This window comes from Mus caroli, unplaced genomic scaffold, assembly GCF_978045245.1.
Source record: "Mus caroli unplaced genomic scaffold, Mus_caroli_1 scaffold_19, whole genome shotgun sequence".
In the NCBI taxonomy this organism is placed as follows: domain Eukaryota; kingdom Metazoa; phylum Chordata; class Mammalia; order Rodentia; family Muridae; genus Mus; species Mus caroli.
In genome coordinates this window covers 34,172,026-34,279,523 of record NW_028227274.1, presented here as the reverse complement: position 1 = coordinate 34,279,523, position 107,498 = coordinate 34,172,026, and the positions used below count along the sequence as shown (strand labels likewise).

The window sequence follows — 107,498 nt, the reverse complement described above, 5'->3', positions numbered from 1 at the left end:
AGGACAGAAATCACTCCCTTAAAGAAATACAGAACACAGGTAAAGAATAAAAGCCCTTAGAGAGGAAACATATAAATCTCTTAAAGAAATACAGAAAAATACAATCAAACAGGTGAAGGAACTGATCAAAATCTGGCCAGGATCAAAAAATGGAAATAGAAATATTAAAAAAAAAAACAACAACAAAACACAAAGGGAGAGAACCCTGGTGTGATGGTTTATATATCCTTGGACCAGGGAGTGGCACCATCTGAAGGTGTGGCCTTGTTGGATAGGTGTGGCCTGGTTGGAATGGGTGTGTCACTATGGGTGTGGGTATAAGACCCTACCCTAGTTGCCTGGAAGTCAGTCTTCCACTAGCAGCCTTTGAATGAAGACGTAGAACTCTCAGCTCTGCCTGGATACTGCCATTCTCCCACCTTGAAGATAATGGACTGAACCTCTGAACCTGTAAGCCAGCTCCAATTAAATGTTGTAATTTATAAGATTTGCTTTGGTCATGGTGTCTGCTCACAGCAGTAAAACCCTAACTAAGAAAGAAGTTGGTACCAGGAGTGGGGTATTGCTGTGATAGGCCTGACCATGCTTTTATTTGAAAGAATGTGGATTTTGGGACTTTGGATTTGGAAAGCAGTGGAATGTTTTAAATGGGGCTTAATGAGTCATCCTAGTAGGAATATGGAAGACTTTGTTGCTGGGAGTGATTTGAACTGTGTTGACCTGGACCAAGAGATTTCAAAGGATAAGAATTTCAGAATGTGGCATAAAGACTGGTTTTGTGGTATTTTGGTGAAGAATGTGGCTACTTTTTGCCCTTGTCTGAAAAGTTTGCCTGAGGCTAAGGTGAAGAGACTTGGATTAATTGCATTGACAAAAGAAGTTTCAAAAAAGCCCAGCAGAGACTTTGTTCTCTGGTTAAGTCTTATGAAGAGAAGTTTGAACAAGCATAGCAAGCTTAGAAAGGAAAAATATAAAATATATGGTTTGAATATTAAAGGAGTACCAGGAAGTGAAATGGAGCAAAATCATGTGTTCTAGGAGATAAAAGATTAAGGGAGTGGGACCTTGGGGCAAGATTCTACCCAGCTTAATTAGATCCAGGCATGGTGGTACACACCTTTAATCCCCTGAGACAAGCATGCTGATCTCTGCATTCAAGCTCAATCTATTGAGCAAGAACCAGAATAACCAAGTTTAGGCAGTTAAGGATTTACTATTGTACAAGGGGATCATGTTCTAGTTCCTATAAGCAGCAGAACTTGGCAGCTTCAGCCATGTGACTCTGGCTCTAGATTTAAGAATGGGAGGAACTACTGGGAAAATTGATGCTGGTTAGCTGGAGCTAAGGAATTAGCGGTGATTAATAAGAGACCAGCATCATTGAGGTGAAATCTTCTGGAAATTGTTTTCTGGGAGCACAAAGAAGCTGTGTTCCAGAGATACCCAAGGTTGTACCTCATGCTTCAGCTGGACTTGGTAATGTGTAAGAGTCACTCAGGTGGTACTGCTTGTGAAGGAATGAAGGGATCATGGAGAGAAGCTGAGGCTTAGCACTGTGAGAGGCCAGGGAAGGCCATTAGAGAAGGTGAAGCCTCAGCTGTAGTTGATGGCCCAGGACTGAAGGGGTCATGCAAAGGATTTGAGGCTTGGCACCCTGAAGAGAGCCTATGAGAGGCTATTGGTGAAGCCTAGTTGGAGTGGAACACCCCAGTGTATTGGAGATGTCAGTACCATGGGATGATCACCAAGAACAGCAGCCGTAGTGGAGTGGATCAACCTGAGCATAGAGTGCTACAGAGGACAGAGATGGAGAAGTGAAGCCAGCCTGAGGAGGAGTCTAAAAGATCAAGTGGAATCCCAGACACTGAAACAAGAAGCTGTAACATTGAAATTGCCTTGGAGACTCAAAGATGTTAAAGATGCCAGAGCCATGGGATACATGCTGAGGAAAGCTGCTCACAGGGAGTGGAACCAGCCCAGGAGAAAGCAGTTTGTTGCAGTCAACATAGATGAAAAATGAGTGGAGATCTGAAGACTGCTTTGACATCAGCCATGGAGATGCACAGTTTGGAGTTTGCCCAGCTGGTTTCCAGCTTGCTTTGGGGATTACAGTTAATTAAGTTGAATGAATCTCAGAAGAGTCCTTGAACTTTGGACTTTTAACATTGTTGCGACTGCTATAGACTATGAGGACTTTGAAAGTTGGACTACATGCATTTTGCATTATGCTATGTTTAAGTATGGCCCCCATAGACTCATGTTTTTTAACAAGTCTATGGGGACCAGGGAGTGGAATGTGATGGTTTGTATATCCTTGGACCAGGGAGTGGCACCATCTGAAGGTGTGGCCTTGTTGGAATAGGTGTGGCCTGGTTGGAATGGGTGTGTCACTATGGGTGTGGGTATAAGACCCTACCCTAGTTGCCTGGAAGTCAGTCTTCCACTAGCAGCCTTTGAATGAAGACGTAGAACTCTCAGCTCTGCCTGGATACTGCCATTCTCCCACCTTGAAGATAATGGACTGAACCTCTGAACCTGTAAGCCAGCTCCAATTAAATGTTGTAATTTATAAGACTTGCCTTGGTCATGGTGTCTGCTCACAGCAGTAAAACCCTAACTAAGACACCTGGAAATGGAAAACCTAGGAAAGAGAGCAGGAGACACAAGAGAAGGACCAACAACAGAATACAATAGATAGAAGAGAGAATCTCAGGAGTAGAAGATTCCACGGAAGACATTGACATAACAGTCAAAGAAAATACAAAAAGCAAAAATCTCCTAGATATTCAAGAAAATCAGGACACAATGAAAAGACCAAATAGGTGTAGAAGAGAGTGAAGATGCTCACTTCCAATGGTCAACAAACATATTCAACAAAATTATAGAAGAAAACTTCCCTAACCTAAAGAAAGATATGCCCATGAACATACAAGATGCCTGCAGAACACCAAACATGTGGGACCAGAAAAGAAATTCCTCCTGACACATAATAATCAAAACATCAAATGCACAGAACAAAGAAAGAATATTAAAAGCAGTAAGGGAAAAAGGTCAAGTAACATATAAAGGCAGACCTAACAAAATTATACCAGATTTCTCAACGAAGACTCTAAAAGCCAGAAGATCTTGGGCAGATGCCATACAGACCCTAAGAGAACAAAAATGCCAGCCGAGGGTTCTATAACCAGCAAAATTCTCAATTACCATAGTGGAGAAAACAAAATATTGCATGACAAAAACCAAATTTACACAATATCTTTCCACTAATCCATCCCTACAAAGGATAAAAGAAGGAAAACTCCAACACACAGAGAGAAAACACACCCAAGAAAAAGCAAGAAATTAGTCTTCTCACAACAAACCCAAAAGAAGAGACTAAGACAAACATAATTCCACCTCTAATGACAAAAATAATAGGAAGCAAAAATCATTGGTCCTTAATATTTCTCAACATCAATGAACTCAATTCCCCAGTAAAAAGACATAGGCCGGGCTGGTGAGATGGCTCAGCGGTTAAGAGCACCGACTGCTCTTCTGAAGGTCCTGAGTTCAAATCCCAGCAACCACATGGTAGCTCACAACCATCCATAACAAGATCTGACGCCCTCTTCTGGAGTGTCTGAAGACAGCTACAGTGTACTCACATAAAATAAAATAAATAAATCTAAAAAAAAAAAAAAAAAAAAAGACATAGGCCAACACACTGAATACATAAACATGTTGCTGCATACAGGAAACAAAACTCAGTGACAAAGACAGACACTACACCTCAGAGTAAATGGCTGGAAAAATATTTTCCAGCAAATGGTCCCAAGAAACAAGCTGGAGTAACCATTCAAATATTCAATAAAATAGACTTTCAAACAAAAATTATCAAAAAAATATGGGGAAGGACACTACACGCTCATTGAAGGAAAACTCCACCAACATGAACTCTCAATTCTGAACATCTATGCCCCAAATGCAAGAGCACCTGCATTTGAAAAAGAAACATTACTGAAGCTCAAAGCACACACTGCACCTCACACAATAATAGTGGGAGACTTCAACACCTAACTCTTATCAATACACATATCATGGAAACAGAAACTAAACAGAGACAACAGTGAAACTAGCAGAAGTTATGAACCAAATGAATTTAACAGATATCTACAGAACACTCCACCCTAAAACAAAAGAATATACCTTATTCTCAGTACTTAACTTCTTCTCATCATCTCATGGTACCGTCTCAAAAACTGATCATATATAATCAGATACAAAACAAACCTCAACACATACAAGAACATTCAATTAATCACATGTATTCTATTGGACCACCACAGACTAAGGCTGGCCTCTAATAACAACAAAAAGCTCACATGACCATAAAAGCTAAATAACTCTCTATTCAATGATAACTTGGTTAGGGACAAAATAAAAAAAAATTAATTAAAGACATTTTAGAATTTAATTAAAATGAAGGCACAACATACCCAAACTTATAGGACACAATGAAAGCAATGCTAAGAGGATAACTCATAGGCCTGAGTGCCTCCATAAAGAAATTGGAGAGATCATACACCGGCAGATTAACAGGACATCTGAAAGCTCTAGGACAAAAAGAAACAAATACACCCAAGAGGAGGACATGGTAGAAAATAATCAAATCCAGGCTGAAATCAACCAAGTAGAAACAAAGAAATTATATAAAAATCAACAAAACTAGGAGCTGGTTCTTTAAGAAAATAAAGAAGATAGATAAATCCTTAGCCAAACTAGCAAGAGGTCATAGAGACAGTATCCAAATTAACAAAATCAGGAATGAAAAGAGGGCTAAAGAGATGGCTCAGCGGTTAAGAGCACTGAATGTTCTTCCAAAGGTCCTGAGTTCAAACCCCAGCAACCACATGGTGTCTCACAACCATCTGTAATGAAATCTGAAGCCCTCTTCTGGTGTGTCTAAAGACAGCTACAGTGTACTTACATATAACAATAAATAAATCTTTGGGCTGGAGCAAGTGGGGCCAGAGTGAACTGAAGTCCTGAGTTCAATTCCCAGCAACCACATGATGGCTCACAACCATCTGTACAGCTACAGTGTACTCATATACATAAAATGAATAAATTAAATCTTTAAAAAAAAAACAAGAAAAGAAAAGGGAGGCATAACTATAGAAACTGGGGAAATTTGAAAAATCATCAGATCTTAGTACAAAAGTCTATACTCAACAAAACTGGAAAATCTGGATGAAATGGAAAATTTTCTAGACAGATACCAGGTACCAAAGTTAAATCAAATCAGGATCAGACTAAACATCTAAATAGTACCATAATTCCTAAGAAAATAGAAACAGTCTTCAAAAGTCTCCCAACCAAAAAAAGCCCAGGGCCAGATGGCTTTAGTGCAGAATTCTATCAGACCTTGAAAGAAGACCTAATACCAATACTTCTCAAATTATTCTACCAAATAAAAACAGAAGGAACACTACCTAATTCATTCTATGAAGCCACAATTACTCTAGTACCTAAACCACACAAGGACTCAACAAAAAAAAAAAAAAAAAGAAAAAGAGAGAGAGAGAACTTCAGACCAACTTCACTTATGAATATTGATGCAAAAATACTCAATAAAATTCTCACAAACCAAGTCCAAGAACACATCAAAACCATCACTTACCATAATCAATCTGGCTTCATTCCCGGTATGCAGAGATGGTTCAATATATAAAAACCCATCAATATAATCTACTGTGTACACAAACTCAAAGAAAAAAAACCATGGGGCTGGAGAGATGGCTCAGCGGTTAAGAGTACTGACTACCTTCTAAAGGTCCTGAGTTCAAATCCCAGCAACAACATGGTTGTTCACATCCATCTGTAATGAGATTAGAGGCCCTCTTCTGGTATGTCCAAAAACAGCTACAGTGTACTTACACATAATAAATAAGTAAATCTTTTTTTTAAAAAATGCATGTGCACGCGCACACACACACAACTAAAGAAATAAAAACAAATGTAATAAAATAATTTTCAAAAGAAAAAAACGGGCTGGTGAGATGGCTCAGTGGGTAAGAGCACCCGACTGCTCTTCCGAAGGTCCGGAGTTCAAATCCCAGCAACCACATGGTGGCTCACAACCATCCGTAACGAGATCTGGCGCCCTCTTCTGGAGTGTCTGAAGACAGCTGCAGTGTACTTACATATAATCAATCAATAAATAAATCTTTAAAAAAAAAAAAAAAAATCTGCCTCCCTGAGTAGCCTGGCAAAAGGCAGATTCAAATAAAAAAAAAAAAAAAAAAAAAAAAAAAAAAAAAAAAGAAAAAAACACATTGATCATCTCATTAGATGTTGAAAAAGCCTTTGAAAAAATACAACACTACTTCATGTTAAAAGTCTTGGAAAGATCCGTAATTTAAGACACATACATAAACATAATAAAAGCATTATACAGCAAATCAATAGCCAACATCAAATTAAATGAGAGAAACTTTAAAGCAATCCCACTAAAATCAGGGACAAGACAAGGCTGCCCATTCTCTCCCTATTTATTCAATATAGTTACTCGATGTTCTAGCTAGAGCAATTAGACAACAAAAAGAGGTCAAAAGAATACAAATTGGAAAGGAAGAAGTCAAAATATCACTATTTGTGGCCAATATGATAGTGTACATAAGTGACCCAAAAATTCCACCAGAGAATTTCTACAGCTGATAAACAACTTCAGCAAAGTGGCTGGAGATGAAATTAACTCAAACAAATCAGTAGCCTTCCTCTACAAAGGATAAATGGGATGGGAAAGAAATTAGGGAAATGACACCATTCACAATAGTCACAAATAATATAAAACATCTTGATGTGATTCTAACCAAGCAAGTGAAAGATCTGAATAGCAAGAACTTCAATTCTCTGAAGAAAGAAATTGAAGACCTCAAAAGATCTCCCATGCTTGTGGATCAGCAGGATTAACATAGCAAAAATGACCATTTTACCAACAGTAATCTACAGATTCAATGCAATTCCCACCAAAATTGCAACTCAATTCTTCACAGAGATAGAAAGAGAATTCATCTGGAATTCTCTTCTTATTCATCTGGAATAATGAAAAACCCAAGATAGCAAAAACTATTCTAAACAATAAAAAAACTTCTGGGGGGAAACCACCATCCTTGACCTCAAGCTGCACAATAGAGCAATAGTGCTAAAAACCACATGGTGTTGGTACAGAGACAGTCAGAAAGATCAATAGAATAGAATTGAAGACCCAGAAATAAACCCTCACACCTATGGTCACTTGATCTTTGGCAAAGAAGCTAAAACCATCCAGTGGGGGAAAAAGACAGCATTTTCAACAAATGGTGCTGGTTTAACTGACAGTCAGCATGTAGAAGAATGCAAATTGATCCATTTTTATCTCCTTGTACAAAGCTCAAATCCAGTGAATCAAGGACCTCACCATAAAACCAGATCTACTGAATCTAATAGACGAGAAAGTGGGAAAGAGCCTCGAACTCATTGGCAAAGGGAGAAATTTCCTAAACAGAACTCCAAAGGCTCAGGCTGTAAGATCAAGAATTGGTAAATGGGCTAGGCAGTGGTGGCAGGCCAGCCTGGTCTACAGAGTGAATTCTAGGACATCCAGGGAGATACAGAGAAACCCTGTCTCAAAAAAAAAAAAAAAAAAAAAAAAGAACTGGTAAATGGGACCTCATGGAACTGGAAAGCTTTTGTAAGGCAAAGGACATAGTCAATAGGACAAACTGGCAACCTACAGATTGGGGGAAAAAAGTCTCTCTAACCCCACATCCAATACAGGACTAATATCCAAAATATATAAAGAACTCAAGAAGCTAACCACCAAAAAACATACAACCCAATCAAAAAATAGGGTATACAACTAAACAGAGAATTCACAACAGAGGAATCTTAAACGGCTGAGAAGAACTTAAAGAAATGTTTTTGTTACACAGTTGGCTTATGAGAATGCTAATGCAGCCAACCAGAGTGGCCATCCAGCCATTCAAAGCAAACACAGACTTTGTGCAGATCTTATACAATCAGGGTCTGGCTATGGCTGCTGCCTTACAAGGGACCACTGTTCTAGCAATACTTTCACAGAAATGAGGAAATAAAGGATGTTTTAAATGTGGAGTTTGGGTCATTTTAAAAATCATAGTTCCAGCCAGGCAGTGGTGGCACATGCTTTTAATCCCAGCACTTGGGAGGCAGTGGCAGGTGAATTTCTGAGTTCGAGGCCAGCCTAGTGTACAGAGTGAGTTCCAGGACAGCCAGGGCTACACAGAGAAACCCTGTCTCGGAAAAAAAATTATTGTTCCAGGAACAGAGGCACAAGCAGACAACTAGGTCCTGCCCCAGGAATTTGTCCTCAGTGCAGGAAGTGCAGGAGGGGTAATCATTGGGTCAGGGAATGTAGATCTAAAACATAATCAGGACCATCCTGTGTAGGGAATTGAGCAGAGGAGTCAGCCTCAGACCCCGAGACACTCACAGCAAGCAGCTTAAGGGACCATGAAGCTGCTGCCAAAACAGGGAAATCCATTCCTAAACTTTTCAGAGCAACCCCAGGAAGTGCAGGATTGGACCTCAGTTCTACCACCCATGCAGTACCGACCCCAGAAGTGGAGGTTCAGACACTGCCTACAAGAGCTTTTGGGCCCTTGCCCCCCAGAAACCTGGGGATTACTTATGGGATAAAACAGCACTATTAAAAAAGGATTGCATATCTATCCAGGTATTATAGATGATGATTATGAGGGAGATATTAAAATTATGGCTTTTTCTCCTCCCTCCCATGGCATTATAACTGTACCTGCTAACAAAAGAATTGCTCGATTTGTTTTAGTTCCCTTGCATCTGCTACCTCCCCAATTTGTTAAGAGTGAGAGAGGACAAAGTGGCTTTGGTTCCTCTGATGTATACTAGGTTCAATCTATTACCAGTAAGAGACCTAACTTAAATTAATAATTGAAGGAAAAGTTTTGAAGGATTAATAAATACTGGGACTGATGTAACTAACAATTACTAGAGGACAAGATTGACCTTCAACTTGGCCTTTATGTGATACTCTCATTTACCTTCAAGGGATTGGTTATGCCAATAACCCAAAACAAAGTTCTGAACATCTAACCTGGAGAGATGAAGAGAGCAATTCAGGACAAATTCAACCTTATGTCAAACCATATTTGCCTATTACCCTCTAGGGAAAAGATCTCTTATCACAGAAGGGTCTTACAATGTGCAGTCCTAAAGAAGTAGTGACTAAACAAATGCTAAGACAAGGATTTTTGCCTGGTCAAGGGCTAAGAAAGGCAGGACAAGGCATTAAGACATTTGAAAGGCCTAATTCCCCCTCTAACATTAGAGGCTTGGGGTATTTTCCATAATGGCCACTATCTTGCCTGCATCCCATGCTGATAAAAATCAATGGCTTAATAATGTTCCAGTGTGGGTTGATCAGTGGCCTTTATCTAAAGAAAAAATAGAATCTGCCTCTTCACTTGTGCAGGAGCAATCAGAGGCAGGGCATATAATAGAATCACAGTCCCCATGGAATACTCCAATATTTATTATCAAGAAAAAATCTGGTAAATGGAGATTGCTACAAGATCAAAGAAAGGTCAATGAAACCATGTTCCTATGGGACTTTCACAACCTGGGCTTCCATTTCCAGTTGCCATTCCTAAATGATATTATAAAATAGTAGTAGATTTGAAAGATTGTTTCTTTACTATTCCTTTGTGCCCCCAGGATTGCAAAAGATTTGCTTTAGTGTTCCTGCTATTAATTTTAAAGAACCTATATGTAGTCTCCCTCAGCCCTGAAGCAGGCTGATCCAGACTTTGACCTTGCTGCCACTGAGAAGGAAATTACCTAAGGTGGAGCCTTCTGACCTAGATGGCTCTTTTGTTCTGCCACCTGCCACTGCTCTCTCCAAGACACTGCTACCTGCTGAGAAGCCCCTGAGACATTCTGGAGGAACATCCTATTCTGTACATCACCTACAGGCTGCCTCCAGACACCAAGAATGGACTGGCGGGGGATGGGAAGCCCTTTATAAGTAGACTCTCTTAGTAAACTGGAGGGCCTTGAACAGAATCATGTCTTGGCTCCATTAATCTCTTGCCATCTAAGTCTCTTTCAGCCCCAGCCTGCCTCCCTGGTGTACCCTGTTCAAGTAGGCCACAGGCTGACATACAACAGATTGGCGACTGGGCCAGGGACCATGGGAACGGCGTGAAAACACTGAGGGAATCACTGTCTTGTATGGAGCTCCAAGGGAAGGAAAGAATCAGAGATCTTATCAGGCACGGTGAGCAACAGGTATTTATGCTAGCACTGGATTTAAACTTCATTTTCAAAAAAAAGTGTTGCTGGAGGTATGGAAGGATATGGGCCAAGTTTGGAACAGTGCTAACCCAGCGCTTTTTCCACTTAGAATTTGACAGCGAAATATGTGTGGGACTAGAACCTGTGAATCAGGCGGTTGTCCGCAGCTTTTAAAAGCTGCTTCAGGCGAGAGGAATAGGGTTTTAAATAATGAAACAGGCGGTTGTCCACAGTTGAGAACTGTGTCAGGCTAGAGGAATAGGGCTTAAACTGATGGAGTAAAATATATAGAGGAAAATGGATTTTGAAATTCTCCCAGAGACAGAGAGAATTCGGGGGACGCCCTGCCTTTATTCTCTCTGGCTCTACAGCAGAAGTTCTCTGCCTTCTTTGTGTTGTCTAATGTCTGGTGCACCGGTCCGTTTATGTGTCGATTTATGTGTGTTTTGTTTCATTGTCTGAATGACTGAATGTTCTGTGTTTCATGCTGGAAAATAAAGAATGGTAAAACTTTATCTGCTGGTTTAGCAAGAGAGTGGCCACAGGTTTTAGCCAGGATCAGGCACAGCAGGAAGGCTCCTGCTGGAAAAAAAAAACAAAACAAAACTGTCTTTTGAGAAAGGGAGTCTGCAGCCTCTTGGTTTTGGGGCGAAAAAGCCGATAGATGGTTTTTTCTTAAGAAAATTCTCTGCAATTGTGATTATTGCGTTTAGCTAATGACAAAGTGCTTTTTTATTTTATGATTATAGCTAGAAAACTTAAAATTCTCTGATTGGTCTAAGTGTAGCCGCTTCATTTGGTATTTTACTGGTCTTAGAGGTGTAATATGCTCTGCATGTCTTCATCGTAGAGTATTAGCTTATAAGTTATTGGGTATGATCAAAAAGGTGTAACACAGTTACTAGAAAGTTAGCTTTAAATTGGTAACACAGGAGTCTTTCAAACACGTGGCATAATGCAGGCCAAAAAACTAGGCCTCTAAGGATACTTCTAGTTGAGATAATATTTAATGTGATTCTTATCCTAGAAAGTAGTACTAAGATTTAAAGCAATGTCTCTTTAATGAAGCATTAAAGCTTGCACTGTCATGCATTCATAGGTATAAATTGGCAGCCAAATCTTGCAATGTGGTAGTGAAGTTTTAATATTGATTCTAAAGATGATAAATTGTTTTTTTTTAAAGATTTATTTATTGATTATATGTAAGTACACTGTAGCTGTCTTCAGACACTCCAGAAGAGGGAGTCAGATCTCGTTATGGATGGTTGTGAGCCACCATGTGGTTGCTGGGATTTGAACTCCGGACCTTTGGAAGAGCAGTCAGGTGCTCTTACCCACTGAGCCATCTCACCAGCCCGATAAATTGTTTTGAAATTGGGTTTTGCTTTCCCAAAGTTGTAGTTATGGTCTAATATTGCAAAAGAAACAGTAATTCTAAAATCTGTCCTCATGGCAGAAGGAACTAAGCTCAGAGCAGCTTCTGCACAGTTTGTGTGACTTTCTTTTGTCTTGCAAACAGTGTCTAAGGAAGCTTGGGGAAACTTGCCTCTCCTTGCCTCCAGGGGAATTTTCTTTTAGCTGAAAGAACACTATTGCAGATCTACCCAGATGTTGTTCTAATAAAGTTTAAATTCTAAGTTTATAAAAAGGGTCAATCAGGCTGTAGAATTTATCAGGACATTGCGATTTGACTTGCCTACTTCATGTAAAGTTATTATAGATTTAAGAATTTGTTTTTTCCTTTGCATTTTGATAATTGTAAAGAGTTTTGCTTCTAGTGAACAGGTGATTACTGGAAAATTTTGCCTCTAGGTATGGATAATATAGCTCTACATCATGTAAGAAAAATTTTTATCATTTCTGCTTCTATACAAGAAGCTAAGAGTTTGAATTTTTCAGTGTATATTGTTTCCTAAGTGAAAAGTATGTTATTAGCTAATGCCTCTCAAGGAAAGTTTACTTTAAAGGAGCTTTTAAGTTCTGGGGAGTAGCTGTTGCTCCAGAAAAGATTCAGAGGTACATGCCAAAAGGCCGTGGCTGCTGATAATACACCACAGAGCCATGTTTGTGTGAAATATAACACAAGCTAGCTGCACATAGCCTCTAAGACAGAATTGGATAGTTTGGGAAGATCTAAGATTTCCTAAGACAGGCATGGCCACCAGCCACCGTAATTCCCAGACAGGACTATGGAGCATAAATAAATTTCATGCCTCGGTCCAGCTATTTTTATTATATAATCAGGGAGGAATTGTAGCTTCCCTCAGCCCTGAAGCAGGCTGATCCAGACTTTGACCTTGCTGCCACTGAGAAGGAAATTACCTAAGGTGGAGCCTTCTGACCTAGATGGCTCTTTTGTTCTGCCACCTGCCACTGCTCCCTCCAAGACACTGCTACCTGCTGAGAAGCCCCTGAGACATTCTGGAGGAACATCCTATTCTGCACATCACCTACAGGCTGGCTCCAGACACCAAGAATTGACTAGCGGGGGATGGGCCTTCCCCTTTTATAAGTAGACTCTCTTAGCAAACTGGAGGGCCTTAAACAGAATCATGTCTTGGCTCCATTAATCTCTTGCCGTCTAAGTCTCTTTCAGCCCCAGCCTGCCTCCCTGGTGTACCCGGTTCAAGTAGGCCACAGGCCGGCATACAACACCTATAACAAGATATCAATGGATAGTTCTTCCTCCCAGCATGGCCAATAGTCCTACATTATGTCAAAAATTTGTGGCACAAGCCATTCAGATATAAGAGAGCAACTGCCAATGATATACATCATACATTATATAGATGATGTCTTGTTAGCAGGAAAAGATCCTCAGGACTTGCTTTTATGTTATAGAGATTTACAACAGGTATTAGCTGATAAAGGACTAAAGTAGCTCCAGAAAAAAGTACAAACTCAGGATCCTTATAATTATTTAGGCTTTAGACTTACAGATCAAGTCGTTTATCCACAGAAGATAATTATCTGTAGGGACAGTTTAAAAACTGTAAACAATTTTCAAAAACTGTTAGGTGATATCAATTGGCTTCGCCCCTATTTAATGCTTACTACAGGAGAATTGAAACCCTTATTTGATATTCTTAAAGGGAGTGCTGATCCTACCTCCTCTTGATCTTTAACCTCTGAAGGATTGTTGGCCTTACAACAAGTAGTAGAAAGAGCTATTTAAAAACAATTTGTAAAAAAAAAAAAAAAGGAAGAAAGAAAGAAAGAAAGAAAGAAAGAAAGAAAGAAAGAAAGAAAGAAAGAGAAAAACAATTTGTTACTTATACAAATTACTCTTTGCCTTTACATTTGCTGATTTTTAACACTACTCATACACCTACAGGATTATTGTGGCTCCTCTTATGTGGATACATTCAAGGATATCTCCTAAATGTAATATCCTGCCATATTATGAGGCAGTAGCCCATATGATTATACTTGGGAGGAAGCAAGCACTGATTTATTTTGGCAAAGAATCGGACATCATAATTCAGCCTTTTAATGTAGATCAAAATACTTAGCTAATAATAGGATTTAAAGATACTATAGATAATTATTACTCTCAAGATAGGTTGATACAATTTTTAAATATCGGGCTGGCAAGATGGCTCAGCGGATAAGAGCACTAACTGTTCTTCTGAAGGTCCTGAGTTCAAATCTCAGCAACAACATGGTGGCTCATCCATAATGAGATCTAACGCCCTCTTCAGGCTCGTCTGAAGACAGATACAATGTACTTATATATAATAATAACTAAATCTTTTTTAAAAAATTTAAATGTACCTAAGGTTATATTTCCTAATATGACATCTTTAGCCTCTACATGATGCTCTTTTGATTTTTACTGATGGCTCCTCTAAAGGGCAAGTGGGATATCTCATAAATAATCAACAAATAGTTATAGAGACTCCTGAGCTCTCTGCTCAGCAAGCAGAACTGACAGCAGTACTGAATGTTTTTCAGTCTGTAAAGGATACTTTTAGTCTTTTTACTGATAGTCCATATGTGGCTCGGTCTGTTCCTTTATTGGAAATTTGTAGTGCATTTCATTTCAATACACCAGTCGGATCTCTGTTTCCACAACTACAAAACATCATTCTTACCTGAAAAAATCCCTTGTATATTGGTCATATACGAGCTCATTCTGATCTTCCTGGACCTTTAGCTACAGGCAGTTATCACGTTGACAGAACTTTAATAGGAGAAGCCTTAGTTTCGGATCCTGTTGCATTGGCTATACATGATCATGATAAATTTCCTTTTTCTAGTCACATCTTAAGGCTACAACATAAGATCACTAAGGAGCAGGCTAGAATGATTGTAAAACAATGTTTTGACTGCCTTACATTGTCTCCAGTTCTGCATTTAGGGGTTAATCCACAAGGCCTTATGCCCAATCATATTTGGCAAATGGATGTTAATCATTATGCAGAATTTGGAAAATTGAAATACATACGTGTCTATATTGATACTTGTTCAGGATTCCATTTTGCTTCTCTACATATGGGATAAGCCTCTAGAAATGTAATTGATCATTGCTTACAAGCTTTCAATGCTATGGGATTACTTAAAGTCAACAAAACAGATAATGGGCCAGCTTATACTGGAAACAAATTTAGATCATTTTGTAAGGAATTTGGTACTGAACATAAAACTGGAATTCCTTATAACCCAATGGGACAAGGGTTGTTGAACATGCACATCGCACTCTGAAAAATTGACTTTTAAAAACAAAATATGGGGTGGGGGGGATATATCCCTCAACATCACCAAAAGCACACCTTGCCTTGTCTTATTTGTTTTAAATTTTTTGCAAATTGATGCTAAAGATCAGTCAGCAGTGGAGCCATTGGCATCCAGTCACTTCCAGCTCATATGTCATGGTTAAATGGCAGGACCCTCTAACTAATACATGGAATGGTCCCGACCCTGTTTTAATATGGGGGCGAGGTTCTGTTTGTGGTTTTTTTTTTCCACAAAAAGAAAATGGAGCCCAATGACTGCCTGAAAGATTGGTTCATCAAGTGGACATAGATCCTGAGACTTCTAATGATTGTGATACCAATGATGAAGACTGCTCAAAATCCCTATCAGCCAGCTGAGTTAACCTGGAGTGTAGTCTTCACTCTCCTGGAGAGCAAGTGTTTTCTATCAATCTCAAAGCCACCCCCCATATACCTAATGGCCAGACTTTGTGTTTGATCATTGCCCATTAGCAACTGGATTAGATATCTGGGACATTCTGACAGACAACTTTAATTTCCACACTGCTTGGACCAATAATTATAATCTTGTTGCTTTTAACTTTTGGACCTTGTATCTTAAACAGATTGGTTGCCTTCATATAGGATCACTCTCAGCAAGCTCAGCTATTCACCATGGCAGTTATCCATCGCTATGAGGAAAGGGAGCAGGGGGAGGGGGAAGGGTATAGGGAATTTTCAGAGAGGAAACTAGGAAAGGGGATAGTATTTGAAATGTAAATGAAGAAAATATCTAATAAAAAATGTTTTAAAATCATGGTGGGAAAATAAAAAGAGAAGAAATGCATTGAGTACATATTCATATGTCCTTCATGGCTTTGGTCTGAATGGGAAAGTGTGTGCTATAGAAAGCCTGTAGTCAAAGACGGGTAAGAATGCTCTTGAGTGCTGGGCAGTGGTGGCACACGCTTTAATCCCAGCACTTGGGAGGCAGAGGCAGGCGGATTTCTGAGTTCGAGGCCAGCCTGGTCTACAGTGAGTTCCAGGACAGCCAGGGCTACACAGAGAAACCCTGTCTCAAAAAAAATCTAAAAAATAAAAAAAAAAAAAAAAAAAGAATGCTCTTGAGCTCCTATCGACCTCAGACTGAGAAATACATCAATGCTATGTTTGTTCTCCATGACGGTTAAGAAGGAGCAATATAGACACTGACCTAAGACAGGCATGGTCACCTGGCCACTCTATACCCTAGACTGAATTATGGAAAACAAGTAAATCTTGTGCCCCATCCCACCCCCTATGATACTAGTACTGCTTATATTTAAAAAACAAAAAAGGAGAATTGTGCCCTTCCCCAGCCTTGAGCAGACTTAACAGACCATGAGTGCTTGCCACAATGAGCTTAACAACCCAGGTAGAGTCAACTGCCTTGCTGCACCTGCAATTTCCTATGGGAACTTAGAAGAATAGACTGCCCACTGAGTTTGCTTTGCAGCATAATGCAGCTGAAACAAAAGATGGGTTTGTGGTTTTTCCCTTTATAAACTGGAGCTGCAGAATTAAACTTTGAACCTTGTCTTGGTTTCATTCTTCTCTTGACACACACACACACACACACACATCCTTTTCATTTCCAGCCCCCCTTTCAGGTAAAACCAGTTTGTCCATGGCTGCTGGAAGGCTACAATTATGGAAGATGATAACATATTTAAAAGCAGTTAATAAAAGGATCAATGAGTCCTTTATAGCCTAGACTTCCTTTACTATCTTTGTTATTGAGATCATGGCTTATAATAATTTACTTGAAAGATTGCTTTTTTACAATACCCTTGCATGAGTAGGACATGGAAAGGTTTGCTTTCTCAGTACCCACGCTGAACAATAGTGGTCCAATGAAAAGATACCACTGGAATGTACTTCCACAGAAAATGTTAAATAGTCCAACTTTATGTATTTTGTGCAACAACCCTTAGAAATAATTTGTAAGCAATTTACTCAATCTATCATTTACCAATATATGGATGACATTTTATTGGGTGATTCTCGCAAAGATGTTTTAGAAAATAAGTTTAAGGAAAAAAAAAAAAAAGAATTGTCCCATGCTGAGAGTTAGAGACTGCCCCAGAAAAAAAAAAAATACAAAGAGGAGATTTACTTAGTTATTTGAGTTATAAAATTAGTCAACAAAAAATTAGACCACAAAATATACAGATCCAAGGAGCTGTTGGAAACTCTTAACAATTTTCAAAAATTAATGGGAGATATTAACTGGCTGAGGTATACAAATAAAGATATAAATAGAACAGATTTCTGAATTAATTATAAAAAGCAGATTAAGATTGCTTCAATTGTCAGGAGGAACAGATCTGGTGGAAACTGTAGTACCTCTTACAAATGTTGAGATTATGTAATTGTGGGTGACCAGTGAAGATTGGCAACAAGCTTGTAGTAACTACTTGGGTGAAATTAATAACGAATATCTGAAAAGCAAATGTATACAATTTATAAAAGAACTAGTTGGATTCTTCCTCATATTGTAAATAGACCACCAACTTCAGAGGCACCAACATTTTATACTATTGCAAACAAGATGGGGATGGTAGGTTATAAGTCAGATAGAATAAGCAAGGTGATCAAAAGTCCATATACATCAGTCAGTTCAAAAATCAGAATTGTATGCAATCCTTATGGTATTATTAGATTATCCTGACTCTCTTAACATTATTACTGATTCTTTATATGCTGAAAGAGTTCTTTTGCATATAAAAACTGCTGAATTTGTACTTGATAAGTCAGAATTAACTTTGTTATTCATACAATTACAACAGGCATCAGAAGTAGAAACCATCCATAATATATTACTCATATTCAGTTTCATACAGGTTTGCCAGATCTGTTAGCTCAAGGAAATGAGGAAATTGGCCAATTACTCATAGGAAATGTGTTAGAAGTCTCCAAATTTCATGAGAAACATATTAATGTAAAAGGTTTAAAGAAAATAATTTATATCACTTGGCAACAAGCCAAAGAAATGATTTTTTTAAATGGCTACATGTTCTTTATACAACTAAATTCTGTAACCTGCTGGTAGTGACCCTAGGGGTACCAAAATAAATGACCCCTAGCAAATAGATGTTTTCCATTTTTCAGAATTTGGGAAACAACATATATCATACCATTGACACACTCAGGATATTAATGGGCAACTGCTTTAAGTTCCAAAAACCCAGATTACAAAATTATACATTTATTGGAAATAATGGCAATTTCAGGGATACCTGAACAAATTAAAACTGACAATGCTCCTACATATGTATCCAATAAGGTGATCCAGTAAGATCAATTCTTTGCATACTACAATATAAAGCATGATACTGGTATACCACACAATCCCACAGGAAAAGCAGTTATAGAAAGACCCAATTGTACCTTAAAAGAGATGCTTATTAAACAGTAAGCACCTCTCTCTGCCTCCCGTGATTAGTTTTGTTCCCCCTTCTAAATGGAATTGAAACATCCTCACTTAGGCCTTCTTTCTTGTTAAACTTCATACAGTCTGTGAGTTGTATCATGAGTATTCTGTACTTTTTGGCTAATATCCACTTATCAGTGAGTACATACCATGCATGTGTTTAGGTTACCTCACTCAAGATGATATTTTCTAGTTCTATCAATTTACCTGCAAAATTCATGATGCCCTTGTTTTTAATAGCTGGATAGTATTCCATTGTGTGAATGAACTACATTTTCTGTATCCATTCTTCAGTTGAGGGACATCTGGGTTGTTTCCAGCTTCTGGCTATTATGAATATACTATGAACATAATGGAGCATGTGTCCTTGTGGTATGGTGGAGCATCTTTTGAGTATATGCCCAGGAGTGGTATAGTTGAGTCTTTAAGTAGAACTACTTACAATTTTCTGAGGAACCAGATTGATTTCCAGAGTGGTTGTGCCAATTTGCAATCCCACAAGCAATAGAGGTAGTATGTTCCTTTTTTTCCACATCCTTGCCAGCATGTACTGTAGCTTGAGTTTTTTATCTTAGCCATTTGATTGGTGTAAGGTGGAATCTCAGGTCACTAATTTGCATTTCCCTGATGAATATGTAGTACCAGAAAGCATTCATGAATCCCAAAATACCAATAAGGAGCCAATCCAACACAATCACACTAGGATCTTTATTCACAAGCTCAAACTTGGGCTTAACTCACTGCTGACCCACGGGACAGTTTCAATGGAGAAAAGCCCCAAACACTCATCAGGACGAAGTTTCATTAGAAATGGCAAGTAAGGGGTGAGAGTTTCTCCTGTGGCCTTTAACATAATTGGCTGGTGCTAAGAGCCAAACCAAAAACTTAACTTCTGCTTTCCTCCTGATGGGTGGTTGTTAGTCAGGGGCAGGCTTGTAACCTGGAGGTGCAAATTTGTTGGAGAATAACCTAGAGACTGGTCTTAGAATCAGGTCTTGTTGAGAGGTAGCCCAGAAACTGGTGCTAGGTACCAGCCTATTAATTAACTTGAGTTCAACCTTAGGTCAGGTTCTCTAAGATGGAGTCTGACCCAAAAAATTTCATCTCTCAACTAAGGATGTTGAACATCTCTTTAAGTGCTTCTCTGTTGAGAAATCTCTGTTTAGTTCTGTACCCCATTTTTTAATTGGGTTATTTGAGGGTTTTTTTTTGTTGTTGTTGTTGTTGTTTGGTTTGGGGTTTTGGTTTTGGCTTTGGGTTTTTTGTTTGTTTGGGTGTTTTTGGAGTCTAACTTGTTGAGTTCTTTATATAGTTTGGATATTAGCCTGTGATCGAATGTAAGGTTAGTAAAGACCTTTTCCCAATCTTTAGGTTGCTGTTTTGTCATCTTGACCATGTTCTTTGCCTTACAGAAGCTTTTCAGTTTTACGAGGTTCATTTGAAAATTGTTTATCTTAGAGCCTGAGACATTGGTGTTCTGTTTAGGAAATTTTCCCCTGTGCCAAGGCATTCAAGGATATTTCCCATCTTCTATTCTATGAGATTCAGTGTATCTGGTTTTATGTTGAGATCCTTGATCCACTTGGACTTAAGCTTTGTACCAGGTGATTAATGTGGATCAATTTGCATTCTTCTACATGCAGACCACCTGTTAGACCATTTGTTGAAGATGCTTTCTTTTTTTCCTCTGTATGGTTTTGGCTTCTTTGTCAAAGATCAACTGTTAATAGGTATGTGGGTTTAATTCTGGATCTTCAATTCTATTCCATTGATCAACCTGCCTGTCTCTGTACCAATACCATGCAGTTTTTAATCACTATTGCTCTGTAGCACAGCTTGAGGTCAGGGATGGTGATTTCCTCAGAAGTTCTTTTATTGTTGAGAATTGTTTTCGCTATCCTGGGTTTTTTTGGCTTACCATATGAAATTGAGAATGGTTCTTTCCATGTAAAGAATTGTGTTGGAATTTTGATGGGGATTACACTGAATCTGTAGATTGCTTTTGGTAAGATGGCCATTTTTACTATGTTAAATCTACCGATCCATGAGCATGGGAGATCTTTCCATCTTCTAAGGCCTTCTTTGGTTTCTTTCTTCAGGGACTTGAAGTTCTTGTCATACAGATCTTTCAATTGCTTGGTAAGAGTTACACCAAGACAAATTATCTTTATGTGGTCCCAATTCAAATAAAATTAAAGCAGGGTTTGGGGTTAGAGCATTGCTTTCTCCTTCTCTAAACCCACTCATGCCTATTAAAGGTAAATCTAAATTCTCTGTCTCGAGCTACACAGAGAAACACTGTCTCAAAAAAAAAAAATCTCTGTCTCATATCCAAAGAGCCTCCTGGTATGGGACAAAGGAAAACAAGAAAGTAAGGAACTATTCTATTGCCACTAACTCTTTAGAACTTTTCTTAAAGTATAAATATTATGTCAAAATCTGTAAATATTTTTTCTTTTCTTTTTTTTTTAAAGAAGATGGTCGACACAAAAGAACCTCCACTTGGAGCTTGCTTCAAATGTGACAACACTGGACACTGAGCTATAAACTGCCCTATACCTCAACTGCTGGGAGCACATTGTCCAAACTGTGGCAAGCAGGACAATGAAAAGTTGACTGCCCCACTTTGGCTAGACAAGGTAGGACAGTCCCCACAAGTTCCTGCTTCACCAAAAAAAAAAAAAAAAATTCTGTCAGGTCTTCCAGGCCTGGCAGCTGGAGATGGATGCCCCCACTGACACAGAGGAACCTTTAGTGACTGTCCAGGTAGCCAGTTAGTCTCTGTCATTTTTATCAGACTTTGAAGCTGCTTGCTCTGTACTTCTTGTTTACTCGGTGAAATGTATTCTTCTCAGGTCTCTGATGGGTTTGAAGACTAGACTAGTAATAGACTTCAAAGGTTCATAGCTTTAATATTAATCAATAGGGTTCTGATAATATTATCATAGTCACAAACTAGAGATCTTAAATCTCCCTTGGCTGCTAAGTATAAATTTAAAAGGGATTTCTCATTGTGCTCATTTAACACAAAGCCTCTACAAAACTTTGGATTCAACAAGATAGAGAGCTTTCTCCAAAGTTGCCCAATACAAATGAACTGGACATTGTGGATAGAATTCTTACACTGGCAGTTCTCACAATTGTTCTCACTGTATATAGCTCACTGATGTTAGAGATAAAGCCATTTCTTGGACTTTATCTGGAGATGTTGGAAGAACCCACCCCATTCATATTGTATCGACTGACTATGAAGGTGTATCCCTGTGTTCTCAATTGTTAATTGCTGTGACAGCAGCACCAGGCTAGCAGGACTAGTAAATGTTTGTCACTTCCTCACCTGCACAATAAGTGCAAGCTGCCAGAGAGGAGAATCCCTCCCACTATGCGAATAGCTTTTTGTTAGATAAAGAAGTGCACCATTTGAGTAATAAAGTTCTGGTGGCTGAAGCTGGGGCAGAGAGAAAGAGGCAAAGAGGGAAAGAAGGGAACAGGAACAGAGCAGAAGGTAGATCAGAGGAAGCCAGGAGACTGCCCCAGCAAACAGGCCAACAATCCTATACTATAGAGATGTCTCTGGGTCTTTATTATTAAACACAAAGTGTGACCTCAAAAGCCCCACAATATGTGACATATGGAAATTCAGCTTCTTTTGGCAAGACTAAGAGAATGGGCAGAGCAAGAGGATTTGAGTTCCCAGCAAGATGGCAGAGGTGTTAAGCCAAGGGGGGGGGGGTGAATCTTGCACCAAAGAAAGCCATTGGTCAGTGTAGGGAAATTGGTCAGGTCTCCTGTTACCACATTCCAGATGGTCTGGACAATTTGGGGGTCCTGAGATCTGTCATTGGGCCATCTGATTCCAAAAGGGGACCAATCTATTTCACAGAAGGGCCAGAGTTTCCTAGGTAAGGGAGACACACCATGCCTGTTGTCATCAACAAAACCTTAGTTGAAGTGTTTTAACATACACTTCAATGGTATCTTGGAACTTTTCACTCCCTCACCCATCATGGCTCCCTTTATTCCATCGAACAAAGCTAACAAAAACACAGAGAGAGAGGCACACAGGCAACAATAAAGACAACCAGGAGTGTCCACCAAACAGACTAAACCAGGGGATCCAGTGACATATCTCTAGGATCCTAGACACTGGAATTTAGCTGTATCCAGCTTTTCTAGTGTCCTATCTAGAAGGCACCATAAACAGACTCACCTCTGAGCCTCTGGAGCAGCAGGAGTATAGAAAGAAGGGTCTGTGGGACCCTGAAACATCTCAGGATTCTCAGCCTCCAGGAACTGTCTATTCTCTGCATTGTCACCCAGAGAAGGTCTGAGAACCCTGGAGCCTCAATGTCTCAGTCTCTGGGGATCTCTCTGGTGCTTCCAGAATGCTACAATATAAGTCCACCAGATACACATGGAAACTTTAAAATCCAGAAAGAAAGTCTTTATTGCTGACCAGTGGTTACACAGGAAACTTACCCAGATCATGCAGCCCTCAAGCTTCACTGTTGTATTCATGCACAAAAACCATTGGGTAACACATCTCAGTTAGAAAGAACCGTTAACATGAAGCAAAACAACATGAACCAAAAATCAATGGGCTTTTCTGAATCCAAGAACTATGAGCTAGGTCTTTGGTGGGTTTCCTGCTTTTGACATGTATTGGAGCCTATGTGCTGGGTTTTAAGGTCAGAATTATGCTTCCAACATGGTGTCAGTTGTGGTAAGGTCTGTGGACCCTTTACACTAGGTTCAGGTAAGAGAGCTTGTCTCAAAAAAAAAAGAAGGTGGAGCAATTGAGAAAGACACACACACAGGTACATTCACCTGCACGCGTGCGCACGCACACATACACACACACACACACACACACACACACACAAGAATACATGCGCCCCGACCCTGTAAAAAGATAAAAGTTACATCAAAAATGTGTTAGTGAAATGATAATCAGTGGGTACGGGAGCTTGATGTGCATTCATGAGGACCTGAGTTTGAACCCCCAAACCCACATAAAAAGTTAGACATGGCTGTGCATGCTTCTAACCCAAGCACTGGAGAGAAGAGTGGAGACAGATGGAATCCTGGTAGCTCACTGATCAGCCAACTTAACCAAAACTGGGAGTTATCAATTCATTGAGATACTCTGTCTCACTGGAATAAGACAGAGGATGATACAGAAAGACATCTGTCATCCTTATCTGGCCTCTACATGAATGTGCCCAATAACATATACTCATATATGTGCACCACATAAATGTGCATACACTCACACACACACACACACACTTTTTTAAAGAGAAATGTGTTAGTAAGAATATACAAATAGGGGCTGATGAGATGGCTCAGTGGGTAGGATCACTGACTGTTCTTCCAAAGGTCCTTAGTTCAAATCCTAGCCACCACATGGTGGCTCACAACAACCCATAAAACCACCCATAGTGAGATCTGATGCCCTCTTCTGGCGTGGCTGAAGACAGCTACAGAGTACTTATGTATAATAATAAATAAATCTTTTTTAAAAATTAAAAATAAAAAAGAATATGCAAACAGGTGCTGGAGAGATGAATCAATGGTTAGGAGCATTGACTGCTTTACCAGAGGACCCAGGTTCAATTCCCAATGACCACAAGGCAGCTCACAACTGTCTGTAACTCCACGATCTGACGCCCTCACACAGACATGTATGTAGGCAAAATACCAATGCACATAGAATAAAAATAAATTATGCTTTAAAAGGATGTGAAAACATTCAAATACTTCTACAGTGTTATAAAATGATGTAACCACTATAAAAAGCACAATGGTAGTTTCTTACATAATTAAAAATAAAATTACAAGGACTGGAGACATGGCTAAGCAGTTCGGAGTACTTATTGCTCTTGCAGAGGGCCAGGGTTTGATTTCCAGCACTACACAGTAGTTCACAACTATCTGTAACTTCAGTTCCAAGGAATCTGCCACCCTCCAAAGGTACTGGGCACAAATGATGCACATATGTGCATGCAGGCAAAACATTCACACATATAAAATAAAAGTAAATACATTTTCTGTTGTTTTTTGAAAGAGAGTCTCTCTACACAGCCCTGGCTGTTATGGATCTCACTATGTAGAACAAGCTGGCCTCAAACTCACAAAGATCTACCTGCTTCTGTCTCCCAAGTGCTGAGACTAAAAGTGTGTGCCACTGCACCCAACGAAAGTAAATAAAAATACTGTAACACAGAAGTTCCTATGCTAGGTAGAGTCTAAAACTGAGGAAAGAAATTTAAACCTATATCTGTATATCCATTGTTACAAGATATTTGATCACACTGTGAACCATGAGATTGTATTACTTACTTGAAAAACCTGCTTCTAGTTGTGGTGTGGCTCAGTCCTAGAACACACCTTTAATTCAAGAGCTTTCTGTTTATTGTAAACAGGAATACGTCAACTGTAAGTCAACAGGCAGAGCAACCAGTTGACAGGGAATGAACATAGGAAAACACCACAGAGAGTAAGAGGGAGTCGGGAGGATGGATAGAGAGACACAGAATGAGGGTACAGACATTGGAGAAGGAGAGTTTGATTTTGCTTTGGGGACATCAGCTGAGAAGATAGGTCAGCTGGGTATTTTCTCTGCTTCTCTGAGCTAACAGTATCTGGCTCCCAAGTCTTTATTGGTAAATTTTGAAATATTGAAATATTTGAAATATTGAACAATTAGGAATATTGAAATATTTGAAATATTGAACAACTGGGAATTTGTTTTGAAAAAAAAATCCATGTTCAAAGTAGCATTATGCTTAGCAAAACTAAAACCACCTATATGTCCAGCTACAGATAAATGCTAAAACAAAAATATAACATTTCAGAAAACAAAATATATTCTAGCCTACTCGTGTTTTTCAGGTGTATTTTATGTGGGTTTATGTGTATGTGACTGAGTGTACGCCACAAATGGGAGCCCCCAGGGGAACAGAACTGAACTTCCTGGAACTGAAGTTCTAGGCAACTGTGAGTCACCAGGTGGAAGCACAGGAAATCAAACTTAATCTCCTGGAAGAGCAGTGAGTGCTCTTAACTGCTTTGCCACGGCTCAGATCCATGTCTTTCCTTTTTAAAAGGAATGAAATTCTGACTGCACATGCTACAACATGGATGAACTTCATAATCATTATGCTAAGTGAAAATAATCTTAGAAAAGACTCATACAGCTGGGTGCTGTAGCAGACACCTTTAATCTCAACACATGGGCGGCAGAGGCAGGTGAATAGATCTCAGTGGGTTTGAAGTCAGCCTGGTCTACCCAGGAGTTCCAGAACATCCAGAGTTGCATAGTGAGACCTGGTCTCAAAGCACCAAAACGAAAGGAAGAAAAGACAAAGAGGAGCTGGGTGTGGCAGCATATTCCTATAATCTCAGCATTTGCAGGTTGAGACAGGAGTTCAAGACCATCCTCTGCTACCTAAGTTCAAGGTCAGCCTGGGAAACGTGAAACCTTGTTTCAAAAATAAATAAATAAATAATAATAAACAAACAAGCATTGTATTTATTCTACCTCTATGATATACTTAGTAAAATCTATGAAGGCAAACTAATGGTGGTCACTAGGGTTTAGAAATAGGAGGGAGATGGGGAATTGTTATGTAGTGCGTATAGAGTTAGATAAAAGAGTTCTGTACACGGAGACGGGTGGTCATTACACAGCAGGATGAGTGAACCTACTGCCACTGATTGAACAATGGGAAAATGTTAATATACTCCATCCTGTTATGTGTATTTTACCATAATGAAACAATTTTAAATGTTTAGACATATTTATTTTATGGGTTGTAGTGGTTTGGATAAAATGACCCCTATAGGCCTATACGGAGTAGTCCTATTAGGAGGTGTAGCCTTGTTAAAGGAAGTGTGTTACTTGGGGTTGCTTCAAGATTCGAGATGCTCAAGCCACGCCCAGTGTTTATTTCTCTCTTCCTGCTGCCCACCAACCCAGATGTAGAATTCTCATCTACAGGCAGGTGTGGTGGCACATGCCTGTGATCTGAACACTTAGGAGGCAGAGACAGGCAGATCTTCGAATTTGAGGCCTGTCTTAGTTAGGGTTTTACTACTGCGAACAGACACTATGACCAAGGCAAGTCTTACAAAAGTAACATTTATTTGGGGCTGGCTTACAGGTTCACAAGTTCAGACCATTATCATCAAGGTGAGAGCACGGCAGCATCTAGTCAGGCACTGTACAAGCAGAACTGAGAGCTCTACATCTTCATCTGAAGGCTGTTAATGGAAGACTGACTTCCAGGCAGCTCGGGTGAGGGTCTTAAGCCCACACTCACAGTAACACACCTACTCCAACAAGGCCACACTTCCTAATAGTGCCACTCCCTGGGCCGAGCATATACAAACCATCACAAGGCCAGTTCCAGGACAACCGGGGTCACACAGAGAAACTCTGTCTCAAAAACCAACACCAAAAGAATAACTCTCGGGCTGGAGAGATGGCTCAGCCGGTAAGAGCACTGACTGCTCTTCCGAAGGTCCTGAGTTCAAATCCCAGCAACCACATGGTGGCTCACAACCATCTGTAATGAGACCTGACACCCTCTTCTGGTGTGTCTGAAGACACCTACAGTGTACTTCAATATAATAATAAATCTTAAAAAAATAAAAAAGCTACCTCTCAGCTACCTCGACAACACCATATCTGCCTGCATGCTGCCATGCTTCCCACCATGATTGTTATGATTAAAGAAGCTCCATTTTATTTTAGGCATCCATCTTGTCACCCACCAATCAGACTCCAATCCCTGGAGAATAAGTTCCTAATAACCCTAACTCAGTGACCATCCCACAAAAACCCACAGTTGTGACTATCTTCTTGTTATGTGACTAACTACTTTTTGTTTGTTTATTTGTTTGTTTCTGTAACTTGCTTACACAGATACCCTAAGATTGTTTTAAATTGCCTTAACCAATTAATGTGGCAATTTTTACTTGCTTGCATAGATATTGAAGGTCTTCCTGTGCTTTTCCCCTTGAAAAGTCCTTCCCCACACCCCCTCTTCCATGGCAATCTCAAATTTGGCTCAGAGTTTGTTCATCCTGCTAGCAGCTAATCAAAAAATCTTTTACTTATAATTGGATTGAGTCTATGGGGTTTTTTTTTTTTCTCCAGAGTTCACAAACTCCATAATAATGATAATGGACTAAGCCTCTGAACTGTAAACCAGCCCCAATTAAATGTTTGCCTTTATAAGAGTTGTGGTCTTCTGGGCATGGTGGCACACGCCTTTAATCCCAGCACTTGAGAGACAGAGGCAGGTGGATTTCTGAGTTCAAGGCCAGCCTGGTCTACAAAGTGAGTTCCAGGATAGCCAGAGCTACACAAAGAAACCCTGTCTTGAAAAAACAAAAAACAAAAATAAAAACAAACAACAAAAAAAAAAAACCCACTTGTGGTCATGGTGTGTCTCCACATCAGTAGAAACCCTAAGACAGAAATATAAGCATTTTGCCTGCATGTATTCACGTTTGTGTATCATTCAACTGTCTGATCTGGTGCCTGCAGAAGCCAGAATATGGGGTTAGATTCCTGGAACTGGAGTTACAGATTGTTGGGAGCCACCATGTGGGTTCTGGGGCCAAACTCAGGTCCTCTGCAAAAGTAGCAAATGCCCCTAACCACAGACCATCTCTAGCCCCATACTCAACATTTTAGCAGAAATGAAGCAGATACGGTGGTGAGTGTCTGTCATTCCAGCATTCCTGAGGCAAGAGAATCACAAGCTCAAGACCAGCTTGGACTACGTTTACAAAACAAAGAAAAGTTAACGAAAGGCACTGGCTCCTGGTGTCCAGAGAATTACATCAGCCTTCTGAGTTTGAATCTTTCACGTTTCAGCCGCATTCTAAAAACAAAGAGCAAGAGAGAAAACTGACACACACACACACACACACACACCTGTTAGGTTAGGTCTGGAGGAACGACTCCGTCGTTAAGAGCATTACTGCTCTTGCAGAGAACCTGGATTCTGTCTGCACACAGTTTAGGTTGCTACTACACCTGTAGCTCTGAAAACTGTGGGCACCTGCATTCACAAGAACCACCTATGGCAATAGCATAAGTTAAAGGCGGAGACAATTTGCACCTATTTACAAACATCCCGATAATGTCCTTCTACACCAGCAAACACAGTTACAGAATCACGCTACAGAACAGAAATCGAGATGGCACACCGTCTGCTAGAAAGCCTGTCAATGATTAGAGACCAATCAACGATGAAGAGACACGGGCGTCCACCACCTGAGGATGAAAGGAACTGAGAACGCTAAAAGAATGTCCTGAAAGAGCTAGAAACGAGAAATGGCAGTCTGGAAGCGATCCCTTTCAGGGAAAAGAGGTGATGTGAAAGGGTGTGTTGATTTTGTGAGGAGACATATGCAGGGAGCATGCATACACAGGAGAGTTTTCGCAGTCGTTAAAGGGAAGCAAACCCAGAATCCAACCTTTATCCACCCAAACAGGTGCATTCTACTCTAGGAACACCAGAGGGCACTCTTGAACTCCGAAATCTGATTAACGTGTTGGCAATTGCTAAAACCAGAAAACGAAACACTCAAAATACACAGAAAATAGCAGGCATTGTATTACATGAAGGAAATTAAATTCAGTTATCTTAAAAAAAAAACTAACCATGAAATAGAAAAACTTGAGAACTATTGTTCCAATCTAAATTAAATAACCTTAAATATCACTTAATAATGTGAAAGGGAAAAAAGGCTTTAACCCAAAATATAACTCAGAAATTGAAAAAAAAAAAAAAAAAAACTGAAACAACAGAGGTGTCTGAAATCACAAGACATTGGAGAAAATAAAACAGTTCAGAAAAAACAAAGAGGAACAAAATTTGTTAGACGTCCTAAGGAAAATTTTAATTTAAATGTAACCACTGATATTGAGGAAAGAAATAAAAGTAAAATCAAGAAAGCAATAAGCAGGTCCTTGGAGAACGTAGTAGATACAGCTCCCAAAGAAGAAATACTTTCAGAAAAGTTTTTGGAAAAGGTCTTACATGAACTCACCCGGAATGGTTAACTCTGAGGAGTATCGCAGAAAATCAATTTAATCTCAAAAGAGGCTGGATAGATGATTCAGCTGTCAAAAACTGAATTCGGTTCCCAGCACGCAAGACAGTGCGTATGTGATATACATTCACACAATCACAAAAATAAAAAATAAAATATTTTTAATTTTTTAACTAAATGAAAAAAATCCTCCCGATTTCAAGGGGAATATGACATAAAAGATACAAGTATACCTAACTATCGGAACAAAAATATTAATAAGTACTCTAATTTTTAAAATTAAATTCTCCTGTTATTGTTGAGCCCCACAACCCCCTCCCGCCCCCAATTTTTTTCTGGAGCTACATAAAATGTGCAGTGTTTGAAACTGCAATTTATTCAAGAAGTTCTGAGGGTTTTTTAACATGCAAAAATAGCCAAAGTTCCGCGGATTCACAATGGCAAAAGGGCCAGGGAGCGCCCGCGGGTCTCGAACCAAACACTCACGAGTTAGGTAAGTGGTTGGTTGTGTTGTTCGAACCTGCTACGGGTAGCTGGTAATGAACTGAGCCACTGTCGAAGTAACCGCTGAGCTAAAGCTGGCCCGTCCACCACTTCCTGAATATATTTACATGACTGTGAGAGAAACATACGTCATTTGGATGTTTTGAAAGTTCTGTGGTGACAGACCAATCGGGTTCCGTTCCGGCCACTGACTCCTTCCTGGATACCCACAGCGCCTGCGTGGACTCCAGCGCTTCCCGGGTGCAGAGCGCTTCCCTATCCTGTCCTCCGTTCATACCTTCCCTCATCCAGTCCGGGTGTAACCTCCGTTCTTCACCCGCTCACTAAACCACGCCAGCTCCCCGCTCGCCCAGCAACCACCCTCCACCCTCATCTCTGTGTTACCTTAAGCTTTTCAGTCACTGCCTCATCCACCCAAGTGGAAGCTTTGCAAAGTGTAAACTTATTCCAGACACACCTTGGAAATTTCGCCGCTTAAAGAGGCTCTCCCAGATGTATATTCATATGTATCCTGTCACTATATAATGTCAATATGCCTTTTACATACTGAAATCAACTAATTTGCTCAAAATTCCTCTTTCCAGTTAGCCACCATATTTCAGTGTAAATTCACTCAGACACAATATAGGACTTTCGATGTTTTGCTATGAATGTTGAGTGTTCTTTTCATTTAAGTAACTATTGGATACGGCATTTGGAAGGTGAAAGGCAGAGACTGATTACATAAGACTCTGTCACAAACAAAAACAAAACTTAAGTCTTGGAGAGCTTTCCTTTGGTGTATAGGTAACTCATCTCCATTGTAGTGGCCGCCCTAAATGCACTGGCTTTTAACATTCCTTTATATCTATGATGTATACAGAAGGATGCTGTTTGTGTATGACTTGTTTTGGAAGCAAGATCTCACGCTAACCCAGGTTCTCCCTTAAAATTGCCATCCTCCTGCCTCAACCTCCCAAGTAGGGTACCACTACACCTGTATAGTCTGGGGATCAAACCCAGGCCTCATGAAAGCTATTCATACAAGAATCATTTTTAAGCCGGGCGTGGTGGCGCATGCCTTTAATCCCAGCACTCGGGAGGCAGAGGCAGGCGGATTTCTGAGTTCAAGGCCAGCCTGGTCTACAAAGTGAGTGCCAGGACAGCCAGGGCTACACAGAGAAACCCTGTCTCGAAAAACCAAAAAAAAAAAAAAAAGAAGAATCATTTTTGTCCACAGACAGGGTCTCATATAACTCAGGCCCAGAACTTGCTATATAGCTGAGAGTGACCTTGAGTTTCTGACCATCCTGGATTACAGTGCCCAACCCAGTCAGTTGTAGGAGTTGCCAAAGGATTGAACCTAGAGCTTTGTACACACTGGGCAGAGCACTTTACCAACTGAGCTATATTACAGGTCCACAAGAGTTTTGAAAGACAGATCCTTACAGCCAGCATGATGGCAAATGTCTATTATTCCGGCACTTAGGGGAAGTGGAGGCAGAAGGAACAGGACTCAAGGCCATCTTTGGATACTAAGTGAGTTCAGGGCCACCCTAGACCACAGGAGATCCTCTCTGAGAAGCTACAGAGCCACCTTTCACTCCTTTTTCACTTTGTTTGAAACAGGGACTCACTATGTAGCCTTGGCTAACTAGGAACTCACTATGTAGACCAGGCTGGCCTCAAAATCAGAGACAGGTTGCCTCTGCCTCCTGAGTCATGTGTTTAAATACATGCATCACCACGCCTAGCTCCTGGGTATTACAGGTAACATTTATCAGAGGGAAATTCCCTACCAGTGGATCTTGACACTTGGTTCCAGAAGATGCTAATGACTTAACCAGACATGGCCGTGCATGCCTGTAATCCCAAAGTACACGGGAGACTAGAACAGGGGATAATAAGATCATGTCTCAAATAAAACAGTTTGTCTTCTCAACACTCAATGAATAAATGGAATCAATAAGACGAGTGCACTCACCTCAAGTACAAGTTTCTCCATGGATTTTAAACTTCTCTTCCAGAGATTCCTGAGTTATACAGGATTGTTCTGTTCTAAATCCCCTACCCCACCCTGTCTTCACCTCTCAATCCACCATCTTAACACCATAAAACCCCCCATAGAACCTAGCCAGGTCATTCCATTTACCACCCCCCAGAGGATTTACAGAACCTGGAACACACGATTATAATGGAAATGGCAGAGATGATCTCACCACACTAGAGAAAACACTAATTAGCCATTACTGAGGTGAATGGGTGACTTCCCAAGGTGTGAATATTGTTAGAATCTCCCTTCACTGAAACCTTGCCCTACCTGCCTTGAAAATATAAAATGATCCACTCCACAAGGGTAATCTCTCTAGGACTTGTAAGTAATCCTGCCAATGAAAGCATACAAGAATTGCAATTGGCCTGCAACTGTGAGGTTTGATATGTCTTATTATACAGACCAGACTGGCTGTGATCCTACAGCAATCCTGCTTCTGCTTCCCAAGTGCTGGGGTTACAGCTGTGCACCACCATGCTCAACACTGTATTTAAATTCCCAAGCCAGGAGTTGAGCCAACATATGGAGTATTTATGCAACAATCCCAGTGGCCAAATCCCATGAGGATTCATTAAGCGAAAAGCAGACTTATCAGTAATGGAGTACACACTTTGGGGGGGTCCAGTGCTTCAGATGCTACACACAGGTGAGGAACTATATGGATCAAAGAAAAGTCACTGTGGCAGTCTTGTCAAGTGGACCCCTTTATTGAGAGTATAGAGCCAGCAAAGGGAGCTTCGTCTGTTTACAAGACTTGTATAACTGTCACCTGTGCCCTCATCCCCATCTCGCCCTTGAATTCCTTGGACAAGGCACAGTATGTGATCTAACTCTCAATGTTTGGGAGGGATTTGTTTTTAACTAGTCTCTGTCTTATAGTTCACAAGTTACACCATAGTGCATAAGAGTGTTAGTCATTTTCAATGGGAGAGCCATTTACCTACTCCCAGGGGACAAAGATATTTGTAGTTGTCACAAACTGGATGGGAATGCTACTGCTGACATCTACTGGGTGAAGGCCAGGGACGACACTGCTCAACATACTATAGAGCCCCTTAAAAAAAAAAAAAAGAGAGAGACCTGGCCAGAAATGGAGGCACACACATTTAATCTCAGCACTGGAGAAGCTGAGGCAGGTAGATATCTGAGTTCAAGACCAGTCAAGTGGGACCCTGTCTCAAAAATATGAAACAAAAAACCCAATTCCAAAACTTACCTAGCTCATCAACAACAGTGCCAAGACTGAATAACCCAGTGCCCGCCCAACTGCAGACAGGCAAGTTTAACCCTGAGCTCTTCTAGGAAGATCAGAGGGTACTAAAATTACAGGGGACTAAAATGTTTTGTTCGGACTCCCAAGGGCACAGATCCTATTAGCAGAGGGGAAAACTCACACTAAGGAAACCTGTATGTAAAGGGGTGGGATGAGGAAGGGTCTATAGAAATTCTTGGTGTAAGAACATGTGGGGCAGGGAATGATACGGACATGTTACCAACCAATGTGAAACAGGCCTTGTCACTGTCATTTACTGCACATGTTGAACAGTGTCTGAGAACCGGGGTCTCCCAGAGTGAGTGCCTTTGTTTGGTTGGTTTTAGGGCTGTTTTGTTGCTTTCTTTTTTGCATAAAACAGGTTCTTCCAAGAACCTGTTCCCAAGGAAGACAAAACCAGAGATCCTCAGCGAAGTGAAACACAAGAAACGAGGTTAAAAACTCACCAGACACTCATCCCATTTAATATCCTGTTACATGCACTGAGGAGACCAAGAACATTTGGTCTCAGGGCATCGATGCTCTGAGATTCTAGCTCAGGTCCCCTCTTTGTGACATATCATGCACACATACCCACACACACATTGACCCAGGCAGAAATCACATGCATGCACAAGTGGGTAGAGAACCGCGGGGTGGGATGGGAGGAAGAGCTGGGCCAAGGGTATACCAGTACCCACATACTGGAGACTCAGAAGCCTTCTGTTGCAAGCTGAACAAGAGTAAAAATTAAAACAATAGCAGGACACCGGAAAAGGGAGGATGCTCAGACAGCAGGTTTGGTAGATGAAGAGGGAAAGATGCAGGGGGATTTGGGGAAAGCAGTCTCAAAGAGGGAGGTCTTTCTTTATTGGGAACACAGATGGGCAGAGGTTCTGTGACTCCAGTAATGTACTGAGGCCGAAGGAATACGCCACAGTACCTCCTCTACATCCTGTGCCCTCTCCTAACGTAGAGGGAAACCTCAAACACCCACCCTCTAACCCTGCCCATTAACACTCTTAAGAACCTTCTTCAGTACCCAAAAAAGAAATGACGCCCCCACCCCACCTCAACACACACTCATTAGGTCCAGTATAGGCCAAAGTTAGGCCAAAGAGAACGCTTCAGTAACTCTTCTTGGTGGAACCAAAGCCAGAGAAACCCATCACAGCTGCCATTTCATCATCCTCCTCAAAAGTCAAGTCCTCCTCGGCCCTCCTTTTCTTCTCCTTCTGTTTCTCTTTTTTGTATGCTTTAGCCTTTTCCTCCTGAAGGGTAAGGAAGAAAAAAAAAATCACTCAGAATCAGTTGGCTCCAGAGCTGCTGCTGCTGAAAGAGAAATGTAAGCTTCAGGATTCTTTTCCGTCTTTCAGCATGACTAAAATCCATAGTAAAGACAGAGAGGTCAGTGATAAAGCACTGCCCAGCATGCATGAGGGCTTGAGACAGACTCTAAATGGCAGTGAAGGAAGATTGTAAGACAAGATTTAAGGGATAAAAAGAGATTTACTAAGTCTCTGGAGTTTTTAATCATGCACCCTAGTTCATCTCTAGTTTTTTTGGGTTTTTTTCCAGACAGGGTTTCTCTGTATAGTCCTGGCTGTCCTGAAGCTCACTTTGTAGACGAGGCTGGTCTCACAGAAATCCACCTGTCTCTGCCTCCCAAGTGCTGGGATTAAAGGTGTGCGCCACCACCTCCCAGCACTCATCTCTAGTTCTAACCAGACAACATCCTGGGACATGAAGCATATGCTAAGATCTGTTCTCAGTTTTGTGTAAATATTATCCTAAGATCTTCAGCACAGGGAATGAGGCTCACTAAGGTTATTTAACTTGCCCAAAATCCATACAAATAAATGGAAGAGAATAATTCTGACCCTGTAATTCAGATACATAGGCCAACTAGGAAATAGTTGTATTTAGTTAATCCCTCTTATAGTTTAAAAAAGGAATAAAAAGTTTAGGGGAAGCTATGTGTGCAAGCATGGGAACAGGATGGCAACGGGAAGCTTTGAACTTTCTTCTCTTGGATATGAACCCATAATTAGTCTAAAACAAACCTGTCTTTAAAAAAAACAACGAAATCGCCAGCCGTGGTGGCACACGCCTTTAATCCCAGCACTCGGGAGGCAGAAGCAGGCAGATTTCTGAGTTCGAGGCCAGCCTGGTCTACAGGGCTACACAGAGAAACCCTGTCTCAAAAAAAAAAAAAAAAAAAAAAAAATCAATGACTAATTGCCCCCCCTCCCCACCCCAAGAGATCTAATCTAAAAAGCCAAAGAAAACTGGATAGGCTTTGAGCTGCTTCTTATCTCGAACAAAGATGCCCTAGTTCAAAGAAACCCAGGAACAACACTGGAGCTAGGAGAGTGAGTGGAGGAAGAGGGCCACCCTCAGTCCACAAGGGAAACACTCCAAGCTGGGGAGCAGGGCTAGCAGAGCCTCACCTCTTCTCTGAGCTCCTTCATCCTTTCCTCAAAATCATAATCTTTCTGCTTCTCTTCCATCTTCTTCTTGTTAACCTCAAAACGCTTCTTTACCTGATCCAGAGTGGAGCGTTCCACGCGCATAGACATCCCCAGGTTTCGCTGATCTGGGGGAGGTTAACAGCGGAGACAAGTCATTATAACATCCTCAGCCCTCCGCAAAGTCTCGTCCTGGCTTTTTTAACCTTAGGTTTGTTTACCTGTTTACCTTTTCATAATAAAGTACACAACAAAAATAACTATGGCTAAAAGAAGCTCTCGGCCTCACCTGCTCCTATTTACTGGGCAGATTATCATCAAGGCCAGCCAACCTCCTCCTCTGGCCTCTGTGCTCATACATAGGCAGCCACACAGCCAGGAATACTCAGAAGCAAGCAAACAAACAAACGAAAGGCCCCAGAAAACCACTCTACCACACCTGCCCTCCAGCACACCTTTAAAACCCAATCCCAGCTCCAGCCACCAACTACCTCCATGCCTTACGTTTCTTTCCATTAATGTGGTCCAAGAAGTTAATGGAGTCCTTCACCACACAGTCACAGACATTGCAGTAGTAGCTGACAAATGGGAAGAAACAGCACATGGGTCAATCTGGTTTCTAAGGATCAATCTGGTTTTCAGGAAAGAAACTCAAATCTTTAGATAAAATTATATGATGTCTAATTAATGTCTCAATTAACAAAACAGACAAACTTCACATGACTGGCTTTAGGGAAACTAGCCTCTTTACACTTCATTGTGAATAACCTTACAAACAGGCCCAGAGAATAAACTTGAGCCTCCAAACCACAGGCATGGAAGGGCCTGGAAGAGGACCTTCTAACTTTATTTAAGCCCCAATGAATGCAAACCTAGTCAATTCCACAACTGCATCTTTATTAGAGACCCAGGTCCAGAACCTCCAAGGTGACCACTCCTCAATTCCTTGCCCACAGAAACTATGAGCTATTATTATGTTATGCTGCTAAGTAATTTACACAGCAAAGGAATCACAACAGTGGATTGCTATCTGTCTGATTCTCCTGATGTAAGTTGTAACTTTTGACAGACTTTAAGGAATGGTGGCAAAGGGTGACAAGGTCCGTGAAACTCTTCTATAGGTCACAATCTTGGTGCACAAAAATTATAGTTAACAGCTCCACCTAAAACCCACCCCGAGCCTTCAGGTCTTCTAACAGACTATACAACCCCTCTGAAGATATCAGGGAAGTAGTACAGTACCGATAGGAAGAAGCCCACAGAACCACCCCTCCTAGAAATAGGACTGAGTAGGCTACAAACTTCAGGGGACAAAGAAAGACAAAGAACCAAGTTATGGTCAGAACGGTGGCCATCCCTGGGCCCAGGATTCTCCTCAACACTTCCTAAAACCAATACAGTTTATTAGGTTAGCTTTGGTATTAAGAGTCGGACAGGAAACAACTCACCCTCCCATTTCCGACTGTGGGGTCGTCTTGGTGATAACAATCGTCTTCCCCAGCTTGGACTCCAGGTCCACCTTGTAATCCCTGTGCCGCAGAAGCTCCCGCTTGACAGGCTGCACTGGTTTCCCTGAAAAAAAAAAAAGATTATGAACCCCAAAATTCAGAAGACTACTCATGATTTTTTTTTTCCTTTTAATTCCTCAAAGAACGGACACAACAGGTACTTTATGTAGCAATTCAAAGAGGCTAGGAAAGATTCTAATTGGCCTGGAATTATACAGACTGGTCACTATGTCGACCAAGCTGGCCTCAGACTTGCGATGGTAATGCCAACTCTCAAGAGCTTTTCTCCCTTTAAAGCCAGCAAATGTAAACAGTGTTTCCTATGTGTTGTCTAGTTGAACTGAGGAATTCTGCATTTTTCCTGGAGGTGACCCTTTCAAAAGAGGGGTACTCACACGGAGTAGCATATGTTCAATGTTTTCATGCAGTGTGATGGGTAATATTGTCCACTTGACTACATCTGGAATCAACTAAGACCCAAGCAGCTGGGCATGCTTGTTTGGGAGGATTGGATTGGATTGGATTGGATTGGATTGGATTGGATTGGATGATTTGATTTGATTTGGAATATGGGCCACACCTGGGGGAAGCTCACGTAAAAAGGAGAGGAAGAAGCTTTAGGGGTTTTTTGGGTTTTGCCTCCTTGTTCTCACTCGTTAACTGCAAGTGATTTATCCTGTTGCTGAGGCATTCCTTCTCGAGCCACAGCATCATCTCTACCGTCCCCTTATCCCTTCGTGGAACGAGCACCCACCATCCTTCTTCTCTCTTTCTTCTGTGAGTCTCTTCTCCGCGAGCTTCTCATATTCATCTTTGTCCCACTTTCGGCGAAAGTCCAAGTTTTTTGTCTGTAGGGGGGAAAAAGTGCTCAGGATCCGTCGCTGTGCCTGTTGCCCTGGAGAAACTAAGGGAACCGCCTAACGGCCACCGGGGCGGCCCCAGGACCTTTCGGAAGAGAAGTCTCTCTGGAACGCCCAGGGGTCTGGTGGACTCGGGACCCCCAACCCGAGAGACTTCCGAGATTCCACTGTCCCTGCGCCAAGGCCTTACGGGGGAGCTCTCGAATCTGAACCCTGAGATCGCGAAGAGGTGTCAGGAAGTCAGTCAAGTCTCACAGCCTGTCTCTATTTAGCTCTGAAAAGCCACCCCCCAGACCCTTCAAACCTCGTCACACCAACACCTACCCCGCTGCCAGACGCCATCTTCACAGCGAAGTGAATGGGAAGCCGTAAAGTGCCGTAAAACGCGCCCTGGAGCCAGAAGGCAAGATCACGCTCCAATAAGATCCGAGCCTCTCATTCTGACTGCGTTAGGAATGGAGCGATTCTAAGGCAGTCCTGTTGGCCCCGCCCTCTGCTCCAAGGAAACGGCGCAGGCGCAAAGGGAGTATGAAGCTACACGGAAGTAAGGGCACCGGCCAACATTTTTCTCCCTGGCTTTAAAAACAAGCCCAGAAGAATAGCTCAGCTCTTCCGTTATGCAAAGAATCAGAGTTTTGGAAATAGTGTTCCATGATCTAACCAACTTTACCTGATTTCTAGGGGTTTCTTTGTTTTGTTTTGTTTTTTACCGGATTTCTAGTTTTGGTTGTTTTGTTTTGTTTTGTTTTGTTAAAGACAGGTTCTCAGGTAGCCAAAACTGAACTCTAATTGGCTATGTAGTCTCTAATCTTTAAATTCTGATTTCTCCTGCTTCTACTTCCCAAGTGCTGAATTTATGGGGCATGTACCACCATGCCCGGTTCATGTGGTGCTAGAGGCTTCATTCATGCTATCGAGCATTCTACCAATTGACCTAGCTCAATTCCCTGCTAGTCAATTTCCCGTATTTTAAAGACTAAAACACTTGTGACTGTAGATGCCCCATTCACCAGCATGTACTATGAATGTGGCTCTAAATTATGCACAGAAGACAAGTAGTTTTACATTGTCCCCTCCACCACCACCACCCCCGACCCCCCACCACCCCCGCGCCGCCAAAAAAATTATTGCTGCTCTTTGGTTAAACTCATTTTGATGTCTGGAGAACATCTAAACCCATTTCATTTATACAGTACAATTTAATCTTGAAATCGGCATCAGCCAACACCCTAGAATGAAGCATTCGCCACTCTGACGAGTGCTTAAAATATGTTGTTTGTGGAAGAGGGTAGTACTTGAGTCAGGTTGTCTTCTTTGTGGGAGAGGGTAGTACTTGAGTCAGGGCGTCTTGTAACCCAAGCTACAATGCAGCAGCAGATGATTTTAAACTCCTGAACTTCTTGCCACCACTTTCTAGGAGGGATTATAGGTGTGGTATGTTTGTAGACAAGGTCTCACTATTTGGCCCTGGCTGGCCTGAAAATCTCTTTGTGGAGATTCCTTGGTATATTACTAGAATCACAGGACCTCTGCCCTTCTGTGTTCCCCTAAAGACCTCCCTCTTTGAGGCTGTTTTCCCCAAATTCCCCCTGCATCTTACCCTCTTCATCTATCCAACCTCCTGTCTAAACATCCTCCTCTTAAGTCCTGCTAGTTTTAATCTTTACTCTTATTCAAGTGACCCTACACTCAATAGATTCCCCTGCCTCTGCCCTACCATTTCACTGCTGAGATTAAATGTATGTAGCATCAGGCAAAGGGTCTTTTGTTTTGTTTTGTTTTATTGAGAGAGCATCTCATGTAAACCCAAGGCTGAATAAATTTTTATACAGGGTTTCACTATGCAGCCATGGCCAACCTATAGCTCACAGGTAATTGGCCTGTCTCTACTTCCCTTGTGCTAGGATTAAAGTCCTGTGCCACCCTGCCTGGCACCAAAGCTGACTCTGAACTTCCGATCCTCCTGCTTTCACTTCCCAAGTGCTAGGCAGACATTCTATCAAGAGAGCCAAGTCCCTAGCCACACTTTATGTTGGTATTTTGCTGGGTTGTTTTGCTTTTTGCAATTTATTTTGTATATAAGACTACATGTGTGCTTCACAAGTCATGGTAAGTGGATAGAGGACAGAGGACAAACAAGAAAATCTTTTCTCTTCTTCTACTATGTGAGCCCCAGGAAAGGTTACTTGTAACTCACACAGTTCTGCAGTATATATTCAAACATTTCCTAATGTCTACACAGATTAATCCTTGGGTAACGAATTACTCAAAGTATGCTTACTTTTTAAACTTATTTTATTCTTAATTATGTGTCTGTGTCTGTGCATGAGTGTGTGCACATTAAGTGCAGGTGTTTGTGGAAGCCAGAAGAGAGCCTCAGATACCAGTTACTGGAGTTGCAGGCAGTTGTAATCACCCTGATGTGGTTGCTAGGAAATGAACTCAGGTCCTCTGCAAAAGTAATATGCACCTTTAATCGGTGAGCCATCTCTCCAGCCCACTAGTACATTTTTGAAATGTAACATATCATGTAACCACTTCTAGAACAATCTCCAGAGCAGGAGATGGAATAATCCAGAAAAATTACTTTAACAAAGGGAATGGTGTTCAAAAACCTCAAAAGAGCATATTGCTAACTTATCATCCATTAAGTTCAATGTTCAGAATTATGAAATAGCCCCACCCTTCTCCTGTTAACTGGAAGAATCAACAGATGCCCTGCTGGGCTCTTGGGACACCATCTCTTTTTTTCGGTCCATTCTTCCTGTCCATTCAACACTCCATGGACAAGCCATAGTCTGATGGAGACAAGTTCTCCAGAGCCTGGTTCCAAGCTATAGTCGGAAATGAAGTACATATTTAGCTTCTCATTTCAATGGTGCAGAGTCTTAGCCTCAGGCGACTCTTCCAGAGCCTTGCTCATAGCAACCATCCTCGCATCCCTTTGACAGAATTCAGAGGCTTCAGATCTGCCTTTGCAGCTAGAGGATGCCTCTCAGGCATGACAGCCATGTGCGTTCTAGCAGAGCAGCTGCTAGTGCTAGTCCACGAGTCCTCAGGACCTGCTGTAGTTCTGTTTCCAGGAGAGATGGAAGCAGAAGGCACTTGTACAACATCCATGCTGGCCACTGTTGCAAAGTCCACCAGAACTCGGTCCTAGATGAAAACTTTTCTTCTACAAGCAGCAGATGGAAATCAGGCACTAATCAAGGCTCAGACAATCGCTTCTGAATTTCAGCCACAAGACTTTCTCGATTAATGGTCACCTAAAACACAAGAGAATCTGTGTGTGACAAACTAGAAAATGATACTAGTGTCTTAGCCAGTTCTTCCAAATTCACTTCACTCTGCATCCATTCTTACTATTTACACCTGGGACCCATACGGTGGAAGGAGGGAACTGACTACTGACTCCTGCAAGCTGACATACACACGTATGCATGGTATATGTGTGCACAAATACATACACACACATGTAATTTAAAAGACATATTTTTAAATTTACTTCCTCAGAGAACACATCTCTTAAAAAAGAGTCGGGGATCTAGGCATGACAATATATGCCTATTGCCACAGCACCTAAGAGATTAAAGCAGGAAGGTCATGAGTTCAAGGCCAGCCCAGCTGAGACAGTCCCAGGCCAGTCTGTGTTATACAGCAAGACCTGTCTTTTAAAAAGTGGGGGTACAACATTTAGAACTCTGTATTTATACCAGCTCCAACTCACTTCTTCTCTGCTGGCCACGGAACGGAGCTTGATGACACCTTCATTCCGCTCTTGCTCACCAATAATGACCATCAGAGGAATGTCTGCTTTCTCACAATAGTGCAGCTGGGTTAACAGTTTAGGGTTGTTTTTATAAAGCATCTCTGCCTGAAAAGAATAAACAGAAAGTTACAGGACTTAAAGTGATTGTGTCGTATATGTGCCCAAGAACATTCATTTCCAAGGGAGCCAGAATTATGTGGCTAGCCCTCTAGTGGTGAGCTGAAAACGGCCTGAGTACCACCCACTATACACACATGGCAGAAATGAGCCACGATCACTGTGCCGACGTACACCCAGATCACTCAGACATCAGCACCACCACACCTTGATCCCGGCATCCCAAAGCTCTGCAATTATCTTCAAACGTTCATGGAGAAAGTTCTTCTGGGGTGTGGCCACAAACACCTGGGTCTCTGTGGTGCGGACCTTCTCACCAGACATCTAATAAAACAGAGAGAAGAAACTAAACCTACAGCCAAAGGTGGCTCTCACAACTGTAATCCCAGCACTCAGGTAGCCAAGGCAGAAAGACCATAAGTTCAAGGCCCACCTGAACTCAGAAAGACATCCTATTTCAGAAAGTTCTTTTAAGAAGGAGGTGAGTGAGGGTCGGCAGAGGGAGGGAGGGGCTGGAGAGATGGCTCAGCAATTAAGAGGGCTTGTTCTTTTAGACCAAGTTCAGTTCTCAGCACCAACACTGTGGCTCACAACCACCCATAGCTCTGATTTCCTCCACTTCTGACATCCTTTGGTACCAGGCATGCACATACATTTAGACAAAACACTTATATACATAAAAAGAAGGAATAAATCTTTTTTAAAAAAGAAGAAAAAAAGGTATTTCCTTTGCATTAGCAATTCCAAAAGGCAAAAGGATCGTTAAAAAAGCATCCAAGTGCACCCCCCAGAAACTAGTTCTCAGCCTTCCAGGGCACCTCACCTCTACTTAGGACCCACCTTCATCTTCTGTTCCACAAGGGAGAAGATTCTCTCTACTCCAATGCTCAACCCCACACAAGGCACGTTATGGCCCTTGGGATCAAACTGGGCTACCAGATTGTCATAGCGCCCACCAGCAGCCACACTACCCACACTCAGAGTTTCCTTTCCGGCCTGAGCTGAAGACTCTAGCAGTACTGCTTCATAAATCACTCCAGTATAATAGTCCAGGCCCCGGGCCAGACTCAGATCAAGGGAGATCTGTAATGGAAAAGCTAGTCAGTCCCGGACCAGACTCAGAACCCAAGAGCTCAACAGGAGGTCCAGTCCCAGCTCTGCCTACCTTATCAGCAATTCCAAATAACCTCAGGTATTCAAAGAGCAGCTTCAGGTCCCCTAGGCCCTGCAAGGCCAGCTGGCTTTGGGATAGTCTGGGATCCTTGAACAAGTCCTCAACCAGGGATATCCCCCCTGGGAAGAGAAGTTGGATAATTTCTCTGCTATTTACCTGATAATGTTTCATCCGAATATATCTAGTTTTTGTTGTTGTTGTTTGGGGTTGTTTTGTTTGGGGTTTTGGCTTTAGGCAGGGTCTTTCTACATAGCTCTGCCTATCCTGGAACTTACTATGTAGACCAGGCTGGCCTAGAACTCATAAAGATCCACCTGCCCCTACTTTCTGAGTTCTGGGATTAAAATGTGTGCCACCATAGCCAGCTTGAATTTATATGCTCTAGTCAGTCTTCCTCATTTTCTTTAAAAGGACTGCGGTCTTGGTCTCATGGCTAGACCTTCCTCTGTTTCTGCCTTTGCTAAGAAGACATAAAGCAGTTAGAATACATAAAAGGGAACCTTTATCCAGGCTAACCTCTGGAACTGATCTAGAGGTAGAAGTTCAACAAACGGGCTGGTGAGATGGCTCAGTGGGTAAGAGCACCCGACTGCTCTTCCGAAGGTCCAGAGTTCAAATCCCAGCAACCACATGGTGGCTCACAACCATCTGTAACAAGATCTGGCGCCCTCTTCTGGAGTGTCTGAAGACAGCTACAGTGTACTTACATATAATAAATAAATAAATCTTTAAAAAAAAAAAAAAAAGTTCAACAAACACACATCACCCTCAACCTATTCTATCATGGCTCTAAAAATCCTATTTCTTACCATGATATTGGACGTAGTCCCCAATTCGATCGGCCACCTCGGGAGCTAGACCTTTCTTTGACACCATCTCATGCCTCACGCCTTCCCAAGACATCTGCATTAAGATCCAAACATTAGCTCGGCCCTTTCTCTAACTGAAGCAGGACCTCTCATTTTCCTTTGGTATGGATGTCTTAAGGGACTAACAGTGAATTCAGTAAAGCCCAAGGCAACTCAGGAAATCCAGCCACAGTCCCCACTGCATGGTGTAACTCAGGCCTTGTTCTAAAATGTCTCCTTAGCCTTTTTCCTTTTCATGCATAGCCACTACTAGCCATGGTCTCCTTACTCTTTCCCTAATGATAGGGATTTGAGGGCAGGGCAGAAACCCAGATAGGATCTATTTACAGCATGTTTTCTTTGTTACCTTGTCTAGTTTGTCCATTGAGGAGCAGATGGTTCGGAGCTTGCTCTCAGGAACACCACAGACAGCAAATATCCCGTCTACAACCCGACGGTCATTTACCTGTCAACTCAATATAATTAACCTATGTCCTGGCAATCAATGCCCTTTCCCTCAAAACAATGGCCATCTCTAAATTTCTCGACTCATTAAATCAATACTAAGACAATTTCACAGGCCAAATTCAAACTTCTCCTTTATTATGTACAAGGCTAGCCTCACCTTAATGAGAAAGTCCCCCAGCTGCAATCCACTTAGGATTTCGCACATGATCCTCAAACACTCTGCATCAGGGATCATTGGGTCAAACTCACCAGCAATGTCAAAATCCTAGAGGAAAAAAAAAAAAAGGAAGAAAGTCAGGCATGGTGGTGCACACACCTTTAATCCTGGAGGCAGAGGCAGATGGCTCTCTGAGTTCAAAGCTAGTTACATAGTGAGTTCCAGGACACCCAGAATTACATACCCTGCTTCAAAAACAAAAAAAAACAAGCAAACAACAAAACAAACCCAGGCAGACAAAATGATAGGAAAGCAAACCCTCCACTGAGCAGCGAAGCCCAACTTAACACCATCACTTGGCCACGCTGTCCCAGGGTGACCACTTACACACTGGCAGAACTCCCGGTAGCGGCCCTGGGCTATGGCTGGGCTCTCTCGCCTCCACACCTTTCCAACTTGGTATCGTTTCATTTTCTTCAGTTTATTCATGGCCAGATATCGAGCAAAAGGGACCTTACATAAAGAGGTTGAGGAAGAAAGATACTATGTTCCATGCGAACACCTCCCATTCAGACAGGAGGGAGAAATGAGTTCCTGGAAATTATCCTCATTTTACAGGATGAAAACAAGGACCTTCCTAGGCTTGTTTCCCACCGTCTCTGAAGCCTAGCAGTGCTTGGTGTTAACAAAGGTGTTTCACTTACTGAAACTGAAAGTTAATCAGAAAAAAGAGGCAAGGATAGAAATGACCTAAGAAATTTGGGCTTGGTCTATTTCGCCCCCATTCAGACCATTACCCAACTACCTACAAAGTAGTCAAAGCTTCAGAACTGAATTAGCCTACAATTTAAAATCCTATTCCTGAAAGCATAGGCCAAAGACCACATGCATATTTTCTAGAATTCTGTTTTTAAATGTTTAGAGCAGTGGCTCCCAACCTTCCTAACACTGTGACTCTTTAATATAGTTCCTACTGTTGTGGTAAACCTCCCCTCCCCCCGCCCCGACCATAACGGTTTTTGTTTTGTTCTGCTACTGTTATGAATCATAATGTAAATATCTGCTATGCAGGCTATCTGACATGCAACTCCTGGAGGGTCATGACCCACAGGTTGAGAACCACTGGCTTAACACTTATAAGATGGCACAGCAGGGAAAGGGGTTTGCTGTACACATCTGGTAATCTGAGTTCTATCCCTAGGACCCATGCAGAAGTTAGGAAAGAACCGCTCCACAAAGTTCTCCCCTTATCTTCACATGCATGTCCACATAAGCGCCAGCCACTACACACGCACAGTAATCAACTAATTTTCTTTTACAGGCACGTTGATAAACACCAGTTACAGAATTTAGGATCTCTGGAGCTAAACTCAGTTCTCTGTGTTTCTGCGAACTTCTTGGAGACATTCTCATACACACTGACGTTAAACAACAGGGCCTTCATGTAGGCTCTGAAGGAAGAAATGCCTTCTGGGAGAAAGTGGACATAAAGGCACTGTCCAAGTTCCTCTATTCCCTTCTGCCAGAAAACGTCCTCTGGATTTGGGGAGAAACAGGTCGGGCTCCTGCGTTCTGAAGGATACAGTAAGGTCGTAGCGCAGAGACAACAACTCTCCACCTTGATCCTTCAAGTCATACATGAGGCCAAAGTTGTCTTCATACTTCTCGGTGAGCATTTCCTGCAAGAGTCATACAGAAATAGCTACAATTCAGAGGACTGTCTACAGACCACAGATGAAAAGCCCTGTGGGAACCCAAAGGCATGTAAACAATGGGGTTCTCAGCACCCTTCCGCTCTTACTTTGAGCTCAAACGCTGGTGTATCCAACCCCTTTGCCCCATGACGTTTGAAACAGCTGATAATCTTATCGAGGATTTTCTCCCTCACAACCATCTGTTGAGGACTTAAATCCCTGGTGCCCTGGAAAGCAAAAGTAGCCAAAAGTAAAGATCAGGAGCATTTAAGACTATAGGTTAAGTCATGTCCATAATCTAATGTCTGAAACTAACTTGAGGCCCATCTAGAATTTCAAGAACAATAAAACAACCCCCAACCCCTGGAAAAAAAAAAAAAAAGATTTAAAGAGAGAGGCAGGGAGAGCAGGCTTGCCTGCACACCACTCCTGACAGGGAGGCTGGGCAGAGGGTGTTACCTTTGGAACCTTGATGATAAAATTCGGCTTCTCTTGATGTGATTTCAGTTGTTCAGACGTTAACACTGCCTTTGCAACCTGAGAGAAAAGGGAACATGAGACCTACCTTCTCTGGACACTGACCAGACCTGTGACCTCTTTGACCCTGTAGACCATCAAGGGTCTGAAAAGACCCTTGACCTCAAGGAAAAAGTTTCCTGAACATTATTTTCTCTATCCTGATCTCCTGTTCATATGGAATTTCCAATTATACCTGCAATATATATGAAGCCCAGTCTTTTTACTACATAAGCATTTTCACTTAAATGTCTGAAAAAGTTGAAGTATCTGAGAATAATAGACACCAAACCTACAACTGCCACCATTAAACTTCTAGAAGCAGGGATTAGAACTCCAGTTCTCTGCTGGATGCACACACATGGAATCCCAGCACTTGGGAGACAGAAGCAGAAGGGTCTCTGTGAGTTTGAGGCTAGCTTTGCCTACATAATAAGTTATAGGGCAGTCAGAGCTACATAATGAGACCCTGTCTCAAACAAACAAAAACAACTCCAGTTCTCAGTTCTTACGCAAATAGCAAAAAAGGTGGTACATGCCATTAATCCCAATAGTTGGAGGCAGAGGCAGGCAGATCACTACGAGTTTAAGACCAGCGTTTAAGTAGCCACATAGTGAGCCCCAGGCTACACAGTGAGACCACACAAAGGAAGGAAGGAAGGAAGAAAGAAAGAAAGAGAAAGAGAGGAGGGAAGGAAGGAAGGAAGGTAGGAGGGAGGGGATGAATGAATCAGACCTAGAGAAAGGGTAAGTGGAGCATAAAGAAAGAAACCCGCTAAAGAAAAAAGAACAAACCTGGGCCAGCAGGATAGCTCAGCGGATATCCACCAAGTCTGACCACCTGAGTTAGATCCCTGAGACCCATTCACATGGTTGAAGAGAAATTCAGTTCCCACAATTCACACACACACACACCTATGGAATGATAGGAATAACTTTCCTGGTTATTCCTAGAATAACATTCTATGGAATGATAGGAATAACAGAAACAGTAAAATGCTATGACTGACAATGTTGCGCATGGTGATACGAAGCATCCACTGTCTGAAGACAGGTACCAACCACTGACTTAGTGCTGGGGAGACGGCTTGTGAGTACAGGTGCTGGCCACTTATCAGGACTACCTAAGCTCAATCCCCAGACTATACAGGTAAAGCAAAGCCCAGAAACGCTGCGTAGCACACCAACACCCACCCACACCAATTAATAGAGAAAAACTCTTCTATAAAAAGGAATCAGGCCTAAAGACCCAGAGGTCCTTCCAGAAATACAAATAGTGATGATTACATACTTTGGAGAATCTCTCTCCCCGAAAAGAAACCTGAGTTCAAGTCCCCAAACCCTGATTCTAATTCCAAAATCCAACTATGTCTGAAAATGTTTCTCTGTGCTCATGTTACGGTAAATTCACCTGATGGGCATAAACTCCGTTCATTTATAGTTTGGGGGAATAGCTGTATCGATATTTTCCAAATTCTAATATGTTCAAGATTGAGAAGAAACCTCATATAACTCAGTTGCTATATATCCACAGAGGTCATTTAACCCTATGATCTCCGCTTACTCAACTGTAAAGTGGAGATAAAACTCTCAACTTCTGAGATTTCCCCAATAATAAAACGCTTAGGGCAGTGCAAGTACAAAGTGGCTAATCAATAAAAAAAAACTAATTGCAGGACTGGAGTGATGGCTCTTTTAGAGGACCTGGGTTCCACTCCCAGTATCCGCAAGGTGGCTCACTACCCGCTATAACTCCTGGAACAGGGGCTCCAACGCCCACTTCTGGCCTCGGCGGGCGTGTACACAGAGCACACATGCATGCAGGCAAAATACCCATACTCATAAAAGAAAATAAAAAAATAAAAACCAATTGTAATAATACAGTAGAAACCACGAGTCTAGACTTTCAGGCTAGGAGGCCCCACCGGAAAGGAGCCGGCTCAGGGCGGCTCACCTGGCTATGACAGCCGCGGATGCACACAGTGCTGGGAGGTCGCAGGAGCTGGCCGAGCAGCGCAGCCCAGGCCCTGCGGCGCAGTGGCCCCAGGTGGGGCATTGTGCAGCTGGACGCTGGCTTTCTGGAACTGAAGTCAAGGAACTGGGAACCAGGCCAGTCCGATTTCTGGAAAGCTACGGAGAGCTGGAAACACCTGAGATCGGAGTTAGTTCGGACGGTGGGGTTGAACTCCGAGAATCTCACGCTCCCTGACCCGGAAGTGTTCCCTCCACCTTCGCCAGACACACTCTAGGCACGAAAGCGGGGACTCGGTAACCGGAAGTCATCCGAACCTAGGCTGAGTCCACCAAGGCGGGTTTTAGACAGCCGTCAGTTCCTGCTGGCAGGCAGGATGGCAGATCGAGCTGCGCTGGAGGAGCTGGTGCGACTCCAGGGAGCACATGTGAGGGGTCTTAAGGAGCAGAAAGCGTCCGCCGAGCAGGTAGGTGCGACTTGGATGGAAGGAGAGGAGCCCGGACAAAACCAGAGGAGCATAGAAGGTGGTCTGGCTGGAGGACAGACATGTGGATGAAGGAACCAAGCTGATAGAGTGAATGGAGCCGAGTGAGGAGATAGCTAGGGTGGGTCCTGAGAGAAGCGAGGCCTAAGAGAGAGAGGATCGAGGGGAAAGGGAAGGGAGGGAGGGGAATGATGAATGGTCAGTCCAGCGGCGTTTTTTCCTCCACAGATCGAGGAGGAGGTGACGAAACTCCTAAAACTGAAGGCACAGCTGGGCCAGGATGAAGGCAAACAGAAGTTTGTGCTCAAAACCCCCAAGGTAAACTATTCCTGTGAGAGGCCTCAGAGAGAGGCCCTGATCCACAATCTGGAATACTGCAGAGAAGCCAGTAGTTGGTGGGGTAGGCACTGGGCTGGTTTGAACTCAACCTGAGTCATTCGGCGATGGCAGTGATGACAGAAACGAGGCTGATCAGGGGAGACAGCCTGCTAACTGCTACTCCTTTCATTCATTGTGTAGTTATTGAGTAAGTCTATGTGGGCGTCATTGTGCACTGAATACACCATACTGGATGCCTGCCGTTGCGATGTTGGCATTCCACTAAGATTCAGGGCAAATAATCCCACCCAGGAATATGCAGTTACAAATTATGAGTGGTGATGTGAAGAAATTTAGGGCTGGAGAGATGGCTCCGCAGTTAAGAGCATGCAGAGGATCTAAGTTTGATTCCCAGCACCTACATCAGGTGGTTCACAACTGTCTGTAACTGGCCTCCATAGGCACCTGAGACCACACAGTCCTATAACCATACACCCATACACACATGTGCACACAGTGTATAAAGAGCCAAACTGAGGAAGTGACATGATGGACCTCTCAAGCAGGTTAGAGATAGCCAGGGAAAGGCTGTTAGAATCATAAGCTCAGCAGAGATTAGAAACTCTAAAGCAGAAAAGAACTGTGCTACTTCCTAGGAACTAGAAGAAGCCCTGCACAAATAGAACCAAGTAAAGTTGGAGATGCTTAACTCAGCCTCGGGATTTCGATTCAGATGCTATTCTGTAACTTCTATAAACAGACCTCTGCACCTTTACTGGGTTCCCTTGGCATGTCATACATAGTTCTGTTAATGTACTGGCTTTGAAGTTTCACTTTGCTGTATGTGTGTGCGGATCTATGCAAGTGAATATGGGTACATGCAGAGGCCACAAGAGACTGTCAGATTCCCTGGAGCTGGACTTACAGGCAGTTGTAAGCCAAGGTGCTGGAAATTGAACAAATTAATGTCTCTGGAAGAGTGGCAAGAGCTCTTAATCCCTGAGCCATCTCTCCTGCTCTCTGCAACAATATTTAGTAGTTTATTCATATTATTTAATGTAATTTCTTACTAACTACATTAATTAATAATGAGTAATGCAGTATTATTTAGTAGTTAATTCAGTTTATTTACCAGAATGTAAGACTGGAAATAAACATATATTTGCTGGGCAGTGGTGGCGCACACCTTTGATCCCAGCACCTGGGAGGCAGAGGCAGGCGAATTTCTGAGTTCGAGGCCAGCCTGGTCTACAGAATTAGTTCCAGGACAGCCAAGGCTACACAGAGAAACCCTGTCTCAAAAAATAAAAAATAAATAAATAAACAAAGCAAAAACCAAAGTACAAGCCCTGACCAGCCTCAGACCTTTTATACATATATATATCAGAGACTGTATGTATGTATGTGTATATATTATATATATATATATCAGAGACTGGCTTTGAAATTTTGATCCTAACAGGTGCTAGAATTACAGGCATGTACTACCACACCCATCCCTCACAATTCTTTTTCAGAGACTCAAGAGAAGTTTAAAATCTCAAAGAAATGGGGGCTGGAGAGATTGCTCAGAATTAAGGGTGCTTGCTGTTCTTCTAGAAGAGCTGAGTGGTTGAGCACCCACATACAGCAGCCCACACCTGCCTGTAATTCCAGCTGGCCTCCAAGGGCATCTGCACACATGCCATTAAAGAAATGATCCATAATTGCTCAGAGTATTGAATGGAGAGAAGATAGGGAATTTTTAATTGAACAGTCCCTCCACACCTCAACCCAATGACCAGTCTTAATGTCACTAAAGCAGAAGCAGCAGATATTATGTCCCTGCAGATATGATGCAATAAAAACTACACAGCACCACCTATGAATTCTCATCAGGGGAATTTGAATGTAATTAGGCCTTTAGACTAAGGTGGAGAAACACGGAGTGGAGAACAGGTTAATGACTCATCGGTGATGTTGGTGACTGGATCCAGAATGGAATAAACTTTTTGGGACAAATATTCAGTTTCTTCGACAGATAAATAATGTGATAGGGGTGGGAGTGGGGGATTAAGAGTGTGGCTCGGTATTAGAAGACCTAGAACCCAAATGAGACACCACAAAAGAACAAAAAAAAGGAAGAAAAAGAAAGCTGTTGCTGATTAAATGTATATGTCATCTAAAAATAACATTGTTAGAATCTGATCAAATAAGGTGATCATGAGAAGTTATTACTGAGGTAGTTGGGGGAAGTTGAACACGGCTTGATCTTAGATAGTATAAAGGGATTCCACAGCTATTCACTTTCCTTATGGGAAATGGTATAGCGTTTGCACGTATCCTATACACATCCTCGATGATTACGTCATCTCTAGGTTACTAATACCTAGTATAAGTAGTTATTGCTCAAAGATAATGACATGGAAAAAAATCCATATATTTAATATAGGCAGAATTTTCTTTTAACCTTAAGTATTTTCAGTGCACAGTCTATTGAACCTGTGGCTATTGAAGCTGCAGATACAGAGAACCAAAACCACACTCTTTGCACTCACCATTAAAACAAATGGGACTGGAGAAATGGCTCAGAGATAGAGCACTTGTTGCTCCCGCACAACACCCAGGTTCAATCCCCTGTACTCACATAGTGGCTCACCAGCTATGGTAACTCCAGTTCCAGCGGCTTCAACATCCTCTTCTGACCTCTGTGAGCACCAGGCACACACACAGTGCATAGCCATACATGTAGTAAAACACCCATACCCATAAAAGAAGAGAAATCTTTCAAAATAAAAAATGGTACTTAAGAATATTTTTACTGGGGGAGAGTGGCTCAGTAGTTAAGAGCACTTGCTGGAGGCTCACAAGCATTTCTAACTCCAATGCCAGGGGATCTCACGCCCTTTCTGACTTACTTGGGCACCAGGTGTGTGCACCTGGTGCAAATAGATACTTTCAGGCAAAACATTCACATAAATATATATACACAGAAGGCCTTACCCACATAAACTTAAAAAATAACGGTTTTTATAGTTAAATTATTAATTTTAATCAATCTTGACCCTCGCCCATAACAGGTATCACTAGTAGGAAACAAGTACATCTATAAAGCATTTCTGCTACAAAGCAGGCAGAGTTGACTATCTGACAGACATATTGGTGACGATAAAAGAAGTGGGCTTTACCAACTCAAGGAAATCTCCTGGCAGTAAAATGTTGCTAATGATGAAACTCAGGCATTCAAGTCAAGAATTTTGGGAAACATATATCTTTTACCCTGAGTTTGACAACTTCCTGATAATTTGAATTATCCTGGTAAGATATGTGATGGTGTTAATAAATGATTTTCTGAGTATTATATAATGAAATATGTCAGCATTATAAAACTCTCTAACTTATCAACAAGCCAGTGTTTTCTAGATAACTAGTGTAAGATGATATAAAATCATACCAGGGTAAAAGATCCATTCAACATATAAGATACAGGGGTGGGTTTTAATGTGCAGTTCTGTAGCATGAAATATGCTGATATTATAGGGTAATCATCACTACTTACCTTTTGGGGTTTTTTGTTTGTTTGTTTGTTTATTTTGTTTTGTTTTTCAAGACAGGGTTTCTCTGTGTAGCCCTGGCTGTCCTGGAACTCACTTTGTAGACCAGGCTGGCCTCGAACTCAGAAATCCCCCTGCCTCTGCCTCCCAAGTGTTGTTTTTCTTCCAGATAGGGCCTAGTCTGTAGTCTAGACTGGCCTGGAACTCACCACAATCCTCCTGCCTTGGCCTCCCAAATGTGGAAACAGGAATGAGCGCTATGACTGTTTTTCCAGATCTTTTTCATCATTCAAAATTGAAACTCTACCCATTTAACAATATTCCTTTCTCTACCCTGCCTTCATCCCATAGGTGATTGCCATCCCACTGACTCTGTATTTAACAATTCTAGTTACTGCTATAACTGAGAATGTTTAGATTTGTTTCTTAAGCCAGAATTTTGCTATGTGGTCGGGATTGACCTGGAACTCACTATGAAAACCGAACAACTGGACTTGAACTTAAGTTGATACTCATGCCTCTGCCTGCCAGTGCTGGTATTATGAATATGCACCATCCTCCGCAAATGACTAGGGCTTCTAAATGTAACTATGAAATTTTTACTGCTATGGCTTTCAGATTCCACATTATAACTAGCCTTTAAAGAACAAGTACTTGGATTTTGATGTAGAACCAAAAAAGAATATTAAGAGTTGAGAAGCTCATTGGGTACGCATACTTTTATAAGAACACACCTGTAAAGCCAGGCATAGTGGCTCACGTCTTTAATCCCAGCACTCAGGAGGCAGAGGCAGGCGGATTTCTGAGTTTGAGGCCAGCCTGGTCTACAAAGTGAGTTCCAGGACAGCCAGGGCTATACAGAGAAACCCTGTCTCGAAAAAAACAAACAAACAAAAAGAGAACACACCTGTGTAACATTAGAGTTTCTTCATATTTTTCAACCAGACCAATATACATCAATAGAAATTTAATACAAAAAGCACATAGGAAAATTAACTGTCTTTATTAAGGAAAACATTAAAGATTTGCAAAAGTGGGCTGGAGAGATGGCTCAGCTGTTAAGAACACCTGCTGCTCTTGCAGAGAACCTGAGTTTGATTCCCAGCACCCACATGGCAGATTACAAGCATCTGTAACTCCAGTTCCAGAAGGTCTGACACCCTCATCTGGCCTCCACAGGCACCAGACGTGCCAGTGATGCATGGGCATACATGCATGAAAAGCACCATACACATAAAATACAAAATAAGACTGCAGAGGCAGGTGAATTTCTGAGTTTGAGGCCAGCCTGGTCTACAGAGTGAGTTCCAGGACAGCCAGGGCTACACAGAGAAACCCTGTCTTGAAAAACCAAAACAAAAACCTGTAAACAAGATTTGCCAAAATGTGATCAATGTTACTCTTCTCACTACATCTTTTAATTCACTCAAAATATTATTTGTGTTGATGTGTAAAGATATGTCAATAAGATTTTGCACTTTAACTTTTGTATGTGGCAAATATACATAGAAATAATACCTCTGGGTTGAGAGTTTGTAGCTAAGAATGTGAGAAGGTCCTTAGACCAAAGGCTCTAGAACAGGCTATCATGGCCTAGACCAAAATCTCTGGTCTGGGTGGGAGACAGGCTTCACTGTGCACTTGCTGAGTGCTCTTAGGTGGTCACTTGACTTCTTGACAGCCTGTAATTCAGCTATAGAATGTATCTGCCTACCCTGTCTTGGAGCTTTTGTCTTAGAAAGGGGTCTCACTGTTACGGATCAGGCTAGCCTTGAACTCGGTGGTCCCCTAGCCTCTGCCTTCCAGGTGCCACCATACCAGGCTCTGTGAGAGTGTGCACTCAGAAATACCTTTGTTAAATAGAATTTGAAAGGAAATTAGGTTGGAAAAAAATTGCACATAAACTTTAGCATTAGACCCGTGGAGCCACTTTGAATCAATAATATACATGTCAAGTTCTCTGCTGTGCAAGGAAATACACTTAGTGTTGAGTTTTCAGAAAACTTAAATTGAGAAAATGGCTCTGAATTCTGGAAAACAGAACCTAGCTGGCAGATGGAGTCACAGGGCCTCTTCTGAGCTGTCTTCCCACTTTTACAGCAGTATTTGTGTCCCTTGTTGCTGAGCTGGACTTTGGATATTTCTAGAGTTTACTGTTCTTTGTTTTAAATGTCATCCTTGTGTTTTGATTTTACTCTGAAGGGCACGAGAGACTATAGCCCCCGGCAGATGGCAGTCCGGGAAAAGGTATTTGATGTCATTGTCCGCTGTTTCAAACGCCATGGAGCAGAAGTGATTGATACACCTGTGTTTGAACTAAAGGTGAGAACTGGGTAAGGAGAAACTGCACAGCGGATGGGCTCATGATGGCCTCCTATAGAGGAGTCTAAGGTTAGAATCTTAACATATTACTGGAGCAGAAAGAGTCCAGTCCATGAATACAGTCTAGTCCCCACCAGAATACAAATGTTTATGAGCCCACACACCAGGGCTTTTAAAGCTTTTAAAATCCTGGCTGGTTTGGTCAGAGGGATATATTATAACTGGTTGAAGACATCAAAGGACATGGACTGCTGTTATGCCCTTAAGACTTTCATTTTGCTTTCTGACGTTGTTCATATCTCAGACTTTAAAAAGCATATATATTTGCTAACTTGATAATGCATTCCTATAAACTTATCTTCAAGAAAAATATTCAAAACCAGAAAGCTGTGTGAATAGATATGCCTAGTAACACGTTTTGGAAATGTGTATTACCTGGAATGGCATAAACATCAAATAGGGTGGTATTAGCAGATAGATAAGGGCAAAGCTTCTTTCTGTTGTTCTGAGACAGTCTCATTATAACCCAGGCAGGCCTTGAACCACAAGCTGGGTGCTTCTGCCCTCCTGAGTTACAGGTCTAGCTCACTGCACCTTGAGTCTCACTGGAAAACTATACATCTTTTTTATTGGCTTACTTTTTAATGGTGGGGGAGTAAGATTTATTTTTCATTGTGTGAATGTGTGCACATGAGAACAGGTGCCTGGGGAGTCAGAGGTATAGGATGCCCATGGAGCTGGAGGTAGAGGAGGTGTGAGCTGACTTAGGTTCTGTGACTCAAACTCGGATCTTCAGCAAGATCGGTACAAAATCCTAACTCCTTTAGCGCGGCTGGAGGGATGGCTCAGCAGAGCACTTGTTACTCGTGCAGAGGATCTGGGTTTTGTTCCCAACATCCATGTGACTCACAATCATTTGCAACTGGGGTTCCAAAGGATTCAACACTCTTCTGACTGCCACAGGCACCAGGCATGCATATGATGAACATACAAACATGCAAAGCACTCATATCCATAAATAAAGTAAATATATATTATTTTTTAACTTTTTATAAATCTTAAGTAATAATACCTTAGGACTGACTAAGATGGCCCAGTGGGTAAAGACATTTACTACCAGGGCTGGGGAGATGACGCCCTGACTAAGAAGACCTGAGTTCAATTCCCATTACCCACATAGTAGCTCACAATTGTCTGTAAGTCCAGTTCCAGGGACTCCTGTGCCCTCGCACAGACATACATGCAGGAAAACACCAATGTACATAAAATAAAGATCCTAATTTAAAACAAACAAACAAAAAAGACATTTACTGCCAAGCCTGATGGCTGAGTTTAATCTTCACAGGATGGGAGAACCAACTTTCACAAGTTATCCACTGACCTTAATGCATATGAACACATACAATATAAATAATGGTTGTAAAAAAAAAACATAATATTTTAGCAGGGCCTGGTGCACCTTTGATCCTAGCACTAGGAGGCAGAGGCAGGTGAAGTTTGAGGCCAGCCTGGTCCACAGAGTGAGTTCCAGGACAGCCAGGGCTAAGTAGAGAGACCCTGACTTGAAAAACATGGAGAGTGGGGGCCGGAGAGAGTAGTAATAGTTTAGCTCTGCCACAATATAGAAAAAAAAAGCAGAATATCAACACTGAATTGTTATTCCTTTTTAATTTTTTTTGTTCTGTCTTTTTGAAAGTCTTTCTAAGTAGACTAGGCCAGCTTCGAACTCAGAGAGATGTACCTGCCTCTGCCTTCTGAGTGCTGGATGTGCCTGCGTATAATCCTGATTAACTGTAACTACATCAAACTTACAAGCATTAGGATGAAAAGCAGAGGGACTACAGAAATACAGACAAGTTGAAATTAGTCACGTTGGAGTAGTAAGTTTTTGTGTTTATAATGGTCTTTTTTAAAAGATGTATTTACTTATGTACTTTTATTAATATGAGTGCTCTAGTTCCATGTATGCCTGCATAGTAGAAGAGACATCAGATCCCATTACAGATGGTTGTGAGCCACCACGTGGTTGCAGGGAATTGAACTCAGGACCTCTGAAGAGCAACCAATGCTCTTAACTGCTGAGCTGTTTCTCTAGTCCCTATAGACTAGAGGTCTAAGGGCAGGGACTACAGCTTAGTGATAGAGGAATCGCCCACCCAGGACAAAGCCTAGGTTCAATCCCTAGCGTCAAACAATTTAACAGCAGCAGCAACGACAGTAATAGTAATAATAATTTTAAAACCCTACTTATAACCAGATGTGGTGGCCCAAGCCTTTAATCCCAGCATTCAGGAGGTAGAGGGAGGCAGAGCTCTGGTAGTTCAGAGCCAGCCAGAGATACATAGTAAGACCCTGCCTCAAAAAAAAAAAAAACAAAAAAAGCCCCACAAGTTAAAGTGTGACTTATTATTGTGATCCTATTTCTCCTTTGGTTTCTCCAGGAAACACTGACTGGAAAGTACGGAGAAGACTCAAAGCTTATCTATGACTTGAAGGACCAGGGTGGGGAGCTGCTGTCTCTCCGTTATGACCTTACTGTATCCTTCTAAACCTGGGTTCTTAAGACTTTTAGGAATTGGCACTCACTGGAGTTGAACTTGGTTTTAGGGACAGCAGGCACAGGTAAGATTAAATATGAAGCCACTGACAGTGAAAGGAATTGTTTCCTCTAAAGCAAGATAAAGGACTTTGGGTAAGCAGAATATAATCTTAGAAATCTCCAGCTTTGCCAGGGGCAAGCCTTTAGTCCCAGCACTTGGGAGGCAAAGGCAGGTTGTCCTCTGTGTTTGAGGCCAGCCTGGTCTACAGAGTTCCAGGACAGCCAAGGCTACACAGAAAAAAAAAAAAAACTGTCAAAAAAAAAAAAAATTCTGTTCCCAATTTTACAACAGCTCCTGGCCAGTCCCAGTGGGCAGACTTTTCTGTAATTGATTACTATTTCCTTTATCTTCAAGTGTCTCAGTCACTGTTCTATTGCTGTGTAGAGACCATAACCAAGGCAACTCTTATAAAAGAAAGCATTTAATTGATGGCTTGCTTATAGTTTATAGAGTTAGCCTATCATCATGCCAGGGAGCATGGCAGCACAAAGGCAGGCATAGTGCTGGAGAAGTGGCTGAGAGCTTTACATCCCGATTCACAGGCAGCGGAGGCGGGGGAGAAGGGGGGTGGGGGGGAACAGAGAGAGAGAGACATACACACACATTGAGCCCAGGGTGGGCTTTTGAAACTTCAAAGCCCACTTCCAGTAACACACTGCCGCAACAAGGCCATACTGCCTAATCCTTCCAGATAGTTCATCAACTGGAGACTAAGCAGAGAAATACACAGGCCTATGGGGGCCAGTTTCATTAAAACTACCAATCAATCATCCGATTAGGGATTCCACAAGAGCCCTTTTCTTGCTGTGTCTAATCTGCCAAGTTCCCTTCTCTCCTCTGGTCCGCATAGTCTAGGGAAACAGTCAGAGAGGAAGGAGCCTTACTCTTCTTCCCTGCTTCAGCTGCCTTTTATGACTACACAGTTAATTCTTCCTGACAATGAGACGTGCTGTTTCTCTTCTAGGTGTGGTTTATCTGTACCCACAGGGTTAGACCCTGGCTTCTGTGGGTGACGATATCCCAGCAGCCACCGAAGGCTTCTTTTTCTTAACACTGTGTTATCAGGTCCCTTTTGCTCGGTATCTGGCAATGAATAAACTGACCAACATTAAACGCTACCATATAGCAAAGGTGTATCGCCGGGACAACCCAGCTATGACCCGAGGCCGTTACCGTGAATTCTATCAATGCGTGAGTGTCTGAAAACCATGGAGCAGGATGGGTAACTCAAGCCCTCTCTCCAGTAGGGCCTACTGTGTGCATCCTGAACACACTAGATGGTCTCAAAAAATGCTCTTAGATTCCCCTGATATCTGCATGTAGACCTCCTGATGGGTTGGTGGACTTGAAGAATAAGACAAACAATCAGTTATTTGAGGACCTGGTTTGGTAGGGGTTTTCAGGGGCAGTGGGTTGTTTTGTTTAGAAAAAAAAATTACTTGCTTCTTTTTGGTGCTGGGGATTGGATGCAGGGCTTTGTACACACTAGGACACCAGGGAGTTGTTCTAGCTCCAGGTTCTTTATTACCACAGTATTAGAATCCCAACAGAGAATGAAGTTCAGTATGAATTGCTATCAAGTCTTCTAGACTAATGTGGCAGGATTTCTGACAGATGGGGAAAAAAATAGCAAAAGATTTAAGGTGCGAAGGGCTTGGGCAGGAGCTCAATGGTAAAGTGATTTCCTCACATGCTTGAAGCCCCAGAATTGCCACAGAGACAGACAGACAGACAGACACAGTGACAGAGACACACTGACTAAGGCTGGGAAGTTTCCCCACAACAGTAGGAGAAGCTAAGGAAGATGAATTGAATGAAGAACAATGGTTTCATAACAGACAGGCAAACAGGACTGCTGAGAGCCCGAGAGTGGATGATGAGACAAAACAAAGGGGAAGGCCTGTGCTCAGATGCCAACAGAGTAGAAGTTTCAGGAGTCCATCACATGCCACTCACCTTCCTCTCTCCCTGCAGGATTTTGACATTGCCGGACAGTTCGACCCCATGATTCCTGATGCAGAGTGCCTAAAGATTATGTGCGAGATCCTGAGTTCACTTCAGATCGGCAACTTCCTGGTCAAGGTCAGAGATGGATAGGACTGGGAGGGGAAGGTGTGGCCTGGCCTCTCACAGTTCATTATCCCCTGTGATAGAGACTATAGGGAATCATGCAAAGTAAACAGACTCCCTCTTCCCTATCCCTTGCTCCTCTCAGGTAAACGACAGGCGCATCCTAGATGGGATGTTTGCTGTCTGTGGTGTTCCTGATAGCAAGTTCCGTACCATCTGCTCCTCAGTGGACAAGCTAGACAAGGTAACAACCCAACCCCCTGGCTGACTCTTCCTAGACCCTGCCCTGTTTTAAACAGTGAAATTTTATGAGGAGAGATAGCTTCCTCTCTGCCTACTGGAGGAGGACGGGCCCCAGTGCAGATGTTAAAGGACACCTTTGCTCTCAGGTCGCTCCTCGAGAAGGGTCCGTACTTGTTCTGACTGTTGTTGTCTGCCCAGGTTTCCTGGGAGGAAGTGAAGAATGAGATGGTGGGAGAGAAGGGCCTTGCACCGGAAGTGGCTGATCGCATCGGGGACTATGTCCAGCAGCATGGTGAGAAAAGAACCCAGCCCACATCCCTGCCCTCAGTGCTGAAGTTGAACTCTGTGTGTGTGTGTGTGTGTGTGTGTGTGTGTGTGTTGGTGAAGGGGGAGTGATCACATGTAGTGTGTGTGTGTGTGTGTGTGTTGGTGAAGGGGGAGTGTCGCGTGTACATGTAACTGCAGCCCAGACCAAAGGTAGACCTACTGGTTTGGGGTTTGGTTGGTTGGTTTGTTTGTTTGTTTGTTTGTTTTTCTTGTCCATCTGGCCTACAAATTTGTTTCCTCAGGTGGGGTTTCTCTGGTGGAGCAGTTACTGCAGGATCCTAAACTCTCCCAAAACAAACAGGCTGTAGAGGGCTTGGGAGACTTAAAGCTGCTCTTTGAATATCTAATCCTGTTTGGCATTGATGACAAGGTAAGTGAAGTTGGAGATAGGAGCCCCAGCTGACCTCTGTGGCTTGGGGTCCTCAATCCTATCTGCTACTGACCATGACCTTGCCTCCACAGATCTCCTTTGACCTGAGCCTTGCTCGGGGGCTAGACTACTATACTGGGGTCATCTATGAGGCGGTGCTGCTACAGATGCCAACCCAAGCTGGGGAAGAGCCCCTGGGTGTGGGCAGCATAGCTGCTGGAGGGCGCTACGATGGCCTGGTTGGCATGTTTGACCCCAAGGGGCGCAAGGTGCCATGTGTTGGGCTCAGTATTGGAGTGGAGCGGATCTTTTCCATTGTAGAGCAAAGATTAGAGGTAAGTCCTAGGGCAGGTGGCCTGTGAACTCCTAGGGACAGGCTTTGGATAGGGATCATCTCTGAGAAATGCAGAAAAGATGATTAATAGCTTTCAGTCTCACTCATTTATAAGCCAGTGTCGTGTGTGTGTGTGTGTGTGTGTGTGTGTGTGTGTGTCTGGATATGTTTATGATCCTGAAAATTGAACCTGGGCCTTGTACAAGCTAGGCAAGCACTCTATCACTGTGCTCTTTTTCACTTAGTTTAAGACAGGGTCTAATTGAGTTGCCCAGGGTGACTTTAAACCCAGTGTGTAGCCCACTTAGGTCTTAAATTCTCCTGGATCAGCCTCTGAATAGGTGGACTAGGTTAAGTCCTCAGGCCTGGCTTCTAGGATAGTTTTGTGAATCTTGGTTCTTTCTCCACTGGAGAATAGCAAAAGAAACCCTATTCTTCCTCTCATTGGGAAATATACCCAAGGCCCTGGGCTTACGCAGAAGGCCGCTCTGCCTCCCTAGGACCCAGAGTGACACGGGAGCTCCCCAGGCTTCTCACAACTGAACACCTTTGTAGCTGGAACTCTTAAGTGGCTCACTGCACTGGGGTCTCCGGAATGCTCCAGCTGCTTTCCCGTCTTCCTGTCCTGTTTTCTCTAAGATGACACCACATGCTCACTTGAGGTCATTCTAGTAGGCATCTTTTTTTTTTTTTTTTTTTTTTTTTTTAATGTAAGTACCCTGTCACTGTCCTCAGACACACCAGAAGAGGGCATCAGATCTAATCACAGATAGTTGTGAGCTACCATGTGGCCTCTGGAATTCGAACTCAGGACCCCTGGAAGAGCAGTCAGTGCTCTTAATCGCTGAGCCATCTAGCCCTCTAGTAGACATCTTATGTTGTAGCTTTGAAAACAGTTTTTCAGAAAAGGTTGAGGAGTTCTTTGTGCCTACATCCACACATAACTAGTGGAAATGGAAGAGTAGAAAGTGAAGACCAGGTACCAGTGGTGACTTGAGGTGGTCTCAAAGGCATTTCCTTGTGATTGTGCCTGTGACCCCTAACCTCTTGGGAGAAAGGAGTTTTAACTTTACTGTGTTGCTAGGTTGAGCCCTCAGGCCTGGCTTTTAGGATAGTTTTGTAAATCTTGGTTCTTTTTCCACTAGAGAATAGCAAAAGAAACGCTGTTCTTCCTCTCAGTGGGAAATATGCCCCAAGGCCCTGGGCTCAAAATAGTTACACATTTTATTATTGTTGTGTTTTAGTGTTTTGTTCTGGTTTTGTTGTCGTTCCAATTTTTATTTTATGTAGATAAATGTTAGTGCCTACATGTGCATCTGTGGCTGGTCCCCACAGAGGGACCATCAGATCCCCTCAGATCTCAATTACAGATGGTTATGAGCTGCCTTGTGGGAAGCAGTCAGTGCTCTTAACTGCTGAGCCATCTCTCCAGTCCCATTATGTGTTTTCTTGGATTTTCATTTGGTTTTGTTGTGTGGTTGTTTGTTTTGTTTCGCTTTGTTTTTGAGACATACTAAGTTCAAACTCATCTATTCAAGGCTAGCCTTAGCCACCTGGCCCGTCTGTCTCCACCTCCCACGCACTGCAATTACAGCTGTTTATCATCACACTAAGCTTGTCATCCAAGTCACACAAGTCGGTTCATTTCTTACACCTTCTCAGAACTATTCCATGTCCAGCTGGCAGGTCAGAAGGCTGCCCTCCTTCCCTAGTTGACCTCATTGAGTTGGACTTGGTCTCTCAGGATCCCAGCTACAGCCTCCATGTTTGTTCCTCGATAGCATAGTCCAGCTCTGACTCTTGCCTGCCTCTCTCTAGGCTTCAGAGGAAAAGGTACGGACCACAGAGACGCAGGTGCTCGTGGCATCTGCACAGAAGAAGCTGCTGGAGGAGAGACTGAAGCTTGTCTCAGAGTTATGGGATGCTGGGATCAAGGTACAGGGGCCATCCCTAGGCTGGCTGCAAACTTGGGAGTGCTAGACACAAACTAATACAAGTTTACATAGTGCCTTCTTCCCATTGTTTCTTCAAATGGAGCAAAGAACAAGGTGCCTCTTACACTACAGTGTGTGGTCTTCATGTGGGACTCAGAACAGAGGGAGCAGGGTCTGTCTCTGACTCTGGTGCCTGCATTTGGGACCCTTTCCTCCTAGTTGGTTGCTTAATGGAGCCTTAATAGGAGAGGAGGTGGGGGCTGGTGAGATGGCTCAGTGGGTAAGAGCTTCCGAAGGTCCGGAGTTCAAATCCCAGCAACCACATGGTGGCTCACAACCATCCGTAACGAGATCTGACTCCCTCTTCTGGAGTGTCTGAAGACAGCTACAGTGTACTTACATATATAATAAATAAATATTAAAAAAAAAATAGGAGAGGAGAGGAGGTGCCTAGTCTTACTGCCACTCGATATGGTGGGGCTATTTAATATCCATGGAGGCCTGTCCTTTATGAAGAGAAACAGGAGGGAGGAGGGGAGAAGTGAGGGGTAGGGAGGGGATACTGTGGTCAGGATAGAAATAAATAAATAAATAAATAAATAAAGCCTAAAAAGGATTGCTTGATTGAGAGAGCTTTGTCAAGTATATTCTCCCAATTGTTCTTATATGCTGTTAACAGCCTTTTTATTCTTATCAATACCAGTACCATACATTATGTTATTAAGATTCTGCTTTATAGTATTGTGAACAGGATTTAGTAATTTATAGAAATGGAAATGAAGGTACTTTTTCAGAGCTGGAGAAGAAAGACACTTAAAAAAAGAACAAGGTGCCTGCTGCATCCTCCCCCCTCCTCCAGAGTTTGTCCCTGAGAACAACAGAAGCCTTTGTTTTCTTCCTTGGTCATTTTGCAGGCTGAGCTGCTGTACAAGAAGAACCCAAAGTTACTAAACCAGTTGCAGTACTGTGAGGAGGCAGGCATCCCACTGGTGGCCATCATTGGTGAGCAGGAACTCAAGGATGGCGTCATCAAGCTCCGCTCCGTGGCCAGCAGAGAGGAGGTGAGGAGGGCGTCAGGCACGGGCTGGCCCAGGCCTGTTTGAGACCTGAGCCTCCTATAGGACTAGCTTATAAGGAACCCGAGGGCTTAGGCTTTAACTATAATTGTGGCATTTAAGATCTCTGGGGTACCTAACTGGGCACATGTCCCAGTGAGCCAAACCTGGTAACTAGAAGTAGGCACTCAGGGAACAGCTAAGAGGGAGATATTCATACCTTCTTCCTCTGTTGTGGCCAGGTGGATGTCCGAAGAGAAGACCTTGTGGAGGAAATCAGAAGAAGAACAAATCAGCCCCTCTCCATCTGCTGAACTGAGCAAACCAGTAGAGGAAACAGGATTGGTCTTAACGAAAACAAAACTGCATATGTACTGAAAACAGTCTGCATATTTCCGATCCAGCAGAAGACTGAAGGGTGGTCAGAACAGAGGCTTTTTGTTTTTTGTTTTTATTATTATTATGTTATCCGTAATCACTGGCAAAAAAAAAAATGGCCAGGTACTACACTGTCGGGGATTATAGGTGGACTAATCACGTCTGCCTCCTAAATTCCTGTATGGACTTGAGATGGCTTCATTGAAAAACCACACGGCAGATGAACAACCTATGGCCAAAAAGTCCAATAAATGTCTCTACCGCTAACCTGTCTGTGTCCGTGATGCCTAGCGCTACCTTCCTCCGGTCCTGACACTGGTAAAAGGAGGAAACCTTCTCAAACTCACTGGGTCTTGCTAGAGGTTCTTGTTTCCAGTGTCCATTCTGCCCCTGAGCTCCCTCCACTCCGCCCACTTTTGGCGATGGAACTCCTCCCACTCACGGTCCTAAGTGGGGGGGTTCGAGATTTCCAAGGGCGTGCAGAGCGTGCAAGGATGACTCTTTGAGAGGCGGGGTCGTGCTCAGAGCCAATGAGAACTTAGAGGGGGCGTGGAGGGCAGGGAATCTTCCAGAGGCAGAAGCCGAAGGAAGGTCTAAAGAGGGAACTGTAAGACTTTGGAAAGAGCCATGCAGTCCAAACGGGAGTGCGAGGTTAGTAAATGAAGACCTAAGTGATTCTTGGGCACGGCCTACAGAAGGGGGTGGTTACGGTGACCCCCAACACCTCTAACGAGGTGGAACAGGGCCGGTGATGCCCCATTCCAACCTACCTTTCTCCCCCAGCAATGGTGTGAGAGGGTGAATCCAGAGAACAAGGCAGCCCTGGAGGCGTGGGTAAGAGAGACTGGCATCCGCCTGGTGCAGGTCAACGGGCAAAGGAAGTATGGAGGGCCACCCCCAGGTACAGTAGCCCCAGCCCCTGTGACACTAGGCCATCCACGGCCACTCTATAGATAGGCTCCAAAGTCAGAAAACCCAAATTACTCTCTACTAGATGTGGCCATTTGTCTGGCCTCCCTTCCACACTGGCCGTCAAGGATGGTGCGGGCCTAGTTGTTTACAGTCTAGTCCAATTATGGTAACGACCCCCAGGAGCCAGAAAGGTGTCAATATTTCCAGATGGTCTCCCTTCTCCGCCCCCCACCCCCCAGCTTTATCCTGGAGCTTAAAAACATCCTTGTGGACCACAGTAACCAACAAAATCCTCTCCCTCCAGGCTGGGTGGGCAGCCCGCCACCATCAGGGTCCGAGGTGTATATCGGACGACTTCCGCAGGACGTGTACGAGCACCAGCTAATCCCACTCTTCCAGCGCGTGGGGCGCCTCTATGAGTTCCGCCTAATGATGACCTTCAGTGGTTTGAACCGCGGCTTTGCCTATGCGCGCTACAGCTCGCGGCGCGGTGCCCAGGCCGCCATTGCTACGCTGCACAACCACCAGCTGCGGCCTTCTTGCCAGCTCCTGGTGTGCCGAAGCACCGAGAAGTGCGAGCTGACGGTGGACGGGCTGCCTCTTAGCTTGAACCGCCGAGCGTTACTGCTCGCCCTGCAACCGTTCGGTCCCTGCCTGCAGGAGACACTGCTGCTACCCAGTCCTGGGTCTGCGCCTTCTCAGATTGCACTGCTCAAGTTCAGTACGCACCGAGCTGCTGCCATGGCCAAAAAGGCCCTGGTAGAAGGTAGGGGTGGAAGGTGCGGAGGGGTGGCTGGCTACTTAACAACATACCCCCAAATCTATAGTCAGACACAAGTGGAGTTCCTGAACTGCTGCCATATTAATGTTGCTGCCACTACTTACCTATATTTAAGTCACTTGTCTTACAGGTCTTGGGTGGCTTTGTTTGTTTTTTCCAAGACAGGGTTTCTCTTTGTAATAGCCCTGGCTGTCCTGGACTTACTTTGTAAATTAGGCTGGTGTCAAACTCAGTGATATGCCTAACTGTGCCTCTCTAATGCTGGGATTAAAGGTGAATTCCAGATGGGCTAATGCAGCCAGTACCACTTCTAACTCAGTGGAGGATAAACAGTGATAAATCTTAGTTTCAGTTTTCTTTGACCAGAAAGGAAGCCATTGTGATGGTTATTAAGCAAATAGAGCCTGGCTGCTTTGTATTCCCCTAGGGAATAATGAAGCCTAGGGAAGTTGTCACACCACCTACAAGTGGAGAGGCATTAAACATCGCCTGTGGCAAGTCACTTCAAAGTCTGGTCTTAAGTGCTTGCTGCTCCTAGTGTTTAACGCTGCCCTTGTCTCTCTGCCTTTTTTTATTTTTTGACAGGTCAGTCACGCCTCTGTGGAGAGCAGGTGGCTGTGGAGTGGCTCAAGCCAGACCTAAAGCAGCACTTCCGCCAGCAGCTTGCAGGTCCCTCACTGAGGTTCCTCAGGCCAGATGTCAGCCAACTAACCCAGACCAGGGAGAAGCTGGGGTCCCAAGGGGCTCGGGCTGCCCTCCAGCTGCTGTGTCAACGGATGAAGCTAGGCAGCCCAGTGTTCCTGACCAAGTGTTTGGGAACAGGGCCTGCTGGCTGGCATCGCTTCTGGTACCAGGTGGTGATCCCTGGGCATCCAGTGCCTTTCAGTGGCCTCATTTGGGTTGTGCTGGCCTCTGATTGGCAGGATGGGCATGAGGTGGCCAAGGATGCTGTGTCCGCACAGCTGCTGGAGGCACTGAGTGAACCTAGGGCCAGCTTGTGGTCTCCTGGGGCTGAAGCAGGTACTATGGTTAAGCAGTGACCCGTTCTTTCTACAGGCACCCTAAGTGGGTTAAGCAGAGCCTGTGCCAACCCCCCAGCCCAGCAGGCCTGGGCAGCCCAGGGCCTGGTGACAGCTTTCCCTGCTGGGACAGGACCCTGTCGCACCTAAGTGCTACTTTAGTTGTGAGGAACCTTGCCCTCCCCCACTGAGCCCAGGGTCTGACCTGCTATCCTTAGTCTTTCCCAGCTTGGCACCAGAACTTACTATGAATCTTTGTTTTTATTTGGAGAACTGGCTGAACCAAAGAGCCCTTCCTCCCACCACTTGTCCCTGGTTTGGGCTTACACGGTTTTTGTTTTTCTATACTGGTTTTATTTATATTAAAACCCCAGTTGGTATACATGTGTCTGCTTGGTATACATGTGTCTTGCTGTAGTAGTTGTAGAGTTTGTTTTACAATGATAGGGGGAGCAAATACTTCCCCACTTTGGGGCCCTGAGTCCATGTCATTTCTTACATGACACAGTAGAATATAGAAACTCAGTGGTAGAGCTGAGCTGATCATGTTCAAGGTAGTAGGTTCAATCTACAGCATCAACAGATTTCTTTGGGGAAATCTGTCCCAGAAAACAGCTCCTTGTCCCTCCCTTAGTCACTGTCATCATCGTCATCACTCTCCCTCACCACCTCCTCTGGAGCCTTGGCATCCTCTTCATCTTCCCTCAACCCTGCAAAGAAGTCGTCCGTGCTCCAAGCCTTACTGCTCAGGGCACGAAGTGGCCCTCCCTTTTTCTTGCGTCGCCGATAGTCATCCACAACCACGGTTCGAAGCTGAGTCATGTCCCAAAACTTGAGGCGCTGGTCGTGGCCACTACTGGCCAGAAAGTGGCCGCAATGGGATAGGGCTAGCACCTCCACAGGCTCCCCGGCATGCTGGCCCACAGTACCTACCACTCGGTTTGGCAGGATGTTCACAGCCCTGAGCAGAGAGGAGTGTTAGGAACTGGCTTAGCTTGGTTTATAATTCCTGTGCTTGAGGGCTGCTCCCGGCTCCCCTTACCTGATGATTCCATCCGTGGAGCCAGTGCACAGCAGATTCTCGGTGACTGGAACCATGCAGTCAATGGACTCTGCTCTCAGGGCAAAGCGGTCACTTGTAGCCCCAAAACCATTCCAATTGAAGAGGTAGATGGTCCCCTCGCTAGATCCACAGGCCACCTTCTTCCCGTACTGCAGGTTAACAGAGCAAACAGTGTTTGTGGAGTCACTTCACAACAGATCCCCTAGTAGATGGACCCTATCCCATCATACCCAGCTGTACTTTCATGAGGGCGACGGAGGTTAGATCTCCTGACTGAGGCTCTGAGAGTAACTCAAACCGGCGTCTCTTGATGTTGAAGACACCAAGGCAGCCATCCCCACTGTAAAGAAAAGCAGATAAGATGGGAAGTTCTATTTGAGGAAGACTACTACAGGCACCTATTCACCACTGGGCCCCGAGGGAAGAAGATGAGCAGGGAGTTATGTTTAAGGTTGTACCTGGCTGTCAGCAGCAGCTTTTTGGCTGGGTCTAGAGCCATGTCAGCAATATACTCCTCATGCTGCCGCATATCCATCAAAGGGCCCTCTTTACGCTGGTCCCACAGCCGGATGCCACCTGTGTCGTCCCCCGTAACCAGAGCATTCTCATCCACAAGCAGCACACTGTTGATGGGGGCACTGGAAACACAAAAATGGGAATTTGTTAGAGTAGAGACTTCTCTACTGCGAAGGTGAGCCCTCAACCCTCACTAGGTCCACATATACCTGATTTTCCTTACCTGTGGGCCTTGGAAATTCGCCTTTCCAATTGTCCCTGTTCGACATCTAAGATGTGGATTGCTTTGTCCTTAGAGACAGTAACAAGTTCTAGGGGGAAAAGGCCCAGGTTAGGTACTGCTCGTTGTCCTCTGCCCTCTACCACTTGCTGGCTGCCTTCCCCAGTCCTGCCGCTTACTTTGCCCATCCTCTGAGAAGACAACGGCCCGGCAGGACTTGAGGTGGTGTCCTGAGGACCAGAGTTCCTTGGTTTCTCCCTCCTGACAAGAGTAGGCAAAGCTGAGGAAAAGGAAGTGAGAGTGAATGATCCCAAACCAGAGCTGATGCATGGAGCACAAACCAACCTTCCCACGGAGGCAGGACACTTCCAGGAGCATAGAACTTCTATCCATTTTCTTTCTTTGTAGTACTGGAGACTAAACTCAAGTCTTCACACATATTAAATAATTTGAGTCACACATTCCCAGCCTGTTTATCCTTTTTCCTCTCTCTCTCTCTCTCTCTCTCTCTCTCTCTCTCTCTCTCTCTCTCTCTCTCTCTCTCTCTCTCTCTCTTCCTCTCTCTCTCTCTCTCTTTTCTAAAGCTTTTTGACACAGGGTTTCTCTATGTAGATCTGGCTATCCTGGAACTCACTCTATAAACCAGGCTGGCATCAAACTCAGGGATTCTCTCGAGTGCTGGGATTAAAGGTGTGCACCACCCAGTTTAGCCTGGGACCTGTAATCCTTTTGTCTCATCCTTCTGGATGCTGGGATTACAGGTACACATCATCAGACTCCACTGCTCTTCACTATTCTCAAAACCCTGAGCCCTTGCCGGGCGGTGGTGGCGCACGCCTTTAATCCCAGCACTTGGGAGGCAGAGGCAGGCGGATTTCTGAGTTCGAGGCCAGCCTGGTCTACAAAGTGAGTTCCAGGACAGCCAGGGCTACACAGAGAAACCCTGTCTCAAAAAAAAAACAAAAAACAAAAAAAAAACCCTGAGCCCAGATAAAGTCTGGGTTCACAGTGGACCACTGTGAGGGCCCAGAAATAATCATCTAATGACAAGCTGTGTGCATTAGTGGGTTCCTATATTCTTAAGAATTCTGAGACCAAGATGAATGGTGGTGGTCCACGCCTTTAATCCCAGCACTAGGCAGGCAGAGGCAAGCAGCCTGGTCTACAAAGCAAGTTCTAGAACAGCCAGGGCACAAAGAGAAACCCTATCTCAAAAAACCAAGTTAAAAAACAAACAAACAAACAAACAAAAAGAGCCAGGCGTGGTGGTGCACGCCTTTTAATCCCAGCACTGGGAGACAGAGGCAGGCGGATTTCTGAGTTCGAGGCCAACCTGTTCTACCAGGACAGCCAGGGCGATACAGAGAAACCCTGTCTTGAAAAAAAAAAAAAACAAAACAAAAACCTGAGACCGAAGCCAGAGAATCCTCTGAGACTACTCTGGGCCATAGTGAGATCTTGTCTCAAAGGACTATTAACAGAAATCCAGTCTCCGAAGTTGAAAGAGTAAAAATCAGGCAGGGCCCACTGATGCTAAAGGAAGACATAGCTAATTACTGTATAGTCTGACTAATGTCACAGTGCTGACAAGTTGCAACAGAATAAATGTGGAGGGCTGGAGAGATGGTTCAGTGGACAAAGTGCTTGCCTCAGGTCTGGGGATCCCCAAAACCTATGAAAAAGATGGGCAGGTATGGTGGCCAACTCTAATCCCAGCACTCAGAAGGCAGAGATGGGATCTCTGGCAAGTTAGCTAGCTAAGACTAGTCAGGACCGTGAAGCTCCGGACTCAATAAGACACCCTACCTTTAAAAAAGAAAAAAAGGAGAGGGCTGTGGAAAAACGCATGGAATCAATCCAAGGCCTCCCTCCACAAGCACACTTGCCGAATGTTACTGAAGGATTCGGGCCGTCTGAGTCTCGTAAGAAGTCTTCCCGCCACACTTCCTACCCCTACCTCCTTCCAGAGCAGCTTTAACACACTTCACCCTACGCCCCACTCACACGAACACGTCTCCGTCCACGTCCCCTGCTGCCAGCAGATCTCGAGTCGGATGAAACGCTAGGCCACTGGCTGGGGCTTCCAGCACGATGTCTTCTGGGGTATCACGGATCCTGGGTGCTGCCTTCGTGGAGTCAAGGTCTTCCTCTTCATTGTTTGAGTCCTCTGCAGGACTCTCTTCACACGTGGGGTCCATAGGATCCACGCGCGCTTGAGACCAACTACACGAACAGGGGCGTGGCCTAAGCAGTTGCTTCCGGGAGGAGGCGGGATCGGAAGTGCACTGGGAGGACTTCAGAAGAGGCGGGCCTACCGCAGCTGATGCGAATGGAGCGAGCGCGGCGTGCAGCTTCCTCTAAGACTCGACAACGTACACCCTTTTGTTTCTTTAAATGAAGCCGAGTTACAGCTCATTAAAGTTTTCAGTTATTGTTTTGTTGTATAAATACGTTTTAAACACAAAGGCCAAGAGAAAAAGGAGCTAAGGAAGAAAGGCACTGCAGAACGTATAGGTGTGGTTTCAGAGGATCCCCTTCCGCCGACCCCCAGCGAGGTTTTTTCGTGTTGATATGAATTCCACGCCCGTCACGGCGCGGGTGTCGGAGATCAACCTTATGGAGTTGCTTCTCTCCTTCCACCCTTACGTACACTCAAGGGATTAAACTCCAATCTAAAGGTTTGCTCTACTACCAATCTTGGCTATGCCATCTTGCTCCTTCACCCCCCACCCCGACCCATTTTATTTGACCTACTGTGGGCTGTGCTTGCAGCAGCTAGATTATGTGACCTTCAAGGTCTGCCCTCTCCCCCAAGCCGCTTCATATATTTGGAAACACCCCTAATTTTTTAAAGATTTATTTATTTTTATATGTAAGTACACTGTAGCTGTCTTCAGACACTCCAGAAGAGGGCGCCAGATCTCGTTACAGATGGTTGTGAGCCACCATGTGGTTGGTGGGATTTGAACTCTGGACCTTTGGAAGAGCAGTCGGGTGCTCTTACCCACTGAGCCATCTCACCAGCCCCCACCCAGTCCTATCTTAACCGAACGAAGAGATCTCAGTTATTCCAGACTTGGTGATACCTAAAACCCAGGCTAGCAGCAAACAGGTTGCACAAGAAAGAACAAAAATCCACATATCCCTAAAGTTAATAGACAGGGACCATCAACAGGAGGCAGCCTGCACACATGCTCAAACTGTTACCCACACCAACATCTTCCTAGCCTCCAGAGAAACAGTGAACATTTGTAGTTTAGCTCATGACCAATTGTACTTAGGCTACCAGGAAAACAAGCATGACAGCTATGTTCTGGGTATTTTTTTTATCAAAGGTCCCAATAATGGCAGTGTTTTGCATGGTGGGGCAGTCCCTGTGACTAGCTGAGAAGGGCCTGCTCAGATTTCTATGCAACTATGCCTTCAAAGGCATATGGCGAACCTAAAACTTAAAAAGTGAGGCGAGTTGAACATGGGAGGGAACACTTTTACTTGCGGGTGTGGGAGTACGGAGGTTCTTTTGATAATTCTAGGCCAGCTTGATATAGTGAGAACCCATTGAAAAGGAAAATAAAAAAATGAACATAAGGTGAGGTTAAGGGTTTCAAAGAGCAGAAATACCCTATCTGCCTAGTGATTGGAGCATTAAGAGTACTTGTAGAAACAATATTAAATTGATAGTCAACCCTCAGATCTTAATTTTGACTCTAGGTGTCCATATGATTCATGTCTCTGTGACTTTTTCCTAATTAGAACTGTGCCCTACAAGTCGGGCCTGGTGACGCACGCCTTTAATCCCAGCACTCGGGAGGCAGAGGCAGGCAGATTTCTGAATTCGAGGCCAGCCTGGGCTACAGAGTGAGTTCCAGGACAGCCACGACTACACAGAGAAACCCTGTCTCGAAAAACCAAAAAAAAAAAAAAAAAAAAAAAAAGAACTGTGCCCTACAACCATGGGACCAAAACATCATTTGTTTAAAGCCATCTCTAAGTACTGCTGAAGAGACAGCCCATTTTTTACCTCTTAAGCGTTACTGGCAAAGTGGGGTTTCTTAAAAAGCACTTCCCTACAGCTGGGACTTCAATGGTAGAGTGTGTGTCTCGTATGCAGAGCTGAGTTTGATGTGCAAAACCACTAAAACAAAAATACCCTTTCCTATCAAGATGAAAATGATCAAAGTAAGCCTAGTGACATTCTAGCTTCCTTTGGATCTACAGATCATGAGCTCGGTATTCAGCCATAAAAAGTAGAGAGCCTAATGAATACCTAATGAACCCCAGACCAATGTGCTGGCAAAGAGCAGAAAGGAGACTATTAGTAGACCTACCCTGGGCCTTGACAAACTCCTCAGGGTGAAGGATCAAAAGGATATACCAGTTTTAACCTCAAGGTACCTACCACCCATTAGTCTCTTAATTTTGACTCTAGGTGTCTAGCCAAGGTCTTGAGTTTAATTCAACACTATTAGTGCTCCTCAAAGGCATAAATACATGAAAGGATTTTGTTTCCACAGGTGACTTTCATTAATACAGCTTCACTAAGAGCTTGATTAAGCCTATGGAGCTGTAACAAGCTATCAGGATGCTCTTAATCCACAGAGAATCTCTACTCTTGGATTAGGACCCTGGCCAGATAGGTCTGGCCATTCAACTTGACGATTCTCTTACCCACCAGTGACTCTTTCTTCCCTTCTCCCCTGGAAACGGGCCTAGTAAACAGCCTTACTGTCTAGGAACCTTGAATCAGTACAGGAAAAACACAGCATACTCAATGAAATAAAGAAATGAAAACACTTGACTGTTCCTAGGTATGGTGGAGGTTTAGTGTAGATGAGGGAAGAGCATGCCAGAGGCATTCGGAAGGGTGAAATGAACAAGATCCTAAACCAGGCCATGTAAGGAGGTGACAGGAGGGAGGGGGTTACCTGGAGCAGCAGCCAAGTGGCCAACGGGAGTTGTAACCAAAATGGATGGGTTATATAAGAATCAGAGAAGCTGAAGGAAAGGGAAGCCCAGGAGTTGAGGGTAAAGGTAAAGGGTAGGGTATGACACCAGGAGGATCCTGGAACAGGTAGGGACTGAGGTATGTTGGGAGAACTGGCAGCCAACATCACTCCGATATGCTGACAGGCACCTCAGATGAGACCTAACATTCAATACAACTACTGAACTCCAGAACTTCATGGGACCCTAAGAAGAAATGCCCAACACAGAAAAGACAGCAGGTTTAACTACATTTAATGGAACATGCTGGACATGGTGTTGCATTGCCATTAATCTTAGCATTTGGGACACAGATCTATAAAGAGTTATACAATAAACATTTATGAACTTTCACAAACAACAGCAGTTTGCAACCTCTGAGGAACTGGAGAACAGCCACTAAGAACGCCGCGTGGAGACGGCTGGGACTAGAGATTAGTACTTTGGTCTTTTCACTTCGACCCTGAAATCAAAAGAGAAGTAGATCAGCACAGGATCAGTACACTGAACAGTTCTCACCAGGCCCAAAGACAAAGAGGGAGGGATGCCGCTTACCCATCTGCTTCCATCCTCTTCCTCTTCTCAATGATCTGTAAAAGGACAGCCGTACTTTATATGCATGCTGTTAGTGACCTAAGTCCACCTAAAGCTCAAAGACGGCCTCTCTCAATTTCCATGACTGCTCCACCACCCAACTGAAACCCTCCCACCTAAGAAAGAGTCCACTATGCCAGTGGTGGCGCACGCCTTTAATTCAAACACTCAGGAGGCAGAGGCAGGCAGATTCCTGAGTTCAAGGACAGCTTGGTCTACAGAGTGAGTTCCAGGACAGCCAAGACTACACACTACAAACCATCTCGAAAAAAACAAAACAACAACAAAAAAGAAAGAAAAAAGGAAAGAAAGAATCTACTAACTGCACTTATTTTCTTCCACTGTCGATCAAGCTCTGCCTTATCATTGGTTTCTTTGAATCGTCTGGTTTTCCGTCCTTCAGACATCTTGATGCCATACTGGAATGCAGCCCTGTAAAGGGCCATTGTGGGAAGAAAGCATTAGAGGTCTCATAGCAGTAGGAAGGTTTTCTTAAAGGGCTCTGTGGGCAAAGGACCTATCTGGACCATTGCAGCTACACTACAGTGTACCGCTTAACCCAATATGGGCTGTTCACCAAAACTCCACGTCCTCACTCTCTGCTCACGTGTACTCACTTGGGCAGAGCCTCCTTGTTGTTCATGTACTCGCTGTATTCCTCCTGAGTATCGAAGTCCCAGCGGCCTAAGGGACCCTTCTTGTTACCCTGTAGTACAGCACATAGAGCAATCAGTGGAAAAGGAATTTTCTCTGAAATAAAACCAGGCACCCACAATTCCAGATAATATCCACGAGTAATAAATCTTACCCTACTATTTCCTATGTACTTACAACACACACATTACTCTGAACAATAAACATATACCTTAATTCTAACAAAAATTCTAAAGTGAGAATTACATTTCTATTTTCCTGATATAGAAACAAAGACATTTGTAAACAGGGAAGGAACATGACAAGGCCACAAAAGCAAATGGCAGAAGTAAAATTAAACATTAAACAAGGCTCCAAAATTAAACCAAGTTCTTGGGTATGTGACTCAGCAATAAAGCACTCGCTCAGCATATGTGAAGCCCTTGGTTTGATCCACATGACATCAGAAAACAAGAAGTTTCTCCGAGTCTGGGATGTACTAGCGGAGATGCTAAGGTTCCTAGGTCCAATCCCCAGCAGGGAAAAGTACATAAGCTTTCTTTTATTTGGGCATGGCAGTGCACACCTGTCATCTAAAATCCCAGGAACAGAGAAGTAGAGGCAAGGGCATCAAGAGTTTTAATTCCTCCCCAGCTACATGTCCAGCCTGGGCTACAAGAGCCTGTCACAAAACCACAAAACCACGTTTCTAAGCAATCACCACATGAGAGAAGTGTCTCCTAAAAGTTGTTCTCTGACCTCAAGGTCATGAATGGCACATAACTAAATATAAAATGGTTTTTTTGATTACTGATCAAAGGTCCCCAACATCCATAAACACTCTTTTAACTTCATACCTGGTCCATTTTGCTATAATCTACCTCTTCATCACTATCTACAGCCATGTCATCCATCCTAAAGAGAAAGAACAGTTAAAACGATGCTTTCAATCCATATTACTTTAATTCAGAACGCACCTGATAAACATCCCAGAACTAAACAGAATTCACCCTAGTAGAAAGTACCCTTAGCTCCCAACAGGTCAAATTTACATCTCATCAGCCAGTCATCCCAACCTCCCTTAACTAGGGTCTCACTTACGTGGCTGGATAGCATTCTGCATAACTGTTGGACATGCCAAAGAAATCACCCAGCTGCTTCTTATCTTCTGGCTTCTTCAACTTATGCTATGTTAAAGAAAATTCCATCACTGACAGAAGATTCAGGCAAGAGGGACCAGAGACTAAAGGCTTCAACATGAACATTTCAGAAGCCAGCTGTAAGCCTGAACTGGTTCTCTGGTTGATATATACCACTTCATCCTAGCCAAAACACAGCATAAAAGAGAGCAAAGACAGGAACAAAGAAACAACTGGGGGTAGATGAAAAGAAAATGGCTCTCTACAACCCAGAAACAGCCAGGCATAAATAAGAGTGCATGTCTCAGCACTCAAAAGACAGATGCAGGAGGATCTCAAGTTACAGGCCAGCCTAAGCCACAGAGAGAGAGATGCTGTCTGTACTGGCTGGTTTTGTGTCAACTTGACACAGCTGGACTTATCACAGAGAAAGGAGCCTCCTTGATGAAATGCCTTCATGAGATCCAGTTGTGAGGCATTTTCTCAATTAGTGATCAAGAGGGGGAAGGCCCATTGTGGGTGGTCCATCTCTGGCTAATAGTCCTGGGTTCTATAAGAAGCTGAGCAAATCAGGGGAAGCAAGCCAATAACATCCCTCCATGGCTTCTGCGTCAGCTCCTGCTTCGTACCCTGTGTGAGTTCCAGTCCTGACTTCCTCTGGTGATGAACAGCAGTATGGAAGTGTAAGCTGAATAAACCCTTTCCTCCCCAACTTGCTTCTTGGACATAATGTTTGTGCAGAAATACAAACCCTGACTAACATACTGTCTCAATATAAATAAGATAATTAAAACCCAGAAAGAAATATAAATACAGGATATGATTCAGTGCCTTCCCAGCCAGCAGACCCAGCAAACTTCTCATTGATGGACTTGATCAACTCTTTTGCAGACCCAGGTCCTGGAAGAAGAGACAACTCTGCTTAGACTTGAACTCGTGTTTTTACAATCTCCTCCTACTAACCTGATTCCAGCCTTAAAAATGTTCTTATGGGGGCTGGAGAGATGGCTCAGTGGTTAAGAGCACCGACTGCTCTTCCAAAGGTCCTGAGTTCAAATCCCAGCAACCATATGGTGGCTCACAACCATCTGTAATGAGATCTGCTGCCCTCTTTTGGTGTATGTGAAGACAGCTACAGTGTACTTAGATATAATAATAAATAAATAAAAATCTTTTTAAAAAAATGTTCTTATGGGACTCACAAGATAGCTAGCAGGCAATAACCCGCTAGCAAGCCCAACAACCTGAGTTTAATTCCAGGAATCAGATAAATGTGGTAGTTCTAAGGGTTTTGTTTTTGTTTAACTTTTGCTTGCATTTGAGGCAGTCTTACCATGTAGCCCAGGCTGACCTAGGACTATGGAGTTTAGGCTGGCCTTGAACTTCTGATCTTACCTCAGCCTCCAGAATGCTGAGATTACAGGTGAGTACAACCATACTTGTAAAGTAAAGGATTCCTTTTATCTATCTAGACCTTAACCAAAACTCCAACTAATGAGCAACTCTGGTTCCCAGGGTAACTAGAACACTCCATACTCAAGCTCAGCTTCACCTCAAAACTTCAGAACTGAAGAACTTAGATGTAACAGCAGATGTGTCCTGCCTAGTCCATAAAGTAAGACATCATTCTTATGAGAGCCCCAAACCAGGCAGTCCCCCAAATGCTGCCGTCATCAGTTGAGAGCAGCAGTGTTCTGCAAGGCGAGCAGCCTGTTGGAGGAATGCAAGACGCTGTAGACACAACCCACCTTTGTCAACATCCATGGGCTGAAAAGAAAACAAAACTGAAGTCAGTATCATTATGAGGAATTTCCATTCATCTCTTCCTCAAATCTGAACTGATTCCCTAATCCACTTCTGCCCCATTTCCAAGATGGTTCCCACCTCGTTTAGCTGAACAGTTATTACTGTAAAACTACCAAGCTACTAAGGAGGAAATGGGTCCTGTGCCTGGCTAGAAAGGTATTTCTATGGTCAGTTTTCACAGCCTGGTGTCAGAGCCCACATCTCACCTCATCGTCCACTTTTGGCTTCTCAAAGTAGCTGTGCCTTTTCTTTTCCTCCTCTCGTTCCCGTTCTCGGTCTCGCTCTCTCTCCCTCTCCCGGTCTCGCTCCCGGTCTCGCTCCCGGTCTCTGTCCCGTTCCCGATCGCGTTCACGTTCCCGGTATCTCTCACGCTCCTTGTCCCGAGGTGTCTTGGTTGTGGAAGGAACGTAATCCCCAATGTCTTCAAAAATGCTGGGAAAACCAGGTTCCACTAATTGTTAAAATCATATATACCCATGATGGCCATTTCTCCAAGAGGGCCAAAGACAAGACACACAAATATTTTGTTCACAGATGCATGGGGCTGGAATACATACTTCATGTCAGCCTCAGGAGGTTTCTTCTCTTCCAGTTTTCCTGCATTGTAAAGAGCATCTCTCAGTACTTTCTTAATTTTTTTTTAATATTTTTTATTAGGTATTTTCCTCATTTCCATTTCCAATGGTATCCCAAAAGTCCCCCATACCCTCCCACCCACTCCCCTACCCACCCACTCCCACTTTTTGGCCCTGGAGTTTCCCTGTACTGGGGCATATAAAGTTTGCAAGTCCAATGGGCCTCTCTTTCCAGTGACGGCCAACTAGGTCATCTTTTGATACATATGCAGCTAGAGTCAAGAGCTCCGGGGTACTGGTTAGTTCATAATGTTGTTCCACCTAATAGAGTTGCAGATCCCTTTAGCTCCTTGGGTACTTTCTCTAGCTCCTCCATTGGGGGCCCTGTGATCCATCCAATAGCTGACTGTGAGCATCCACTTCTGTGTTTGCTAGGCCCCGGGCTTTCTAAATTTTTAAAATAATGTTCTATATTTTAAAAAAAAGTGAGGAGGGGGGATTTGTAAGGGTGGGATGGAAGGAGTGGGAAGCCGCAATTGGGATTAAGTGAATAAAAAAACCATGCTATATTCTGCAATTAAGTAATTAATTTTTTAAAAAATGAGGCATGCCTTCAGTCCCAGTACTCAGGACACAGAGGCAGGCAGATCTCTGTGGCCAGCCTGGTCTATATATTGAATTCCAGGGCAGTCAAGACTACATAAAGAGACCCAGTCGAAAACACAAATCACCACCAACAAAATAACAGTTTTTATGTGTGTGGCTTTTTTGCCTATTTGTATGTCTGTGTACCACGTATGTGCCTGGTGCACTCAAAGGCAAGAAGAGAGCTCTGGATCCCCTGGGAACTGGATGGCTGTGAGCATCCCTGAGAGTGTTGGGAATCGAGCCTGGATGCTTTTTACTACTGAGCCTCTTCAGCAGCCTCAGCCTTTTAACCCTCTGCTGTTTAAAATACACAAAACCTTCCCACTCTCCTTGATGCTTCAAACCCAACCAGTGGGTTCGGACTGGGGCAAACAGAATTTACACACACTTCTACCCCAATGCTCCATTTCATCCTTTCCTCCACTACAGAAGCCATCCAATGTCTACAAGATAGAGGCTTCAAGAGACTTTGTCTTCACCATCAATGACCCTCCCAGAGCAAAGTTTCCTTCCCTTCCCATAAGGTACCTTTATCCTTCTTCTTGAGCTTCTTGTTTCGGGTCCCCTGCCTCAGGTATGACAAAATCTGGGTGAGCTTGCTAATAACAATGTCATTTGTAGTCAGTGTAGTCTGGGCCTGGAAAACACAAGAAGCAACAATAATATCCCTCTTAGCAGGAATCTCACTGTCTTACTATCCATTTACTTAAATTCAAAGACAAGTTATATACAGTTGTTAGCTAGGTATAGGACTCGCAAGAAGGTGTAATGAAGAGACACTCCAAACAGATGAAATGGTATGAAAAAAGGCCCTGGATCAAAAGTTAATATAAACATTCAAGAAACCAAGATTTAAAGAACATGCTGAAAAAAGGCTAGAATCCAGCTGTTGCAGGGCCTGTTTACTCTGAACCCTAAGAACAAGAAACCACAGAAAACTTCTACACAGTGGTGTAACAAAAATTTGCACTTATAAAATATCACCTTAGTCATGTGTAAAATCTATTAATGGAAAGTAGAGAGAGATTCAAATAATGGTGTTAAAAGAGTACAAGGTTCAAGCTAGGCGTGGTAGCGCACGCCTTTAATCCCAGCACTCAGGAGGCAGAGGCAGGCAGATTTCTGAGTTCGAGGCCAGCCTGGTCTACAAAGTGAGTTCCAGGACAGCCAGGGCTACACAGAGAAACCCTGTCTCGGAAACCAGAGAGTACAAGGTTTCCTTTGAGGAATATACTAGTAGAATGGTAGTGGCTATACAATTTAGTGAATATAAAACTATTTGCTGTGGACACTAAAAGGGTAGATTATATAGCATGGGAATTACATTTCAATAAAAACAATACACTGGCTGGTTGTTGGTGTTGTACACTTTTGATCCCAGCACTCAGGAAGGCAGAGAAAGAGCTGAGTTTTGAGGCCAGCTTGGTCAACAGAGCGACTTCCAGGACAGCCAAGGGTATACAGAGAAACCTTAACTTGAAAAATCAAACCAACCAAACAATAACAACAAAAACACACTGAACTAGAAATAGGAAAAATCGTCTTTTAATAGCTCCAGTAAGAAACTGTGGTTTAGACAAGAACATTGCTGGTGGAGACAAATGTACTCAACTGAGACTGAGGGGATTTTTTAAAATAAAAATAAAACGAACATGAGGATACAGTAGATAAGGAACAGGACAAGGGCCAGGCAGATTTGAAGATTCTATGACGGGCTCTCAGAACTTGGTTACTCACCTCCATAGTGGGGCAATCAGCTTTGCTGCGTATGAGAGTGGTGGGGATATCTGTGTCTGCGTACTCATCATCCAGGTCTACTACATAGGCCATACGTCCTGGTAAGAACAGCTCATTTCGCTCATATGATTTACTCTTGAAAAGCATCCGATACACATTTCGGCCTATATAAAGGAAAAGATTAGCAAACAGCCAGTGTAACTTCCATTGTTAGTAGACATTTATCACCTACTCTGTGCTAAGAATCAGCCACTCTACCACAGTACATCTTCAAAAAACCCTATGCTGTCATATAAGCATTATTACTTTTTACTGGCTAAAATACTAAAGCTGCCACACGGTGATGGTTAATGCCTTTAATTCCAATTCCTCGGGAGGCAGAGGCAGGTGGATCTCTGTGGGTTCAAGGCCAGCCTGGTCTATAGAGCTATTTCCAGATTAGCTAGGGCTACAAAAAGATACCCCTTCTCAAAACAAACAAGCAAACAAACAAAGAATATAAAGCTAAGCCAGGAGTAGAGACACAAACCTTTAATCCCAGCACTCAGGAGGCAGAGGCAGGTGAATCTCTGTGTAGCCCTGGCCATCCTGGAACCCACTCTGCAGACCAGGCTGGCCTCGAACTCAGAGAGATCCATCTGCCTCGTGCACCAGCTCCACCAAGCTGGTTTAAGATTTTATTAATGACAACAGAAAAACACTTCACTGCAAGCTCATTATACACACTTTTATGCATTTCATTTCTCTTTATTTCTAAACAATCACACAGGTACACATTAAGCTAACTTTATATATGAGAAAAGTGAGCAAAGTACACACTTAGTGGGATTTCATCAGAAGGAATCAAATCCAGGTCTCTCCACATTCTTTAATCTATGACCATGCTACATTCTTTTCATGTGTGTACACGTGAAAGCCAACAGTCATTTGTAGTGTCAGCCCTTAAACACCATCCTCTTATTGGTCGGGAGTTCACCAAGTTGACTAAGCAGGCTAGTCAGCAAGACCAAGGAATCCACCTGTCTCTAGGCCCCCAGCATTGAAATTATAAGAGTGCCACCATACCCAGCTTTTATATATGGGTTCTAGGTATCAATTCAGGTCTTCCTGCCTGAGCTTGTAAAAAGATACACTTTACCAACTGAATTATCTCTCTAGTCATCCATGCTACCTTCTCTATATTTTTGTTATTTTGTTATTTATGTTCAGCTTTTAAAAAATTAATTGGCTTTATTTATTTACTCTTTTACTTACTTTGTCTTTGAGATGGGAGTCTCATGATGCAGCCCAGGCTTGCCCTACTCTTAGTCAAGACCATCTTCCAAATGCTGGGACTATAGGTATGCGTCACCATGCTAGCAGTTATTTTGAGTTTTTCAAAGCAGGGACTTGCTAAGTACCCAATGCTGGCCTTTAACTGGCCATCTTCCCACTTCAGCCATGTGAGCTCTAAGTCTACAAGGATGCGCCATCACTTCCCACCTATCCACCCTTCTCTGATACACACATAGAAAAGACATGGAAAGGCTCCTGTCTAACTGAAGAGACATAAATGATATGAAAAATAATTAAGTCCATGTCTGGGTCCACTGAAAATATTTCATGCCAGGTGGTGATGGCCCATGTTTAATCCCAGCACTTGGGAGGCAGAAGCAAACAGATCTCTGTGGGTTTGAGGCCAGAACTACAAAGTGAGTTCCAGGACAGCCAGGGCTACACAGAGAACCCCTGTCAGGAAAAAAAAAAACAAAAAAAAAAACCAAAAAAACAATAAACTTCCTTATAATCCTCGTAAAATGCAATCACTACTATAGAAACTACTCTACTCACCAAGGCGTGTTTTAAATTCAATTTTGTTCTCAGGATCCTCATCTTTCCTAAAAATAGGAGAAGAAAATATTGGGGGGTGGGGCAGTATAAAGAACAGAAAATGTCCACTATAAGTGTTCACTTCCACTGTCAAGCCCTCTGCTGCTGACTCACTTGGTTTCCTTTTGGGGCTTTTCCATGAGTTCCTCTTCCTCCTTCTCTTTGCTGGCAATCTCAGCGCGCACCTGACCAAGTACACAAGTGTAAAAGGAAGGAAGGATCCGGGCCCTTAACCACACCAGGGCGACAGACAAGACTTCCCCAAGGAATTCAGTCACAAGTTCTACAGACAGGGCACCTATAATTCTGCCAAACTAATGGTCTGGACAATCATGTGTCTTTCACTTTACAAATCCAAACATGAACACTACTATTTCTCTCCACATCTTCAAATAGAACTCACCTTTTGAAGCAACGCAAAATCCAAACCTTTCACCAAATGGGTGTGTTCCATATCACCACCCAAGAATTTGGACTCCTGAATCAACTGTCTTCTCTTCTCTGCTGCTGATTTGTCCCTGAATAACGAAACAGTCATGTTGAAAGAGTCCTTTATGAATGACAAATTCCTTCTGAGATGTCACAGTGTGCTGCAGAGTAGGTTAAAAAACATATAGTGTGACTGTGTCTCTGATAGGATGAAAACAGGCCTTAGGATCCCCCTTTACTCACGCCTCAGCAGTGGGGCCCACAGCCCTGTAGTTGGCTGTGGTACTTATCAGCTCAGTTTCCTCATAGTCTTTGTTCACACCATCTCTCCGTTCCTTGGCACGGTCCCGGTATTTCTCTGCGAGTTCTCTCTCTCTCTCAATTTCTTGCTGGCGAAGCTTGGCATAATAACTGTGACCAGAGAAAGGAAATGTAACAGCTTACCAACTCCTATATCAAGGCCAACACAAATGTTCCTCTTTCCCTATACCTTTAAGTAGCTCTCTGTGGTGAAAACTATGTATGTCCTGATAGAACTGCCAGTCAACTCTTGATTGTCATCAACCTCAGAAATTCAGTTCCCTCTAATGCAGATTTTCTCTTTGACTACTACCACATGCCCTCTCAGAGATGTACCTGCACGGTAGGAAGCCCCCATCCGTTACTAGTAACTCCTCTACTCCTTTGCCCATAAACAGTGCTCCCCTTACAAAGCAATCTCCTCCACTATCCCTTTACCTTTTCTTTTTCCTCCTTCGTGCAGCTGGGTCTTCATCCTCATTGTACTCCCTTGGCATCCTAGAAGATACAAGAAACTCACTCATAGGAAAATTATGCCCCAGCCCTTAAAACTCACAAGGCATTGAGAACACATCAGAGGCTGAGATAACAGGATAAATTCAAGGCCAGCCTGAACTACATGGTAAAGTCCAGTCAAGTCTAGACAATGTCTCAAAAAAAAAAAAAAAAGAAAAGAGCAGAACAGCCAGTTTTGACAGCACACACCTTTGTGCTCAGTACTCAGTAGGTCTCTGTGAGCACAAGGCCAACCTTGTTTACACAGTGACAAGGCCAGCTAGCCAGCCATGGTTATATAGTCAGACTATTCTTAAATAAGAGAGAGAAAAAACAAAAACAACAAAATACAAAAACCAGTGCTGATCAGGCAGTCATAATATTATCAATATCTGTATCACTCAAGTTTTAAAAAGTATCATAAATATTTACTTGACATTAACATTAGACACCATTCAAAAAAACCTGTTGTAGACTATACAGTAATAATAACAGGCCCAGAAATCTGTCCATTTGTACAAGCAATGACTCTGTTACTAATACTCATGAAGGAATAATAAGAACCCAGAGCATCCCAGTCATCACTGAAACTTCAGTCTTTATAGAAAAAAAAAAAAATCGGAAGCAGAGGCTTTAAAAGAGCTCTGGCTTTTGAGAGTCTACCAAACTCCGGTTCCACAGAAATGGACAGACAGGAATAAAAGAAGACTCACTCATGGTGACGTGACTTAGAAGGTGGTGCAGAAGTAGGTGCAGCTCTTGGGGTCATAAGAAGTTTCCTGAAGTCTTCATTGGTAAGTTTTGATCTGTAAGAAATTGCAAAAAAAATTAGAGTTAGTAGCCAATAGGAAAGAAGCCTGTAAAATACATGGATTAACTTTACTGAAACAACAGAAATGCCAATTTCAACACATTACTGTTAACTGCTGAAAGTTCTTGCTTTTGTTTTTGTTTTGTTTTGTTTTTTAAGACAGGGTTTCTCTGCGTAGTCCTGGCCATCCTAGAACTTAACTTTATAGACTAAGCTGTCCTCAATCTCAGAGAACTGCCTGCCTCTCCCTCCCAGATACTGGGATTAAAAGTATGTGCCACCACCTCCTGCTCAGAAGTTTCACTGAATCAAATGTGAGTGAAACTTTGGAGCACGGATACTCTCATATAGTTTTAGGAATGCTGTGATTGGGGAGGTGGGGGTGGGGGCTTAATCCTTTCCTAAAACAAGGCACACAACAAAGGAGAAGGTTTAGTCAAGAATGAGACTTGGTCACTCTGGCACATATAGTGACAAAAGATGAAAACAATGAGGCAGGAGGATCGCTAATCTGAAGCAAGCCTGGACTATACCTTAAAGGGTAAGACTATAAGGCCCTAGGTTCAATCCTCACAGCATTACCAGAGGGTGGGGGGTGGGGGGGGCAGAGAGACAGAGAGAAAGAGAGAAAGAGAGAGAGATTCTTAGGTTGGAGTGTAGGAGTACATGCATATAATCCCAGCACTTGAGAGGCTGAGACAGGAGGATGATCAGATTAAATCCTTTCTCAAACAAGTAAATAACAATTTTAAAAGAAACAAGGTATAGTAGTTCTGTATGAGCCTGCAACCTCCGCACTTGGGAGACTCGAGGGAGGAGGATGCCAAAGAGCCCTCTATCTCCAAAAGAGAGGGCTGGGGAGAGAGCAAAGTGGGAAAAGTGCTCGTTGTACAAGCCTAACAGTCCAAGTTCAGGTCTCCAGATCTGAGGCAAGAGCTGGGCACAGCAGTCCAAGTGTCTGTAATCCGAGCACCACCCTTCTCAGGAGATGGGAAGCAGGAACAGAAGAATCATCAGAAGCTGCAGGCCTACCAACCTGGCTGCCAGCAGCGAACCAAAGAAACCCTATCTCATAGCAAAGTGGAAGATGGAGCCCTAACCCCAAGGTTATCCCCTCATCTCCACATGTGCACCTACCCACACACTCAAAGTAATAATAAATGTAAATGGGATTGAAATTGGGAAGTTACAAAAGATAATTTCACTCTCATTTCCAATGCTTAATTTTCACCAGGGAAAATTCCTAAATATGTAATAAAGCAACACAAACACTAGACTCTTCCTGGCCATAACTTCCCTTCTAATAATTCACTTAAGAGTCACAGAAATAAAGATTAATGCTCCAAATTTTTTCCTTTTCTTTTTTTTTTTTTTTTTGGGGGGGGGGGTCCATAATTACAACCTTACTGAAAAACTGACACCAAAACAATCATTTTATATAACTTACAAAATTAAGCATAATTACACCATCTTGTTAAGGTAAATGAACTCATGACAAAGCTTTCTGTAGAAAAAATAAGTTTAGCATGTTGTATAGGTTAGCATTTTCCTTTCAATAAACCATCTTCTATGAACTGCTGGAGCATTTTTTGCCAACAAAATACTCTGAATTCTTTCACCCTCACTACTATCTCTCTTGCTCATTGCTAAACCCATTCCTCCAAAGACAAAATACTCACTGGTGGAAGGAATGAGGATCATCCACATCGTGGCCATCTGGAGCCAAAGGGTTAGAGAAAGGCTCACCTTAAAGGAAAAAAAAAATGACATTAAATCAATCACTCGTTTAATGTGTGAAGTTCCGTACAAGAACTAGCGATTATAAAAACAAACAACATAGTAGGCAAGAAGAGGAGCAACGATTATGCAGTAATGCTGAACTGGGAGGAATACAAGAAACTATTACCAGAAACTGGGAATGGTGACCCACACCTGTAATCCCAGCACCAGGGAGATTGAGGCAGCAAGACCTTCGAGATTTCGAGGCCAGTTAGTGCTACGCATCCAGATTATCTCAAAAGGAAACGAGCAAAAGAGCAGTTTTGTGGCGGCAGACACCTGTCACCCCAGCACTTGACTAGTGGAGACAGAAAGACCCCTGCGTTTTAGATCCTAACTCACTCGTAAAAAATAAATAGTTATAAAGCCGGGTTTCCTTAAACGACGACCTGACCCCCTCCACCCCCAACCCCCAAAGATCGCTCCTAAAGCACTACGCACTACATCAGCATCCGGTAATCCCAAATACATGGGACTTTGAGGTTTGCCTCAGAGCGTTAGCGAGCACCTCCCCTCCCGCGTCAAATAAATAAACCATGTCCCTAAAAGAGAGGCACAAGCCATGGTTTACTAAGGAAGGGATAGGGAGGTAGAGCTGCCTCAAAAAATTCAAAACGCCGGTCCTCCACAAAAGAAACCAAACTTGAGGGCAGCTCAGCTGGGCCTCTCCTAAGGACCAATGGTTCGCGCGGCTCCATCAGTCACACGACACCCGGCTTAAATTCAGCAAACTCGACCAGCCTAGTGTCTCTAGTCCCGCGGGCAGGAAAGAGTGGTCGACTCGAGCCTTACTATCTCGTTCTGGCATTTTGGCAGCGGCCTCTCAACGTCTGCAATCGCGAAATGTCCCCAAACAAGACAGCGGCGACAAACTTTTATCCACAATGCACCTCGAAAACCTGCCTTTCTTCGCGTCACCACACGCTACCTCCTGTCATTGGCTAAGATTTATCCCGCCCCCTTCCCTGCGTCGTCCAATCGACGGCGAAGACTAGAGGGCCCGCTATTGGTCCGATTAAGGTGCCTGAAAGGTCGTGATTGGGCGCGCCTTTGCTAACAAAGATGGCGGCCGCCGCTGCTAGCCGAGCGGTGGGCGCAAAGCTGGGGCTGCGTGAGATTCGCGTTCACTTATGCCAGCGTTCCCCAGGCAGCCAGGGTGTGAGGTGAGGCGGAAGCGTGGGAAGGCGAGTGGGCTTCGGAAGCTGGAGCTATGACCTTGACCTCCGGGGAGGGGCGGGGGCTGTGTACCTTTGCCCGCTAGCGGCAGCCTCTCTCTTCCCCCCCTGCAGAGATTTCATCGTGCAACGGTACGTGGAGCTGAAGAAGGCGCACCCCGACCTGCCCATTCTGATCCGCGAATGTTCGGAGGTGCAGCCCAAGCTTTGGGCCCGCTATGGTGAGTACTGGTCGCCGGAGGTCAGGGGCCCGGGTTGCAGAATACGGGATGGAGAGATGAAGGGGCCTCCCAACGTCCTGGGAAAACGGGGCTGAAGGACCAAAACTCGCACTGATAAAGGAATTCACATTTACTTAGTTGTGTGGTGCTTTTTATTCACGGCAGCGTGTATATATGGGGTCTAACTGGGTCTTGGGCTAGACTCAGGAAATTTTTGCAGTTTCAGAGTGTACTTTATGGAAAAGACTTGCGTCTCCATGTCAGCGTAGGTCATTCAGAATCACTTCTTAGCCAGTACAAATTCAGGGACTGAGAATTTTAGCAGCGTTGAGCACTTTATGCTTACAGCTTACGCTGGGTACTTTAACTCATTCTCATGATGATGTTGTGAATGGGTGCTTTTCTTTTGTAAATATAGAAAGCTGAGTCTAAACACTATGGAACACGCCTAAAGTTACGCAGCTCAAATAGAATAGGATTGAGCTTTTGCACCTTGTGCCCCTTCCTTATAGCATTCTATGGTTGGCTCCCATCATTCAAGTTGTTACTTACCCCTAACTGCATATTACTGTCTCAAAGAGGCATTCCTGAGCCAGCCTGTAAATCCCAGCTTTAGATACTCCCAGGCAGAAGCAGGAGGACCACAAACTCAAGGCCTGTCCGAGGCTATAGTGTGATCAATGCCTGAGTAGGAAATTTAGTGAAATGTTATCTCAAAATTCCAAAGATACAAAGAAAACGGTAATTGCCGTTCATGTGAGAGGCACTGGGTTTGATCATCAGTACCAAACTGAGGCATTCCCTGACATTGCCTCCTAAATTACACTAGTCCTAGTTATAACCAAAATCTGAAATTTTGTTAATAGGTTGACTAACAGTAAATAGGTAATACTTCAACTAAATGGTACCATTTTAATCATTTCAACCCTGACAAAGGACTTTCTGTGGGTGGGGAGAGTCACATCCTACTACAAATTTGTTGTAATCAAGACTCCTATAAACTAATAAAACAAGTTTCCTCCTAAAGCACACAGAAGGACAGACAGAACTTTAAAGCACACAGAAGGACAGACAGAAGTAACTTTAGTGTGTAGTGCTGTGCGTGCATAGTACCACATAGTATGCTAAGTGGGCTATAGCCAGCCAGAAAGTGGACAGTCAGCGAAAGCTAGACCCCGGTCAGTAGTTTATGCCTACAGTGACCTTACAGCATCAGACACATTTCTTCCCATACAAAATGCTACTAGGGACTGGGATTTCTTAATCGATTGACCTAATTAATGCTAAGTACAGCAAAGCCACTTTTTTTTTTTTTAAAGGCAGGATTGTATATAGCCATAGCCAGCCCGGAACTGGCTGTGTAGCCATGAGCCACTATGTTCAGTGAACCGTACCTCTTTCCTTTCTTATCCTAACAACTTTGAAAAAATACCTTTTATAATTTTGTGTAGCCTTTATAATTTGGATATGCAGGATATTCATTTGAATCCCCTTTCCTCAGCTTTTGGCCAAGAGAAGACAGTGTCTCTGAACAATCTGAGTGCTGATGAGGTAACCAGAGCCATGCAGAATGTGCTAAGCGGCAAAGCCTGAAGGTCTCCACTAAGGACTGTGAGCGAGAGCACCCGAACCTGCTGGACTGAAGACAATGTGGGGAAATGTGTGCTTTGGGTCCTTATAAAGCTTACGCTGTACAGTGTCACTTCAGAATGTCCTCCTCATTACCTTCTCCCTCTTACTGCACAACACTGAGGCAAAGTAGTTTTATATAAAAATACTGCTTTATTTCTCCTCAAAAAAAAAAAAAAAAAAAAAAAAAACCCACCAGGTGCCAGCTGTGATGTCGAATGTCATTAGCCAACTTGCTGAAGAGCATGAAGCAAGACGATCTCAAGTGCAACACCATACTCAGGTATAACAAAAAGCTACTAGCTTCTAAAGTGAAGTAGGAGACCCTAGGATAAATACACTGCAGGGTAAAGGGTGATGTTGAGCAGCCAGGTCATCCATGGGTAGCAGCTATCTGCTGGAGAGCGTGTATCCTCTCCTGAAGCTGAGTTTCCTCCTGGTGCTTTTCTAGGGCCTGCAGCCCTGACTGCTGCAGGAAGGCTCGGGCAGCCTGAGGATAGAGAAGGACAGACATTTAAACTCTAAAGCCCAAATCCTGGAGCCCCATGGGCCAGCCCACTTCTTAGATGGTGCATTCCTGACAAGATGAAGGTTCTGACCTTCAGCCCACATAGGCTAGCCTTGCCCAGAGAAACGGACTGGAAGAGAAGAGCACCATGGTAGGATCAGTGGCTTCTGAACAAGCAGACCCACCTCTGGCTGATACAAGAATAGCAGCTGCAGCAGCTCCAAACTCTGGCCTACAACTTCAGTGTCAGAGAGAGCCAGTGTGTTAAGCAAGCAGGAGAGCAGGGGTCCTGGCCACAACCGCTGGCAGTAAGCTGGACCCTTCTCTACGACATTGCCCAGAACTGTGAGCACCTGCAGACACAAAGACATGCCCCGCCCCCAACAAAAGATGAAAACCAAAACTTGTAACAGGATAAGCAAGGGTGGCTATGTACCCAAGTACTACCGCAGGCTCTTCTGCATGTCATTCCCACATCCACCTCTGAGCCACTACCCATGCATAAGGGAAGAGATTGGTGCTTCCAGTAGTTTGTTGATTTGTTCAAGGACCATAAGCAGTAGTCAGGCTACACCTAGACTGTACTAGCTCTGAAACCATACCACACCACCTACCAGCTCTCAATTAAGGGTACTTAAGAAAGCCCGGGTCAGCTGGCTGTGGTGGCACACGCCTTTAATCCCAGCACTTGGGAGGCAGAGGCAGGTGGATTTCTGAGTTCCAGGACAGCCAGGGCTACACAGAGAAACCCTGCCTCGGAAAAAAAAAAAAAAAAAAGAAAGCCCAGGTCTGTTCTTCCTGTTTGCTTTGACCAGTAGTCCATTAATTCAGATGTTAGGCCAGTACATACCAACATGCATACTGCATTTGATAGTGGCAGCAACTGCAAGAGCGGCTCGATCAGATCCAGAGAGAGCAAGGAGGTACAAAAAGTAGGACTGTTTGCTGAAAAGGAAAATGTCACATGAAGTACCTTTAGCTCTGACCTGCTACCCCCACGATCCTACCCACTACAAGCTAGGCCATGAAGAACTAGCCTCTCTATAAAGGTCCATATCCTGCTCAGTCTCAAATAAGTATGCCTACTCGCCAAACGAGAGGCATATGGGCCTTCAGGGATAAGAAACATGTCCCTGGAGCATGTGCAAGCAGACGTTAGCATCTTCCTGGAGTCTCTGCACCCCCACGCCCCAGTCCATGAGGCCCCTGACCAAGAAGGATAAGAGTATCAGATACCTTTTTTTGTTTGTTTGTTTGTTTGTTTGTTTGTTTGTTTGTTTTTTGAGACAGGGTTTCTCTGTGTAGCCCTGGCTATCTTGGAACTCACTCTGTAGACCTGGCTGGCCTCGAACTCAGAAATCCACCTGCCTCTGCCTCCCAAGTGCTGGGATTAAAGGCGTCGTAAGCCACCACTACCAAGCTTCAGATATTTCCTTAACTACCTCTTTGAGGAACCACCATTTCCAGATCTCAGATAAGGACTGATGGGACAGCAACTCCTCCCAAGGGGAGATGGGTGCATTCTGTCCTGGTGTTGAAGTCCCCTGCCCTCAGTTCTTTCAGCTCAACTGTTCCCACTTCCTGTCTCTAGTAGCTTCAAGCTCTGAGGTCAGTGTACCCAGAGGCTAAACATGCCATGAAAGAAAGGGTTTTGTGTATGTTATATGTATATACATGGCATCCAGTACTCAACATGTGAACACATACTAAGAAGTTATGGGGGCCCATTTGTGTGTGTACTACAGATGAACTCTCTCGGGTGTGCAAGACACACTATGTCCACATGGGGGAGCTCTTCCTTCATTTTCCGTCTCCTAATTGCAGGAACTTGAAGCCTAGGGTGGCCACATGCCCCAGCATTTTCAGAATGACTAGGTCAAAAGAGACCTTTGGCTAACTGGGTCTACAAGACGTGCACTTCATCTGGAAGATGCTTCTGACCGAAGCTTCAATAGAGTCTTATTTACAGAGCATCCGTGGCAATAATTGGTGAACAAGCTAAAGCTGAGAGACAGGAAGAGGTGTGGGGTGGTTAACCCTGAGGAAGAGGTAGGGATCCCTGGGATTGCTTTCATCCCATTCTGAAGGAACTAAGACCCAGGCAATTTATTGGGGAAGTGGAGAGGAAAAGATTGCCTGACAGCCATGGGTAGAGGGAGGGAGGGAGGGCCTTCCTTCAAAGGGGTCCTTTTAGGGACCCAAGGACCCACCCCTGCAAGATGGTTGTAAGATGAGAGACCTTCACTAACAGGGTAGGGAAAGGTGTGGACTCCTCCTGTAGTTTTTGAATTGTTCCCACACACACCCACCCCCTTATTCTCTTGACTTTCTCTCAATCTGTATTTTGTTTCCTAACAAATCTACCCTTCCTTGGCCTTAATAAATATTTTAATGGTGGTAAAAGATCAGGCCTAGGCAGAATGTAATGGATACCAGTGAGGTTGTTGAGGAGCCAGAGGCCCTCAGGTAGCAAGGCAGGCTGTTTCTGAAGGAAGAACTGGAGAAAGATAAATAAGGCTGCCACAAGTCGCTCGTCTCTGAGCTCCATTTGCTGTCCCATGACCTCCGCTGGCACTTCTGTTAACAGGTTGCTTAGACACCGAAGCACGGGGCATGCAAGCTGCAAAGACAAGTTGAGCGTAATAGAAAGAGAAAGACACAGCAGAGACACACAGGCAGAGTGTAAAGCAAGCCCCACACATCCTTTCCCTTACCAGCTCTAGTCCCACATCATCCATTCTCTGCACAGCCCCAGCCAAGTCCAACAGCAGCAGTGCCAACGTGGGCAGAGCCCCATGGGTGAGGAGCACAGCATTGTTGACCTGGCTGGGTGACAGGAAGCAGGCAGTCACTATCAAGTCAATCCTACCTTGAAGCTACAAAACAACCCAGTCTGTGGGTTTCCTAAGCAAAAGAAAGCACCACGGAGGGATGAAAACTCACCAAAGCTATTCCAAAAACAAAATTCAGTCTGAAGAGTTAAGTCATATGTAGGGAGCCCCAGGAAAGACATTTTTCCCAATTGGCCTGTTACCTGCAGATGATATAGTGAAGGCACCAAGCAAACTCCATGGCAACCCCAAGGTTCAGTTTCGGGCCTGGTTGCATCAACCGTAGCATCTGCTGGGGAAGACTGGAATCCAGAATAGAGCTGCCAGCAAAAGCAAACTGTGAGCAGGAACCAGGGAGATACCAATGGCTCCTCTCAAACACTTATAATGAGAAAGTATCCAACCCCCAAATTATCTGTAACACGGCTGTCAAAATGTGGAGATCAGAAGTGATCAAGCACCCATGAGATAGTCATCCATAGCTGGGCATCGTTTACTCACGGAATGATCTTCTCTGGGGCTTCCTTAGCCTGCAGAAGCTGGGACAAGGCATATCCAAGCGCTTCCAGCACAGCCACATGGGGGGACTAGAAACAGACGGGGTAGAGATTGGACAGGAAAATGGGTCAAAAGGACCCAGGCTTAACCCTCTGAAAAGGGTAGAGGTTGGAGCTACCTGGCTAAGCCAGTGAGCATGTGGCAAGAAGCTAGGGAGGCTTGCCAGGGAGAGACCAAGGGAAGCACTCACCTGGATGCAGGCAGCAAAGGCTGGGACAATGCCCTGCGGCAGGAGCTGCTTTCTCACAGCCTCGCTCTCCACAATGAGGTTCCCCAGTGTGTACAGACACAGCTCCTGAGAGCAGGCAACAGAAGCACTGGGCTGGGCTCATCTCATACCAAGCCATCGAGCGATAGGAGAAGGAAGATGGCATGTCCCTGTCCTCGAAGCTCACAAGAGAGGGGAGATGATGGGTGTGTGCATGTTTTGTTTTGTTTTGTTTTAAATTTTCCTGTACCTGCCAGCTCAAGCCGACCCCAAAGGTATATGTAAACTCTAACCCCGGAGCAAGGTTAAAAGGGACAAGCCTTACTATGAAGTCTGAGCTGTGACCAGAGAGGTAGGTGAGGAGGTAGGAAGTAGCTGGCAGGCAGGCCTCAGCCACTGCAGACTGCTCAGAATGAGAGAGCTCATGAAGGCACCGAGCCGCCTCAAGCTGCAACAGAGCCCGGTTGCTGGTCAAGAGCCCGACAAGGGTCCGCACGCTGCCCTCCAGCCTGCATGAATGACACCAGAACCCTGCTAAGCCTGGGGTCTATCCCCTCCACTCTCTTGTCCCTAGAAAGCCCCAGCCAACCACTCGTACCACCAACACCGACCTGATGAAGGTTTGCTGCGTGTCAGGGTGCTGCAAGCCTCGACGAAGGCTGACCAGAGCCTTCTCCCTTTCCTTTTCATCTGTTCCCCGTTGGGCGAGCCGAAGGAACTGCTGAACCTGGGTCCCAGAACAGGAAAAGGGTGACATGTAATTGCCATGAAGCACACCTTAAGTCTCTCATCTACCAACTTCATCTGTGACATCTTCAATATCAACACATTCAGAACACATTCAGAACTTGTTATTGGTAACCATATGGCCTGGCATGGTGGAACAAACCAAGTTTGAGGCCAGCCTGGTCTACACAGTAAGTTCCAGGACAGCTGGAGCTACCGAGAGACCTTATCTCAAAAGACAAACCAACGAACTAATATGGCTACTAAGCACCATCTTGCAGGCAAGTTTGTTAGGCAAGGGATCCTGGGAGCCCTATCTCCAACTCCCAAAGAATCTGAACCTGATTCAGCAACTGAAAAAATGAGACTATCTACTCCACCTTCTTATAGGGCTACTTCCAGGATAATATTAAAGCTCTCCACCTGGCAAAACCTCCTCCTTTGACCTGTCCTCCCATGCAAAGTACAGTCCAGCGACACCTACAAACATCTTTAAATATGAACATCTATTGCCTCTGTCTGTGGTATACTCCAGACTCTCTATTTTTCTGATTTCTGCTCTTCGTGGCCTCAGGGAAGTTAGTACTTTCTGGCTTCCTCCAACAAACGTATGAGTTTTTCTTGTGCCCAAATTTTCCTCCTATGATAAAAATGATAAGAACTCTGTTTCCACTGGGCAGTGGTGGCACACGCCTTTAATCCCAGCGCTTGGGAGGCAGAGGCAGGCGGATTTCTGAGTTCGAGGCCAGCCTGGTTTAGAGCGTGAGTTCCAGGACAGCCGGGGCTATACAGAAAAACCCTGTCTTGAAAATAAAAAAATAAAAACAAACAAACAAAACTCTGTTTCCTTCATTGGTAGTGCCTGTGTTAATATATTACTTGACAGAGCAGTTGCTCCTAGGCTATAATGTTTAGTCATTATATGGTTCCTTTATGCCAGGACTTTGAGCATTGAGGCACACAATGACTGACAAGAGGGAGCTCAGAGTGTTCAAAGACACTAGAGGGACCATAGACTCGGGAACTCTTTAAAGAGGTTTTAAAACAATAGGCAATGACTTGATGGACTGTTAGAAGGATGCGGGGCACTGAGTGGTACAGGGTAGTTCATCCTGTTTCCGGCTTGATCCAGCGAATAGCTGGAGGTTAAGAGTGGCTGGCATTCGGACGTGGGTTGCCCAGCCTCTCACCTCGGCTTCCCCAAGGAGCACAGCTGCACTCTGGCCTCCGACTTCTTCCGGGGCGTCTTCCCTCAGCAGCCTCTTGCTGACTAACTGCTGCTCCCTCCGCGCCTTCCGCAGGGCTGGGGGCAGAGGAACGGCTCAGTTAAGGATGAGAAGCTCGGGAGCACACACTCGGCTCAGAGCCAGGAGTCTCTTCCCTACTTCCAACCGCCACATGTGCATTTCCCCTGGCTTCCTCGTCTATCCACACCTGCCTCCCGCTCCCGCCGGCGGCGCCGCAGCTCCTCCACCCCAAACGCCAGCGTCCTGAGGCGGCCCTGCCGCCGATTCCACATCTTGCAGCCAAAGCTACGGCGCGCCCCGAGGAAGGTTGGGACTGCGCAGGCGCTGAACAAAAACCCGAAGGCCAGAAAAAAAAAAAAACAGTCCACTCCCCGCAACAGGGGTGAAGGGTGGGGTTTGCGTGAGGGCGGGGCGGTGACGCAAGAGCGGGGCGACGGGGCGAGGGCGTGGTCAAGCCGGAATTTCGAAGTTGGTAGGCGGACTCTGCTGTCTCTCAGAACTCAAGCTCGTGAGGCCTGCGGTGTTAATTCACTGATTACTCGGCTTCCACTGATGAGCACTTCCTACATTGAGCGATGGCTTTAAGAGAGTATGTACTACTCTTCTGGAAGGGTTCTGGGACCAATTTCCAGCACTCAGGCAGCTCTCAACGACCTATCTGTAACTCCAGTTCCTGCACGCATGTGATGCCATGCAGGCACACTAGGCATACCATAAAAATAAATCTTTCTGGGCTTGGTGGCACACGCTTGTAATTCCAACACTCAGGAAGCAAAAGCAGGATTCCTGAGAGTTTGAGACTACTTGGCTCACTTACCGAGTTCTAGGCCAGCCAGGGCTACGTAGTAGAAGAATCCTATAAAAGTAACTTTTATCCGCCTGATCTAGTTAGTTGTCACCTCCAAGGCTCACTGCCTTTGTCTACTAACTAGTCCTGGAAGCTTCTAGCCTCAGTACCATCTAATCTCGGCCTAGAATATTTTCAACCTCTGAGATTGGCAGCTAAATAAGATCACCCCCTTCCTAGTTGTTGGCTGATTCAACTCTGCTGTTCTGGCTCAAACTCCTCACCAAGCTGACTGATTCAACCTGGCTTCTCTCTCTGAGTTTTTGCTCCGTTTAGCATGTAAGGGTCCATGATTCGCCAAAGAATGATACCCCAGACTCAAATAAACGCAAAGAGTGTTTTATTCTGCAGAAGTCCAGCATGCTGGAGTCTCCCATTACCCAGATAAACAGACAACCAAGTGAGCTTGCAAGCCTGATTTAAAGCACATTAGGGAATTCCCGGATAGATGACCTCTATGTTAATCTGTTGGGTCCATCTCTACGGACATTCCATTACCAGGGTGTGGGGGTGCTGGGGAGGTCTGGAGACTGTTGCTGAGGAAATAGCTGAGGAATTCTGGAAACTGCTGCTAACCCATTGTCCTTTCTCTGGCCAGGTGGCAGGGCAGCTTTTGAGGCCCAGAATTGCCCAGTTCTTGGCTCCTCATTCTCCAGATCATTCTTTCTTCATCCACGTGTCTAGCTCTCTCTGCAACGTGTCTCTGTACAACTATCCCAGTAAAAATGCCTCTGTTGCCTCTGCTGCTGCCACAGCAGCCTCCTCCTCCTCCTTTTCCTCTTCTTCCTCCTCCCTCCCTCCCCTTCTTCCCCCCTCCTTCTTCCCCCCTCCCCTTCTTCCCCCCTCCCCACTGTCCCTTAAGTAGCTTCCCTTTCTCTTCTCTGAGAGTTGGGCATATCCTAGTCTGTCAAACCTTTCTCTAATTTGCCACTTGAAGTCACTTTCAAACATGGTTGATTCCTTCTACAAACTAACTTTCTATGTGGTCAAATATCTTGCAGCAGGATCCCTTTTAGAAGGGGGAAGGGGTAGTAACTAAAAATGAATCTTTTTATTTAATAGACATTTAGTTATTTATTTATGTGTGTATGTGTGTGAGTGTTTTAACTGTGCACTGTTTAGATACCCAGTGCCTGTGGAGGCCAGAGGACAGTATCAGAGTCCCTGGAACCAGAGTTAAAGACGGGTTTTGTTTATTTCTTACCATTCCCTGGTCACTCCTAACAATAGCCAATCTCTAGCTAGTTTTGTGTCAACTTGCCACAAGCTAGAGTCATTTTTGGAAGAGGGAACCTCAGCTGAATAAATACCTGGGCTAGAGAGATGGCTCAGAGGTTAAGAGAACTAACTGCTCTTCCAGAGGTCCTGAGTTCAAATCCCAGCATCCACATGGTGGCTCGCAACCATCCGTAATAAGATCTGATACCCTCTTCTGGTATACCTGAAGACAGCTACAGTGTACTAACATATAATGAATAAATAAATCTTTAAAAAAAGAAAACAAAGACCCACACAAGACTGGCCTGTGGACAAGCCTGTGGTACATTTCCCTGACTAGTGTGGAAGGGCCCAGCTCACTATGGGTGGTGCTATCCCAGGGCTGGTGGCCTTAGATGCTATAAAACAACAGGCTGAGCAAGCAATGGGGAGCAAGCCAGTAAGCAGCAGTCTTTCATGGCCTCTACTTCAGTTCCTGCCTTGACTTCCTGCTCTGATTTCCCTCAGTGATAGACTGTTGTTACCTGGAAGTATAAGACAAAATAAACTCTTGTCTCTCCAATTTGCTTTTGGATCTTAATGCTTTTTCACAGCAATAGAGACCTAAGACATGCCCATTTTCCATCCTTTCCTCCTGTAACTAGCCCTAGTCGGTAAGTGGTCCGAAAACTCTCTGGTTTTCCTCGGCTAGAGTCTGCTCTTCCTCAGGTTCTCTCAGGTTAAACCTGTTCCTTTGTGAAGTCATGTGTTACCTTGTTCTTCCTCTCTCTGAGCCTTTCAAAGCTGTCACTCAGTCACAGTGTAATCTGTTTTCTCTCATACTTTCTTCCCAGCTCCAAGAGGATTAGGATTCTGGTGACATGATGGTTTTCCTTGGTGCCTCTATGTTTCAGGAAGTTACCCTAAGGCAAAGTGCTATACGTAGCCTCACGGGAATGCAGGTCCTTGAAGAGACACCTGTCTCTCTTATTTTGGTTATCAGACTATTGAAATAGTGGACTCAAAGAAACTGGAATTTTTCCCAGAAATCTCATGCTGGGAAAAGAGAAAAGCTAAAGCTAAACACGTGGCTTCTCTCCTCATGCCAGGCAGAGGAGGGACTTGCCATGCAAGTTCCAAGAATTTTGTGCTGGGAAAAGAAAAAAAAAGGGGGGGCTAAATAAAGCCTAGTACTGGACAGAGGAGGCCCTTGTCCTCCAGAAAGAGTGATTTCACACAGTGCTGAAGGCTTCTCTCCCAGACAACTTTCTAGGAGATTAGGGCCCAGATAACGATAGGCAAGACCCCTTGACTGGGGAGCTGCTTAGATATGTGTAACCCACACCCTCTCCATAAACTTTAACCTCACTTCAGGATCCTGAAGATAGATGGTGAGGGGCTCACTGTATGTCTTCATTCCTCTTCCTGATGTGGTCACACCAAATAAATACTCTTTTTCATGATCCCCAAGTTCAGGAACAATACAAATGAAGAAATAAAATTGTTCTTTAATTTTTTTATTTTATTTTTAAAAATTTTTTTGGACTGGAGAGACAGGTCAGAGGTTAAGAGCAATGGCTGCTCTTTCAGAAGACCCTGGTTCAGTTCCCAGCACCCACGTGGCAGCTCACAACTGTCTATAACTCCATTTCCAGTGGCTCAGACACCCTCACACAGACATACATGCAAGCAAAAAATGCACATAAAAAAAACAAAAACGGGGGCTGATGAGATGGCTCAGCGGGTAAGAGCACTGACTGTTCTTCCAAAGGTCCTGAGTTCAAATCCCAGCAACCACATGGTGGCTCCCAACCACCTGTAATGAAATCTGACGCCCTCTTCTGGTGCATCTGAAGACAGCTACAATGAACTTATTTATAATAATAAATAAATCTTTAAAACAAAAACAAAAACGGAATCACCAAAAAAAAAATCTTTTAAAAAGAGTTTTGTTTTGTTTTATATGTGTGACCATTTTGGCCATATATATATATATATATATATATATATATATATATATATATATATACACCATTTGTGTTTCTACTGCCCCCAGAAGCCAGAATAGGGACTAGATCCCCTAGACCTGTGTTGGTTAAAATGGTAACCCGTCAGGCCCAGGGCTTGGGCCACTAGGTGAGATGGGACACGGGAAGTTTGGACTGCTGGGCAGGCATCCGGTTGTGAGAAGCCACAGGATTCTGCTCCGGGGCTGGGGAAGCTCAGTCTGGAGTCCCACGGGACTGCACGGAGCCGGCTTGTGGGTACCCGGGCTGCACGGAGGCCAGGGACAGCAGGTTCTAGTTCTCGGGCACCACAGGCACTGATTGATGCTGCCGAACAGCTGAGAACAGAGTGTGGGCCGGAGGGTGGACTCTAGCCCAGAGCCAAAGGGAAAAGAGGGGGAGAAGAGAGCTTTGGCTGGTTCCACAGGGAGGAGAGAGTCCTTGGTTTGCTCTGGAGGGCGGGCAACTTGACTTGGTGGAGCCTCTGGCTGAGAATGCAGAGAGGCCTCCTGCAGATTAGATGCTCGGCTCTTTAGAGGAAGACCTGCTCCATTGTTCCCCACAGCAGGTCTGGTGAGAAGAAGCTGGTCTATGGGTTTAAAGCATTTATTGTCATGGAGGAGAGCTGTGACGACTGAAACCTTACCCCACTTTCTCAGGGCTGGCCTGAGGTTAAATACCTTTTGCAGGGGGGAGTGTCCGGGAAGGGGAGCTTAATTGGCTAAGCCCTTCAGACCTTTAGGTGCCTCATTTAAATCTGTCTTGAGGCTACTTGATCCTTGATCCGAGGTCACATCCTCTACCTGTGGAGAGGCTTGGGGCGTTGTGACTGACGGCCACAGAATTATGGAGAGCTGAGGCCTCATGTCAGGAGCCTGGTGTCTAGGAGCATGGCAAATACCTTCCATTCCTTGCAGAGTTACCTGCTGGGCTCCTGGGTTTAAACCTAGCTCAACCAGAAAACAGGCTGCCTTTCACGGTCCCACAGACCTGGAGTTCCAGGTGGTTTTGAACTAACATCTAGGTGCAGTGAACCTGCCTACTGAGTTGAGAGCAAATGCTTTTCGCTATAGGCATCTCTCCACAAACTGTTCTTCACATCAACTTCCTTCCTCTGAATTTAGTTCTGTCCTCTTGGAGTCAGCCAATGAAGTCTGCAGTCTCTACCAGAAAACAGCCAGTTAAATATCTACAGATATTTAACACCTTGTACTGTGTCTCAAAACCCAATATCCTTCCAGCCCCGGGACAGTCATCTACTGATCACCTGTTACGTACCATCATCCTGTGGTGATGGAGCTAGTGTCTGAACCCCTTCCTCTCCCAACAAGCTTGCAGCAGAGGCAGCTCTCTTCCTCCTCTTCCTCCTCCTTTTCCTCTGTTTCCTCCTCTTCCTCCTCCTCCCCTGAATTGAGGGAAGGAAGCATGCACATGCCACCGCACATCAGTGGATGAAAGTCATGGAGCTGGTTCATTGGTTCACTTCTTACATCTTTATGGGTTCTAGTGCTTGAACTCCCGTTAGGCTTTTATGGCAAGCACTTGACCACTTGCTGACCCCAGAATAGTAGTGTCTCTCTCTCTCTCTCTCTCTCTCTCTCTCTCTCTCTCTCTCTCTCTCTCTCTCTCTCTCCCTCCCTCCCTCCCTCCCTCCCTCCCTCTCTCTCTCTCTCTCTCTCTCTCTCTCTCTCTCTCTCTCTCTCTCTCTCTCTCTCTCTCTCTCTCTCTCTCCCCCTCTCTCTCCCTCTCTCTTCCTGTTGTTTTTTTGAGGCAGGGTTTCTCTGTGTAGCCTTGGCTGTCCTGGAACTCACTCTGTAGACCAGGCTGGCCTCAAACTCAGATATTCCCCTGCCTCTGCCTCCCAAGTGCTGGGATTAAAGGCATGCACCACCTCTGCCTGGCAACCCCAACTCTTTTTTGGGGGGGGTATTTGTTTTGTTTTGTTTTGTTTTGTTTTTTTCAGACAGGGTTTCTCTGTGTAGCCCTGGCTATCCTGGAACTCACTCTGTAGACCAGGCTGGCCTCAAACTCAGAAATCCACCTGCCTCTGCCTCGGGAGTGCTGGGATTAAAGTTAAAGGCGTGTGCCACTAACACCAGACTTTAACCCCAACTCTTGAACAAGGCAGAATGAAGGGAATCTCAGGGCTAGCTGATATAGTCGAAGTGATGAGTTCCAGGCTCAGTAAGAGAGCTTGTTTTGGACAAATAAGAGTGAGAGCAATAAAAGAAGACATTGGACACCAACCTCTGTCCTCCACAAGTACACATGTATGCATACCATACACACACACACACACACACACACACATACACACACACACATACACACACACACACACACACACATACACACACACACACACACACACACATACACACACACACACATACACACACACACACACACACACACACACACATACACACACACACATACACACACACACACACACACACACACACACATACACACACACACAGATAGAAACCCAGATATCAGAGGTCGAGAAACTTGCCCAAGTCTCACAGCCTCAGATGCTATTGTATAGTGTGTATAGTCAGCTATGCTTAGTGAAACTTATCACGGAAGCCACAGTGACCTGGCCTGGATTTGAGGCATGATTCAGGGAATATAGGAAATGTTCAACAGGATAGACAATAGGCGGTATGCTCTGAGGTTTCTTTGTTTGGATTGAGTGCAGACATGCAGCTATTCATCAATTAACACTTCTGTGGAAATAAAACATCTTCATCAGACAAAGTGGCACATGCCTGTAATCCCAGGATCCAGGAGGCAGAGGCAGAGGCAGACAGATCTCTCAAAGATCTTGTCTAAAAAAAAAAAAAAAAAAGTGTGGGTGGGCGGTGAGGGGGAGGAATTGGGAGGAGAGAGGGAGGGGAAACTTTGGTCAGGATGTAATATATGAGAGAATAAATAAAAAATAAAGCAAATAGCCGGGCATGGTGGCACACGCCTTTAATCCCAGCACTCGGGAGGCAGAGGCAGGTGGATTTCTGAGTTCGAGGCCAGCCTGGTCTACAAAGTGAGCTCCAGGATAGCCAGGGCTATACAGAGAAACCCTGTCTCGGAAAGCAAAAAATAAATAAATAAATAAATAAATAAATAAATAAAGCAAATGAATAAGGATAAAAATGATAGATGGAGACAGTAGTGTCACCTTCTGATCTGCATAAGAGCATGCAACACACACACACACACACACATACCATTCCAAGTAGGATTCTCTCTCCTCAGAAGTCTAGGCATGCAAACCTGTGGGGGCTGTTATAATTGTATGGTTACAGTCTTCCACCTATGGGACACTGATTTTCCTCTATCAAAGGAGTGATGTACTAGTTAATCCTCATTCAACATAGTCCAGCTCTAAGAGAAAATGAGAAAGCAAAGTGCAGATGGAAAATGCTTCTTTCAGGCCAAATTTGGAAGCTGGAATTATCCCTAAAGGCAGATGCAAGGGAGTTCTCATAGCAGGGCACCTCCAACCCTTTAGAGATGGGGTCAGTAGGCTTCCAAAGAAAGAAGCAGCAGATGGTAAGATGATCCACCTAACTCATTTATTAAAGTACTTACCTACCAAGAAGGGTTGCAGCATCCTCAAGGCAGATTGTAAGGGAAGAGGTTCCCCCTAAATGTGTCCACGTCACAGAAAGTTGGTATGAGGGTTGGAAGCTTACAGTCTGTAGTTGATTTTCTTCAGTGTTTTAACAACTTAAATACCTTTGTTAATGCCCAGAACCCCTGCTTGGGTTCAGAAAAAAAATAATGACATCTAACAAAGACAGACTGTCAAAGGCACTCTGAATTTCTTGATCAAGACAAGAAAAAAGTGAGGATATCTAGAGTGTCTGTTAGAGTGTCCATCCCTCCCTGTAAAACACTTCATTGCAATATTTACAGAAGTGAGTAGGGCTGTTAGGAGGAAGGGAAATGGAGAAGCAATTAGAGTTCACAGAGGAAGGGGCAGGGTGACATCTCAGGATTACATAAACTTACAGGGACTGCCAAATCAGTCAAAAACTGCTTTAGAAACACCTTGCTGTAGTTGGGCATAGTGAGATATGCTTTAAACCCCAGACGGTGGAGGCAGATGAATTTCTGTGAATTCTAGGCTAGCTTGGTCTACATAGTGAGTTCCAGAATATCCAGGGCTATATAGTGAAACCATCTAAAGCATAACGATGACAACGACAATGATGACGATGACGACGAGGATGACAATGATGAAGACAATGCTGACGGCAAACCTTGCTTCCCAATTTTAGTAATGTGATTTGGCCAATGTACCACTATCAAATACCACATTTTGCTTTGTTTTGTTATTTAAACAAGGTCTCTATTTAGTCCTAGTTGTCCTGGAACTCTTTTTGTAGGCCAGGCTGGCCCTGAACTCAAGCTGGCCTGCCTCTGCCTCTTAAATGCTGGAATTAAAGTCATTTCCTATTAGCCTAACTAGCTTTTTATAGAAAAGTATTGAAAAAGCTGAGCATGGTAGGGCTCACACCTATAATCCTAGCATTTCGGAGGCAGAGGCAGGAGGAAAATCATGCGTTTCAGGCTAGGCTAGATTGGGTTACTAGACTGAGATATCATGGGGAGAATGGAGAGGTAGAGAGTGGGAGAAGAATGAATTAAGAACTGAATAAGATGGGAAGAAGGGAGAATTATTTTTCATATTAACTCTCAACTTTGAGCTTTATTCTCTGCCTGGAATCTATAGTTCTAAATCTAAGTTCACAATCTTTCCACAAATGTCCAATTACATTCAAAGAAAATCAAGAGCTGGATTTGAACGGTGGGAAATTGCTAGCAACAGAGACTAGGGGGAAATGGAGGTGAATCAACGGGACTGAGCAACAGAATAATGATCTAAGGCACTAGGTGTGATTCACCCTTTTCCTGTACGCACCAGACAAGTCCGGGGCGCATAGGTCATCCTCCTGGCACAGAATGTCCTAATGCCACTCTGAATTCTTCCTGTTTTTCGTCCCTCCCTGAAAAACACTTCGTTGCAATATTTACTAGAAGTGAGTAGGGCTGTTAGGAGGAAGAGAAGTGGAGAAGCAATTAGAATTCACAGAGGAAGGGACAGGGTGACACCCCAAGATTACATAAATTTACAGGGGCTGCCAAATTGGTCGAACAAGTCCGTGGAACCTGGAAGCCAGAGAACACCACCGCTGTAAAGGAAAGAAACTGAAGCCTTTCTCAGAGCCTATCTGGGCTGCTCAAACTTTCAGAATCTACCGACCATGGTGAGTCAGACAGACTGTCTTGGGGTGGAACTGGAGCCAACCTGAGGAATCTCAGGGACTGGCAGGAGTCTCCCTGACCCCTACTTTCTCCTCAGGAGCGTGAGCTTGGCTTGTTGCTGTTGCTTCTGGTGCACGCCTCTCGCGCCACACCAGAGCCCTGCGAGCTAGACGACGAAAGTGTCCGCTGCTCCTGCAACTTCTCAGATCCGCAGCCAGATTGGTCCAGCGCTTTCCAGTGTTTGGGGGCGACAGATGTGGAATTCTACGGCGGCGGCCGCAGCCTGGAGCACCTTCTAAAGCGTGTGGACCCGGAAGCAGATCTGGGGCAGCTCACTGATATTATCAAGTCTCTGTCCTTAAAGCGGCTTACGGTGCGGGCCGCGCGGATTCCTAGTCGGATTCTATTCGGAGCCCTGCGTGTGCTCGGGATTTCCGGCCTCCAGGAACTGATTCTTGAAAATCTCGAGGTAACCGGCACCGCGCCGCCACCGCTTCTGGAAGCCACCGGACCCGATCTCAACATCTTGAACCTCCGCAACGTGTCGTGGGCAACAAGGGATGCCTGGCTCGCAGAACTGCAGCAGTGGCTAAAGCCTGGACTCAAGGTACTGAGTATTGCCCAAGCACACTCACTCAACTTTTCCTGCGAACAGGTCCGCATCTTCCCTGCCCTCTCCACCTTAGACCTGTCTGACAATCCTGAATTGGGCGAGAGAGGACTGATCTCAGCCCTCTGTCCGCTCAAGTTCCCGACCCTCCAAGTTTTAGCGCTGCGCAACGCGGGGATGGAGACGCCCAGCGGCGTGTGCTCTGCGCTGGCCGCAGCAAAGGTACAACTGCAAGGACTGGACCTTAGTCACAATTCACTGCGGGATGCTGCAGGCGCTCCGAGTTGTGACTGGCCCAGTCAGCTAAACTCGCTCAATCTGTCTTTCACTGGGCTGGAGCAGGTACCTAAAGGGCTGCCAGCCAAGCTCAGCGTGCTGGATCTCAGTTACAACAGGCTGGATAGGAAACCTAGACCAGATGAGCTGCCCCAAGTGGGGAACCTGTCACTTAAAGGAAATCCCTTTTCGGACTCTGAATCCCACTCGGAGAAGTATAACTCTGGCGTAGTCACCGCCAGAGCTCCGTCATCCCAAACAGTGGCCTTGTCAGGAACTCTGGCTTTGCTCCTAGGAGATCGCCTCTTTGTTTAAGGAACATTTGCATCCTCCTGGTTTCTGAGGGTCCTCGTCAACGAATCCTCTGCTTTAAATTTATTAAAATCTTAATCCACGATATAAGGAAAGAAAGGCAGTCAAGATGGCTCCGTGGGTAAAAGCCAGCAAACTTGACCCCTGATTTTAACCCTCAGGATCCACACGAAGGGAAAACTCACTCCTGAAAGTTGTCCATCTGTGCTCACAAATAAATATTTTTTAAAATAACAATATGTTTGTTGGTTTTGTTTTTGTTTGGGTTTTGTTTGTTTTGTTTTGTTTTTGAGACAGTCTGGCTATGTATCCTTGGCTGGCCTCAAACTCACAAAGATCAAGATCGGCCTGCCTCTACCTCCAAATGCTCTGGTTAAAGGGATGTGCCTCCACGCCCAGTTGAAGTCATCCTGAACCACGAGTCCAGGCCACTCACTCTTTAACTAAAATCTTTACTAAGTATCTGCCATAGGTCAGGCTCAGTGCTAAATGAGGAATTCATTCTTTTTTTTTTTTTTAAACTATTTCTTTTTTTTAAGATTTATTTATTTATTGTATGTAAGTACACTGTAGCTGTCTTCAGACACTCCAGAAGAGGGCGCCAGATCTCGTTAGGGATGGTTGTGAGCCACCATGTGGTTGCTGGGATTTGAACTCTGGACCTTTGGAAGAGCAGTCGGGTGCTCTTA

The 107,498-nt window shown here is 44.0% G+C and overlaps 9 protein-coding genes across 12 annotated transcripts; 4 read left to right on the top strand and 5 right to left on the bottom strand.

The window, feature by feature from the left end:
- Nucleotides 1-33,811: 33,811 nt before the first annotated feature.
- On the bottom strand, nucleotides 33,812-38,604 carry Zmat2 (zinc finger matrin-type 2). The gene is made up of 6 exons (XM_021150593.3): nucleotides 38,517-38,604; nucleotides 38,087-38,180; nucleotides 37,273-37,396; nucleotides 36,329-36,402; nucleotides 35,807-35,952; nucleotides 33,812-34,627 (listed from the first exon to the last, which is right to left on the bottom strand). Exons 1-6 carry the CDS (start codon nucleotides 38,532-38,534, stop codon nucleotides 34,484-34,486), a joined length of 600 nt encoding a protein of 199 aa, XP_021006252.1. The 5' UTR covers nucleotides 38,535-38,604; the 3' UTR covers nucleotides 33,812-34,483.
- A 2,037-nt stretch (nucleotides 38,605-40,641) lies between these two features.
- LOC110285124 (histidine--tRNA ligase, mitochondrial) lies at nucleotides 40,642-49,153 on the bottom strand. 3 transcript variants are annotated; one of them, XM_021151124.3, is made up of 13 exons: nucleotides 48,890-49,153; nucleotides 46,879-46,956; nucleotides 46,527-46,646; nucleotides 46,309-46,404; nucleotides 45,113-45,238; nucleotides 44,726-44,833; nucleotides 44,468-44,566; nucleotides 44,062-44,155; nucleotides 43,244-43,371; nucleotides 42,919-43,161; nucleotides 42,286-42,402; nucleotides 41,920-42,066; nucleotides 40,642-41,458 (listed from the first exon to the last, which is right to left on the bottom strand). In XM_021151124.3, exons 1-13 carry the CDS (start codon nucleotides 48,989-48,991, stop codon nucleotides 41,399-41,401), a joined length of 1,518 nt encoding a protein of 505 aa, XP_021006783.1. In that variant the 5' UTR covers nucleotides 48,992-49,153; the 3' UTR covers nucleotides 40,642-41,398. The 3 variants fall into 3 exon arrangements, 2 of the variants coding, with proteins under 2 accessions (XP_021006783.1, XP_029327744.1); XM_029471884.2 differs by having other exon boundaries at nucleotides 43,054-43,161; nucleotides 48,890-49,132; XR_015046094.1 differs by lacking the exon at nucleotides 40,642-41,458 and having other exon boundaries at nucleotides 41,958-42,066; nucleotides 42,216-42,402; nucleotides 48,890-49,132.
- Hars1 (histidyl-tRNA synthetase 1) lies at nucleotides 49,113-65,142 on the top strand. 2 transcript variants are annotated; one of them, XM_021151123.3, is made up of 13 exons: nucleotides 49,113-49,373; nucleotides 49,620-49,709; nucleotides 55,445-55,564; nucleotides 58,006-58,101; nucleotides 59,230-59,355; nucleotides 60,139-60,246; nucleotides 60,380-60,478; nucleotides 60,676-60,769; nucleotides 61,047-61,174; nucleotides 61,267-61,509; nucleotides 63,327-63,443; nucleotides 64,357-64,503; nucleotides 64,740-65,142. In XM_021151123.3, the coding sequence occupies exons 1-13, from the start codon at nucleotides 49,284-49,286 to the stop codon at nucleotides 64,809-64,811; spliced, it is 1,530 nt and encodes a 509-aa protein (XP_021006782.1). In that variant the 5' UTR covers nucleotides 49,113-49,283; the 3' UTR covers nucleotides 64,812-65,142. The 2 variants fall into 2 exon arrangements, with proteins under 2 accessions (XP_021006782.1, XP_085689789.1); XM_085833663.1 differs by having other exon boundaries at nucleotides 49,236-49,278.
- Nucleotides 65,143-65,373: 231 nt separating this feature from the next.
- Dnd1 (DND microRNA-mediated repression inhibitor 1) lies at nucleotides 65,374-67,727 on the top strand. The gene is made up of 4 exons (XM_021150572.2): nucleotides 65,374-65,526; nucleotides 65,659-65,776; nucleotides 66,092-66,553; nucleotides 67,154-67,727. The coding sequence occupies exons 1-4, from the start codon at nucleotides 65,503-65,505 to the stop codon at nucleotides 67,606-67,608; spliced, it is 1,059 nt and encodes a 352-aa protein (XP_021006231.1). The 5' UTR covers nucleotides 65,374-65,502; the 3' UTR covers nucleotides 67,609-67,727.
- Nucleotides 67,728-67,919: 192 nt separating this feature from the next.
- Wdr55 (WD repeat domain 55) lies at nucleotides 67,920-71,636 on the bottom strand. The gene is made up of 7 exons (XM_021150571.2): nucleotides 71,391-71,636; nucleotides 69,566-69,666; nucleotides 69,390-69,477; nucleotides 69,109-69,288; nucleotides 68,891-68,990; nucleotides 68,630-68,799; nucleotides 67,920-68,548 (listed from the first exon to the last, which is right to left on the bottom strand). The coding sequence occupies exons 1-7, from the start codon at nucleotides 71,582-71,584 to the stop codon at nucleotides 68,218-68,220; spliced, it is 1,164 nt and encodes a 387-aa protein (XP_021006230.1). The 5' UTR covers nucleotides 71,585-71,636; the 3' UTR covers nucleotides 67,920-68,217.
- A 2,971-nt stretch (nucleotides 71,637-74,607) lies between these two features.
- Ik (IK cytokine) lies at nucleotides 74,608-88,087 on the bottom strand. The gene is made up of 20 exons (XM_085833418.1): nucleotides 87,977-88,087; nucleotides 87,085-87,151; nucleotides 85,308-85,400; nucleotides 84,538-84,597; nucleotides 84,043-84,210; nucleotides 83,774-83,888; nucleotides 83,485-83,555; nucleotides 83,332-83,378; nucleotides 81,502-81,665; nucleotides 80,293-80,401; nucleotides 79,099-79,138; nucleotides 78,748-78,973; nucleotides 78,484-78,502; nucleotides 77,550-77,635; nucleotides 76,698-76,771; nucleotides 76,454-76,511; nucleotides 75,581-75,669; nucleotides 75,287-75,395; nucleotides 74,925-74,959; nucleotides 74,608-74,832 (listed from the first exon to the last, which is right to left on the bottom strand). The coding sequence occupies exons 1-20, from the start codon at nucleotides 87,990-87,992 to the stop codon at nucleotides 74,805-74,807; spliced, it is 1,674 nt and encodes a 557-aa protein (XP_085689544.1). The 5' UTR covers nucleotides 87,993-88,087; the 3' UTR covers nucleotides 74,608-74,804.
- Nucleotides 88,088-88,201: 114 nt separating this feature from the next.
- Nucleotides 88,202-90,282, top strand: Ndufa2 (NADH:ubiquinone oxidoreductase subunit A2). Its single transcript, XM_021150477.2, has 3 exons — nucleotides 88,202-88,347; nucleotides 88,474-88,580; nucleotides 90,082-90,282. The coding sequence occupies exons 1-3, from the start codon at nucleotides 88,247-88,249 to the stop codon at nucleotides 90,171-90,173; spliced, it is 300 nt and encodes a 99-aa protein (XP_021006136.1). The 5' UTR covers nucleotides 88,202-88,246; the 3' UTR covers nucleotides 90,174-90,282.
- Nucleotides 90,283-90,380: 98 nt separating this feature from the next.
- On the bottom strand, nucleotides 90,381-96,592 carry Tmco6 (transmembrane and coiled-coil domains 6). The gene is made up of 12 exons (XM_021150476.2): nucleotides 96,475-96,592; nucleotides 96,231-96,343; nucleotides 94,926-95,041; nucleotides 94,640-94,823; nucleotides 94,297-94,401; nucleotides 94,050-94,135; nucleotides 93,752-93,868; nucleotides 93,432-93,543; nucleotides 93,151-93,337; nucleotides 91,568-91,662; nucleotides 90,903-91,070; nucleotides 90,381-90,699 (listed from the first exon to the last, which is right to left on the bottom strand). Exons 1-12 carry the CDS (start codon nucleotides 96,557-96,559, stop codon nucleotides 90,583-90,585), a joined length of 1,485 nt encoding a protein of 494 aa, XP_021006135.1. The 5' UTR covers nucleotides 96,560-96,592; the 3' UTR covers nucleotides 90,381-90,582.
- Nucleotides 96,593-105,361: 8,769 nt separating this feature from the next.
- Cd14 (CD14 molecule) lies at nucleotides 105,362-107,040 on the top strand. Its single transcript, XM_021150990.2, has 2 exons — nucleotides 105,362-105,613; nucleotides 105,709-107,040. The coding sequence occupies exons 1-2, from the start codon at nucleotides 105,611-105,613 to the stop codon at nucleotides 106,810-106,812; spliced, it is 1,107 nt and encodes a 368-aa protein (XP_021006649.1). The 5' UTR covers nucleotides 105,362-105,610; the 3' UTR covers nucleotides 106,813-107,040.
- The last annotated feature ends 458 nt before the right edge of the window (nucleotides 107,041-107,498 follow it).

Coding starts and splice junctions, on each gene's coding strand:
- Hars1 (XM_021151123.3), top strand. CDS start 49,284: ATGGCAGATCGAGCTGCGCTGGAGGAGCTGGTGCGACTCCAGGGAGCA. Junction 58,102..59,229: donor CTCTCCGTTATGACCTTACT/GTATCCTTCTAA, acceptor CTGTGTTATCAG/GTCCCTTTTGCTCGGTATCT. Junction 59,356..60,138: donor ACCGTGAATTCTATCAATGC/GTGAGTGTCTGA, acceptor CTCTCCCTGCAG/GATTTTGACATTGCCGGACA.
- Ik (XM_085833418.1), bottom strand. Junction 81,666..83,331: donor TGAATTTAAAACACGCCTTG/GTGAGTAGAGTA, acceptor TCCTTTATATAG/GCCGAAATGTGTATCGGATG. Junction 75,670..76,453: donor ATTATAGCAAAATGGACCAG/GTATGAAGTTAA, acceptor GCTGTACTACAG/GGTAACAAGAAGGGTCCCTT.
- Dnd1 (XM_021150572.2), top strand. CDS start 65,503: ATGCAGTCCAAACGGGAGTGCGAG. Junction 65,527..65,658: donor AGTCCAAACGGGAGTGCGAG/GTTAGTAAATGA, acceptor TTTCTCCCCCAG/CAATGGTGTGAGAGGGTGAA. Junction 66,554..67,153: donor CAAAAAGGCCCTGGTAGAAG/GTAGGGGTGGAA, acceptor ATTTTTTGACAG/GTCAGTCACGCCTCTGTGGA.
- Ndufa2 (XM_021150477.2), top strand. CDS start 88,247: ATGGCGGCCGCCGCTGCTAGCCGAGCGGTGGGCGCAAAGCTGGGGCTG. Junction 88,348..88,473: donor CCAGGCAGCCAGGGTGTGAG/GTGAGGCGGAAG, acceptor CCCCCCCTGCAG/AGATTTCATCGTGCAACGGT. Junction 88,581..90,081: donor CAAGCTTTGGGCCCGCTATG/GTGAGTACTGGT, acceptor CCCTTTCCTCAG/CTTTTGGCCAAGAGAAGACA.
- LOC110285124 (XM_021151124.3), bottom strand. CDS start 48,991: ATGCCCCACCTGGGGCCACTGCGCCGCAGGGCCTGGGCTGCGCTGCTC. Junction 44,567..44,725: donor TGGGGGACTTTCTCATTAAG/GTGAGGCTAGCC, acceptor TTGAGTTGACAG/GTAAATGACCGTCGGGTTGT. Junction 43,372..44,061: donor GGACTACGTCCAATATCATG/GTAAGAAATAGG, acceptor TTCTCTTCCCAG/GGGGGATATCCCTGGTTGAG.
- Tmco6 (XM_021150476.2), bottom strand. CDS start 96,559: ATGTGGAATCGGCGGCAGGGCCGCCTCAGGACGCTGGCGTTTGGGGTG. Junction 94,136..94,296: donor CCTTTGCTGCCTGCATCCAG/GTGAGTGCTTCC, acceptor GTCTGTTTCTAG/TCCCCCCATGTGGCTGTGCT. Junction 93,338..93,431: donor ATGATGTGGGACTAGAGCTG/GTAAGGGAAAGG, acceptor TTGTCTTTGCAG/CTTGCATGCCCCGTGCTTCG.
- Zmat2 (XM_021150593.3), bottom strand. Junction 36,403..37,272: donor CCACAGTCGGAAATGGGAGG/GTGAGTTGTTTC, acceptor CCCATTTGTCAG/CTACTACTGCAATGTCTGTG. Junction 35,953..36,328: donor CCACATTAATGGAAAGAAAC/GTAAGGCATGGA, acceptor AACCTCCCCCAG/ATCAGCGAAACCTGGGGATG.
- Wdr55 (XM_021150571.2), bottom strand. CDS start 71,584: ATGGACCCCACGTGTGAAGAGAGTCCTGCAGAGGACTCAAACAATGAA. Junction 69,667..71,390: donor GTGGACGGAGACGTGTTCGT/GTGAGTGGGGCG, acceptor CCTTTTCCTCAG/CTTTGCCTACTCTTGTCAGG. Junction 68,800..68,890: donor CCTCCGTCGCCCTCATGAAA/GTACAGCTGGGT, acceptor GTTAACCTGCAG/TACGGGAAGAAGGTGGCCTG.